The 143770-nt window shown below is 35.0% G+C and overlaps 15 protein-coding genes, 1 long non-coding RNA gene, 1 other non-coding gene and 1 pseudogene across 20 annotated transcripts in view; 11 read left to right on the forward strand and 7 right to left on the reverse strand.

Moving 5' to 3' along the window:
* LOC121237505 (umecyanin-like) overlaps nucleotides 1-1755 on the forward strand; it is a 1767-nt gene extending 12 nt beyond the window's left edge. Inside the window, exons 1-2 of the mRNA XM_041134249.1 lie at nucleotides 1-475; nucleotides 1082-1755. The exon at nucleotides 1-475 is cut by the window's left edge and continues 12 nt beyond it. Coding sequence (XP_040990183.1) covers nucleotides 292-475; nucleotides 1082-1467 — 570 coding nt within the window. The 5' untranslated portion in view covers nucleotides 1-291 and the 3' untranslated portion in view covers nucleotides 1468-1755. The remainder of the gene's footprint in view (nucleotides 476-1081) is intronic.
* Nucleotides 1756-9239: 7484 nt separating this feature from the next.
* Nucleotides 9240-11201, reverse strand: LOC121237961 (ethylene-responsive transcription factor CRF2-like). Its single transcript, XM_041134895.1, has one exon. It carries the CDS (start codon nucleotides 10339-10341, stop codon nucleotides 9358-9360), a length of 984 nt encoding a protein of 327 aa, XP_040990829.1. The 5' UTR covers nucleotides 10342-11201; the 3' UTR covers nucleotides 9240-9357.
* A 10022-nt stretch (nucleotides 11202-21223) lies between these two features.
* Nucleotides 21224-24911, reverse strand: LOC121236456 (ubiquitin-conjugating enzyme E2-17 kDa-like). Its single transcript, XM_041132883.1, has 5 exons — nucleotides 24767-24911; nucleotides 24577-24649; nucleotides 22712-22839; nucleotides 22262-22366; nucleotides 21224-21576 (listed from the first exon to the last, which is right to left on the reverse strand). Exons 2-5 carry the CDS (start codon nucleotides 24644-24646, stop codon nucleotides 21433-21435), a joined length of 447 nt encoding a protein of 148 aa, XP_040988817.1. The 5' UTR covers nucleotides 24647-24649; nucleotides 24767-24911; the 3' UTR covers nucleotides 21224-21432.
* A 1835-nt stretch (nucleotides 24912-26746) lies between these two features.
* LOC121236454 (probable inactive receptor kinase At4g23740) lies at nucleotides 26747-31917 on the reverse strand. Its single transcript, XM_041132881.1, has 4 exons — nucleotides 31572-31917; nucleotides 31363-31459; nucleotides 29644-30931; nucleotides 26747-27682 (listed from the first exon to the last, which is right to left on the reverse strand). Exons 3-4 carry the CDS (start codon nucleotides 30893-30895, stop codon nucleotides 27024-27026), a joined length of 1911 nt encoding a protein of 636 aa, XP_040988815.1. The 5' UTR covers nucleotides 30896-30931; nucleotides 31363-31459; nucleotides 31572-31917; the 3' UTR covers nucleotides 26747-27023.
* A 1295-nt stretch (nucleotides 31918-33212) lies between these two features.
* Nucleotides 33213-33284, forward strand: TRNAM-CAU. Its single transcript has one exon. It is a non-coding gene; the product is annotated as a tRNA-Met (tRNA).
* A 403-nt stretch (nucleotides 33285-33687) lies between these two features.
* Nucleotides 33688-38226, reverse strand: LOC121236455 (annotated as a pseudogene).
* A 2037-nt stretch (nucleotides 38227-40263) lies between these two features.
* Nucleotides 40264-43403, forward strand: LOC121237916 (V-type proton ATPase subunit E). The gene is made up of 6 exons (XM_041134848.1): nucleotides 40264-40558; nucleotides 40731-40831; nucleotides 41248-41404; nucleotides 41783-41979; nucleotides 42356-42455; nucleotides 43128-43403. The coding sequence occupies exons 1-6, from the start codon at nucleotides 40457-40459 to the stop codon at nucleotides 43161-43163; spliced, it is 693 nt and encodes a 230-aa protein (XP_040990782.1). The 5' UTR covers nucleotides 40264-40456; the 3' UTR covers nucleotides 43164-43403.
* A 2169-nt stretch (nucleotides 43404-45572) lies between these two features.
* On the forward strand, nucleotides 45573-57373 carry LOC121237212 (translation initiation factor IF-2-like). 4 transcript variants are annotated; one of them, XM_041133842.1, is made up of 8 exons: nucleotides 45573-45696; nucleotides 46804-46864; nucleotides 47363-47477; nucleotides 47713-47782; nucleotides 48288-48618; nucleotides 54919-55956; nucleotides 56385-56534; nucleotides 56680-57373. In XM_041133842.1, the coding sequence occupies exons 2-8, from the start codon at nucleotides 46838-46840 to the stop codon at nucleotides 57112-57114; spliced, it is 2166 nt and encodes a 721-aa protein (XP_040989776.1). In that variant the 5' UTR covers nucleotides 45573-45696; nucleotides 46804-46837; the 3' UTR covers nucleotides 57115-57373. The 4 variants fall into 4 exon arrangements, with proteins under 4 accessions (XP_040989776.1, XP_040989777.1, XP_040989778.1 ...); XM_041133843.1 differs by having other exon boundaries at nucleotides 45599-45723; XM_041133844.1 differs by having other exon boundaries at nucleotides 45613-45700.
* Nucleotides 57374-60624: 3251 nt separating this feature from the next.
* LOC121236669 (glutathione S-transferase T3-like) lies at nucleotides 60625-61684 on the forward strand. The gene is made up of 2 exons (XM_041133104.1): nucleotides 60625-61056; nucleotides 61136-61684. The coding sequence occupies exons 1-2, from the start codon at nucleotides 60625-60627 to the stop codon at nucleotides 61682-61684; spliced, it is 981 nt and encodes a 326-aa protein (XP_040989038.1).
* A 773-nt stretch (nucleotides 61685-62457) lies between these two features.
* Nucleotides 62458-63944, reverse strand: LOC121236408. Its single transcript, XM_041132834.1, has 2 exons — nucleotides 63054-63944; nucleotides 62458-62906 (listed from the first exon to the last, which is right to left on the reverse strand). The coding sequence occupies exons 1-2, from the start codon at nucleotides 63874-63876 to the stop codon at nucleotides 62584-62586; spliced, it is 1146 nt and encodes a 381-aa protein (XP_040988768.1). The 5' UTR covers nucleotides 63877-63944; the 3' UTR covers nucleotides 62458-62583.
* Nucleotides 63945-64386: 442 nt separating this feature from the next.
* On the forward strand, nucleotides 64387-66229 carry LOC121236491 (6-phosphogluconate dehydrogenase, decarboxylating 3, chloroplastic). The gene has a single exon (XM_041132936.1). It carries the CDS (start codon nucleotides 64568-64570, stop codon nucleotides 66056-66058), a length of 1491 nt encoding a protein of 496 aa, XP_040988870.1. The 5' UTR covers nucleotides 64387-64567; the 3' UTR covers nucleotides 66059-66229.
* Nucleotides 66230-67775: 1546 nt separating this feature from the next.
* Nucleotides 67776-68174, forward strand: LOC121236670. The gene has a single exon (XM_041133105.1). It carries the CDS (start codon nucleotides 67776-67778, stop codon nucleotides 68172-68174), a length of 399 nt encoding a protein of 132 aa, XP_040989039.1.
* A 2239-nt stretch (nucleotides 68175-70413) lies between these two features.
* LOC121236671 (uncharacterized mitochondrial protein AtMg00820-like) lies at nucleotides 70414-70833 on the forward strand. Its single transcript, XM_041133106.1, has one exon. The coding sequence runs from the start codon at nucleotides 70414-70416 to the stop codon at nucleotides 70831-70833; it is 420 nt and encodes a 139-aa protein (XP_040989040.1).
* A 31534-nt stretch (nucleotides 70834-102367) lies between these two features.
* On the forward strand, nucleotides 102368-107171 carry LOC121236492 (BTB/POZ domain-containing protein POB1-like). The gene is made up of 6 exons (XM_041132937.1): nucleotides 102368-102752; nucleotides 103805-103957; nucleotides 105082-105203; nucleotides 105292-105355; nucleotides 105626-105905; nucleotides 106192-107171. The coding sequence occupies exons 1-6, from the start codon at nucleotides 102491-102493 to the stop codon at nucleotides 107003-107005; spliced, it is 1695 nt and encodes a 564-aa protein (XP_040988871.1). The 5' UTR covers nucleotides 102368-102490; the 3' UTR covers nucleotides 107006-107171.
* An 8952-nt stretch (nucleotides 107172-116123) lies between these two features.
* Nucleotides 116124-118126, forward strand: LOC121237846. The gene is made up of 2 exons (XR_005934999.1): nucleotides 116124-117747; nucleotides 117854-118126. It is a non-coding gene; the product is annotated as an uncharacterized LOC121237846 (long non-coding RNA).
* A 7981-nt stretch (nucleotides 118127-126107) lies between these two features.
* On the reverse strand, nucleotides 126108-127884 carry LOC121236459. The gene is made up of 3 exons (XM_041132885.1): nucleotides 127537-127884; nucleotides 126450-126582; nucleotides 126108-126352 (listed from the first exon to the last, which is right to left on the reverse strand). Exons 1-3 carry the CDS (start codon nucleotides 127698-127700, stop codon nucleotides 126296-126298), a joined length of 354 nt encoding a protein of 117 aa, XP_040988819.1. The 5' UTR covers nucleotides 127701-127884; the 3' UTR covers nucleotides 126108-126295.
* A 1268-nt stretch (nucleotides 127885-129152) lies between these two features.
* LOC121236371 (uncharacterized protein At5g41620-like) lies at nucleotides 129153-132681 on the reverse strand. Its single transcript, XM_041132787.1, has 3 exons — nucleotides 132283-132681; nucleotides 131265-131390; nucleotides 129153-130670 (listed from the first exon to the last, which is right to left on the reverse strand). Exons 1-3 carry the CDS (start codon nucleotides 132679-132681, stop codon nucleotides 129153-129155), a joined length of 2043 nt encoding a protein of 680 aa, XP_040988721.1.
* A 7629-nt stretch (nucleotides 132682-140310) lies between these two features.
* The window catches only part of LOC121236439 (cation/H(+) antiporter 18-like), a 5086-nt gene continuing 1626 nt past the window's right edge, over nucleotides 140311-143770 (forward strand). Inside the window, exons 1-3 of the mRNA XM_041132868.1 lie at nucleotides 140311-140554; nucleotides 141735-141980; nucleotides 142824-143770. The exon at nucleotides 142824-143770 is cut by the window's right edge and continues 55 nt beyond it. Coding sequence (XP_040988802.1) covers nucleotides 141780-141980; nucleotides 142824-143770 — 1148 coding nt within the window. The 5' untranslated portion in view covers nucleotides 140311-140554; nucleotides 141735-141779. The remainder of the gene's footprint in view (nucleotides 140555-141734; nucleotides 141981-142823) is intronic.

The raw sequence follows: 143770 nt of genomic DNA on the forward strand, positions 1-143770 counted from the left end.
TGAAATGCTCATGATCTCTCTTATGTAACTGAAATTTCCCATTAATAAGCAAATACGTGGACTTTGACAAACCCATGGAAATTTGGAAATCGGCGAGCCTCTCATGCACAGCAGCACAGGCACAAAAGCCGACCACGTGCCGATATAACTGAGCGCAGATCCATGATCTCAACGTTATGTTTTTTTCCCGCATGTGTTGAGGGAAATCGAGCCAACTATACAACCTCTCTCCTTCAACACAAAATTAAGATTGGTCAGAAAGTTTTTTTGGAGAAATAGCAGAAAAGGGCAATGGCAAAGATTCATCTAACTTTGTTCCTGCTGGTAGTAATATTTGGCTGCAGCGCTTTTATGGGTTCAGTAAATGCAATGACCCATGTTGTTGGAGGAAGCCATGGCTGGCGTGTGCCTGACAACAAAACCTTCTTTAATGAATGGACTAAACCAAGAACGTTTGGTGTTGGCGACAGACTTAGTAAGTTCATTAATGTCTTTAGCCTCATCATCTGATCTCTTGTTAAGGTTTTTGAGATAATTAAGTGGTATTGATCTACCATATATCTCTCTCACCTTCAATCCTTTTGGATAAATTGCCCTTTATTAAGGGAACTTCATCAAGGATTCAACTTTTAAACCAAGTAACAAGCTGTCTAACGATAGACCCATTTGATATTTTGTATTGCTTGATTAATAATGATCGATGAGCTTATTTGGGTAGTCCTCTAGAATTTTAATTGGCCGCTAGACCTTCTTATTTTGATGTTTAAATTTTCTGTTTAATTAATGATATGCATCCGATAAATGCTACAAATATAAAAGAATTACGTAAAAATAAACTTTCAAAATAACATGCATTTATGTGATCTGTTACGTATCACATTAAATCCTGTAGGTTTATTTTTATCTAATCTCTTGGATAATGAATTTCTCTATACATCCTTATACGTATGAGCATTGCATTTTTTCTTGTTTCGCATTTGGTTGGTAATGTCAAAAAATATATGGCATAGATTAAAGAACATCGAATAAACCTCAAAGTTTCGCATAGAAGGATCACTAATTAGCACAGCCAAAATTGCAGTTTTTCCATACAGGCCAGGGTCGAACAACGTTGTAGTGGTTCACAAGGAAGATTTCGACGTATGCGGTCAGAAGGATGTAATCAACATGTACTACAATGGACCAACGATTGTGAACCTCACAGAGACTGGGGAATACTTCTATTATTGTGGCGTTGGGAAGCATTGCGAGGCTGGCCAAAAGCTCCACATCAAAGTCGTCAACGAACAGGGCTCCTCCGGCAAGTCTTCCCCTTTTAAACTTGTCGGCCATGTCAATTCTAGAACTGCTGCACCGGCACCGGCCGCCCTTCCTGATCATTTAGATCCTAATTCTTCGGCGACCACCGTTCATAAGTTTTGCATGGTTTCTGGTCTATTGGCTTTCTTGGTTTCACTGCTCATCTGAAGTATTGTGCCATTGCTTCTGAATCATGATCAATGTCATGAAAAATTTCTTTTGATTAGTGTGTTTTAAGTACGAGATGGGATCAGTTTAATGTTATACATCGTGAGATCATGTGTATACTATTGTTGTTGCTGCTTATGTTATATTATGTAACATTCAAGCTAAATGTTTTTTTTTTTCAGTGCATGTAGGAAAGAATATTATTATTTTTAGATCTTTTGTTATCATTTCTGGTTTGCTAAAAACTTTGTCAGGCCTGTATGAGATTAAGATAGGCTAATAATATACGTACCCTAATTTTGCTATTGAGATTCTTTCTAATTTCTTGATCAAATTAAATGGTCTAATATAGATTAGAAAGATATAGTATTAAATACTCATGTAAGATCCGCACTGAAAGAAAATTCTATATGGACAACATGCTAAATCCGTGCGACGTATACATTATATGTATCTTTTGAGCTTTACTACTTATCATCTACACACACTACACTTTTTTTTTTTTAATTATTTTGATTTTATTCTTCTTAAATTAATTGATTTCTTCTACTTATCATACATACACTACTGACTACACATTTGATAAGAGAAAAAAAAATATACAGTATAAAGATAATGAGTATAATTTTTCATGTTTAAAAAACTAAGGCCAGATATCCATCGTGGGCCTGAAGACTATAGGAGGATATATGAACAATTGGACCTAAAGTAAATCGAGTATAAAACGGGCCAACAAGTGGCCTGGGCTGCTGGGCATGTACATGGATGGTCAGGCTTGGTTAGCCAGCCTACTACCAAGCATGACGCGCACAACCTTCTCTTCCATTTCCCAATGCAAGCCCATATACACGTAATGCGTATAAGAAAATGGCTCTCATATTTTTCTTTTCCAAGTAATTCTATTAGTAATTTTTTATTTATTTATCATTCTCTCGACATTTTATAATATAAAATTGAGTAATTAGAAAATTATTTATTTACTATTCACTTATTTTTCAATTATTAAATACTAAATTAAATGATGTTAAGAGAATGATTATTAAAAAATATAAATAGTATTTTTTTTTCTTTTATTCTAAAAACAAAACCGTTTAAATTTTCCCTATTGTGTGGGGTGCATGGGGCACAAACACTTGCATTAAATAGCCTCATAAACATATGGAAGTGCAATCAAAATCCCCACAAGAAGTGCGCGCATGGTGCAGTCTCAGCTTTTATTACAAATAACTTCTCTATCACACTTCATGAGATATCTGTCTTTATTTAAATGTGCATACCTACCCAATCCGATACTTAATACACACATGACACATCATCAAAATCGTCGTCTCTATCCAAGTCTACGCTATATATCGGAATTTGATTTAATATTATTTTGATATAATTTTTATAATGATTAAGATATTTATCTTATCTAATCTTAATATAATTCTCATATAAATAAAAATTTATAACTTATATTGAATTATATTTGAAGATAAGAAAGTTTTATTCTCTTCTTTTATATTTTCTATCAGTACGGTATTTGGCTGCGGCTTGAAATGCGGTGTGAAATTGATCGGTCTCCCTTGGTCCTTTGCCAAGTTAGTAGCCTGCTTTTCTAACCCCACACGCTGGCATTAGTACATGAGACGCATCAAGCAGCTGAAAATTGTGTGAGCTGGTCGATGCCCAATAAATGGAAGGAATGAGAAAAGAAGACTAGTGTCCAACACAGGTTATATAGAGAATTAATATTTATAATCTTACGAAATTCAAATATCGCGCGGTCTCTTCAGAAATAAATAAATAAATTTTTTAATAATAAATCTTATATTTTTTTAAAAAAAAATAGCATTCATTACCCACCAATACATAAGTAGCATCCATGCGTCAGCGAAGGAAGAGATTAATTATTAGGTGGGACCGCATGCAATCACAATCAGACCCCCTTCGATACAGTGATGATTGAGCTGGATTGGACGCCGGGGACCATGCATGCCTGCCATGGTGCCTAACTCAAAAGAAAAATGGTCTGGTCTACTCGCTCTGCCCAAGATGAAAATTGAAATCGATAGCCCGACATTACGTTTACGTCCGTGATTGACTGCTTGTGGCTGGAGAATGACACAGAAGATCTTGATCTCGGATTGAATCTTCTTCTATTGCTGAATGAATCTGCAAAAGCTTTGGCATCTTCCGCCAAGAACTGTCATTTTGGCTTGTCGCATCTAGAAGTTTGGTTTTTGTATTTTTTTTTTTGCCTTAACCTTGACCTTTTATTGCTTAAACGAGCACGGGTAGATAGCCCAGCTGTTAAATTGTGGAATGCCAAAATGTAATATCAATATTCACTTGCAAATTACCCATTAAGCATCGATTTTACTAGGGAATAAATAACGTAGTCTTTCCTTCTTCTTCTTTTTATTTATTTTTATTTTTTTAGAGTTTCTTTTTCTCTTTATAAAAGGTTTGAATGCATCTTATATGGTCAAAAGATGTATATATCAGTGATGGGACCTAAAATTTAATTAAATACAAAAGTGAAAGGATCGGATGTTGCTGTCTCTATAGCATCAAATGGGTTGAGAAGTTGGCAAAAATCCCAGTTTCTAGCCTTTGCAGTATCCTCCTGGATGCTCTGAGTTAACACTCTCTCATTAAAAGCCTGCAACGACACTAGCACGATAGTACCTCTTGATTTTATCGCACAGCACAAGTGCATGCAGGGGTTTTCTAAACCCCTGCAAAATGTTAAACTAATTGAATACACAGACATAACAAACACAAGGAAAAAGGAGCAAAGGCATCTAACTTCTAGAATTATCTGTATCCCAGACTGGAAACAGATAAGTAGGCTGCAAAGCTTCATAGATAGTCCAATGGTATTTAATTAAATTATAGGCACTAGGCTACAATGGTACTGCAGTGAGAGGGTCCTAATATGCCAAAATCCGATGGCAGCCATTCTACTAGCAAAGGGGACCATCTCATTGCTCTGATCAAACCCAAAGCCACTTGATCAAGTTGCAAGTACTTTGAAGATGTGCTTAAACTTGCTAATTAATAAAACTAATGGCCTTTATTGCAATTATAAATTCCCATTTTCGCATGATTAGAAATAATGGCTTCTTAGTCTAAAATTAAATATACTATTATTGTTGACGCGGTGCATTTTAAATGATTTTACTATTGATCTGTCAACACTCAAACACGCGGCAATATTGCGAGAAGCATTTTCATTTTGAGCACTCTCCCCATTTACCCCTTTTATCCCTCACAAAACATGCACCTTATGGCTTATTGTGACCCATTTAATCATAAAATAAAAAGAAATAAAAAATAAAAAAAATCAGTTTGTGCCTATGCCTAGGTTTGCATCTGGTTGAGATAGCAAGTGGGAGTATGCAAGCGTGGGTCACTCCTTCCTATGCCCTGAACCGTATCGAGGTTGCAACTTTACAACCGGATGCTCCTCTCACTACCAAAAGCTTTTTTATAAAAGAAAAATTATTTATATCAGTCGCTGTATCAGCACAACATGTTAAAAAGAGTAAAAAAAAATTATATATGATGTGTGGAGAATACCGTTGATATATAACTGCGATCTTTATAAAATAGAAAAGTCGTTTAAAAGTTGCTTAAATAAATAAAATAAAATAAAATAAAAATATCTCACTTGCTTGCTTTCTCACTGATAACTATCAGATCTGGGAGCGATGTTTTCTACGTAACGGCCTTAACTGTATGCCCGTGGCATAGAATTCCAAAATCCAAGATGAATAAGGTGCCACGTACCCAATCAAAAATCATGTCAGTTTTCACCTTTCTTTTTAGATGGGAATCTGCAGTGTTGTTCTTCTTATATTTTTATTGACCAACTATATATGTATTCATTTTTTTTTTTTTTAAATTCAACTATGTATTCATTTCATTAACTATTCACGTGTTACATCTTTTTCTTTTACAATTAAATTGTACACAAATGCAGGAACTTTCTCTATCCCGCATTGTTCTTCATAAGAATTTAAGCCTAACTCTGCCAATTGGTGAGCCATTTCATTCCCTTCTCTTCTTATAAAATCAATAGTCCGCTTCTTCCTCTACTACAGTATATTCTTTATATCTTTAATGAGCTATCCATCCCTTGTTTCATTTCTCATATCAGCTCTCATTGCATTAATGACCTCTTTTGCATCCCTTTCAAAATCAACCTTATGGAAGCCCAACTCATTATATAAGCACATAGCCTTTCCTAAGGCATTACATTCAGCCGGGGACTTGACATAATCTCTACTAGCACACATTAAAGCTAAAACATCCACATTGTAGTCCCTTATAACAATACCTATACCCATCCTCTGTTGAATTAGCACCATTGCAACATTGATCAAAATTAGCTTTGAATCTATCACCATCTAGTTTCCTCCATTTCGCTCTTTCCATAGCCCCCTTCTTCAGACCACAATCCCCTTCGTTTCCTTTATTTGTTTGCTGAAATTTATTCAACCATGTAGTAGCATTTTGTACCACTACCCTAGGGTAAGAAAGTTTATCTTCAAAGCAAAATTTATTCCTTCTTGACCACACATCCTTCATTATTACCACCATTTTCTCTACTTTATCTTTTGGTAGTTTTCTATACTTTTGTCCATAGTTGTAAAAAGTCTCAGCATCTGTTCTTCCATTTATTCACAAGACTAGTATTTTCTGTCCACACATCAGAGGCAACAGGACAACTCCATAGAACAAAGATGACATATTCCTCTTCCATTTTACAGATAGGGCACCTCAAATCCGCAATCACTTTCCTTATTCACAGATTGAGTTTTGTAGATAGAATATCATTTATGGCTCTCCACGTAAAGTGTTTTGCAATCCCAGGTATCTCCAGCTGCCACACCTACCTCCACACCTTAGCCCTCTCCCATTCCTCAGATGTCCCCCCCTCATCTCCTTTCTTTCTTTGTTGAGCTACATAATACACACTTTTCACAAAAAAAAAAAAAAAAAAAAAAAAAAAAATTCTATTTTTTAGAAGCCCCAGATCAGTTTATTTGCAGCACCAATTCTGCTAATAGGAATAACACATATCATGATAGTCTCTTCCTCCATAAAAACTCATTTCGCTAACTTTTCATTCCATGTTCTTCAATCTTCACCAAACAACACATTAACCTTTGAGTCAGCATTGAGAAGTTTCATAGGAGACTGGACACAATAAGTGGTAGGATTTGGCAGCCACTTCTGTCCCCAAATTTTTATATCTTCACCATTCTCCACTCTCCACGCAGTCCCCTCTCTCACCACCTCCAATGCTAATCAAATATTTCTCCAAATAAATGATGGTGACTTACCCAATATTACGTCTCACAGCTGGAAATTCTTGAAGTATTTCTCCTTGTATATACTAGCAACAAGTGATTATGGCTCTTTTTGTATCCTCCACCCTTGTTTGGCCAGCATGACACTATTAAAATATTTCATCTCCCTAAACCCCAATCCACCAACTGTCTTTCCTACTCCTAACCAGCTCCACTTTTTCCAATGGATACCTCCATCCTTCTGATTTTGATTCCATGGCCAGAACCTAGCTATTAAGGTTTCAATGTCACTACACAACTTCTTAGGCATTCTAAATAGACTCATTGTGTATGTGGAAATTGCCTGAAGGAATGTTTGTGATATTCCATATGATAAGAATAAGGGTAGGTGATGTATAAGATCCCACATTATTTGGAGTGTCACACTGCTTTTATAAGCACTTCCTTCACAGCTTTGAACAAGAAATTATTTTTCCAGTTTTAAATTTTAAGCCACACCCTCTCCTTAATGCTTTGAAAAGCATTATACTTTGACTTGCCTTCTACGGCAGGGAGGCCGAAGTACTTCTCATAACTATCACACACTACTGCACTAGCTTCTTGAAATATAATCATTCTAGTCTCACCTTTTGTATTAGAGCTAAAAATTAGCAATGTCTTCTGCTCGTTTAGCACTTGGCCAGAAGCTCTTTCATATACACCCATAATTGAGTAGACATTTTTCCATTCTTCCACTATTGCTTTGCAAAAAACCACACAATCATCAGCAAATAAAATATGGTTCAACCTAGTCCCTCCTCTGACTGTTTCAGTCCCCCCTTATAACTCTCATACTCTCTGATTTAATTATGAGTTGGCTAAGGCTCTCAGGACAAATTATAAACAGGTAAGGAGATATGGCTATTATTTATCTCTTTTTTGGGTATAGCATAAAAGGAAAGTAGTGTAAAAAAACCATGCCTATAGATCTTATAATTGTTTCAATAATTGTACTTTGCGTAATGCTACATACAGTCGTGGAGTGCGCAAGCGACGTACAGTTGTTTTGAAAAAGAGTAGGGTTTACTATTAAAAAATTAATTTTCTTTTTATGTAGGTCTCATATTTATTCACTTTTTTCAAATTGATTGCGCGACGCTTGCGCACTCACGACTGCAACTATCATTTTCTCTTGTACTTTTTGGTACCCAACAACATCACAACCCCATATTTTGATCATCCTACTGTGCAATTTCTTAAAATTATTAGGTGGGTTTTATTTGAATAGAGCACAAAAGAAGAAGAAGAAGAAGCATTAATTTGTGTGTGCAAATGTTCAACTTACATTCAATTTGATGTCTATTAAGATCAGCCCACGTGATTACAGAAACAAATGAAAGAGCTCAAGCCGGGAATTACATGTCCTTTTTTGGCTAATCAATCAAACATAAATGACAAACAAAAATTACATATCATCTTTGCTAAGAACCTAATGGTCCGATATCAAATAGAGAATTTGGGTTCGAAACCTCCCATATTAAAAAAAAAAAAAATTTACTTTACTTTTATATATGGTCTAATTTGACAAAACCTGGCTATTTCTATATATGTGATCTGTGTACTCATAATTTTCTTGTATATATGTAGGAGTCGATTTAGATTAAGATTTTCTTAAGTGGGGCAGACCCGGGCAGTTGTTAATTAAATATTAAAATCTTTTTTAAAAAAAGTGCATTGAAATAAGAAAAAACTCTTTTTAACTTTCTCCGTAACTACTTTTCCCATTAATTGATAAATGTTTTCATCGGATTTGACAAGATGTGTAGCATGAAATTATAACCTTATTTTGATTATAACATATATTTAACAAATTATATAAAATTACGTAAGTTTATAAATTTATTTTTATAATATTATTTTGTAGATGTAACACTTATCTAGCATGCATGATATCCTAATATCGTTTGTTAGGGTACCTATGTGAAAGTCGATTTGTCGTACCCCATGTGAAAGGTTTTCAAACTTGGTACTATATATTCCACTGTATATAGCATCATACAGTACCTGCAAGTTGGTGTAGACAGTTCATAGTATGAAATGTTGCAATGAATTTGTTCGGAAGGTAACAATTATTTGGTGCATCCTTTAAGGTTTATTTATTATCATCTTCCTAAAGTTAGGTGGACTGACTCAATTTGATTATACCATTGTCTGATATAGGTGAACAGTACTACACTCTGAACAATTATCAAAGCCCATTTAAGTTTCAACTCTATTTAATATTTTTATTTGTAGTCAAGAGCCTGACCTATAGACAAGTGACCTCGTATAAAGAAAAAATAAAATAAAATAAAATTGCATTTGTAAATAAGCAACAAAACAGGCGAACACATGGTCCAACTCTGTCCGTTCCCGTTGCTGTAATTTAATATTGATATTAATAAATAAAATATAATACATAATATTAAACTACACGAAGAAATGCAAACAAATATTAAAACCGAAACACCGAAACAAAAACTCCGATATATAGTTCCAGCCCGATACAAAACTTGCCCTTTTTTGACAATACATGCAGGTAGGAACCTTCCTTCTAAAGCGAGAAGAATCAAAGAGCCATAAGAGGAGGATCTGACCCAAATATATCGCCGATATCTTGAAAATAGTCGTCCACGTGCCATCTTGAAAAATCGAATCCAAAATTTTCACAGGAACTGAGAAACACGTCCCCACATTCTTCTTCAAAAAAGTTATCTCCCAAGCTCGTCTTTTCGAATAAACTTGTTGCCGGACTTTCGAAATCAAATATATCGTTCGGCATTAACGAATCGAAAGTTGAATATTCTGAAAACTCCAAGAAATTCTCGGACATACAGGATTCATCTTGAATGTCTCCAACTTGGACAATTTCTTTGATAATCTCCGGACTTTGCAGCTCCATTTCTTCGTTAGAGGGTGAAGAACACCGTAACACTGAGGTAGGTGAGCAAAGCCGATTGTTGTGAGACTCTTCCCCGGAGTTGTATCCAGAGCATCTCATCGGCTTATTTTCCGTTGGATGTTTCGACGTTGGCGGGGTGGCGAAGTTGGTGAACGCGTCGGGTCCACGCAGCTGTATAGCCGCGTTGTCGTACACCATCGCCGCTTCCTCGGCGGTGTCATAGGTACCTAACCATAGCCGGACACGTCGTAGAGGATCTCTAATCTCCGCCGCCCATTTCCCCCAAGGCCTTTGCCGCACGCCCCGAAACTTCCTCGCCCCAGGCACCTTCAACGCCCGGTGACTCTCCGAAACCCGGGCAGTCTTCTTTCGTGCACTTCTCGCCGACCTGCTCCTCGAAACGCCGTCGTTTTGGCTTGAGCATGACTCGATAGTTATCTCGTCGATGAACTTCTTGACCCTTTGGCGCCTAAAGCACACCTCTTCTCCATCTTCTTCGTCGCTGGACGAGTCAGTTGCGTCACCGTCCGTTACGGATATCCGTACGACTCTGCGTTTTATTTCCTCAGGGACCGGTCTGACAAGCCTTGTGATGTTACGGTGTTCTGTGTACTTAATCGGAGGTATAGCATTAACACTGTGGTGGTTCATGTTTGAGAGCAATTTTCCGATCAGATTCTTCGCAAGAAAAGCATTGAGAGAGAGAGAGAGAGAGAGAGAGATAGATTGCAAAGCTTGAAATATGGAAGGGTAAAAAGTGGGTTTGAGATTCCTTTGATGATTGTAGTAGACACGAGAGGAGAATAAAGAGACTGGGATATAAAGGAAAGCTGAGGCAGAGAGAGAACACGTCAAAGAGAAGCTTGAAACGGAGAGAAATCTACCATTAATGAATTTTAAAACTCGATCAAAAAGCTTATTAAAGGACGAGATATTTCAACGAAAGTTGCACAAATAAAGGAGCTGAGTGTGAGCGGGACTGTGTGTACGTGAGAACAGATAGACAGAGGGGCCGGGGGTTGTAATGTGGGAACAGATAGAACCTAAGCCGAAAGTACGGAAGGGAATGGGAGCGACCGAGAGAGACCAAGAACTAGGAGTAATAATACACGTTGAATGAAAAAAAAGGGAGGAAATTTCTGGGAAAGTTTCAAAGCTAGAAAGAAAAGGGCAGTGCGACCGACCGACCGAAACCAAAGGCTTTACCGGAAAGGGAAAGAGAATAAATGTGTCCCGAATCTGGGACAGACAGCTATAAGCTTTTCTTTTTCCTCAACCGGTGGTTTAAGTACTCAGCTCAGAGAACATTCAACTTTGCTATTTCAGGAAGAGTATCTCTTATATATGAGAGCCGAGACAGTGATCTTCTTCTTCGTCTTCTCGGTGATCGGAAACTGAAAGTTTCAGGCAATAGAGTAGTAGTGGTGGATACTGGAGGTATAGAGAAAGTGAGAACTAGTCTGAGCGAGAGATAGAGATAAGACGGAGATAGAGCAATAGGCACAGTTGCGGTTGACACTGGAGTGGACCCATTTTATAGGATCCCCCAACAGCCGTAATTGTTAAACCCGGTTCAAGCGCCACTCTTTTTTTTTTTTTTCTTCTTCTTTTTTTTTTAATTTATTAATTAATTAGCCAAATTAATTCTCTCCATGCTCTCTCTTTTCAACTGTTTTTTTTTTGTTCTTATTATTAAGAATTTGTCAAAGAAATATCGTAACCGTAATTAATATTGAAAACATTGATATAAAAAATAATAATTGGCTATAACAAGAATATTGAAGGTAAAATGTCACCAGTAAAATTTGTTTAGTAAAATTGACAAAACGACGGATCGTGTAGCGGAGACGTGGGAGTAGAAAGGAGGTATTTACTAGGCGCCGCATAAGATGGGCACGTGACGCGTGGCATACGGACAAGGGGTGCTGACTCGGCAAAAGATTTGTTCTCGGAAACAGGGATTCAGGTCACGTGATAGACGAGAGAGAGAGAGAGAAAGAGAGAAGAGCAAGGGAGAGGTGGGGGACATCGGTTCAGTCCCTCCTTTTGACTGGGGAAAAAGAAAGCATTTACACTCTGTCAATTGCTACTAATGCCCTTTAATTCCTCGTTCTAGTTACCGTTTTTTATGTGAAAAATGACTGTTATCCCCGTGGGTGATCTCGTCATTTCGTAGTAAAAGATCGTACAAGTATTTACTCTGGGTTCATAGTTGTTTTTTTTTTTTAAACCATCCAACCTCATTATTTTGTCCGTTTACAGCTCACCGTAACGTGGGAGGCAACCTAGAATTTGGCGCCAATTATATTCATTTTTTTTTTTTTGACCTTTACGGTGAACTAAATACACACGAATAAAATGAACGCTACCATAGATGATCGATTGAAAGTTACTTACAAAAATTTATATAAAAGCAAGTTCATAAATTTTGAAGTTATATTATAAAATTATTTTTATAATAAATAAATTTAATATTTTACAATAATTTTTAATTTATTTTTATAAAATTTCTTATTTTTAAAATACGTACGAGCTTAATATTATTATAATTTTTTTTTAGATATATTTAAAAAAAAAAATCTACTATTAAAATAGATATTATATTTACTCAATTTTTTAAAACGAATATCGTTTCCCTTCTCGTTGATTATTATGTCCACAATTTTCCTTTCCTCTTTGGGTTGAAGCTCAATGTACTTGACAGGTGGCCTCCACTTATTGGGGGGCATCCGAAGGAAAAGTAAAAAAATTTCGTCGGCAAACAGAGAACCTTGCCAATCCACATGATGGGTAAGCTATAATTTTAGAAGTATGTGGACGCTGCGATAATTAATAAGATGGGTTGGGGATGCAATGGGACCGTCCGTCCTAGTGTTGAATGATTCACGTGAGTCATACTGTCTTTAGCTTTGAGAGTGTTTCCTTGTGAACAAAGGCCACATTGACATATATTTTGGTGGCTAACAAAAAAGGAAGAGTAGGTTACGTTGAAATGTTAAATTGAGTTGAATTGAATTGAGATAATAAAATATTATTTTTTAATATTATTATTATTTAAAAATTTTAAAAAATTAAATTATTTATTATATTTTATATTAAAATTTTAAAAAAATTATAATTATGAATTGAGATGAGTTTAGGTTTTAAATCTCTAATTTTCGGATCCTTTTGGCCCGCAACTATTGATATTATTACGATAATTAGTTGCTTGTACTAAAAGCAGTAATACATGAACGTCCCAAATATTACACGAAAAAAGTTGGAGACACGCAATAATTTTTACCGTATTGGGTCGGTTTAATGTCTTATGCTTTTCATATTTCTAACATTTTAATATTTTTCTCCTATAATTATTATAGCTATAAAATAATTATATAAAAATAAAATTATAAATTAACACGGTCATATGTTATCCATTAAATCTACTTCAAGATAAAAATAATTTTATAATTTAATATAAAAATCACGTTACGTCATTTTATAAATTTAACTTTGTGTAATAATTTTGTTATTAAAGTATTTCTCTCTAATTTGGTTATCGTCTAGTTTAATCTCTTTTTTTATTTTTTTGTACTTTCACCAAAATATTTTATATATGAATACGGTTATTCTAGAACTATTTCTACATCACATATTACTTATGTAACATAATTTAATTTAAAAGATAAATTTTAATATTTAAATTTTACAAATCAAAACTTATAATTTAAATGATGTGGATGATGTGCTCTATAAATCAATTTGAGAAAAGAATAATTATATATATATATATAAATATACATAGACATGAGAAATGATATTTACAATTCTAAGATATGCATACTCTACACATTTCTTTTAAAAGAAAATAATAAATCTGTAATTTACATAAAAACCTATTTTTTTAATAATAAATTCTATTTTTTTTTTAAAAAAAAATGTGTAGAGTTTATATTATAACTATATCTAATATTATTACTCTGCATATATATTATGTGGGCCGAGATCTGAAACCATTGGATGGGTTGACCCCTATTCGGCAATTTGTTAAATTATCTGCGCTAGAAACGTAATCTGGACAGATATCGGACAACGTGTCAAGCATCCTAGCCGTCCAGTTTGTTTTTTTTTTGGTCCCACTGCCTGCCTAGAGCCTTCTTCCGCCTAACCTTAATCGCCTGATATTTTAATCAATGTGCTATTTTTTTTTTCGTCTTTATGGTACCTGAACTTTGATTATTTATTGAATTAAACCACAACTGTTTTAAATTTGTTGTTGGGGGTCCTGGTCAAATATCTTAGGCTTAAGGCTTAATCCGTGTCGTTACTCGTCAGGTATGTTTTGGGTATATTGGCAACGGTATTATGCCTTCTGAAGCTCGTATTGACATGGCTTTTGGTGTCCGTGTCATTCATTGATTGGTTGTTGGTCTCTCACCTTCTCTATCTTTCTTTCATTTAATTGAGGAATTGCAAATCAGACATGTCCCCTGATGTTTTGCCGGTTTGTTCTTTAAGTAATTTTGGATTACTTCTCAACTCTTAGTAGTTAGACATATTTATCTTATCTACAAGCAATTAACCATTTATTTGTATAAAGGTATACAAGATTCTGATTTACAACCATTTTAAAATATTTTTTACAATTATGTTTTAAATAAAAAGGCAATTATATAAAATTTAAAATTTAAATAAAAATTTTCGGTGCTTTTTTTTAATGAAGAAGCATTATTACAGAAATGATCTTAAAACAAGTTGTAAAATAATTTTAGAAATATTATTATTCATGATAAACTATGATGGATTATAAATAACGAACTGAATTATTTATCTATCACTCTAACAAGAGTAGTGCCTAATTAAACATACATATAGAAATTACATTATTATTATTATTATTATTTTGAGGATTTAACGTCATTACGAGATGATGGCAAAAACAAGAACAAAATAGTCTCAACAAGACATAACCTAATTGCTAGCAACAACTCAACTAATAGATCATCGATCGTGTAGAATCTATAAACATCACAACATATTCAGATACATATATACCATATGATTGTTATAAATAGAACTGCACCAGTTTCTAAATGTTTGTCCTAATATTTTTGTCGAGTGTTAAAAAAAATAAAATTGTATTAATTTTTCTAACAGATTTCAAGGAAAAGTTTATGATGAACTGAGAAACACCCAGTTGTACAAATAGTTATGAATTTATTGAGAAGAGGTGGGGCGTCATGTGGATTAGCCAAGACAAGATCATGATGAAAGCTGTGATTATTAATCTCATCTCTCGCACTTTTCCCCCCCACATTACAAGTCGTACATAGATAAAAATACAAGCAAACAAGAACATCGAATTCGACAAATCTTTGAGAAGAAGTCTTGGGGTCCGACCGACTTAACAAATACATGATGTTGGTCCGGCTTTGTTTGGATTCTTAAACAACGGAATTTCTATTCATTTCTTAATTGCAATTGCGTGGAAGACTTATATACTAGAGACACAAGTCAATAAGCATCATCATCCCCTAGATGCATTCTTTGAGCCACAAAAATGGAGATGAACCCCATATATTAATTGTTTTTTATAAGGCATGATTAATCAATATCGTATCCCAATGTTATTGAATGAGTACTGAATTAACACACATGGACCTAGAACTACTTGGTTTTTGTATTTGTAATTAGACAATCATAACGTTTATGAAACATGACAAAGACTAAGACTGATCAATCTCGTGATCTAGGGAGAACTCTTTTGTTTGTTTGAATTTGCATTGGAAATATCTTCCTTAAAGGGGTATCACACCCCTCTTTTGGAAAACAACAAAACGATCTTTATCTTATGTACCCTTTCACTCTTATCAAGACTATTTCTAACTAGGAAAATCCCAACTTGATTGCAAAAAGTTTGGACCACAAAAGTAGACGTTAATGTAATGTAAAACTTGAAAATGATTTGTAAAGTTTTAGAACGTGCAATCTCTGTGCACACCATATGAAAAAAGTGGATAAATCTATAAACTCATTTAAAAAACTTAACTTCTTAATTGTGGATCCTACTAATTTTCAAAATGAATGCGTGAGACTTACACAACCTAAGATTACATACATTATTACTCAAAACTTAATACAATAAAGTGGGGACGAGTCATGGAGAAAAAAAAAATACAAACATATTGAGTTTTTTTGAAAGAGAAATGCTATTTGCATACTTGCAATAATTGAGTGTGTAGTTTTCATGTATTTCTTTTGAAAAAAGTGAGTAAATATAAGACTCATATAAAAAAATATTTTTTTAATGGTAGTGCTCACTTTTTTTTTCAAAGAGAGTACGCATAGAATGCACACTACATAACTGCATATAGCATTATCCATTACACCGAAAGTTCACGAGTTTAAGATTTTAGTGTGGATGGATAAGTTCGTTCATGAGGCGATCAATTGAGAAGGTGATAGTTTTCCTTTATATGTAGTATCATTATAGATCACTTAACTTTACACCATACAACGGGTTTAGAAAACCTGTACACATTAGATCAGCTATATAAGCGGAAGAGCTTATACGGCACGTATGTAGATTAATATATAACCAAAACTACTAATGTACAAATTTATGTATTAATTCTAGAACGCGTTTATTATGCTCTCCACCGAATAGTTCGATTTTGAAAGGAGTCGCATGCATGCTCTTTAATCGGTTTAAAATACCTCGTACTTTTTTGTTGCAAGTGCTATTGCAAGACCCACCACTCTCTTCGAACTTCAATGGTAGCAAGAAGTTGTTAAACACCAAACCCAATCCCACAAAACGACTCCCCTCCTCCCAATAAAAATAGATGGCTACTAGAGACAGGTGCCACATCTCTCTCTCCCTCCCTCCCAGTGCCTCTCCTCCTCCTTTTTTTTTTTTTTTTTTTTTTTTTTTTGGGATGGTTTCTGACCATCACAGACGATCAAAAGATAGCGACCATTGACTATGGAAGCTGTCAACTCAGATCGTTACCACCCCGACCACCTAGCGGCGGCCACACAAAAAAAAAAAAATACCTCAACAAAAAGAGGCAGAATAACACCTTCTTTGGTCATAACATTATTACTATTATTTTTTTGAGATGAACATAAATATTTTTCCAGTCAAATAAAAAACTGCAGTGTTAATTCTATATATATATATATATATAATATTCCATGATTCTTTCGATCAAGAGAGAGAGCGCTTGGAGCCATCCTTTAAAAAAGATATAGCCATATAAATATATTTATTATCTTTTATATAATTATATTAGGGGATGTTTAGTGATAATTATCATCCCATCTCATATTTTTCTAAACATCACTTAAATTCAAATACTTTCAAACTAACCGTTAAAATTTTTCTAAACTTTTAAACAAGAAATAAAAAACAATTCTAAAATAAAAATAATTCTAATAATATTTTAACTTTATAATATTTTTTATTCAATTTTTTCTCTCATATTTTTTAAAAAGAACACTTAACTCAAAATATCTCACTATTATTCATAAAATTTTCATCCCATCTCATTCTTCAAAGATCCACTAAAAGATATTTTTATAAAATAATATCACTTTACATCAATATACTTAATTATATAATTATATAACAAAATCGTAAAAAAATTGTGTATCGTCACTCGTATTTAAATTGCAAATCTTATTAAAAAAAAATTGCATGTCGACCAATGGTGAATTTTTTTTTTTTTACCGACAAGTAAGTATTTTATATATAAATTAACAAATACAAGATACAAGTTTAATAGAATATAAGTCTCTCACAATCTTTCTAAAATTAACATACATTATAACATAAAAATAAGAAAATAAAAGACATGATCGGAGTCAAAAATTTGACTCTTCCAAATTCTTACAAAGAGAGACACTTAGAAGATTATTTTTGAAGATAATTTTTGAATAGTATGATAAATAGAGCTAAAAACTACAGTACCAAGGGGACAACGGTGGTTTGTCTCGTAACGCGAGAGATAGTAATTAACCGGCAAGAAGCGTTGGGCTCCGCTGACGCCTCAGTTTTTCGAAAGCATCTTGCGCCCAACGACCGACACGTATGCATCTCTCACCATATGTGACGTTATCTTTCTATATTTGGATGGAAAAACTTTTTACTGTCATAATTACCATTTACCAAGGAATATTTTGCACTTGTTATACGTACCAACCATTTCAAACCCAACATGATAATCGTCTGCATCTCTTAAAACATTACGATATTATTAGTTATAATATTTAATTTTTAATTTTATCACACAATTTATTATCTATATTATTTACAACTGATATTTTAAATTCTTGAAAAAATTGAACATTATTTAAAAAATCTTTTCCCCACATTTCCTGCTTCGGGAACAGACACTGTTGACTGTTGTTTGCAATTAGATGAAGGCTTTGGCTGTTCTGGAAAAGGTGAAGCTTAGACCTCAATTTGGGGGGGGGGGGGGGGGGGGGGGGGTGTCCAAGTTGCCAAGTTAGGGGACAAAAGCATGTTAGGAATATATGCTACAAAGTCTTTAATGGGTTAGGTGTATTTCTCATCAACTCCTACATTATTTTCTACCTCTTTTAAGGCAGCATTAACAAGGCCCACCACCATTTTTGGTTGAAAGTTGTAACCATTGTTTACAACATATATTATTGTCTTCTCCCCCTTTAAATTTAGCAGCAGTATCTATCGACAATATCTAGCTTAAAATGCAAGTTTTAAACATGTTTTTTGTTTTTTTTTTTTGCTTGGTTCTTTCAAGAATTTGGGTGCCAACAAATAGCATCATTCATTTCTCACCTAATAATTGACCTTAATTTGATAGAATATTACATAATTTTAAAGGGCATGATCACCAAACGGTGTACTCCTTGAAATGATACCATCTCCATGGTGATGGTGAGAGTGATGGTTAAGGAAGTGTCAAGAGACATAATTTTCTAATTTAGTCAAAAGGTTGTGTGACTTGTGAAGTGTTAAAAGACACAACCTTTCAAAAGGTTATGTCACTTGTTAAGGTTGTGTCATTTTTCAACCATGAAGTTACTAATAGTTGTGTTATTTGCCAACTGGTGCATAATGACCTATAAATATAGGTCATTGGTACACAATTTCACTCACTCAATTTTCTTTATCTATAACCAACTTGTGAGATAAATAACCTTACCGAAATGTCACCAGATTGTCAAATTTTGTTTCTTTTTGTTCTTCATTATTCTACATATTAAAAGTGACCTAAATTCTTCAAAGTTCAAACAAGGAACAAGAATATTCATATGTCAACTTAAGGTCCAAAAAAAACCATCTGCTAAATGGAAAATAATGCAAGTCTAAATGCATTAATTTATAATTAATGAAGAATGATTGGTGAATCATTTTTTAATCTCAAAAAATAATCACAAACTCCCAGAGACAAGTCCACCTATATAAGCAACTATGCAATGGCCAAATCACCCATTACTGAGATATTTATTTGGGGGGGGGGGCAACTTGTGAGTTTTACACCCTGTCTCAAGTAGATGACAAAGCCCTCAAGTACGTACGTTAATGGTGATTTAAAAGTAGAGATTGGGAGACCAGATTTTCAGGGAGTAGATGCTTTCCAAATCGTGAGCACGACTGCTTTGCCGAGGGCATGATCTGAATTTTCTTTTCTGCATTATTAGGGTTTCCCCATGCAATTTATATATATATATATATATATATGAAAGAAAGAAGTGGGTCTGAAAGATGCACATAATATTATTACCAGAAAAGAAAAATCAACAATCGATATCGTTGGTCGAAGGAATGGCTCCAAATGCAACGTTGCTAGACATAAAAAGACATGGGTCACAGTGTCCCATAGAGAGAACATTATTGAACTGAGATTACAACTAAGCTTTGTTTGCCCTTTTCTCTTTTGATTTTATGGGGAACAAAACCGCATTAAATGTCTTGCAGAGATACAGGCTATGGTTTTTGACTCCTAAGATTCCGGGTCATCAGTCTTAAGTTTGGATGGAAAAAGGGCAAAAAAAAAACTTTCATGTTCTTGCATCAATACCAAATAATACAAATTTAATTGGTAAATTTAAATTAAAGAAATAATAGTTATAGTCATGAAATATAAATATTGTGTAATTATTTTTAAATAAATAAATAAATATGAAACTTATATGAATAAAAATTAATTAATTTTTTAATAATAAATTTTATTTTTTTTAAAGACTACACGACGCTTGTATACTATATGATTATATATAGTATTACTACAAATACCGAATAATAAAAATTATAAAAGTTTTTCAATCGAATTTAGAGTGGTCTTTTTTTTTTTTTTTTTTTTTTTTTTTGCTCATCGAATTTAGAGTGGTCGATTCAACTCTATATATTTTTTTAATTTTTTAAGGAGAGAAGAGAAGCAAAGTAGTGGAGTTATAGTATTGGCAGGGAACTGGCACCGACCTTCGATTTTATTCTTCTTCTTTTTTTATAGTAGATAGGTATAGGTATTAATTTTTTTGATTATTGCCAATATGGTTTTGACTTTGATTAAATTAAAACATTGAAAGCCTATATGGGGAGCACCATATGCCTTTTCAGTTGCCCAAGAGGTGTGAAAAAAAGCCTACTGAAAAATTCGAAACAGAGATTCGGCTAGAATGTGATAAGTGAGAGACGATCTATGTTTGCTCTAGTGAGCGTGATGCTTCTGTCCACTAAGTTTAGGTTTGTAGCCCTACGTGATGTTTCCAGGAAAGTTGTCATTTTTTCTGGGAAAATAATGCTGCATAATGCTGTATATACTCTCAACCGAATCAATTTCGAGTAATGTTTGGTTTAAGACATTATTTCTCACAGCAGAACTACCCAGCAATAAATCATTCATTAAGAACAAGTTTGAACTATGTTTTTTGAAGAGTAACGCTAGAGCCACCGCTGTAGCTCTCTCGTTAGTATATTTGATGTATTTTTTTTTACATACATTTTTTAATATTTTTTAAAAAATAAAAAAATATTTACATCATCATTAAAAAAATCTTACTTAATCACAGAAGTGTAAAAAAAAAAAAAAAAAAAAAAAAAAAAAAAAAAAAAAATCCCAGCGGGAAGCCTAGTATTGACCTTTTTCGAAACATAATTGAGTGCATACTGTTCATGTTGGGATAGATTTGAGGCATGAAGGAGCCGCCATTGTTTTGTCGTGTGGTGGGGGGCGGAATCAGCTGATGCCCTACGACCTTTAGCTAGGCCCAAACCAAATATGTATTTACCTCTTACTGTCATTATGGACTGTACCCACCTCTTACTGTCATAAATGAAAGTAGAGCATTATTTCACCTACGAAGTTTGATGGAGGAAGATAATGTCAGGGTTTGCTTAATGGGGGTCTAGCACTGTTTTCACCAGTATTTACTTTTTTTTTTTTTTTTCCCAGGATGTTGTTACAGCCACAGGCATCTATCATCAATTTGCAGCTAACTTCTGGAATGGTCCCATCGATATATTTCCGTTAAAGAAAATTAGAAAATTCAATGAGCTGTGAAATAAGATGGAGGATGGAAGTTGGAGAATAGAGATCGATTACAATATTGATAAAGCAAGGGTACATTATTATTTTACTCTTGTCATTCTCTGAAGACCACCACGTGCAGAGCAGGTGGAGTCCAACTCATAGTAATTAAAAAGACCAAATCCATTTGGGAAAGAAGCCCACCTATAACACACGCGCGCGCACACACAAAAGCAGCAGCCCACTAGCCCATAGCATACTTCTGGGTCCAGCTTCTTGCAGTTGTCTCGTACTTGCTCCTGTCCGTCTTGTACATATGGGCAATTTCGGGAACCAGGGGGTCATCAGGATTTGGGTCCGTCAGAAGTGAACAGATTGAAAGCAACACCTGAACATGGTTCACAATGTATCAAGAAACATCTCCCAAGCTTTTAATTGTTTACAGCAAAGAAGATTATGACAAAAGAACAATGCAACAGTATACAAGATAATTGTTTGAACATCAATATCACAACAAGAACGTGTATCGATGAACAACGTTTCCAATAAAATAATCATTGGTAATTTTTTCTTTACAAACTTCCCATCGATTCCACAACGATTCTGTGGCTCCGGAAGAAGCTCCAAACTTGTGCGCATGTGATCAGTCAAAAAATATTCAGGTATAAAGGTAATGCCAGTTTAAAATGGAACAGGATTTGAGTAGAGCAAAAACAAAAACATAGCTTATATCTCCGTATCTTTCATACGTTAAGACATCCAATGAAACCGAATAGCTCCATTCTGTTTTCTATAGCATTCACGAAATACTCCATAATTGGGCCTCAGAAAGAATGGTATCTTTGAAATATTAGATTGCTTGTTTTCCAAAATCTCGCCGGCACCGTTCAAAGATGGGTGACATTTTTTGTTATGGCGCATACGTAGATTCATATTAGATAAGACAATATATATGTAGACACAACGGGAAAGCTGTGTTCCACACAACTTTCAAATGAATATGGAATTTCCATGTGAAAGATGGAATGCATCATTAGAGATAGCAGGGGCCGTTTAGACTATAAAATAATAACCTTGGCTATTGTGAGGGCAGGGCTCCACTGCTCCTTCAAGATATCAAGGCAAATGCTCCCATTGCTGTTGATATTGGGGTGGAAGACCTTTGTCCTGAAAGCAACCTGAACAAACCATCCATCGAAGACACATATTTTAATACATGTAGGTTGGAGAAAAACTGTCAAACAACTTTCAATTATCTCTTCTAATATACAAGCGTATTTAATACTCTTAAAAGGCTGAAATAGAGAAGAAGAAGCCAGAGTGCCAATTCAGTTAAGATCCTAAATACCCTAGTTTAAAGTGAGCCTTTTAATATTAACAGAAACGTCAAGATCCCGACATAAAAAGACCACATGTGTATATCTCAAATCAAAAATATCAGAAAGGAAATACGGTATCCTTTTAATAAAAGAAAAAAAAAAAAAGGCATGGAATTGACATGAAAATAAGAATCAGTTGCATACCTTAGGTGGTTTAAATGGGTAGTCCGGAGGAAAATGAATGGTGACTAGAAAAACTCCACCCGCATATGGACTGTCAGGAGGACCCAAAATTGTTGCTTGCCAATGGAACATGTCTTCAGCAACTGGGCCTGAGGATTTATAGATCCATACAAGCAGAGACAATAACAGTGAATACAAATTGCACAAGTAAACTTGCAAAGAATGTATACGAGGATTGAAAACAATCTACAGAAAAAAAAAATGCTTAACTGGAGGAAAAATAAATGCTGGAAAATACCAGATATAGATAAAAGAAAATCATAAAACAGATACCACAAAGAAGCAAAAGGGTGCACTGATAAAGAGATCCTTCGCACATATCAAATGACCTAACTGTAGGAATATTCATTTGTTCTTATTGCATTTTCTTGATTCATTATTTTCCAGTGAAGCTTAAAATTGTTGGTCTAGTCTCCATATACGATGTTATTACAAAGATTATAAAAAAAAGTTTGCAATTATTTTATTGAATATTCATAAATTTTCCATAGCTAACATTGAAAACGTCCATTGCAAATTTGCAACTCTGTTGTAGTACATTACATACTTTGGCATGATACTCCAGATATGATCCCTAAACTTGGGTCGTGGCCTGTAAAACCCATATGTCCAGCAACAAAAAGGGTGGCATCGTGAATGCATCAAAATTAGCAAACAAAAAATAATAATAAGACTTGAACAAATTGGCCATGTTTGGTTTCAACCATTTTTCAACTTCAAACCAAATATCTTTCAATCTAAAAAAATTTACTATTCCAACTTTTCATTGCAAACTTTGCCTAGATTTCAGTGAAAAGATTAAAACAAAAAAACCAGAACAAAAATGTCCTAAAAAATTATTTTAACCATCTTTTCAACTCTTCTCATCCACTTTCAAAAATGCCAATACAGAACATAATTTAAAACAATTATTCAAATTTCCTATCTATCTTCACAAAACCAAGTAGAAAACACATCTCAAAATTACAAAAAAAAAAAAAAAATCTCAAAATTTATTAGCCAAACATAGCCTTTTAGTCCTACGATGTGTTAGAATTCATAATATGAACTATGAAAAACAAAATATCTAGGACTCTCCTCGTTATATTGTTAGTATTTAAGGCAGTGGCGTAAGTTTTAAATTAGAAGTCCATTAGACAGTTTTACTGAGAGAAAACATATGATTTCTCAATTTTATCGATGCAAGCTATTGCCAAAAAACAACGCGACGTCCTATTTCTCATTGCATGTTGTCATTTATGCTAGATTTTTCCAACCTCCTTAAATTTTTTTGATAAGTAACCTCCTTAAAATTTTAAGTTCTGTATTCACTCCAAAAGTAATGTATTCAGAACCTCCAAGGATAACACATTCAGTGCTTCTGATCGCACCAATATGAAGAAGTTTCTATAGATAGGCCGCGAGAAGTATAGGTAAAACTCAACTGAATGGCACTTAAAACTCATTGGCAATAGAATCCGAAGAAATGAACAGCAATAAAACACGCTTAAGAATTTCGAAGTCATACATAAGACACTCCGATTAAAATTTGAGCAGACAAAGTTCACAAACACGAATTTTTATCCACGAAAACACGACAACAGGCCGTATCGCAAACCCTAACAAAATGATAAATCAAGCTCATTTCCTCAGCAAACCCTAATGAAGAAATAGAAATTCAGCCTAACAAACTCGCGGAAAGCTCACAACTCGAGCAGAGGAAAAAGCATAAGGAATGAACGGAAGCACAAACAAGGAAAAGAAAAAATATTACATAAATAGAACATCATAAAGTGTATCTCTTTCTATCTCTATATATATGCGGATCAGAGCGAAGAAGGTAGTACCAGCACTGCAAGACGTGGGAGGATCCTTCTGGAGATCCTTGAGCTCCTTCAAGATTCGCTTCGACGCCATCACCTACAAAGCTTGAAACCCAGATCCTCTCAGCCCGACCGTACAAATATAGATGCCTTCTCTGTCTGCGTATAAAGCTACACGCATTCACAGGGAGGAAGAAGAGAGAGAGCAGTATACCTTGGATCCTCCGCGGTCTGATTATTATTTGACAATGGGGGATAGAGCAATTCCACGCTTTGGGAGATTGGGCTTATATACTGATCAAACCAAAGAGGGGAATGTTAAAAAAAAAATATAAAAAAAAAAATCCAAAGGGGCAGTTTTCGGTCTCTAGAAGTGGTTCACAGTAGTTGGTCAATGGTCAACTCCCGTGGACCCCACCCCCGCATTATTTTTTTCTTTTTTCTTTTGACATAGTATAATTATTCTACCTATTATCTTCACACATTATATTTAATTTTTTTTATTTTTTATAATAAATATGTGGTATATAAATGATAAATAAAAAATTTTAATTAATTTAATAAAAATAAAATAATAAATAATAAAAATAATTTTAAAATATATAAAATGTGTGGTGTTTGACTATTAGTAACATCCTCTTTGATGTAATTGTTTTTATTTTTTTTCAGTTTCATATATCTGTGACATGATTTTAGAATTTTAGATCATGTGTGGTGTGGCTCTACAGCCACACATGGGATCCCCGTGGACTGTGTAAATTTTTTTTTTATTTTTTTAAAAATAATTTTAAATGTTTTTTAATTTATAATATTATTAAAAAATACTTCTTTAATTGCTAAATAAATAAAATAAAAAAACCACTGTCAGGAGCCATCGAGAGCCCACACATTGGATTTAACATTTCTGATTATGAAACGGATACCTTATTAGGAAATAAAATGGATTGGATCTGTATTGTTCGTACTCGTAGCATTGAGGGATTAAAAAATTATAGTATTTTTAAATGATAATGTTAAATATAGTCATAAAATATATAAATTTTATGCATTTTTTTTAAAAAAATAGTCTATTCTTAAAAAAATAATTTTGTTATGTAAGTCCTAAATTTATCTATTTAAAAAAAAAATGCATGAAACTTGTACTAAAATTACAAATATAATTTCTTTTTCTTAAAAAATTCCCCAAAGATTTTCATATTTACCATCTCAGCGTATTCTTCACCCTTGGTCAGCTTTGACGTGCTTGACTAATTTTCAAGGTGAATGGTAAGCTGTCTTGCCGAATCGAAGTACTGGGTATCAAATTCGCATGCTACAAAGCAGCTGGATGTATGCAGCTAATAAGTTCATTCACCTTTCTCAGTCAATACAAATCGAAGGTCAAAGATGCTAACGAGGTCTCAAACGCGTATACATTGACCACCTCCAATCCATGATAGAATTGTTCAAAATTCAAGCGTCAAAGCCTTTGCTTCAACCCATCTGTTACATAACTGTGCGTGTAGACTATTCCCTTAAATCATTGCAAATACAAGTTGATTAGGAAGTTTAGTTTGAAGTTGATAAGTAGCATATGCACCAACGACTCGAAAGGAAAAAACTGTTGCCCGCGTCGGGTTAAAAAGTGAACGGATGAGATCAATTCATTCATTCATTCATTCATCTCAATTGTAAATACTAAAAATATTAGTAAATAATAATAAAATAATTTAAGAATATCTTAAAACAATTATGTTCCTAAACAGTTCTTTAGATGATAAGACACATCCAGTGACTTATTTTTTTAGAAGCCAAACTTCAACTTTCAACTGGCCCGCTAATTACCCTATCCATAGTCTCATGAGCTTTTGGCCGTTCTGTGGTGTCTCTTTTTTCACAATCATTTTCATTACATCTAATCATTATAATTTTTTTAAACTTTTACACAAAATAAAATAAACAATTCAATATTTTCAAATTTCAAAACAAAAATAATATTAAAAAAATATATTCTAACAATATTTTATTTAACTTTTAATTTTTTTATCTCAATTCATCTTATCTCATCTGCGAAAACAAACGAGATTGATCAATAGAATTTCATGAAAGAACAAAATGACAAACGAAAACACATGATTTACCCTGTACGTTTTGTGCTCTATGCGGGAAGGGATTCATGCATGATGCATTCACTTGTTGTAGTTAAGATCGAAAGTAACAAATATGAGAATTGAGCATTCCATGCAGTCGTTGTTAATACACCAGAGAGAGAGAGAGAGAGAGAGAGGGGGGAGAGAGAGCATCTTACCGCTATCGCGGGCATCAACAGCCCACTGAGATACACAGATATGAAACCTGACCTAAATCTACCTTACTCGGATCATGTTGACAAAAATGAATCATGATTTTGTTCATTAACAGAAGCAAAGCATCTTGCATGAATCGAACTGACAAGACACCAGCAAACCAAGGTTGAAACATAAACAAATGGCTCACTCCGTGCGAGAGAATTCTTTTCCACCCACCAGTTGTGGTTGGGTCGGCATTTCATATTTCTTTCCAGCCGATGGCCGATTTCCTGTATCAAGCCGCTGGACATTTTCTATCATTTTCAGGACGTCCATGATTTTAGGTCTCTGATCTGGCATCCTCACCACACATGACATTGCTATCTGTAACATCTCCACCATCTCTTCCTCAATATTTGGGTATCTCATCAGCTCCAAGTCAAAGACTTCTGCTGTCCACTCTTCTCGGACAACTGAATGAACCCACCTGACCAAGTGGACAATCTCGTCACCTGCAGTAGTATGGATGGGGGATTTTCCAGTGAGGAGCTCCAGCAGCACCACCCCAAAGCTGTAGACATCAGAAGGCTGTGCTGCTTTCCTGGTGTCCGTCACTTCTGGGGCTCGGTATCCAGAAGCGCGGGAGATAGGTGGGGCCAGTGCGCTCATTATAGTTGTCAATCCAGAATCAGACATACATCCATACGATCGAGAGTTGAGAAAAATGTTTGAGGATTTGATGTTGCCATGAACAAGCTTCCCGCCATTCTCTGAATGGATACAAGCAATGCCTCTTGCTGCACCTATTGCTATTCTTAGTCGGGCATCCCAGTCCAAAGGGGTCCTATCCTCTCCCCTTTTACCTGAAAAAATATATATACATTAGAAGATGTCTCAAGATCTACAGCTACTAACCACTCTGGTTATCTGGTCCAGGAAATTCATCAAGTTATATTCATAAACCTCTTGAAGCTTTAACACCTACAGACAATTATCTCAAAACTTGAAACATCAAATGGTAAGTGAGCTGCCCACACAACATCGGTTCAGCCATAATTGACTTATTGGTCAGATAAAGTCAAATCTTGCCACAACTTTCAAAAACTTGAAATAGAATACCTATTGACTCTTATTTTCTAAGTTATATTCAAAGCACTTGAATTGCTCACAAATAACTGAAATAGCAAAACTGCACATTCTTATTCTGACAATCAACAGAGTTGTTCTTCCACTTGAGTATGCTAGTACAGTGAAGTTAAACAGGTGCTCGTTAAAGTATTCAACATGCATAGTCCCATGAGATTCAGATATTTAGAACTTCTTGTGATAAGCAACATTCAAACATGAGAGTATTTCGAAATTAAAAGAAAATTTGGAAAAGATTGTAGGAAAATATTTTAGAAGATTACCTTTTTAGAAAACTTTATATTTTACTTATAAAAAAAAAGAAAAAAAAGAAAAAGAAATAGAAAAGTAGACAACATTAGAAGAAGGCAGAAACTACAGCAATGAAATTCATAGAACAAAGCTTCAAGTTCACACTTCAAATTAATGGCATTCCTTTTATCTTAAGGATTGAGAAGAATGGCTCTGATCTCAAGAACGGAGAGACATCTACCCCAGAGATATGTACTCATAAAGCCCTACTTCAAATGTCCAAGCCTAAATATAGAAAGCAAGCTTGAAATTGACAAAACCAGCTGCATGTCCTTACTCCTTGTCTAATTGTTCGTAAGATCACTTTGTTTAGATTTATATGCAAATCATCCTGATACAATCTCTCACATTCTTGTACAAAGTAAACTCCAAGCCTTGGAAAAATCAAACACAAATGAAATTGCTTCTAATTGTGAAAACAAGACTTGAACGCCAACATGTGTTTGCTAGCAGTTGTACTCTCATGATGCTTTATTTCCTCCTATGGTGAACCAGCACAAGAGGCAACAAAAATTCTACCTAGGCCCCATTTGGTTTCACAAATGGTCTGAACCCATCTTATCTTATCTCATCTTAACATCCAAACATCATTCAAACCAGACACTTTTCAATTTCAAATTTTCAAATTTTCAACTTTTTCATCTTATCATTACAACTTTCCCAAACTTCCAAACAAAACAAAAAAACAATTCAACTTTTTCAAATCCTAAAACAAAAATAATATTAAAAAATTATATTCTAAAATAATATTTTAGCTTAATATTTTTATTCAACATTTCCACTCTCATTTCCCAAAATCCTATAAAATATCTTAAACTATTTTATTATTATTCACAAACTATCTCACTACCATTCACAAATTTTTCATCTTATCTTATCTCATCTCATCTGTGTAACCAAACGAGGCCTTATTCTTGATCCCTGCAAGTCAAGTTACTTCAATACAAACATAAACAAGTAACAAGGAATTTAATAGAGGACTAATTTGCATGTTCCACTACTACTGGCTGGAAAACCAAACATTACAGTTCGATTGCTCAGTAGCAAGGTTTAGCTCCCCAGGTCCATGTCAAGGCATCAATGATCAAAGGGAAAAAAAATTTAAAGCTGCATGCATGTCAGCTCAATCACATGGGGAAAAGGCAAATTGGATTATCCAGCATTGTCGTTAGAAATTTTGAAAGTACTTAAACATACCACTGGAAAATACATCCAGCAAGGCCAAGAGATAAGATAGAAAATCAGCTTATACCCAAGAGAGTTCAATTAGAGACAGGAGGCTACAACACTGCCTTCCTCTAGACCTTAAAAAATGCTCCAATTAAATAAAAGTAAAAAAATTAAGGGATCAACACAGAAAGATTAGGGGTTAAAGAAAGTAACGAACCATGTAACAAGGCCGAGACGCTTCCCTGGCTGTAATAATCATACACGATCAGCTTCTCATCTTTTGAATAGTAATATGCCTTCAGCTCCACCACGTTCTCATGTCTAATACTCCCCACAAGCTCCATTTGCTGCTCAAAATCCCGCTTCCCAACGCTCACCTCCTTCAACCTCTTCACCACCACAGCGGTTGCATCCTCTAGAATTGCTTTATAAGCCATGCCAAATGTCCCCTTTCCCAGTACCTCAGCAGAAGCCCTCAGTAAATCCTCCAAATCAAATGCATAGCTACAACCCTCAAAGAAAACCAGTTTGTTATTCGCATCTTGACTCCTGGAAATCACTTTTTCAGGTGACATCTCTCCCTTCTGCAATTTACCCGATAAACTATCTTCCCTTTTTCTTCTGAAGCAGCAGACAAGTACTAGAAAAGCAAACGCCACAAGTCCTAGAACACCACCAGCAACTATAATTCCTAAAAATGCCGCTTCACTAAGTCTCCCGGAACTCCTATGCTTCGGATAAGATGCTGAAGAGGATGGAAGCACAGGAGGTAGCTTAGGAGGTAAAGTTTCAAAAGAAATATTGTTACCACTAAACACCGACCTTGAAAACCTCTGAAGTGACTTAGGCACACGGCCATTCAGATCATTGTTAGACAAATTTAGCACTTGCAATCTGGGCAGATTGAGGTCGGGAATTTCACCCGAAAGTGAATTGTTTGCAAGATTTAAACCCGCCAGCTGACTCAAATTCGAGAACGAGGAAGGAATGCTCCCATTGAAACCATTGTTAGACAGATTGACGATGGTTAAGTTCTTCCAAACTGAGAAATCCGATGGCAATGGACCCAAGAATTTGTTGAATTGAAGGTAAAGAAACGATAAGTTTCTGAGGTTGGCAAAATCAGAAGGGAAATGCCCAGTAATGGCATTGGATCTGAGGCTCAAAATTTGCAAAGCTGAAAGGCGGCTTATAGTGTTCGGCGGAATGGGGCCGTTAAATCCAACTCCAGGCAATCGGACGGCTATAACGCGAGAGTTATCTTCACTACAAGTCACTCCGGTCCAATAGTGACACATACGGGAGCTCTCATTCCAGTTGAGAGAGCGAGTGTGAGGGAAGTTGTTCACAAAGTCAAGCAGAGCTCGCTTCTCCTCAACTGGGTCCGCATTACCCAGAATGAAAACCAAACCCACCAAGAAAACCGAAGAGAAAATAACTCCCAGATCCCCCATACCCTTACTCTGCATTAAATCCTAATTCTTCAACCAGATAACGAGCTGTTTCTGCCAAAAGAAAAAAAACTTCTCTGTAACATCTATAGTTCTGGTTGAATATGAACCAAAACAAACAGACAAAAAACTAAAAAAAGAAAAATGAAGGAACTGTTAAGAAAAAGAGAAGAGAAAATAAAATAAACAGTTCAAATTTTCAGGAAATTGTCGACAAAAGAATTAGCGGGTCTCAAAATGAACTTGCAGCCTTTGAACGATGCATCTCAGTCAAAAAGAGGCTTATTTTAATCTGAAAAGCAATTTGTTCCACCAGAAGCGGTGCTTCCTCTTTTCTTTTTGTTCTTTGCCCTTTAACTTTTTGTTTGAAGTTGCAAAACCGAGAATTCACTGAAAGAAAAAAAGGATGAAAGTTCCAAGAGAGACGCGCGCTAGAAACTAGAAACAGAAGCTACTAATCCGAGACTGGGAGAGAGAGAAGGTACCTGGCCTTGGCTTATCTTAATTCTTACATACCATCTTTCAGATCTGAACTAAGGAGCGCTCCTCTGCTAGTGAATGTACGTTAAATACCGAACAACTCTGCTTCTCAGAGATTTTTTTTTTTTTTAAAAAGGTCTACTTATAACTGGAATGCTAAATAGGAACAAATACTGAGATGTATCGCAAGGAATGTGTGTTGTGAAAAACGTACTGGTTTGTGGTTATGATTTCTCTGAGACAATGGTGCTGTATAAAGTAGCATCCAATGCGAAAAAGGCAGAGAAAGCTAATGATTTTTCACACAGAACGGGAGAGAAAGAGAGTCAGAGGAGGTGGTTGAGATAAAAAAAAGTACTGAGAAGTGAGATCGCCATTGACGCTTTTGCCGGTGATGGTTTTTGAAATGGCTCCCAATGGCTCTATTTTCTGTGCCTCACTGTAGCTGAATGCTAGAGAGCAAGCAAAGGACTTGGGAGAGAGGGAGAGGGAGAGAGAGAGAGAGAGGACCAGAGATTGGGAGGAACCGGCGGTAGTAGAACTTAACGGTGAACGTACGAACGGACGGGAAAACGCCTGGCCGATGTGGGTCCGAGGTTTGTTCCGTCGACTTGTTCGTTTGGGATGAGTACAAAAGAGGGTGCGGATTCTATTTGATGATTTGGTAATTTGGGCGGTATAGAAGCAATCCCCACCGTTGAATCTGATCCAAGAAATTATACAGGCGAAATCGTGCCGTTGGATTGGATAAGGTGCAAACTCTCGTCAAACCTTTTCTATCAATCATCTCGGATTATAAGTCAGAGGTTGTATGTTAAGATTAGTGTACATTGATAATGTGTTTGTTTAATCTATAAAAGTAAAAGGAAAAATAGTACACATATAACCATTACCATCCTAAGATTCTTTGTGCAACCTTATTTTAAGTGATGATTATTGTCAATAATCGTAAAATAATTTATAAAAAAAACTGCATCAGTTCACACTTTTCTTTTATTTGTTTATTTTTATGTCAAACCATTTCAATTTGTCTCTTCAATCTCTTTCACCAAATCCATATCTCTCTCATTGACCTCTTTCTCTCATCTCTCACCAAACCCTCTCTCTCTCGTCAAAAGCTCTCTCTCTCTCCTCAATCTCTCTTATCGAGCTTAGTTTTGGATTGTTTTGATTTTCACCTTATTTTTTTATCAAATTTTTTATATGCAAAGCAAAAAATATTAAAAATCTGAAATCGGTTTTTGTGATTTTATATTTAATTGATAAACCCGGTTTGACATATCATGTATGTGGTGTAGAATTTATAAACAGACTGATAAGAAGATTTACTCATTTATAAAAATAATATTATTTTATATAAATATTTTTATGTAAAAATATAATTATATAAAAAATTGAGCGTATATTATTACTATTTTAAAAAATTGATTGCTTCATTTTTTATTGGATTTTGGGCGTGCTTGAAAGATCTGGAAAAATGGAAAATAATTTCCGATTTGGCACCCATAAGAGGAAAGAATGTCTTAGGCTACTAGTGGCATGCAAAGGTTGATTTACCATTACGGACAATGTTTTGGTACATTACCTGATAAAAAATGACCATTTCGGCTATCTACCCTGTCCATTCAGGAATTATAGGATGTAGCTTGTTTATATGTTACTATGTTCTAGCGGGGGCTCTTCTCTTGCTTTTGTAATTTTCCCTGTATACCCATCAACTTAAAAGCAAAGAATTTGCTCTGCAAGGGCCTCAATTATCATATTTGGGGCAATTAAGGAAGACGAAGTAGGAAATTTGACGAGGAAAAACTTCTGCTTTTGTATTTATAAATTTCCGAGCACATATGACCAACAAATCAGAGTGGCGCAGCGGAAGCGTGGTGGGCCCATAACCCACAGGTCCCAGGATCGAAACCTGGCTCTGATAGACGAGAGTAGCTTCGCTTGCCATTAGTTTTTTTTTTTTTTTTTGTTTTTCCAGTTTTTTGGGTCGTCTTCTTTGATATCTTGCGTTCAGAGCTTTTGTGTTTTATGGTGCCAGGTAAAGGAAACGCCTTAGGTGCATTTCCATATATCTGCACATAAAAGCTTGTCGCTTTGGTCATGGATCCATGATTCGTATCAACAATGAACGATTTACAAAGTGGTCAGGGACTCGGCAAGATGTATCTTGCAGACAAAAAATTGTTGGAGTGGGACGGATAGAGAGAGACTTGTATCCATAATCAAGCATGCCTATCACTCGATCTACAGTTCATATTTCATACACAAACTTAGTAGTTGAAGGTATAACTACATTTTGAAACATGGCTAAAGTGGAGAGAGAGACATTAAAAGTTTAAAACGATTCTCCGCCTTCATTGCAGGAAAATATACGGATTACAGGCATGACCAAGTTAAGAGGATGATGTTCTGATTCAGTTTCAGATTGCAAATACAGTGTATGAGGAGTATCAATGGTAGCATCCAGCGCAAAAAGCAGTCTTTTGTTTGTAATTGGTATTATTAGCCTTCAATCTTGAAATTATTCTTGTGGGGATCCAGATGCTCAATATTAAGTTGAAGGGACAACAGCGAGTTCCAACTTGCCTGTCCATTCTTCACCTGGTTTTAAGGTGATTGGTTTCTCTACTGCTGCAGCATCAATGCAAAGCATCTTTTTGTATTCTTCATCCCCAAAATCCGCCATGGATTTTGACTTCTTCTCCCACGGATTCCAGACGCCTGCATACAAGCACAATCGAAAAGCATAAAATTTAGATGCCGATCTGTATGGCATTACATATGATTAACCAGGTAAAAATTACAAGACTGGATGCTTGAGATCATATAGATAACTGGCTAATGACCCAAATAGACGCCTACTAAACAGAGTGCCAACTTAATACTGTTTAATGTTGGATGCCCATATGTGTATATGCAAGTGCATGCAGATACATGTGTACCCATATTCAATGGATTTTGAGCAGTCGATGGCTTGTAAGCTCTAGCTGCTTTGAGAGGGAAGTCATTGGTAGGCACAGATTACAAGGTAGATTTCTAGTTCATTATATGATCTGAAGTATATGGCACTGATGTATTCAGTTGTCCTGGATTGTTGGAGCCTATTAATCTTAGGAGCAGGAGTTTATTTGAAATAAAAGTTCTAACTGGATCAGGACATCTAAAGTCAGGAGTTTTATAAATGTTTGTTCCCTACACATTAATTGATAGACGTAAATGGAACAAGATTTTGTGAAAGTATTCTTCTTTCTCCATTTTCTTCTCGTTCTCCTTTCACTCTCTCCTTCCACTCCTCTCCCGTGTCTAGTACTGCATTTTCTTGTCTCCTTTTATCTTGCTTCTTCTCCTCTTTCCTTCCTACCTTCTTTTCTCTCCCGTGTTGTCCTGCATCAGGCACTATGCCTTTTGAGAATAAAACTCTCTTGGTTCACTCTAGTTTTTCAATGCAGACAAAAGGATACATGGTTGGCATTCTGAGACAGAAGTTTCGTGTAAACAACCGACTTTGTGTATGGTGGGTTCTTGGAAATTACTGAATTGTTATTTATGAATGTCGACTCTATGATTCTATGAGAGATCCCTCACCAACATCTGAAAGCCCTTCCTTCTGTATGGTAAATGTGCGCTTTTTTCATGATCAAAAACAGCAATCACGTCCAGGGAATTTAGATAAACTCGATCCACCTGCCAAGAAATGAGAAAACAAGGAACGTGTCCAAAGGAAAAAAAAGCACTCAGTCCAACCAAAAGTCTTTCTATTATAAGTGCCTTGTTTAACAGCAAAGTTAACCCACTGTCGTCCGATTTCAATTGATATTGACTATCACTCGTTTTTCTTCCTAATTTTTTATCAACAAAAGGATTTTGTCCACAAAATGTTCAGAAAAAAGTTCAATTCTACTCAGTGCTGACTGCCTTAAAGTGTTTGCAATTGGCAATAGCGGTGACTTCCCAAAGCATAAGATTCCCACCCACAACTCAACCACTTACAAAGTAAACATAAAAAGTTTCACCTCAGATTCAAATGTCAAGGCATCTCCTTGTTCCGTGAAGCGCTGTTTCTGACACAAGTTTTCAAGGTAGTCAAGAGTCTCCAACCCCTCTACCCTCACTTCACTGTGAGTACATTTCATATTTATCAGTGTCCAGAAGAAACAAGTACATAATAAAAGTTTTGGAATTTCTTGCAAATATGCAATATGAAAAACAGTGAAAATTATTGATCTTAGTCCAGATTATAGCACTGATAGTTCCTCCCATTTTGAAATTTTGGGTGATGATGAGGTAACCTGCAGCTAAAGATTGACATGCCCCCCCTTGTGACCACTCACCACATACATGCATATAGACTTTCAAAAGTCTGAAATATCATAAAGCCAAGACATGAATTCCAGTTTAGGTTATATGAATCCAGCACATTCTTTGCATGAATGTGCTTCTCAAAGGACAGAAAGGGAGACAAAGAAAAGACAACGAGTGTAGGAAGCATTTCGTCTTTTATTGAAGATGCTAGTAGCGAAACAAAAGCTTTTTCAACATGAATTTATTGTGTACCTGATATCAGAGATGGAGAAATATGTACGGTAGGCAAATGAGAAACTGAACGGCTTGTAGTCGATGTTTCTGATGCGTGATATCATTGTTAGATATCCATCCTCCGCCAAAGAGACTCTCAGACGAAACTCGAAACTGTAAAGACATGTCAAATCATTATCTTTCTATGCAAAAGGGTAAATTTTCACGTTCGCTAGAAAGTTATGGTGGAACCTTGGTCATAGCATGCACCTATTTCTGTAAAGTTGTTGGTCCACAACTTACACTACATGGATCAGTAACTTTGAAAACTTAAAAGAGTAAAAATGTGATGCTATCATGACTCATTTGAATCATTTCACTTGAAACTTGGAAGGATGATAAGTTATTAAGCTCTTTTACTGCATTGGCCTGTATGAACTAATATGATGATTCTTTTTTTTTTTTTTTTTTTTCTTTCCAAAATTGAATAACCAAAATGTGATCCTATCACCTTTGATAAGCTACTCAAGTTCATACCTATGTGGCCAGATCTTCAGATCTTCTTCAGATGGTTTGAGTAGCAGGTCAATACAGGATTTTCCCTTCGAATCATTGGGATGCAGTGGTGGAGGATTTTGATCGATGACCCAAATCTTGTTCCTGGCAAACCCATGTTGTTCCAGCAGTCCACGGGTTCCAAACTAACACGTATTTAAGCAAATATTGCCAGTTATATCAACTATCAACCAAGATTAATACATAATTTGATAATACTATAGAAAGTAGGTACCTGAGGGAAACAAATTGGTATTCCTCCTCGCACCGCCTTTGGTAGCTTAAAGATTGCCTCCAGTAGAAAAACAGAACAAAAAAGGAGTTTTTTTGGGGGTTGGGGAGGGGGGAATCAGTTTTGTACATGGCATAAAATCATAAGCATCAAAGCAGCCAAAAGACCAGATTATGTAAGAAAATATTAGCAAAAACTCATAACAAGGTTGAGAGGAGGCAGAGCAATATGAAAAGGACATAATCTCATCCAAAGTTTCTACCATCATTCTGCAGAATTTCTCCAGTGTTGGACAGTTGCTCCTGATATTAGAAGCTAGGAAATTTTTGCCAATTACCTGATACTTATTCATGATATTTGGATATTGGAGAATATTTTGAGATTATTGAACGTTACTCATGATTTTTTTAGTCGATCAAGAAGCCTGGAACTTACCAACTGGCAATCAGTAATCCAAAAAAAATTGTTGTAATGGCTGAGACAGGACATACAAGAGGGGAAGAAGAAACCACAAATTGACAACTTCTACCTTACTACTAGTGAATAGTAATTCTTCATCATGCTCGTTCCTCCATGAAAGAATCTGTCCTCCATGCAAGCTAACCTGGATGGATGTCACACAACAACATCAATATGATACACACTGAGTTTTGCTTTCAAGTTGCAGTTGGCAATATATATATGAATTAGCACCAAAAGTCATTGCATCCGATTATTCATCGAGGGCTAAAAAGATATCTATTCAATCAATCGATTATTCATTGAGGCAGCAATTAAACAAGGGAGAAAGGGAGGTAAAGGGATCCAACCCGAGCTGAAGCTCCTTGAGGGTTCCGAAGAACGACCTGTTCAATTCCAGTACTCTTGTCCTTTGTAATTTCAACTGCTGCTCTCAGATTAGTTTCTGCCCCAGAATTATTCATTTCAAGAACACAATAAGGGAAATCAATAGAAGAAACAACAAGACAGAACTCTCTCCAAAACAAAAACCTGAAATTAGTGTCCCAAACACTGTGAACAACCACTTATGAGCAGTAGAAAATGGTTCACAGAAGTAGTTGAGAATCTGAGCTTTCCCTCTACTCCTTTCTTGTGAAACAACAATTTTCTCGTGAACTGAAAACAAAACCCCAACTACCAATTTAACTACTTTAATCTTTATTCACGACCCAAACAAACCCACAAACAAATTATAAGTACCAAGAAAATCTATGACTCCTCTGAATTGCCCAATACTCACTAATTTCAAACCAATCCAAACACTACCAACTTTATTATGGGAACTGCTGCTATAATATCTTATAAATAAAGAGAAAAACTGAAGCCCACCAGGCGCAAACAATGAATGGAAAGCACTATAATCAAGAAAAGTTCATCAACATTTTGGTTTGACCTTTTTTCATCGACAAAGAAAAGATCTTAAAGGCTGGAAAGATCAGAGTTCAGCCTTCACTCCTCAGATATATATTAGTGACAACTTGTGCGTAGGTACAAGACTCATCAGCCATGAATTTTTTCTGTGGTCGGCTTCTCCACACCTGGTGTAGGATGAAGTCTGATATGTGACACGGATTACCAGAATTAACGACCCATTTGAAAAATATCAAGTATTTGTCCCCCTGTTATATTCGTGCATCTATCTATCTAGAAAGTGGAGAAAGTGCAAGCTGCCGTGTGGGTGTTTATTTTTTGAAAAAATCTACACAATTTCTACACGCAATACTTTTTTTAATTTGTATTATTTTTTTCTTTTATAAAAAATTTAATATATGAATATTAAATAGAAGAATTAAATTAGTTTAAAAAGAATAAACTCAAAAAAAATTTAAAAAAAAATATTAAAAATTTTAAAAAATGTGGTATGTGGAGGTTGAGAGATTGTGTAGCATTGCTCTTATTTTTTAACTCTTTTTAATTTTTTTTTTAAATTATATTCATCTTCCTTACACACCATATTTTTTTTTCTTTTATTAAATGTGTGGTATATGAATGATGAGTACAATGATTCAATAAGTTTAAGAAGAGTAAAATTAAAAAAAAAAAGTATAGTGTGTGGTGTGTGAAGGATGAAGAGATGTCCAAACACTTTTTATCCTCAATAAATATGTTTTTTTTTTTTACACAAACTCAATAAATATGTTGATCATCAATTGACACGTCCCAACAAAATTTGACGACCAATGTTATCATTTTGTTTATTTTCGTCATCTCAATTATCATACTTCAACAAGATGTGTGATTATTCATAATGTCTCTTTTATTATTATGGTATTATTCATTTATATTTGATTTTTCTTAATTACATCAACTAATATAATATATTTGAAATAACTTACAAGTGGCACTTAAATTAAAAGATATTTGAATTTTAAAATATGATATATCAGTTAATATTAATTGCGAATGAAAAATTCATTATGAAAAATAACATTTTCTTTTAACTTGCGTTTGGATTGGATTCCGAGTTTCAAACATAAATTCTTTTACAATTTAGGTGATTAGACCATTTAAAACACCAATGCAAACCCTAATTTAGGTGTTTGATTTTTATTTTTTATTTTTAAGTTAAATGGTCTCGTGATGTATTAACATACCAATTTGTACGTAGTAAAATCTTACAAATAAATAATTTTGGTTAGATTAATAATTTGAAGATTATTATTTGTAAAATTAAATTTGTGTAATGATGAGAGGTGAGAGTGTGTTGAGCTCAATTTGTTCAATGAGTGTGTTTTTTTTTTCAACAGAGACAAGATGATTTTGTCGCTCTCGGTTACCTTTGTACAATCTCGTAGAAACACAGACAAAAGTTCGAACAATAATTCAAACCCACTTGCTTTGATTGGATAGCTTCGTGGTCATGAGCATTACACGTAATACTACATACGTGGAATGTATAAGTGTTATATAATTTTTTTTTTAAATGAATGAAATTTATTATTAAAAATTTAATTTTTTTTACGTGAATTTCATATTTATTTATTTTTTTAAAAGATTATAAAATATTTAAAGATTTTATGATTGTAAATATCATTTTTTTTAAAATTTACGATTCTATTAAAACATAAATAATGAATGTTATTAGTTATTACCGATTGAAATGTAGTATTCTGAATGTGAAATTTTAACATTACATTAATCATATCCAATTATTATTTTGATTCTAAAATAAATCCAAATTAACAACAAGAGAGTTGATTCACTCTAGAGATAGCAACCGCCACCTCTCAAAATGGTTGGAGCCCATCTCGCCCAGCTCAATGGGTGGTCCTAGCCACCCTGGAGTGTGGGCGGGAGGGTGGGTGAACTTCTTTTAATGTTTAATAAAAATTTGATGTGATACGTCAAATTTTATTTATATTAAATAGAGATAAATTTCGTTTCATAATATGCTTTGGTGATAATTTTTGCTTTAGATCTCAAATTACTCAAATGACATATTGCATTACTAAATTAGCAAAAAATAACATTTTGCAACCCCTAATTAAAATTTTACCATTAGAATCATGCAGATTACATTTTTTTTTCCCATTTATTTAAAATATGAAAATTGGAGTATAGCAAATAAAGGTTGTAATTTGTCATTTATGATAGCCACGCCAAAAGAAGAAAAAATGAGAACGTTTTCAGCACAACAACACTAAACGACGCATATATATTGGACATACTGCTCTCTCGTCGTCTTGTCCCCCCAATCAAGATCGAGGAAGCTCCCCGAACCCGAACCGAACACCGGTGCTCGAACACTCTTGGATCTCCTTCTTCTTCGATTCAGATTTCAGAGAACAGTGAAAATGAATGACGCCGATGTGTCTAGGCAGATCCAGCAGATGGTCAGGTTCATCCTCCAGGAAGCCGAGGAGAAGGCCAACGAGATCTCTGTTTCCGCCGAAGAAGTAGGCCCAAATTCGGATCACCTTTGCCATCCCCATATATTTCCCTATATTTCCACTTCCTTTTGACATTTTCAATCCCAAAATTTTCAATGTCAGTCTCGTCTGGTTTCTTACGTGTGCGTATAGACCCGTAGCATTGATCATCCAAGTGATCGTTTTTTCTCGGTGGCAGGAATTCAATATCGAGAAGTTGCAACTTGTTGAGGCTGAGAAGAAGAAGATCAGGCAAGAGTATGAGCGGAAAGAGAAGCAGGTCGAAGTTCGAAAGAAGATGTAATTTTTTTTTGCCTGGAATGCTTATTTGATTTCTCATTTTTATTCGCACAACTACTTTATTTTTCCTCACATTTTGTTGTTCAGATTGCTTAGAAGTTAAATTTCGACTTCCATGAGCTTGGATTTGGTTCAGTTGGTTGTATAATTTGGGATGAATGTAACGAATAGATGTTGCTCTTGTATATTTGCCGTGTGACTTTGCCTACTTTTCTCATTAATAAAGTTCTTCTTTATTGATTAAAAAAAAAAAGAACGTAACGAATCGCTGAGAATGCTATTGTTAAGGGCATTTTTTTGCCACAAACATAGGATTCAATGTATGGAAGAAGGTTTTGGAAAATAGTCGTTCTTGTAATTTATTGAAATAGCAACGCTGGGGATAAATAATTGATTCTTATGTTGGTGCGTTGCAGTGAGTACTCAATGCAGCTTAATGCTTCTCGGATAAAAGTTCTTCAGGCTCAAGATGATGTCGTTAATTCCATGAAAGAGGCGGCATCCAAGGAGCTTCTAAATGTGAGCCGTGATCACCATGTATATAAAAGGCTTCTGAAAGATCTGATTGTTCAGGTCATCAAAATCCGACTTTCTGAATTTGTGTCTTCTAGTATAGTACAATTTAGGAAATCATATTTTGGTAGTCATGATTAACTTGCTTCGGCATTTAAGAAGGCAGTGGAGTTGCATTTACATCCATAGATCCTGTAAATTTTGTTCATAGTTCTTGGGTATTTTCTGAGTATAGAAAATACATGCTTTGTTTTGTATGCATTGCTGCAATCGATTTTGGCTGTTAAATGCACAAGAGGTCAATCCATGTAATCTTCAATGGATGCTGAAATATTTCTAATTGCCATGAGTTTCAGCACAATTTTTGGGAAGAGATTAGCAATAATCAATAGTTGTGGTCTCTGATATTGCTACTAAGATAATGATTCTGTGTTCCAGAGTTTGCTTAGGCTGAAAGAGCCTGCTGTTTTGCTGCGTTGCCGTGAAGATGATCTTCACTTGGTGCAGTCTGTGCTGGATTCAGCCGCACAGGAATATTCTGAGAAAGCAAATGTTCATCCACCTCAGATCATAGTCGACAATATTGTCTATCTTCCACCTGCTCCTAGCCATCATAATGCCCATGGTTCTTCCTGGTAAGTTTTGTGTTTAAATCGTTAGACTAAGAGATTGCTGGATTTAATGTAAGTTTTGTCCTCCAATGACCATATAAGATGTTTGAGGTTTTGTAAAGTGTTCTAATTGAGCTGTACCAAGCTTCTGCTGAACTAGTTTTTGGGATACAAAAGCAGCTTTTAGACAGGCCTTTCCAAGAGTTCAGAACCACCATCCATTTTCTTTTGTTAATTTATAGCAGCCAGCCAATTAGAGAGAACTAAAATTGGATTGCCTAACATCTCTTTTTCTCAACATACTTATCCAAAAACAAAACATCTCTTTTTCTCAACAGCCTCTTTGTTATTCAAAATATGTTGATGGAAAAGCATTCTGACCGTTTTTTATGTTGTTCAGCTCTGGAGGTGTAGTGTTGGCTTCTCGAGATGGGAAGATTGTCTGTGAAAACACCATTGATGCACGGTTGGATGTTGTGTTCCGTAAAAAGCTTCCAGAGGTACTTCCGGATATAAGTCGTGGATATGTATATATTTTTTTAAGGGTAGTGATAGGCTTACTACCCTATTACTACCCATCTACTATCCAAGTGTATTTCAAGTTTTTTTATTTTTTTATCATTTTATTTTAAGTATTTTTTTAACATCCTTAATCATTAAGAAAAAATTAAAAAAATATATAACTTTACTAATATTCACTTCCTTAATCATTAAGTAAAATTAAAAATTAAAAAAAAATCAAATACAAAAAGAGTAGTAAATGGGTAGTAATAGGGTAGTAAGCCTATAATTATTCATGTATATGTATACGTTACTGCCTTTGTCGTTCTAATCGGTAGTCACTTGTTTCATGGATTGTGATATCATATCTATAGCCAATCTGGTTAGATAATTATGATGTTGCAAAAGTAAAATACTAATTATTTGTTGCCCCTCCTATGCTTCATTATCAAAGATGATTGTTTTCTTTGACTAAGTTATTACATATTATGTCATTAAAACAGGAGTTTCTAGTTATTAATTTCTTTTTTTTACTTGTAAAAAAAACAGGAGTTTCTAATGCGAGACATGCTGCAGTATTTTCTAGTTATATTATTCTTTTCCAGTCTGCAATGTTCATGTCCTACAGTGTGACAACTCTTGAATCAAGTTTTATATTTTTCTTATTGCAGATCCGCAAGCGGCTATCTAGTTTGGTTGCTGCATAATGGGTTGGATTGTGTTGTTTTTCGGCTCTAGATTTATTCAGGTCCTAAGTTTGGTCTTCGGCTATAAGATCTATTGTCAATTGCTTTCTTTGTGTATTTTCATTTTCTTGTTTGCCGAATAATTTTATTACCCAAAATTAGTGTGTTCAGTGTGGTGCTCATATTGATTAGGGCATGGAACGACACTTTATTCTTAGTGATAACCTTTAATAAATGTTCCCGTTTTGGATATTTCTGTTATGAAAAATTCTTCAAATCAATCAATATTTATTAATCCACATCCCCACAATCTAGGAAAAACACTCACACTCTTTGAAATAAAATAAAATAAAATAAAAAAATTATAGGTGTGGAGTGTGAAAGTGAATAGTAGTTGATGTATACTATTCATCATCTATTATTTGTCTACCACTCTGTATATGCGTGCTTCCATGTAAATCTCTTATTAGGGTCTTATAAATAAGATTACTCGATAAGTTGTTCGAGATCAGTTTGATCAAACTTGAGTTCAACTCGACTTGTTTATCAAATAAAACGTTTTCAAATATAAAGTTATGATTGGGTATTAAACGATAAAACTTATACACCATTTGCATTATGTTTATTAGGGCTTGTTTGTTTTTAGAGATGAGATATGATGAGTTTAAATTAAAATTAAAAAGTTAAATAAAATATTATTAAAATATATTTTAAGGTTATTATTTTTGTTTTGAGATTTGAAAAATTTGAATTGTTTATTTTATTTTATATAAAGATTTGAGAAAATTATAATAATAAGATGAGATGAGAGATGAGATTAGATATTTTTTAAAAACAAACGAGTCCTTAATTTACTGCCGATTTTAGCCGCTATGGTCTCCATGTCGTTTGTCTCTTAACTCTTGTTTGCGCTCACTATCCAAACTAATAGAATTGTGACACTTGTCCAAGTTATACACCGTACCTACAACTCGAATAGATGGAGCATTAATAGTGAAATGAAGCTAGAGAATTCACTTTTCTAGTCACTTCTCGTAAACACTAAATAATAATTTTTTTAAATCGATCTCTATTTTATTTAAAAAAATCATTCTTTATTTATGTTTTTTTTTTTATTCTCACAATAATTGTGATACAAATCCAAATTGATACAAGATATTTAGGTTTAGATTTTACATTGATTATATTCAAGTACTACTTTAAGAAAATGAATCTGTACAAATATGAAAGGAAAAATTTAATATCTTCCTTAAACTAAAGGTAATATTAGTTATTTTCTTCTAAATCATATATTTATGATCATTCTTGCTTTGTTAGTAAATATTTTGTTTCAAGTTTGGAAATGATTCTGATTTTAACTAAATTGTTGGTAGAATTCTTATTTATTTATGTATTAATTTCTCATACAATAATTTATATTTTTTCATTTTTAGAAAAATCTTCATAATTTCAAATTTTGCAGCTATTTAAATCCAGCTTGTGGGATTCATAAAATAATTTCAAATTTTACTATTAATCAATATTATTCTGAGTTGTTTTCTCTGTATTTTGGGCAAATCTCGTCATCTTTATATTAATTATCTGTTGGAACTAACCTTCAAAATTAATTTCTATTCTATCCGGTATCAAATTGGGATATTGATTCTTTTAAAAAAATCACAAATTAAAATACAAAAACTTATAAGTGCCAAAAAAAAAAAAAATTGAAATGGGAATTATAGATTTTGTCACTCGAATGAAAAAAAAGTTAAGATTTTGATTTGAGATGGATTATGGAGTACAGGGTCCAAATATTTGTAATAAAATAATAGTAACAAATAAATAGGAAGAGCAAAGAAAAATAACTACCATGCTAAAAAGATTTCTAATAAAATAATAGTGAAAAATAAATGGTTAGCCAAATTTATTGGTCACCGGCCCAAATAACCAACAATAAAATCATTGTGATATATAGCTAGTTTGATATTTGATATATTTTGAACTCATTTAGCTAGATCTTAATTTTGGCTAGTTCACTATAAGTGCTCTTATATTAAAGTTTCATTTATTTTTATAAAATTTTTTATCTTATCTCATCTAATGATTATAATTTTTTTAAATTTTCACACAAAATATAATAAATAATTCAATATTTTCAAATTCTAAAATAAAAATAATATTAAAAAAATATAATCTAATAATATTTTATTCAACTTTTAACTTTGATCTCAACTCATCTGCGAGAACAAACAAGGCCTAAAAATTAATTTTAAAATACATAAAAATTAGAAAAATTTGAAAGTAACAAATAACTTTTCTGAACTATTAAAAAATAAAATTTTGAAAAAAATTTGAAAAAACTTGCTAGAAAAAAGGACTTATGTTTAAACAAAAAACAAAAGAAATAATAAATCCTATTTCCGGAAAAGGAAAAGGCTGCAAATAAAACGACATCGTTACCATGGGGGAAAAAACCCCTTACACCATGGCTCATGCTCCTCCTCGGCTTTCCTACCTTTTCTCTCCGCGCAACGCCTGAAGAGTTAAAACACACCGAGCCACACCATAGCATAGGGTCGGTACGATCTGTTGCAAAAATTAGGGTAATTTCTAAATTTTCTTAACCTGAATGCTTGATTTATTTTTGTACATGCTGGGTACGGAATAATATAAAAGAATGAAAGTTGATAATGGCTATTTGAGGGGGACTGGAAGGGCAAGACTTGGGAAGGGGGAAAGTCTTCCCGAAACCCATAATCTTGTTTTTCAGTTGAATTGTGAACTTTAAATTATTTTCTAGGAGTTGTTGCGCATTTTGTTGGAGTTTTGAGTATGGTTTAAGTGACCCTGAAGGCTGAATCCCACGCACATTCATGCTTATACTATCACACGGACGTATGCACTCTATATACTTATATATTTATTCTCTTTATTTCAACGTTCTTTCCTGGGTCAAGCTTGGTTTTTAGGAAAAGTGTTTCAGCTCAGTTGGGTGGATTAATTAATTTTTTATTTTTAAATTTCCCGTGGGATCATGTTAAGGACTCTATCACAGATCCTCTCCAGCACGATACTACTGCATCCTCACAAGATAAAGTCCAATCAGATTGAACAACTACATGTTTCATAGTTAGAGTAAACTGCACGTTTCATAGTTAGAGTTGGTCACTATCTTGTATAGATTAATGCGATAGCTTATCAGAGGACTGAGACTCCCTACTTGAATACAAGCTGCACCCCGATTTGGTGAGCTGAAAATTATTCAAGAGAAGCTATGCTTTAACAGATCATGAATCATGGTAAAATGATAGATGGGAAATCTTGGCAATCATGAATCATGTAAACTAGTTTTTGGAAAATCCTGTCTCGTGGAGTTAGTTTTATTTTGTTTAATTTAACTGAAGAAGATGGCCACTGTTGAACAATATGTTTAATTTGGATATACGTTCTCAACTACTTGATCAGCAATCAAGATTTCTGATTAGATGTTGAACTACGGTATGTTTCTTGTGTCATGTGAATATTGGAAACTTTATATATATGTAAATGTTAACATGGAATGAAATGGAGTGGTTTGCTTTCGGCCTCACTTTGTTGATACATTCTGTTTGTGGGTTATGGTTGATTGTAAGTGCTTCTTTGGCTTATCTCTAAGCTAATGATTATTTGTGTTCTTCCCTAGTTTTCCAACTGCGTGGAGTTTGACATGCTTGTGAATGGCTTTGAGAGTGCTTACCAAAAGGGTAAGCTGCTAGCTGTTGATATTTATCTGAATTATGATCCCATTTTTCTTGCTAGCATCTTTGTTTCTTTTCCTATCAGAATTATTGTACTAACAACTAAAGCTAAAATTCTATGTGCTAGGCCCTGATTTTGGAGGTTGGGTCCACATATGAACCAGTGTTATAATAATTGTTAAATGAGTAAATTTACCATTTCCCACTAGTTTAGGTATTTAATACAATCGGCTGTTTACCATATACACACACACACACATACATGCATCGATAGATGGTGGATGTATAAATTGATTAAACAATTCTCTCAAATTCATACTATTTCATAGTGCCTTGTTTTTCACTGTGCCCATTTTTTTTCACTTTATTTGTGTAATGAGAAGGCTTCCATTCCTGAGATGCTAAAATTTTCTGTTTATGGTCCATTTGCAAATTACAGTTTCTTTGGTCTTGATATTTATCATTGTCCTCTTCATTTCACCATTATAACAAGATTTTGTGCAGGGTGTACGCACTGGTCTTACGAGAGCTTTGACTTCTGTACCACCAAGACCGGCAGGGCAGTCAAAATTTTCACTTGGACTGGATGATGCCCCCACTTCATTGAGATGCATATCAGGTATTTCTAAATCTTATACATGTTTTTCTGGCTTTTGTTACTGTTTCTGTTCAAACTTGAGAAGGTCTTAATCTTAACGGCTTCAGGTGATTTTGTGGTGTACTTTTGGTAGCAAATATGTCTAAGTACCATAGTGATAGGTGTGGAGATGCACACTTCAGATTTATTTTAGTTGAGAAAATCTCAAGATTGTACGTGACCCTTCAGTAATTTTTTCCCAAAATTTGTGCTGCAGAGTTCCCTTTCAGCTTAGTGTTATGGGGTTTGGCAGATCACAAGGTGCAAGCAGTATTGCCCCTTACAAGGTAATGTAGTTCTTTTTCTCCTGAATAGGGGTTCTCTTGTACACCTTTTTTTGTACTAGGATTGTGCCCTCTACGTTTTTTTATTTGGATTAAATTACTTTTCGATAAACAATTTTTTTTTCTTTTTTGAAAACTTTACTTGTTTATCTGGTGGTAGGAAGCTACTTTTGACTACTACCTTTCTCTTGTCATTCTCTAGCTTTCCAAAGTTGCTGGTTGCAGTATTTTTTTGCCATTCTTTTTTATGGGCCATTGTCACTTGTCAGAGGCAATGTAAAGTCTAATGGAAAGAGGGGACAGGGTTTTGGCTTATGAGAACACTTTGAAATAGGTAAACATAAAATGTATTGTATGTAATCCATACATGACTGAAAGTGAGGATGATTGGGGTGTAAATACACTTGAAAATGATAAATTGCTGTCCAATATTTTTTATATTCACATAAGAATTTATCTGTAATGAGTAAATTTCTGTCTAATTTTATTGCTCTTATGTGTTGCTTAGGTGTTTTCATGCCACTCCAGAGCTGTGGGTGAAAAGGGCAAATGAGCTAGTTCATGAGAAGAATTCCAATACAAAAGCCTCAAGAAAAGGGAAGTTTGTGAAAAGAGTCAGGACTGAGCCACCTGTTGAAGCTCCTTATGTGCCTCCTAAACTAAAAAGAACCAACACAGATAAAACAATTGATATATTTGAAGGCATGACAATTATTGAACTTGCCAAGCGTGCTGGTGAGTCAATACCCGTTCTGCAGGAGATTCTTGTAAATGTTGGGGAAAAGGTTGAATCTGAGTTTGACCCTCTCAGCATCGACATTGCAGAGCTGGTGGCAATGGTATTTCCCTTCTGGCCATATCTATCAAACAATTATCTCTCAAGTAATTACTTATAAAAATAAATTAAAAAAATTCTCTCAGGTAACTAACACCAAATTGAAGAACAAAGAGTTTTATTTGTGGACTGAAAAAGCCTATCAAAAGAAAAAAAAAAAATAGTATTTAGTTCTCATCTACAGCTAGAGTGGAATATTTATTTCTGTCTGTACTGTCACCATAAGACAGTTTTGAGATATAAATTGTACACATGATCAGAATTGATTTCAGCGTCTTATATCGTGTGCCTGGTGGATCTTTGATTAACTTGAAAGAAGAATCTTACTTATAATGGTGAGGAAAGAATTGCATACATTGCAAAAGAATGGTCTGTTGAATTAATTGTTAGGACTTCTGATTCTTGAGCTTTTAAATTCTTAATCTACACTTTTCAGTGACAATGAGGCTGTTTAATGAAGCATGAGCATGTTACAATGCGGATTAACATGACAACTGCACTACCCAAGTTGGCTGGGTTTTACCATTGCACCAGACGAACCCCCTAGCATGCTATAAACTTAGCAAGCACTATAATTATTTGCCTTGACTTTTACGCCAAAAAGCTTTTCTTCTATTATTGTTCTGTTATTGTTATTGTTATTATTATTACTACTACTTTACCTATAAAGAAATTTGTTATTATTACTATTGCTATTGCTATTGCTATTATCATTATACCTGCTGCTGCTGCTACCATAATTTTTTTTTATAAGTAATAAGATATTTTATTTATCAGAAAGTAGGCATAGCCCAGGTACACAGGAAGTATACATGTGAATACACCTATTTAGGAACTAAAAACAGTTACAAAGAAGTCATGGAAGCTGAGACCATTCAAATCTAAAGCAATGACCCACATAAATAAAGTCTTCCACAAAAAACTCCTAAACTCTTCCAAGGAGCGTTCATGATCCTCAAAATGTCTATTGTTTCTTTCTCACCAAATGTACCAAAGAATACATAATGGAGCCATCTTCCACACAACTGCTATCTGCGATGTCCCATTAAACCCGCTCCAACTTGCTAGTAGTTCCACCACCCTTCCCGGCTTTACCCATGCAATTCCCATTCTACTAAAGAAGTAATTTCAGATTTCTCGTGCAAACTCACAATGTAAGAGTAGATGGTTCACCGATTCACCACTATTTCTACACATACAACACCAGTCTATGAGAATAAAACCACGTCTTCTAAGATTATCAATAGTTGGAAGCTTCTCTAAGGCTGTTGTCCAAACAAAGAAAGCAACCTTCATAGGTGCTTTACTCGTCCAAATATTCTTCCAAGGAAAATTCTGTCGATGTTGTATGGTAGTTGATTCCTAGAAGGAGCGTACAGAAAAAAATCCCTTTCCTAGAAGGTCTCCATTCCATCTTATCTTCATTTGTGACAGCAATAGCAGCGTTATACAGCAGGTTAAGAAACTCCATCAGCTTCGCCACTTCCCAATCATGTGCATCTCGAGTAAGGCTAATGTTCCATTCTTGTGTGCCATGAGTTATAACCCGCAAGTTAACCACCATAGCTTTTTTGTCTTGTGCAATTTTGAATATAGTGGGATAAGCCTCCTTCAACGCCATGTCTCCCCCCCCACACATCATACCAAAAGCGGATCCTATTGCCATTCCCCAAACACAACCGTGTATGACTAACAAAGGAGCACCAACCTTTCCGTATATACTTTCATAACCCCACACCATATGCCCCCTCCCCTCTCTAGAACACCACCCCCCTCGGGCACTTCCATACTTCATGTCGATCACCCCTTTCCACAAAACTCCCCTCTCATTATTATAGCATCACAACCATTTTGCTAATAGAGCCTTATTAAAGGCCCTCATATTACGAACCCCCAATCCTCCATCTCTCAAAGGAGTACACACCTTATCTCACCCCACTAGGTGAAATTTAAACTCATCTCCTAGTCCACACCACAGGAAGTCACGATGAAATTTCTCTATTCTATTTGCAATGCTGGCGAGGAGGGGAAAAAGAGACAAGTAATATGTGGGAAGGATAGATAGAGTGCTCTTAATTAGAGTGATCTGTCCCCCTTTAGTTAAATACAATCTTTTCCACCCAACCAACCTATACTCTATTTTCTCCAACACCTCCTCCCAAATTGTCTTAACTTTAAAAAGAAGCCCCCAATGGAAGACCGAGATACTTCAATGGTAACGAAGAAACCACACATCCCAATATGTTTGCCAACCCCCTAATGTTACTCTCCCCCATTGCAACCATCTTCGTCTGATCAAGGCTAATCTTCAACCCTGATATTGCTTCAAAACAAAGTAAGATAGCCTTCAAGGATTGTACGTGTCCTACATTTGCCTCACAAAACAACAATTTGTCATCCGCAAACAAAAGGTCGGAAATAATGATGGAACCATGATTAGTAGCTCCTGCTGAAAATCCTGAAAAAAATCCCCCTCCCGCAGCCGACACCATTCTACTTAGAGCCTCCATTACTAGAACGAATAAAAGGGTTGATAATGGATCCCTTATCTTAGTCCCCTCGAACTATTAAAGAAGCCCACAGGGTCACCATATTTACCAATATCGAGAAGCAGGCCGTTGACACACAATGCTTCATCCACGTCCTCCATCTTTCCCCAAACTCACATCTATTCAACATATAGAGCAAAAAATCTCAATTAACATGATTATAGGCTTTCTCCATATCTAATTTACATAAGATGCCTGGTTCTCCCGACTTGATTCTGCTGTCCAAACACCCATTTGCTATAAGGACTAAATCCAAGATTTGTCTCCCTCTCATGAAGGCATTTTGAGACGTAGAGATAGTCTTGTCCATCACCATGTTCATCCTATTCGCAAGGACTTTGGAAAGTATCTTGTACATGCTGCCCCTAGGCTAATAGGCCTAAAATCTTGTACCTCTATTGCACCCGCCTTTTTATGGACTAGTGCAATAAAAGTTGCATTCAAGCTCTTCTCAAATTTGCCAAAACTGTAAAATTCCTGAAAAACCAGCATGACATCCTCTCTTACCACCTCCCAACAAGTCTGAAAAACTGCCATAGTAAAACCATCTGATCCCGAAGTTTTATCTTTGTTCATTTTTCTGATTACCAGCTGAACCTCTTCCTCTTCAAATGGTCTCTCCAACCAATCTATACTACTTTGGTCATTGGACTCCAAAGCTAGTCCATCTAACGTAGGCCTCCAAGCATGAGGTTCCAATAGCAAATGTTCAAAATATCCAGCTACATGATCCTTTATTGCAGCTTGATCTGTAGATGAGTCTCCATCAATGTTCATGGACTCAATAGTATTAAACCTCCTATGTGAGTTCGCAACTCGATGAAAAAACTTTGTGCACTTGTCCCCCTCCCTAAGCCACAATGCCCTTGACTTTTGTCGCCACGAATTTCCTCCATTAGGATCAACCTTTCTAGTTCCGTAACCACTTGCCCTTTCCGGTTATGCTCATCTCCTACACCCTCCAAGCTTTGCAACTCTTGGAATAAACTCTTCTTTTGTAGAGTTACATCTCCAAATACTTGCTCATTCCATGTCTTTGATTCCTTTTTCAAAGCCTTTAATTTTTCAGCCAAAACATTGCAAGGAATGCCTTGGAGTTGAAAGAATTCCACCATTGTCTAATCAAATCCACAAACCCCTCCATTTTTAGCCACATATTCTCAAACTTAAAAGGTTTTCTACCCCCATGAATGACTCCACAGTCCAACATAACCGGGAAGTGATCTGAGCATATCCTTGGAAGTCTTTTTTGGCATAAATCTAGAAATTGCAGCTCCCAAGAAGGAGATATGAGAAATCTGTCCAATCTTGATCTTTCACTAGGAAACCTAGTCACGTTAAAATCTCCCCCAATACACCAAGGTACATCCCACCAAGTACATAGGCCAGCAAGTTTATCGCAAAGTAGCCACCTCTCACAATCCAAGATGGGCCATTCACCCCTCCAAAGGCCTATAGAAAGCCATCATCTGTGTTTTTAAAATAACACCTCACCGAAAATTCTCCCACAAATTCCTCAATGTTTTCCACCACCCTCTTGTCCCGCATGACCAAAATTCCATCTGAGGCACTTTTCGAAGGTAAGTATGTCCATCTAACATATTGGCAACTCCATATGCTCCAGATAGTTCTTCTAGTGATGAGCTTCAGTTTTGTTTCTTGTAGACAAATGATATCCATCTTCCGTTGTCTTAAAACAGATTTTATTCAGAGATGTTTATTGATCTCGTTCAGCACCCTAACATTCCAAATCAATATTTTGTGCTTCATTTAACAACTATCCAGCCCTCCCCTTATTTCTTCCACGACTTGCACTCCCCTCCTTCCCATCATAATTAATGGACCAAGTCAGTCTCTTCAATTCCCTCTCTTTTTGACCCTACTCCATGTTGGCTTGCCCCAATGGCTATTATCAGTGCCTTAAACCGATCCTCATAGCCCTCATGCGAAATCCCCATACAACTCTGGAGTTCCTCCACCTTTTTCAGAACCCAATTAGAGGAGAGAATAGGAGGAATCATACTTATTGGTATAGGATCCTCTCCTGGATACTTCACCCCCTCTGCTGAGTGTTTACATGGCTCAAACAGGATCAAAGATCCTTCCCCTTCTATCTCCACCTTCTCTGACGCACCCTCATACTCCAACACAGCAAGTTCTTTCTCCCCATCTCTCTCCTTTCGCCCATCGTAGGATCCTTTTTCCACCATAGTGTAGTTTTGATCCTGGCCCAAGGATGGCAGCGATTTCTATGACAGCCCAGGTCTCGTCGGTGTGGTCTATGACGGCCCACAGGGTGACGCCCCTCCCTGTACAGCTCCCACCCTTGTTGGACACAACTCCAGGCCTTTGGCTTCTGCATTGGGCTTCACGAAGTCCCCCTCTACCACTGCCGACATCGGAGATGGCCTCGCCGGACCACCACCAGCATCGCAACTGACCATCGCCCGGTTTTGTACCAAGTTCGGCCCAAAAACCTTCACCGGGTCAAAGGTTTCGAGTTGTTCCTTTAAACCTGAGACAGGTTGAATACCTTCATCTACATCTGCTACTACCTTCGCCGGTGACCCCATACCCTTCGATGAAACCCATTGCTACAGGTGGAAGGGAGGCCCCTTGTCTTCTCCAAATAGGCCTCTTGGGTCTGTTTACCACCCTAATGGGTCTTGGCCCATTTGAATAACCGGCCTTGTCCCTTGGGAAGACCATGGGTTCCTTACCCTTGGTTTGCCCCTTGGGCCCGTCTTTTGGGTCCTTAACAGGCAGCCCATGGCCTTCCCCCTTAGTAAACCCAGCCCCCATTTGCCCCAACCCTTGATCCTCAACGCACAGTTTCAGGTAGTTGGCATTATCTTTCGTGCTCCCCCATCTGTTTTTGCATATTAGTCAATACCCACAAGACCATTTCCTTTTTAAGACCAACACCTCTCCTGCCATCTTCCTCATGTCCTTGATACCCTACATAAACGACACCATTGACAGCCCCGCTAGTAGCCCTCCTGTCCAATTGATGGTTTAGGTTCAAAGACCTCGGTTGATGGAGAGCCTCCTTGTACGACTGAGGAGGTCTCGGTAGTGCGTTTGTCACTGGTAGTGCCTGCCCACCGATACAAGCAGCTTCCCTTAACAACTCCGCCAGCTTCCACCATCCCCTCCCATTTCTATCATCAGGAACAAGGATGCAATTCCGACGTCCATCCCCTCGATGCTCTTCCATCACCATGAACGCATCTTGAATATTTGTGCATCTCTGCACAGTGAAGCCCCTGTCCCCTTCCTGATGGCTAGCATGAAACCCTTTCCTCCTTGCAGTCCTACCATCCTCCAGGGCTTTACTAAACCACCGTGCTGTGGCTAACTCCATTTTCATGCTTTTCACAAACTTCCTCCCTCTTTTTGTAAGAATCAACCATCGGCCCTCCCTAGATACCTCAAAGGATTTTAGTTCAATAACTACAGCTTTCACATGAGCCATTTTCCTTTCCAGCCAAACAACCAACACTCAGACGTTCAAGCTATCACGAAACCATCATAATACAGTTTCATGCAAAAAAAGTGTGTGAGAACGAAATTGTACGGAGAGGATTTTCTCTCCCCAAAAGACACTAAGCTGCTACTACCATAATTTACTACTACTTGCTGCTCTTTAGCTTTTTTTTTCCTTTTTCCATTCATATTATACATTCAATATTACATGAATTTTAGTCGTTTTGGAAACTGTTGGGATTTTAAATGTTAGGTTGTTACTTCTTCAGGAAGTTGGAATCAACGTTAGAAGGCTACACTCCAATGAGGGTGCAGAAATTTTACCCAGGCCTGCGGTTGTGACAGTTATGGGTCATGTTGATCATGGTAAAACTTCTCTTTTGGATGCTCTACGTCAAACATCAGTAGCAGCAAAGGAAGCTGGAGGCATAACACAGCATCTTGGAGCTTTTATTGTGGGTATGCCATCAGGAGCTTCAATCACATTTCTAGATACACCTGGTCATGCTGCATTCAGTGCAATGAGGGCAAGAGGTGCAGCAGTCACAGATATAGTGGTGCTAGTTGTAGCCGCTGATGATGGGGTGATGCCCCAAACTCTAGAAGCTGTGTCTCATGCTAAAGCAGCAAACGTGCCAATTGTTGTTGCAGTTAATAAATGTGATAAACCAGCTGCTGACCCAGAAAGGGTAAAACTCCAGCTTGCTTCAGAGGGCTTGCTTCTGGAGGAGATGGGAGGCGATGTTCAGGTGGTTCAAGTTTCAGCAGTAAAGAAGACTGGATTGGATAGCTTGGAGGAGGCTTTGCTTCTCCAGGCTGAAATGATGGATCTGAAAGCACGAATTGATGGGCCTGCTCAAGCTTATGTGGTGGAGGCAAGACTTGACAGGGGACGAGGTCCGTTGGCTACGGCAATAGTGAAGGCAGGGACTTTGGTTTGTGGGCAGCATGTGGTTGTTGGCTCAGAGTGGGGCAGAATAAGGGCTATAAGGGATATGGTGGGGAAGTTGACCGAGAAGGCAACACCTGCAATGCCCATTGAAATTGAAGGGCTGAAGGGGCTCCCAATGGCTGGTGATGATATTATTGTTGTAGACTCCGAGGAGCGAGCTAGAATGCTTAGTGAAGGAAGGAAAAAGAAATTTGAGAAAAATAGGCTTAGAAAGATCAGCGAGGGGGCAACGGAGTCCTTAGAACCATCAGATGAGTTGTCTAGGAGGATTGAAATGCCAATGATAGTCAAAGGAGACGTTCAGGGCACTGTCCAAGCTGTCACAGATGCATTGAAGACTTTAAATAGTCCTCAGGTATGACAAGATCATTATAGCCATATATCCTGAATTTATACCATCTTTGTAGTGCTCAACAATAATTAATTGTTGCTTTAACTTATGATGATTGTTTGATCTTACAATATGATAACCAGTAGCCATCTGTTTTGTCATGTGTTAAACCTGGTCATTTCAGAAATAAACTCGAGTTTGAAATACTCCACTATTCCAAGTATACCAGAACAAAGGGTGCTTCCTATAGATTTTCTCCCCAAATGTTACTAAATTATAAATTATTTCTAACTGCATAAGATTTGAGCCTATACTCTACTCCAAGGCCTCTCACTACACGAGTCTAGGCCCAGTTGCTGCTTTTAGTAAAACATTGGAGAGGTTGCCTGAAAGCAGTTCTTTCTGAACTTATCCCTCATTATAATCTTTGCATTCTTCACTTTGGTTATCAGGTTTTTGTGAATGTTGTCCATGTTGGTGTTGGGCCTATTTCTCAATCTGACGTGGAACTTGCAAAAGCTTGTGGTGCATATATAATTGGGTTCAACGTAAAGAGTCCGTCTAGTTCTATCAGTCTGGTGGCAACTCAAGCCAGAGTAAAGGTACTGACCTGTTTGCTTTCGATCTCAATCCTCAAATGTTAGATTTTGAAAAAAAAAAAAAAAAAAAAGAAGAAGAGAGATAATGGCCTTGCATAATAAAGTTTGAAAAATCTTATTATCGTTGTCATTTTTTTGTTGGCTGTAGATAGTGCTGCACCGAGTGATCTACCACCTTTTGGAAGAAATTGGCAGTTTGATAGTAGACAAGGCCCCTGGAACTAGCGAGACCCAGGTTTCTGGGGAGGCTGAGGTGCTGAATATATTTGAGCTCAAAGGAAGGAGCAAGTCGAAGGGAGATGATGTGAAAATTGCTGGCTGCCGGGTTATCGATGGCTGTGTCTCAAAATCATCAACCTTGAGGCTTTTGAGGAGTGGGGAAGTTGTATTTGAAGGATCCTGCTCATCTCTTAAGCGGGAGAAGCAGGATGTAGAGACAGTGAGAAAAGGAAACGAATGTGGACTTGTGATTGGTGATTGGGATGATTTACGGATTGGAGACATCATCCAGTGCTTGGAGCAAGTTGTAAGGAAGCCAAAGTTCATTTCCTCAGAGAGTGGTGCCGTTCGAATTGAGTGCTGATGAACATGTTCAAGATGATTTAGATTATCCCTTTATTTTGAGTCTGATGGTTTTGCTCTGCATTTCTGCTTACACTCATAGCAAATGCTTGTAACAGCAGGGTCAGCCCCTGGAAGTGCCCTTCCAGCCATTTTGCAACGAATGATCCAGATGGATTGTAAAATAATTGTTTGAATATTATTATTCATCCAAATGACGGTATTTTTTTTGTAGCGGCAGCTGATTTTGATCAGTGTAGGACATTTTTTGAAAGGTCCTATAAAAATATTCGGGATTTTGATACAACTTTTGCTGTACAATAGTGAAACTCGGCGATCATTGGATCCTAAGCTGAAGAGGGAGGAATTTATTGATTGATTATTTCTTTATAATGTTAATTGCATATGAGAAGGTTGCTTTCCTTTATGATAGATCAAAGATCAAGAAAATAATAGTATCCATGCATATGATAATAATATTTAAGCTTATCCCACTTTTTTTTTTTTTTCAATTTTTGCATTTATAGCTTAATTTGGGGTTTTGATAAGAGCAATTTTTAAAATTTCAACTTTTATTTGATTATCTGACGTGACATTTAATAAGATATTCCTGAATTAATAGAGTTTAAATGTAAATTAGACAATAATTAGCAAGTAGATGAAGTCGTTATTCATCTTAATATTATTCGATATCTTTTTAATTATCGTGAGATTAATGTGCAGTTTGAATATTGATTTATAATTGAAATGAAAGTTAAAAGTTGAATAAAATATTATTAGAATATTATTTTTTAATATTATTATTATTTTGATATTTAAAAAAATTGAATTATTTATTATAATTTATGTAAAAATTTAAAAAATTATAATGATGAAATAATATGATAGGAAACACTTTCAAGAATAAGTTTTTAATTATTTTTAGTTATTAAATCACTTTTTATAAATTTACTAAACATATTTTTTTTAAAAGAATTTTTAGACTAACGTTTAATATCAAGGTGATCAGATGTAAAAAAATAATAAATAATAAAAAAATAGTATGAAGGTAACTATTGACTAAACTAATTCATAAAGTTCCAAACTAAAGTAAAAAAATGGAGTACTGAGAGCACTGGCATTGGACTCATCAAATGAGTCCAATGTCCATAATTTGAAGAATTTAACGAAAAATACTCTGCATTGGATTCACCTTTTCCTTAAATCTTAAACTTTTAGCTACAGTGAAATCTCTTCTATCACCAAACTTGGCGACCTACTATTCAACATCTATCCGGTTATTTTATTACGAAACAATTATTTCGCACGCAAAAGCCGTTTCTCTTCCCTCTCTATTCTGCATTCTTCCTCTACCCCCGAAATCCCCAATCCCTTTCGATTCCTCTCATTTCCTTCTTCCTCTCCTCTCCTTTTCTTTCTTCCCGAATCGACGCATCTCCAGTTCTTTCTTCCCCCTTTTCTCTTCCTTCTTCCTCTACCCCGGAATCCCGAAATCCTCAAACCCATTTCCGACTCTTCCTCTCCCTTTCTTTCTTCCCGAATCTGGCAAACCATTCGGTCTTCCCTCTCTTCTCTGTTTTCTTCTCCACCCCGAAACCCCCAAATATCGACTTCCCGTTTCGATTCTTCCTCTCCCTTTCTTTCTTCCGCTCCCTTTCTTCCTCTCCGTTTCTTCCTTCCGTTTCCTCCTGTTTTTCCCGAAGCTTGTATCAAAAACTTTGCCGAGAAAGTGACCCGTGAATCTTCGTGAAGTAGATGTTGAAGTGCGTACGAGGTGTTTCAGGTGAAACAGAACCTCCATCACCTCCATAGGCACACCGTCGCCGATCCTTTCTCCCTTTGCTCCGAACGTTCTCCATCTCCGTGAGTTCACTCTCTCATATATATATATATATATATATTAATCATATATGCATGTATGAAAAATTTTGCATGATCATTTATATGATTTTATATGACCTTTTTCTTGGGGCCGAATTGATTTTGTATGAATTTATATGATCTTCATGTTAGCTTAGATGGTGGAGGAGGGGATTCGGCCCCATTTCTGGGGGGTTGTCAATGTTCTGTTCTTGCCCAGATATATGCTGATTTTAGAGCTCTCTGTCCATGCCGTCCATGACTAGAACTTTTAGAGCTCTCTATACCTGCCGTCCATGCCTAATATTCAAGATATATGCTGATTGTGTATTAAGTTTTAGAGCTCTCTGTCCATGAAGTTTTATTAGTCTTTAGGAAATCAAATTACATTAAGTTTTGATTGTGTATTTTAAGCCTAGACAGAGTCTTTTTTCTGTGGGTCTGATGGCTTTATAACTGGCGATTCAGATAGCAAGGTATTGTTCATGCTTATCTATTTGTTTGTGTACTTTTGCACACATTTATCTATCAATGGTCATGTTGCTTCAATATTAGGAATCTTATCTTTGTTTTTGTCTCCCACAGGTTCTAATGTAAAACCTCTGTAGATGCATCCAATAACCATTTTTGTTCAATATTGGTTCTTGAAAGTTTTTTTTTTTTAAATTCAATTTGGAGATTTTTGTTGTCTTATTTACATTTGTGGCTCAAATGCTGTTAAGTCAGTTGTAGACTTGTCCCCTCGTTGGCCATTTGCAAAAAACATGTGTAATTGAGTTCTGAAGTGGTTGGGCAGTCACTTCAATAGTTATTTGCCAAGCCCTACAATGTTGTTGATTGTTTCTTGCAAAAGCTGGAACCACCTTGTTTTTTATTGAGAGTAAGAACTCCCGAGCCATTTATATTTCAAAATTTGAGGCCTTGTATAGGCAGTTATGCAAAAGGGTTTTGAAACATACAAATAAAAATGATTGAAAATAAAGTGGCTGGGCAGTCAACCTCTAGGGATAAAAATAAAGTGATTGAGAGTAAGAACTCCCTTAAATTAAGAAAGCCAACCTCTAGGGATAGTCTTAATCTACACGGATCCACTTGAGTAAAAAATAAAGTGCATCTTGTAATGTGAGGTCCGTGTGCCTATACTCGTGGAGTTGTGTATTTGAGTTGTATTTACTGGCTGGGCAACCACTATCTCTAATTAAAATTTTTTTGTTGTGTATCCAAGTTGTGTATTTGAGTTGTATTTAGTGGCTGGGCAGCCACTATCTCTAATTAAAATTTTTTTGTTCTGTATCCAAGTTGTGTATTTGAGTTGTATTTAGTGGCTGGGCAGCCACTATCTCTAATTCTGAACTTGCATTCCAGTATTTGAGTTGTGTATTTGAGTTGTATTCAGTGGCTGGGCAGCAGTCAAGCATTTATGTTTTTGTGGAATTGTGACTCTCTTTTGTGTATTCTGTGTATTTGATGTATTCATTCAAGCATAAACTCATTCTCTCTTCATGTTAATGATGTGTATAAACCAACATGCAACATGGTTTGATATTTTCTTAAAATATGCTTCCACTGCTTTATTTTCTTGTGCTGAGTAGTATCTTTTTATTGTACTGCCTTGTATCTAATTTTTTGTGCTTATTGTGCTGCCTTGTATCTATTGTTTGATTCTTAAAGGATGGGCAGTCCATCTGAGGAGGATCCCTTCTTCACCACTCTCTTACAAAGTGGAGGAGAAGGTTGCACTCCAACCTATGAGCAATATTCTAGTGTTATGATCCAAACAACTCCTCTTCACGGTGAAAAGAGGCCTCCTCCAAAAAAAGTTCAGAGAGGTGCATCTTTCACTGTTGAGGAGGATAACTTACTTGTATCCGGTTGGCTCAACATTAGCATTGATGCCATACGGGGTACCGATCAAAAATCCACACAAATGTGGGACAGAATTTCTGAGTTTTATCACGAGTATAAAAAACCAAATACTGCAAATCGTTCGATAGGGTCATTGATCAATCGTTGGTCCATGATCCAGAAATGCACAAACAAGTTTTGTGCATTTCTAGCGCAAGTAGAATCATTGCACCCAAGTGGTGCAACCGAGCACGACAAGGTATGTACCATTTTCCTTTAAATAATGTATTTTTTTATCGATTATTTATTTTTTTGACAATATTCCTTCAATTTTTCAGATTGAAAAAGCTAAAATAATGTACAAAGAGATAGAGAAGGGGAATTTCACAGTGGAGCATTGTTGGTGTCAATTGAGACACCAACCCAAATGGCAGCAACACATGAACAATCTGAATACAAGGAGAAAACCACCCGATAAACGTCCAGCCAATGAGCAGTCTTTTGAAGTTCCCGATGACGTTGTGGAGGAGAATGTTGAGAGGCCTCCAGGCAAAAAACTTGAGAAAGATAACTTAAGGAAGCGGAAGGCTCAGGAAGCATGTGATGTTGACTTCAACAGTGCGCTAGAAAAAATGACCGCTGATAGGCGACTGTTCATGGGAGAGAGGAGAGCATGGGTGACGAAGGCTGATGAAGTGAAGGGTGCACAACTAGAACTTGATAAGAGGAAGTTCGAGGCGGAGATCATGAGTAAGGATCTTTCTAATATGACCGTCATGCAACAAGCCTATTTCCTGAATATTCAGAAGAAAATTTATGAGGACTCTTTAAATAATTCCGAAGGTACATTCGACACATCTCCATCCATACCTCATGGAGGTGTGTAACTGTTGGTTCATTTACAACCCAAAATTCCAGTATTTAGTGGCTGGGCAGCCACATGTATATCCAAAACATGTGGCTGGGCAGCCACTAGTACTACTGAATGTTAGTTTTGGATTAAATAGATGACTGGACAGTTAATTAATGTTTTTGTGGATTAGAGACTTTATTTTGTTGAGGCTGGACAGCCACTTGAAATTGGCTCATGTTAGTTGATGTTGTTGTGGATTAGAGACTTTATTTTGTTGATATGGACAGCCAGCAGTCTCTTGGCTCATGTTAGTTTATTTTGTTGATTTTAGAGAATTTATTTTGTTGATATGGACAGCCAGCAGTCTCTTGAATGTTAGTTGATGTTGTTGATTTTGGAGAATTTATTTTGTTGATATGGATAGCCAGCCAAACTTGAATGTTAGTTGATGTTGTTGATTTTGGAGAATTTATTTTGTTGATATGGACATTCTAGATGTCATTCTATTACAATGGCAAGATGGTCAAGTAGGCAGGTAAATGAGATAAACAACTTTTAACACCCAAATAGGCAGGTAAATGAGATATAACAAAAACGATAAATTCAATATGTCTCATTTGCACAGAAATAGCTTTTAACACCCAAATAAACAATGCAGAATTCATTTTTAAAATGATAAAATAAACAATGCAACAATGATAAAATTAAACATAAACAATGCAACCACAAAATGTGTGCATTGTCTTTTATATATATTTTTTAAGCATGAATATGAATTTGCAATATTCCAAATGACATTCATATTCCAAAAAGCTTTAAAATAATATTCCAATAAAAAGCTTTAAAATAATAAACAACGACACATCATAACTAATAAACTTATTTAATAATCATAAACAATAAACAACGGCAATAAACTTCATAACTCGTAAATTATGAGCGGCCATGCAAATTCCATAAATGCTCGATAAGGTCAGCTTGGAGTTGAGAATGAGTGCCTCTATCTCTAATTCGATGATGTTGCGCAATGAACTCCATGAATTCAGGTATATTATCGCGTGAAATTGGCTCATGTGGAGTATCATCATTGGATTCGTAAATAAACTGGTCAGCCCCGAGATATTGATGACGCTCATCTTCAACGATCATATTGTGCAAGATAATGCATGTGTACATAATGTCTTTTAGAACTCGGGGCTGAAAATACCTAGCAGGTCCACGCACAATTGCAAATCTAGCTTGGAGTACTCCGAAGGCTCGCTCAACATCTTTCCTTGCAGACTCTTGACAAGCAGCAAAATGTTTTTTCTTTTTTCCATGTGGAGCAGGAATTGTCTTCACTAATGTTGCCCATGAAGGATATATACCATCAGCAAGATAATATCCCATTGTGTATTCGTGACCATTGATTGTGTAGTTGCACGGAGGAGCATGACCTTCGGCCAACGTGGCAAAAACAGAAGATCGATCGAGTACATTGATGTCATTATGAGACCCAGGCAAACCAAAAAAAGCATGCCATATCCAAAGATCATAAGATGCAACAGCCTCCAAAATAATAGTTGGTTCATTTACATGACCAGAGTACATACCTTTCCAAGCACTAGGACAGTTCTTCCATTTCCAGTGCATGCAATCAATGCTACCCAACATTCCTGGAAACCCACGGTTTTGTCCGACTTCTAGTAACCTCGTTATATCACTATTGGTTGGAGACCTCAAGTACTCACCCCCAAAAATTGACACGATCGCCTTTACAAATTTCTTCATACTCAACCGTGCGGTGCTTTCTCCAATTCTTACATACTCGTCCATAAGATCTGCCGTAACCCCATATGCAAGCATCCTAATTGCTGCAGTTATCTTTTGAAGGGAGGACAATCCAAGTCTCCCACTGGCGTCTCTTTTTTGGACAAAATAATCATCGTGAGCTTCAACTGCAGAATGTATGCGTAAAAAAAGATTACGATGCATTCGAAACCTCCTCCTAAATACGTTTGGCGGATATATTGACGGCTCAGCAAAGTAATCATTCCAAAGGCGCTCATGACCTTCCAATGGATTACGTCGGATGAACATACGAGGTTGAGAATTACGACGACGTGAAGCAGATGCTCCCTCGACTGCATGTTGTTGTCTATGTAGGGCCATTGCTTGTATCATATACTCCTCGTGATCAAAATAATCTTCATCTTCTATATGATCAATACTCTCAAAGGGATCCATAGGGAATTTGGAGAATTGTGTATTTGATGGAATGAAAGAAGAAATATTGGTTTTTGATGAGTGGGAAGTAATGAGAGGATGGATCTATTTATAGAGCTTAATCCGAGACTATTAGTTATAACTAAAAAAATTGGTAAAAGAAGAATGGTTGGCACCATCTACTTGTTGGGTAGAAGAATGGTTGTTAAAATGTGTTTGTTGGATAATTAGGTTGAGAAAAAAAATTAATTCAAAAATAATAATTTAAGTATCAAATTAAATTATTAATTAACATATATTAGTGTAATTATAAAATTTATTATAAAAAATAATATTATTAAAAAAATAATATTATATTATTATTTTGATGAATCCAATGGCTAATCCAATGTGGAGTTATGGATAAGGAGATTTTAGATATATGAAAAATATGTACTTTTCATCAAATTTTGAAGATGAATTTGATGAATCCAATGCCAGTGCTCTGAGTAGGCATAACCGTCGGAGTCAACGACGTTTACTACGGCATCCTCTCGTAGGTGGTTTGAGTCGCTGTCCCTTCACTGCCTCGACGAGTCCGTCACTTCCCAGTACTCACTTTTGCTCATCTCATAAATTCACCTACTCAACCAGTATCCCCACCAACCCCCTCACCAGTCACTACTCATTTTCAATCCCAAATCAAATCTCCTTCGTTCCAGCTTCCTCGATCATGGATGCTTCCTCGGCTCTCTCCCGCATAGGCCTCGCCGGCCTTGCCGTCATGGGCCAAAACCTGGCTTTAAACATCGCCGATAAGGGCTTCCCTATCTCCGTCTACAACCGCACCACCTCCAAGGTTGATGAAACCGTCGATCGAGCTCAGAACGAGGGCCGCCTCCCCTTGACCGGCCAATACAACCCCAAAGACTTCGTCCTCTCCATCCGACGTCCAAGATCGATCATCATCCTCGTCAAAGCCGGCAATCCGGTTGACCAGACAATCGCCGCGCTCTCCTCCTTCATGGAACCTGGCGACACCATCATCGACGGCGGAAACGAGTGGTACGAGAACACCGAGCGCCGAATCCACGAGGTCTCGGAAAAGGGCCTCCTTTATCTTGGGATGGGTGTGTCGGGGGGCGAAGAGGGTGCCCGTAACGGCCCTTCTCTCATGCCCGGGGGATCCTATCAGGCATACACTAATATCCAGGAAATACTCGAAAAAGTTGCCGCCCAGGTCAAAGACGATGGGCCGTGCGTCACCTATATCGGCGAGGGTGGCTCGGGGAACTTCGTGAAAATGGTTCACAACGGGATTGAGTATGGCGACATGCAGCTCATCTCGGAGGCCTACGACGTGTTGAAGAACGTGGGGGGGCTATCGAACCAGGAGCTTTCGGAGATCTTTGCGGAGTGGAATAGAGGGGAATTGGAGAGTTTCTTGATTGAGATTACCGCCGATATATTCAGGGTTAAGGACGAATATGGAGATGGGGATTTGGTGGATAAGATTTTGGATAAGACCGGAATGAAAGGAACCGGGAAATGGACGGTCCAGCAGGCGGCGGAGCTCTCAGTTGCAGCTCCGACGATTGCTGCGTCGTTGGATTGCCGGTACCTGAGTGGGCTGAAGGAGGAGAGAGAGAATGCCGCTGAGGTTCTGAGAGAGGCCGGGTTGAAGGAGGAGAAGGAGGTGAAGCCTGGCGGGATTGATAAGAAGAGGTTGATAGACGATGTGAGGCAGGCATTGTACGCGTCGAAGATCTGTAGCTACGCGCAGGGGATGAACCTGTTGAGGGCGAAGAGTTTGGAGAAAGGTTGGAGTTTAAATTTGGGAGAGTTGGCGAGGATTTGGAAAGGCGGGTGCATTATAAGGGCCGTGTTCTTGGATAGGATCAAGAAGGCCTATCAGAGGAACCCAAATTTGGCGAGTTTGATTGTGGACCCCGACTTTGCGAGGGAGATGGTGCAGAGGCAGGCGGCGTGGAGGAGGGTGGTGGGGCTGGCAATATCAGCCGGGATTAGTACGCCGGGGATGTGTGCTAGCCTTGCCTATTTCGACACGTATAGGAGGGCGAGACTACCTGCGAATCTCGTGCAGGCACAGAGGGACTTGTTCGGGGCGCATACGTACGAGCGAATCGATAGGTCAGGATCGTTTCACACCGAGTGGACAAAACTTGCTCGGAAGAGTGATGCCGGTGTTGGTGCTCTCAATTGATCTTCAGTCACTATCATTTGGTGGGTTATTTTGTTTGTTCTGATGTTTCCGATCATTATGATGCTATTTGAATCGGGGTTGTATGTCGTGTTTAGCAGAGGAATTATTGTTGAGCCTTGCTTCCTTGGTTGTTAATAAGAAAATGCATGCCTTCTGAGTTTACGAGCTAAATTGTTTTCCTTTTGATTTGCTTTAACTTCTATTGAGGTTTAATTTATAGATACTCGGCAATGCTTCTTATTGTCTAAATCTGTCTAGTTTTACTTCTCTGGGACTGTCTATATGTGTTCAGTCCTTGTCAAAGGTAGATATGTGCTAACGGTATATGTTTAGAATCAAGCTGTGTGTTGTACTTGTGTAAATACTTTTGACTATTTGGAGATGAGATGAAGATTACACGGGGGACAAGGTTGCTACTAGTCGAGTTCTCTGTTTAAAATTGCTCGAGAGAAATGCATGCTTATTGCTTAGATGAATCAATGGGGGCAATATCCCTGCACCCTTTCGGTGGCTGGGGTTTGGGGGAGTGGGGTGTTTCTTTTAGCAGTAATTCTACATACAATCGTGAAGTACGTAAATGCCGCATAATTATTTTGAAAAATAGTGGAGTTCACTATTAAATAATTAATTTTTTTCATGTAGGTCCCATGTTTTTCTTTATTTTTTTCAAAGCGATTACGCAGCAGTTGCACAATTCACGGTTACAAATATGTTTTCTCTTCTTTTAGTGCTTCAAGAGTTGGTATATTATGTTCAAAGCATCAATCTGGTGTTCTACTAAGGTTAATTAATTGCTGGTGATTAGTTGATAGATAAGTGAGGTTGAAGCTACTGTAGTAAGAGTGGAAGGAAATGCGAACGTTTCTATGGTGTTTCTATTGGATTTACCATCAGCAACCTGCGTGGTAGGTAATTTAGAAATAAATTTCTACATGGTTTACCATAAAGAGATTATCTAGTCTTAAAATCCACCACGAGACGGAGTCCAGCACCAGAGGGAGTCTGTAAGTCGTAGTTATCTACAAGGAAATAAGGATTTTAATCCATTAGTGATTGATACAATAAGGATGTTAATCCATTAATTTTAGTATTTAGTATTAGAGATGCATGCACAACATGGCATCACCACTCTCAAATCACAAAATCATTAAGGATCAGAAGGTGCTCGTGACAACATCACAGGAGCTGATTTGCAGACACTGTCATCATCAAGTGCACCACCTGCTTGTAATAGTGTTGCTATTAATTTACTAGAAAGTCCTTCTTATAGCTGAGTTGTAATGTACATTTATGTAATTGTAGAGTTTGTTATGCAGCAGTACAGATTTGCTGTATATTCGATTATTCCCTAGTTGGTTAAAGTTGGTTTTCCTTTATCTGTATATAAGGAGCGGCGCATTGTAATAGCAAATCGTCCTTTATGGAATAAAGTGGTCATTCACAGCAAATTCTCTCTCTGCTCTTCTCCTTCTTCCCACTTTCTTCTTTGGTTTTACATTTTAGTTTCTAAATCTTACATGCTATCAAGAGTCACAGAGTGAGATTTTTTTTTTTATTAAAAAAATTGACTACTGCTTCAAAGACTTCTAACACCTCTATTTTCCTGGATTTTTCTGATATTACTAACCCCTATTGACTTGATAATGGGGATAACCCTTCTTTTTCCTTGGTCCCTGACCTTCTTAACACAGAGAACTATACCACATGGTCAAGAGCTATGTGCAGAGCTCTTCGTGCCAAAAACAAACTGAGTTTTATTAATGGCACTCTGTCCAAACCCAAAAAGACTATTGACCCTCTTTATGAATCCTGGGAAAGATGTAATGATTTAGTTGTGTCATGGCTTCACAACTCAATCAATCCAACTCTCAAATCCAACATTGCCTTGGTGGATGATGCTAAGCAAATATGGGATGAGCTCAAAGATCGATTCACTCAACAAAATGGGTATCGAATCTTTCAGCTCAAGAAGTCCCTAACAGGTTTGCAACAAGAAAATGACCCAGTCAGTGTCTATTTTGGCAAATTTAAAACTCTATGGGATGAACTTCTTATATACGATCCAATGCCCGATTGCAAATGTGGCAAACTTTCTGTGTTACTTGATAGGTACTAGAGGGATTGTGTCATACAATTCCTCATAGGCTTAAATGATTCTTACAGTATCAGTCGTGACCAAATCATGCTACTGGATCCATTGCCTCCCATAAATAAAATTTTCTCCATGATCCAGCAGCAAGAGATGCAACATATCATGCTTTCTGGCATTCCTTCGCCAAATTCCATGGCCCTTGTTGTTAAACAGCCATATTCCTCATATAAGCCCTTTTCCAAAACAACTCAGCAACCCAAACGTGACAGGCCATTCTGTACTCACTGTAAAATTCAAGGTCATTCTCTAGACAATTGCTTCAAGGCAAGGGAATGCACAAGCCCCAGTCTACACTCACTGTCACATGACTGGCCACATAGCAGACAAGTGCTATAAATTGCATGACTACCCACCTGGGCATAAGTTACATGGTAAGGCCAAGCCACTTGGTTTCTCCTCTGCAAACATGACTTCACTTGAAACAGAGGACCCATCAGATAACAAATTCAATTTTACCAAGGATCAATATCAGCAACTCTTATCTCTATTACAGTCCAAGGAAGTTTCCATTGCAAATCATTCAATCAATCATGTCCAAGCAGATTGTACCCACCCTCCGCCATGAATGGTATCTCTTTTTGTCTCACTTCTCTCACTTCTCTACATCACACAGCCACACACTCATCTTGGATTATTGATACTGGGCACCTTCTTCTTTTCATTCATCATCTCTCAAGTTTCCTTTGTGGTTAAACTTCCCAATGGACATACTGCACCTGTTACTCACATTGGTACTGTCCAAATCACTAACTCCTTAATTTTACATAATGTGTTATGTGTGCCATCTTTCAATTTCAATTTAATTTCAGCCAAACAACTAACCACCTTAATTTCCTGTTGTTTTATTTTTCTTTCACAACTTTGCTTCATTCAGGATCTTTTGTCATGGATCACGATTGGCATGGGTGAGATGAAGGAAGGCCTCTACCATTTACTTGCTGCACTAGTATCATCCACAGCCCTCATTGATCATTTTTCTGCTTCTTTACACAAAACAATTTCTGTTTCTACTATTTCCACAAGTGTTAATCCCATTTCAGATATTTGACATGGTAGAATGGGGCATACACCCATTTCAAAGTTGAATGTAATCAAAGATCCTTCTATTAAGAATCATGCTTTTACTATTTCTGATACCAACCCTTGTCATGTCTGTCCACTCGCAAAGCATCATAAGCTTCCATTTCCAGTTAACACTCATAAAAGCAAACATATATTTGAACTTATTCACTGTGATATATGGGGACCCAACTCAGTTGAAGCTTATGATGGTTCCAAATATTTTTTAACCATTGATGATGACTTTTCTAGAAGTACTTGGATCTATCTCCTCAAAACAAAATCTCATACCAGACCATGCATTGAAGCATTTTGTACCTTAGTAGCAACTCACTTTCACACTAAAGTTCAAATACTTAGAAGTGATAATGGCATTGAGTTTCAAATGAGGGATTTTTTCAATAAGCAAGACATTATTCATCACAGAACCTGTATAGAAACCCCCCAACAAAATGAGATTGTTGAGAGGAAACATCAACACCTCTTAAACATAGCTCGAGCCCTCAAACTTCAATCTGACCTTCCCAATCAATATTGGACAGATTGCATCCTTACTACAGCTTACATAATCAATTGAGTTCCAACTCCATTGCTCTATAATAAAACTCCTTTTGAACTCTTGTTTAATTCATCTCCTACATATTCTCATATGAGAATCTTAGGATGCCTATGTTTTGCCTCTACACTCTCTCAAAACAGAAAAAAATTTGACCCTCGAGCTAGGCAGTGTGTTTTTCTTGGTTACCCCTTTAGGGTCAAAGGTTACAAATTACTTGATCTCAATACTAAATCAACTTTCATTTCTAGAGATGTTACATTCTATGAACATATACTCCCATTTTATTTGTCATCTCATCCTTCATCAATTTCTCCTCCTTCCTCCCTCATTCTGCCAAATATTTCCTTCTCTCATCCTCCACCTACATCCATTAATAATTTGCCTCTATCTCCTCACATTTCTCCTCAATCACCTATACCTCCTGAACCACTAGTCCCTACCCCCTCCTCTTCTATTCCATCAAATACAGACCATACTTGTGATCATTCTCTTAGAAGGACAACTAGAACTAGACGAGCTCCTCAATATCTTCAGGATTTTCATTGCTAGCAAGTCACTTCCTTCTCACTTACTCAATATGTGGACATGGCATCTTCCCCACCAAGTATACCTTTTCCTTTATCATCCTCTATCTCTTATGCATATTTATCACCCACTTTTGCTTTGTTTTCTTCTGCCATCTCATCCACTAATGATCCACATACATACAAACAAGCTGCCAAAGATCTAGATTGGTGTAAGGCAATGGAAATCGAACTTGATGCATTAGAGCTAAATCACATTTGGGTTCTTACTGATCTACCCCCTAGTAAAGTCCCTATTGAATGCAAGTATGTCTACAAAACCAAGTACCATTCAAATGTCACTGTCGAGAGAAAGAATGCCAGATTGGTGGCCAAAGGGTTCACTCAACAAGAAGGGGTGGACTACCATGAAACATTTTCACCAGTGGTCAAAATTGTCACTGTCAGAACAATCCTTGCCTTAGCTGCAATTAAAGGGTGATATCTTCACCAATTTGATGTCAACAATGCCTTTTTAAATGGAGAACTTAAAAGATGAGATTTATATGAAAAAGCCCCCTGGCTATCACAAAGGAAAACCAGGCCAAGTATGCAGGTTGTTTAGAAGTCTCTATGGACTTAAGCAAGCCTCACGCCAATGGTATGATAAATTTTCAACCTCCTTAATTCTGTTTGGCTTCATACAATCTAAGGCTGATTATAGCCTTTTTACTTGCATTAATGGTGCCACATTCACAGTTTTACTTGTCTATGTAGATGACATAGTGGTTGCTAGCAACTATTTTGAATCCATTTATGCCCTTAAAGGTTTTCTAAACCACCATTTCAGAATTAAAGACCTTGGTCCATTGAGGTATTTTCTTGGCATTGAAGTTGCTAGATCACCTAAAGGCATTCATCTTTGCCAAAGAAAATACACACTGGATATTCTTGCTGACTCAGGTCACTTGGCTTCTAAGCCTTTGAAAGTTCCAATGGACCAAAATCACAAGCTCAACAAAACCACAGGAACTTTCTTAGCTGATCCCACCTCCTATAGACAACTTATAGGTCGTCTACTTTACCTCACCCTAACCAGACCAGATATTTCTTACCCTACACAAATTCTCAGCGAATTCATGGACAAACCTACCACCTCTCACCTTGCTGCAGCTCATAAAGTCTTAAGGTATCTTAAAAATGCTCCAGGTCAGGGAATCCTACTGTCATCTACTTCCTCCATTCACCTCCAAGGCTACTATGACTCAGATTGGGCTTCATGCCCTGATACCCGAAAGTTTGTAACTGGCTATTGCATCTTCTTGGGTAAATCTCTTATCTCTTGGCGCTCAAAGAAACAAACAATTGTATCAAGATCCTCTGCTGAAGCAAAATATCGTGCAATGGCATCTCTTTCCACTGAATTGACTTGGCTCAGGCAGCTTTTCTCTGATCTTTCCATTCCTCATCCTCATGTTGCTGACATGTATTGTGATAACCAAGCTGCTCTCCATATAACAGCTAACCCCGTGTTTCACGAAAGGACAAAACACATAGAAGTGAATTGTCACCTAATAAGGGATAAGATCCTAGAAGGGAGCATTAAAACTGCTCATGTTTCCACTCATTCACAGCTTGCTGATATATTCACCAAGTCTCTACCCTCCCATGTCCTTTATTCTCACATATCCAAGATGGGAATAGTGAACATCTATTCTCCATCTTGCGCGGGAGGGGGTGGGTATTAGAGATGCATGCACAACATGTCATCACCACTCTCAAATCACAAAATCATCAAGGATCAGAAGGTGCTCGTGACAACATCACAGGAGCTGATTTGCAAACACTGTTATCATCAAGTGCACCACCTGCTTGTAATAGTGTTGCTATTAATTTACTAGAAAGTCCTTCTTATAGCTGAGTTGTAATGTACATTTATGTAATTGTAGAGTTTGTTATGCAGCAGTACATATTTGCTGTATATTCGATTATTCCCAGTTGGTTAAAGTTGGTTTTCCTTTATCTGTATATAAGGAGCTGCGCGTTGTAATAGCAAATTGTCCTTTATGGAATAAAGTGGTCATTCACAGCAAATTCTCTCTCTGCTCTTCTCCTTCTTCCCACTTTCTTCTCTGGTTTTACATTTTAGTTTCTAAATCTTACATTTAGAAAATTTAGTTTGTTAAGGAATTCTATTCCTACTCTGTTTATTATTCTAGGATCAACTTGTTAGCATTTTTATTTAAGGCGTCGGGTTATAAAGGAATGGACACTTTTGCTTATTCGAATAAATTATTTGTTGATCTTGATATGGGAATTTTGGCGTGGTGAGACTCCCTTACTGTAGCAAGTTTTACATTAATTTGTAGTGTAGAGTCCGCCATTACCACGTTTATAGGAATTGACTTTGTTTTAGAAAGTTGCTGGGATTAAAATCGGGAGAATGTTGGCCCCAAACACAGCTTGCTTTTGGATTTGCACGTTTTCAACAACTTTTCTCTTCATGAATGGATGTTTGTGTCTTGGGGTATCACATTCAAGGTCTAAAGTTTAAGGCTTCATGAGTGCAAACAATCTTTTGGAATCACACTTTCTTGTGAAAAGTCAGTGATTTAATCAGTTTAATATAGGGTAACTTTCGAAGGTGCAGTGCACAAGACCAGAATTTATTCTACAGGGGTGGGTCCAAAGGGCCCTGTCTTGGAGAGGTTTCCGACATAAAAATAAAAAATAAAAAATAAGTGGATGTTTGCAATTTTCGTGGTTGGTCTTTTATTCCCTATGCTAAATGTTTGGCCCTTTTCCCAGGTTGAGGGCTTGATCTGCATTGATATGAGGGACGACAGTATCCTTTCTTTCCTATGGAATTTTCCGGCTTCTATAATATTACATTTTATGGTCTTCATGGCTATAGAAATTATTGTGGAACGCTGAGAAGTTGATTGTCCTTCCCTTATATGCACACGTGTTCCTGTACAACATCACTTAATTGTAGTACTTCAGAAGACATGCTGCAAAAGTGAAATGTTCCAAAAATCTTGTTTCGTTCTTGTGAATGTTGAAGATTTGGGTTGAGATTTTATTTATTTATTTTGACCATCTATGGGAAACGTCTACTTTGTTGACCTTTGTTAAAGACTGAAGTTGACGGTGATAAGTTGAAATGACATGCTGGCATGACAAATGGAGAGTACAATTAGAGTTGGTTGTCTTTGCTGGCGGTAGAGGTGGCACGTGATTAATTGCAAGTAATTTAGCGAAAAACTCTACTCAGCCTCCGGTTTTTGGGTAGCACACCACACTCCTTATGTGGCGAACCCGGTTCCTTACCCACATCACGGTTCATTGATTTCTCTCCCCCTACTCACACTTCTCCCCTTCTCGCCCTCTCCATCACCCCGAAAATGAGCACCCCAACCACTTCTCAGCAATGAAGCTCCTCAGCAGGCTGACGCCTCTCACCCTAGCCACAGTTCTCTCTCCCTCAACCTAGATCTGCCTCCAAAAGTCGCGGGCCAAGCTAGATCTCCCGCTTGGACACCAAGTCACCAACCCAAATAGCATGGTAACACCATTTTTTCGAAAATGTTGATTTTTGGTAGATCTTGTGTAATTTTTTTGCATGTACATTGTTTATTGCGACTGGTTGTGTTGATTTATCTAGTTGATTGTTTTGTGATTTCTAGTATACAATTGATTTGCAAAAAAAAATATATATATACGAGGCCAAAAAAATCTACACGTCCCAATTCAATGGGAGTTGGCTAAATCCCATCCAAATTCAATTTACCTACACATTTTTCTCCCCAGCTGATTTGCTTTCGTTGGTAGTTGCCAAATCTTGGGTTTTTCAGTATTTTCTCTCTAAGATTTCTGAAGAAATGAAGAAGAACACGCCGTTGGGGGGATGAACCTTCTGGACCAAGGACCAAAATGCACGTTTACTTTTTTTTTTTTTTGGAAAGCCATGTAGGCTGGAATGCGGAGGTTGTGTGAATAATGGGCAGTTGTGTAGCAAAACTCTAATGTAGCAATTAACACACTTATTTTGTGAGATCTATTTGAATACAACCCAATGTAATTTGTACAATTCAATTCATCCTTCTTTAGAATTCAAGGAAACTTTTTATTATCAGGCTGTTATGTAAAACATACTTAATAAATTATTTACATGATATAATTTTATTAGAAAAATAAATTTTAAAATTTAAATTTTACAAATCAAATCCTACGCATCAACTTGAAAATAAAATAACTCTTAAAATTCTACTATGTTGTTCTTTTTATTGTCTCTTTTTGAAAGTTCTTTTATCAAGTTTCCATGGCTGCCCTGTTTTCTTGATATCCTCTTTTAGAACTCTCAATCACATGATTAGTCTTTGCTATGTCATTCCCAGTTCCAATTCTCAAGAGTTTATTTGTTTTATTTATACGATTTCTTTATTCTCAATCATACGCAAAAGTAGTAACTTTGTTTGCTGCTACAAGCTGGTGTAAATACTAATGCTCGGAGATCCTAATAGTTTAATGTTGATCTCGTACTTCGCAGGCTTGGGCAACTTCACACTTCCGGTATCCAAGCGCTAGCCTGCACAGTTACAATGGAGGGGACCTCTAGGATCTGTTGATCCTCTGATACTTAAGTCAGTATATTGAAAAAGATAATAAACAGAAGCAAAAAAAATAATGTGTATGATGGATGATAGTTTTTTCTCATTACCTCATTTGTTGCTTGGTTGACCCTTATTTATAGTTATCGATTAGGATTCCCCCGTAGTGGGGTGTTGCGCAGTATGGGACAATACGCTCCGTGCAATTTATTCACCGAGCAGCTTCTATGTCGTCACCTTGCTGAGCAGCGATGGCCTCAGGCCTTCTTTGTGCACTGCTCAGGTCTTAGGTCGCATTCAATGCAACACACTCTACGCTCTGGGGCGCATTAAATGCGACGTGACCTCTGTTTTGGGCCGCATTAAATGCGACGTGGCCTTTGTTCAGGGCCACATTAAATGCGGCGTGTTTCCTTTCCCGCATCCCTTCCATCTGGTGATGTACGTCACGTCCCCCTTCCCTCTTTTCCCAATCTTCACCCAAATCTCCTGTTTCGTTACCAAAGTCTGACCTGAGTTCCCTATCCATACTTTGATCTGGGCATTTATCTTTTTTGCCTAGACTTAGGTGACAGGGCTGGGCCTTACTTTCGGCCCAACCTCTTGCAATGTATTCTTCCTGCGACCCTGGGCTTGATTTAACGGATTTTCCCTATCACATTTAATATGAATTTTGTGTTGAGTTTCTAGGACTTTCACACTGGGCTCGGTCAAAATTTTGCCAAATCTTATTTAAAAATTTTCTTCTTAATTCTTTTTTATTATTATTATTATTATTATTATTATTATTATTATTATTATTTATTCTCAATATTTATTTTTTCTATATTCTATTAAAATAATTATTTTTTATTTTTTATTATTTTTAACTCATTTCGTTTTACATTTTATTAACTACTCAGATATTTTTCTCTCCTTATGTTTTTAACTATTAATCTCTAATAAATCTCTCAAAAACGGTAATATTTTCAAAATTCATCATTTTTTAATGATAATATTTTTTTCAAAAATAATCTTTTTCCAAATTCTAAAATTTTATAAAAGATCGGATTATCATAAATGACAAACGGAAGGCATGAGAGAGTGGATATATACAAGCTAAGAGAGAATGAGAAATGCGGGAGGTCAATCTCCAGATCAAATAAACAATTTTTTTTTTCTTTTAAATTTTTGGGGATTTACGGTATATCCCATAGGGATTGTTGTGCTAGCAGCTTGTCCAGTTTTTATGGCGTACCGTTAGTATAAATTTGTTTTTTATTTTATTTATTTTTTGTTAAATATTTTTTTAACATCTTTAATTATTAAGAAAAAATTAAAAATATACAATTTCACTAATAATTACTTTCTTAATTACTAAGTAAAAATAGTTAAAAAAATTAAAATATTCAAACGGTAATATTGAGGAGGCTAAGTAGCATTTTCAATCCCATAAATGGTAAGTTACTGTAGCAACACCAAAATATATATGAATAATAGTGAAATAATTTAAGTTAAGATGTTTTATTGAATTTCAGAAAAGATAAGATAAAAAATTAAAAAAAATTATAAAGTTAAAAAATTATTTGAATATAATTTTTAATATAATTTTTCTTTTAAAATTTGAAAAAATTGTATTATTTTTTATGTTTTATTTAAGAGTTTGGAAAAAATGTAATGATTAGATAATAATTAGATGAAAAAATCAAAAATTTGAAATTAAAAATGTTTTATATTTGAATGATGCTGGTAAATAAAATATTTGAAAATATTAAATAATATCTAAAAGTAATTTGAGAATACTTGTGTACGTGGGCCCTTATCCCCCAAAATTAGACAATTTTGACTATTAGTCAAGCTATAACGATTAACTTTGATAAGCGGACATGAACTCTTTCAAAAATGTTAGAATTTGAACACTGTCGCGTCAAACCCGACGTATAAATCCTAATATTTGAAGGAGATATATATATATATATATATATATATATATATATATATGTATATATATATAATCTGTTATAAGTTATTAATTACGTCCGTTTTTAAAGTTATCATCGGTATAGAACTATTGAAAATATATTTTTCTAAAAGCGGTGAAAGATCACATGGATAATTTCTCTCGAATAATTTATAAGAAGTTGCTACATTTTTCTATATATAATATATATATATATATATATATTTATATATATCCTTGTAGCTTTAAATTAATCTAATAATTTTATATTTTATAAGTACTTGTCCATATCTGAAGAACTAATTGGGAAAAATAAGATAGGACGTACAAAATCTTGTTACGTTTTAGATAATAACAAAACAAAAAGTCCTAAGACTCTTATCCAAGAAGCAAAATTTGTATAGCCTATATATACTTAATTATCATGAAACTTATAATTCCAACGACGTCCTGAGTTGATAATTAAAGGTACAGAGTTCTCTCTTTCGCTAGCTCCCTCGTCACTGTGACATCGATCAAAAGGTACAGATCTAGCTAGTTCTCTCTTTCGCTAGCTCCCTCGTTACGTACGTACGATATCTGCGACATCAAATGCTTGATAAAATGCTCAAGACTTTCGTAGTCTACTGCAAACGATTGCTAATTGGTTCTTTCAGCAAGGTTGTGCCATGGAGGCTTCAAATTACGCAGAAAGCTTTTATATTCGGAAGATCATGGACTCCTACTTCTCGTCCAATGGGAGCAACACCTGCTTCGATTTCGAGTCCGACTCGGACTTCCCATTTTCCATCAACAACAGCATCTTCTCCGATCGAGTTCTGAGGCTTGAGATAATTCCCGATTCGCCCGAGACCTACTCGGAAGGCGAAGGTTGCATGGTCGACACTGCCGAGAAGGTGGAGAACGAGACTGGTACGTACGTAAGAGTTTATCTCACTGCCATGCATGCATACATACTTTTTTTTTTTTTTTTTTATGTATTTCATCGTACGTGTATATATTATACTATACATATGTGTATATATATATATATATATATATTATATTTATGTCTATATGGTTCATCGTGTTTATATATATATATATATATATATATATTATGATTACGTATATCATGAATATATTATATTTATTTTACTGCAGATTCATCTTGGAGCATGGATTGCTCAACTCTTCTTAGCATCAAAATCATACACATAAGTTCTTCAGTTTTAGCGGCAAAGAGTAAATTTTTTCGTAAGGTGAGGCGCGACTGTTCTAATTCATGTTGTTTCCAGCTTTTTTTTAGGGATACGAAATTGATATATATGTGCCCAACTTTTTAACGTAATAATATTTTAAACGAGTGGTATTTTTATAAAATAATTTATAAAATATTAATATCATTTTATAAAAATACCTTCATTTTAAAAAATAATAATCTTGACATATCCATTAATTAATAGATATCCATTAATTTGACTTTTTTGTCTTGTCATATTAGATATAAAAAATCTTTTCATCATCTTTCTCCTAATCTCACGGTCTATTTTTATTGACTCGTTGGTTTCATACGCCTTTTGCAGCTGTTTTCAAATGGCATTATCAAAGAGTCAAACCAGCGCCATGTAACTCTACGGATGCATGCATCTGGTAATGATCACACAGTACTTTTTCTTTTTCTTTTTCGTTCCAGTTCTTGTTCAAGATAGCTAGGCTTTTTGCATGTGTTTGTGTGGGCCGTAGCTTCTCTTGATCTTGACATAATACATACTAATAATTACCGTTTCTTATTATCTCACTGGAGCAGAAGCAGCAGTACTCATCGAGATTCTTCATTTTCTGAATAGTAGCATCTTGGAGCCCAAACACAAGAGTCCTCTTTTGGTTCGATGGATTCCTCCCTCTTTTGGCAAGTTTAAGTTAAATGTGGACGGGGCATCCAAGGGTAATCCTGGTTTAGCTGGCTGTGGAGGGGTTCTTAGATCCCATTGTGGCTTCATGTTTGCCTTTTCATGCTGCTTGGAAGTTGGAACAAGCATCTATGCAGAATTGTCTGCCTTAAAGTATGGCTTAATGACTTGCTATCAACTGAATATTACTCATCAAGTGGTGGTAGAGACGGATTCGATGTTGGCAGTAAACTGGCTTAAGAATGACACACGGCCTCCTCAGCAATATTGTGATCTCTGGGAAGATATCTTGCAACTTCACAATCACTTGTCTTGTGAGGTCATCCACGTATATCGGGAGGGGAATCATCTGGCTGATGGACTTGCAAATTATGGAGCAGCAGGAAATGATGCATCATTCTCTTACCTGTCTCAACTTCCCAAACATTTATTGGCAACTTTTGCACTTGATAGAGCTGGAGTTCCATGCCTTCGACAATAGTACTTTATGATCTTTGTTCACGATGTATATACATTGGATATATAACTTGATGTAAGGATGGTTTTCCTCAACCAAAAATGAGGGTACTTCAATAAAAATGAAGTAGTTCTATGATTTTTTTTTTTTTTTTTTAAATGAACTACACTTATAATTTGTCAAGAACGACAGCGCTGATCTAGTTGTGATGTGAGAAATGTATCATCCATTAATGATCTCTCTCCACCTTCAGACTATATTATATATGACATTGAGCTAGCCGATCGAAATGGGTTCAGACCCAATATTACTCGGTAGTACTCGAGGATACTCGAATAAAGATCCTGCACTGCATGCCTCGATCGGTTGCCTCATCGTTTTCCACATATGAGCTAGATCAGAAAGCTAAAGCAAGTTTAATCTGCATTAATATATGACTTTGAGTTTGATCCTGACATTAATTAAGATTAATAAAGCAAGTTTTAATCGGCGATGACGTAGCTAGAAAAGGCTAAAACGGTCGCCTCATCAATGTATGCAGTGCTCATATATATATATATATATATATATGTATATATATATATGTATATATATATATATACACACACAGCGGAAACAAGAAAAACAACGTAAATCAGAGTATGCACAATTTAATATAGGCAGTTAAACCAGTCATATGCTTGTATACATAAAAATTAATATAACAAAATAATTGCATAAAATTATACCTTAGTAAAATTAATTACAAGGTTTGAAATAGGTAGTACAAATTTGTACTTATAGGAAGAAGCAAGTGAAATATGTGAGAGCAGGAGGAGGATGGTAAGGATAGAAGGCAGAAAATGAGCTCTGCCTAATTCCAAAGCAAGGTTCTCCTTTTATAGATCAAGGAGTTCCTGTTTACAATAGTAAAAAGTAAAACAATCCGTGAGTGAACAGTCTTGTGAACTGTTTAATCACGTGAAACAAGAAGTCATCATTATGTCTCTAGCAATTCTGCTTTTGGCATAAGGTGACAAAATAACTTTCGACAGACACTACAACAGAAAGGGTCTTTTGGGACGAAAATTTTCATCCCAAAAGACCCCAATTTCGTCCCAAAAAAATTTTTGGGACGAAAAAAAATTCGTCCCAAAGTCGTTCCAATATCACTGTGCCAAAAGGTATTTTGGGACGAAAATCATCATTTCGTCCCAAAAAATTTCTTTTGGGACGAAATTGAAGGAAACCGTTCGAACACGTTCGAACGAAAATTTTTTTTGTCACGGTTTAAATTCGTCCTAGAAAATGGTTCGAACGGAAAAAATTTTAAGTTCGAACAGTAGTGACATGTTTGAACGATTTCGAAATATGTTCGAACACACATGAATTCGTTCGAACGTTATGAATTGTCTTTGTGTTCGAACGTTAAATGGTCAGGTCGAACGGTATATGGGTTCGAACGGTATAGGCTATGTTCGAACACGACTGAAATTATTTACGTTCGAACGTTGTGTGATCGTTCGAACTCTACGAACATAAATTTCGTTCAAACATTACGTTTACGTTCGAACGCTATTGTCGTTACATAGAGTTCGAACGTTTTACGTTCGTTCGAACGATATCTCTTTAATTTAAATCAATAATAGAAAACCAAATAGACATTCATACTATTTGAAAAAATATATTAGAAACTGTTTAACACTCACAAAAGTGTTAAAATAAGCGCAAATTAAATAAATAACAGTCGAGACGGGCATTGTTCGTACATAAATAGATAATCCCAAAATCCATCAGTTGCTTAAAGGCCTGTACTGTTGCATAAGCTGCTGCATTTGGAGTTGCATCTGTCTTCTGAACTCTTCTTGTTGTTCTTCATGTTGTTTGAGGCGCATCTCCATATCTGCTTGTTTTGCCAATTGAGCCTCTAACTCATGCTGTCTTGCAGTCAATTCTTCGATTCTGGAATTCGCATTCTCTAGCGCTATAGAAGTCATAGATGCATTCCCAGAAGAAGAGGAAGAGGGACCAGGCTTTACACAACGACCCAAACCTCTCAAATATCCTGAACGTTGACCCAGGACTTGTGTAAAAATCTCAATATCACTTGTTGAGGAATTTTGATCTGATGCAGATTCAGCACGTAGGGCAATCATTTTATCCTAGCCATATATAAGATAAAGAATTAATATCGTCATAAATATTCTAATATATTTAATTAAAATAGGTTATAAAACTTACATAATTTTCATGGGCATCAGGATGAGTCCACTCTCCATTACGATCAGTGTGTGATGCAGCATATAATTTTGTCAGATCATAATTAGTATCTGAATCTTGCTACAATAAATGTGTTAAGATATAAAGTCATTATGATTCATCCAAATAATTAACTATATCCAATAAAAAAAATAGCAATACCAATTTCTTAGAATGGCGATGGAAAGATCTTGAGCCTGCATGATGATTAATCTTCAATTTTGATCTATTTGTTTTGTTTATAGAACTTCGCTCCTGCAAAGAAATTGAAAATATGATGAAGCGAAATGCCAGATAGGACAAGTAAAATAATTAAATTTCATTATACCTGATATGATGGATCCTCAAACATGTCACAAAGTTTTTTCCACTCAGAAGGTCGGACATCCTGGAAAGGATGTTGGCGTGCATCTTCCTTCTTCTCAAACTTATTATAATACTCATGACACATCGCCTTATATTTACGGAATGCATTACCCATAAGCTCTTCCACAGTCTTACGCTCCTCTCTCCGACCAAAATTTAATTCGAAATCATCCTTAAAAAAATAGTCACAAACACATTATCATTTATAATATTCTAAATTTAAGTAAAATATAGAAATTTATTCTACTGAATCAATATTTTAAACATTACCAAACAACGCTTCTTGATAAGCTCTTTAACATCTTGGGGGACTTTCTTCCATGAAGTCGTTGCCAAAGGTGCGTAAGTTCGTGTAAGAGCACCCACATGTGATGCAAGCCAAGCTGCTGGTTGTCCTTCGCCCCCAGTATGTTCGTCAGGAATGTTAACCTTGATCTTACCCACCTTCCGATATTTTTCCAACGTCACCCCTCTAGTGGTGCCTCGACCTTGACGAGATTGTACTGTAGATTCTATAAAATATAACATTGTAATCAATTTCATTTATATCTATATTATAGGACCTTAATTAATAACTTTTATGAGTATTAGATTTTTACCTTGTTCTGTAAAATCAATCTCTAATGGTGACAATGAAGGAGAGCTAGGAACAGGTGGAGATGGGTTGCGAACTTCCTTCCTCTTTGGCGGCATAATTTCAAACTACTGATACATTCAATAAGTAAAATATTTGTCATCAAGTGTAATGTTAACACATAATTGGTCAATCAGAATCTATATCAGTTTCATTTGACAATTCGCTCTCATCATCTGTAGATACTTCAGATGATTCAACATTTTCCTCAACTGTCGCATCAATAATTTCAGCCTCAATATCTTCTCTATTTAATGGAATCATCTCATACTGGCTCAAATCCACAAACAAATTTAAGGTGGGTTGACTCTCTTGGTATGCTTCTTGAGTAGAAGAGTCATCTTCTTCTTCATCTTGTCCTTCCGCCTGAGAGATAACATCATATATATTTCTTGGAGAATATTTTTGAATTACTCGCCATTGATTTCCTAACTTCGGGTCATCTAAGTAGAATACTTGAGATGCTTGAGAAGCCAAAATAAAAGGATCATCTTCATACCATTTTTTTGATGTATTAACACTCAAAAAATATTCATCATCACGGACTCCAGTACGAGGATTGCTTAAATCCCACCAATCACACTTAAACAGATACACCGCAAGCTCTCCAAATATTTCATTCCAATTATATCGACAATAACCCCATAGAAATCAATATTTTCTCCATCATGACTTCCTTCGACTAGGACACCACTATTTTGGGTTTTCCTATAACAATCTCGATCCAGTGTGTGATACCTACTTTCCCGAGAAATACATGCAGAAAATCGAGCAGCGCGTCTCGATGGGCCACGCGCCAATGCATACAGTTCATCAGATATATCATTTGGATTATTCGCATGCAATTGTACAACCTACATATTGAGTAAAGCGTATACTATATCAAAGTTGAAATTAATAATTTTTCATTTGTTATTGAGTAACGCATATGTAATTTCATTACCCGTTCTTCAAACCATCTTGGGAACTCCTCTTCATGTTTTTGGTTTATATCATTTACTCCTAGTTCCTTGAGCACGTTAATATGATCACTGAAATTGATGATTACCACAAATATTTTATATTTTGTATTTTTTTAAAATTAATGAGGCAATTTAAATTAAGAAAAAGTTATAACTTACTTCAAGTAGTTCTCCATCTCAGGGCAATTGTTCAGCACGTACCACTGAGCTTTCTCGAACTCTCTTCCACACAAGTCATAACCACGCACTGCACCAATTGGACGAACTTGTTGGGAAAACACAGAAAATATATTCTGTTGTCTTGCTCGGTCAACGTCAAAGTTTCTTTCTGGCCGATCAAACCGAGTGTCAACTCCATGGAAATATTTGGAACAGAAGGTATGCCACTTATCGTCAATATATGCTTCTGCAATTGATCCTTCTGGACGGGCCTTGTTACCCACTGTACGTTTCAACTTTCCAAGAAATCGTTCAATGGGATACATCCATCTATATTGAACTGGTCCTGCAAGTCGAGCCTCACGTGGCAAATGAACGGCTAGGTGAACCATGACATCGAAGAATGACGGTGGATAAATATTTTCTAGCTTACACAATATTATGACAATTTCTCGTTCCATTCGATCCAAAGCTTCTACATTCAACGTCCTAGCACATAAGTCTTTAAAAAATGCACCCAACTCAGTCAAAGCCACACGCACATCTCTGGTCAAGTACCCACGGATATCAATAGGCAAGATATGCTGTAAGAAAACATGACAATCATGACTTTTTAATCCAGTTATTTTCCAATCATTTGTTCTCACACACCTTGTTAGATTCGAGGCATAACCGTCCGGTAATTTGATATTCATTAGCCACTCACAAAATGTAACCCTTTCATTCTTTGACAATGTATACCACCCAATCGGCATGTAGACAGACGAACCATTTTCTTGCAACTGCATTTCCCGTCTTATTCCCAATCGCTTCAAATCCTTCCTTGAGTTTATTGTATCCTTTATTTTTCCTTCAATTGACATCAATGTTCCCAATACGGATTCGCAAATATTTTTTTCAATATGCATAACATCAAGGCTATGTCGCAATTTTAACTTCGACCAGTACGGGAGTTCGAAAAATATACTCTTCTTTGTCCAATTCAACTCATTCGTAGCTCGTTTTCTCTTTCCTTATTTTTTACCAAATTCATTACAACCAACATTTATAAATTGTGCAAGTACATCTTCGCCAGACAAATATGGTAGAGGTTGGCCCCATTCAACAGTTCCATCAAACATTCTAGAATTTCCATGCCATCTATGGTCACCAGGTAAAAATTGACGATGACCCATGAAACATAATTTCCTCCCGTACGTAAGCCATTCAGATTTGGTATATTTGTTACAAGTTGGACATGTCATTTTCCCCTTAGTACTCCAACCTGACAAATTCCCATAAGCTGAAAAATCATTTATTGTCCACAACACCGCAGCATGCATCTTGAACGACTTGCCTGTTGACGAATCAAATGTGACAACCCCATTCTCCCACAAATCTTTCAATTCTGCAATCAATTGCTGTAAGTGTATGTCTATATCATTTCCCGGTGACCTCGGACCTGGGATGAGCAAACTCATCATGAAATATGGATCTTTCATACACTTCCACGGTGGTAGATTATACGGCATAAGTACAACTGGCCAAGTACTATGACTAGTGCTCATGTTCCCAAAAGGATTAAATCCATCTGTTGCCAACCCAAGTCTTACGTTACGCGGTTCTTCAGCAAACCATGGGTGTTCTTGATCAAATTCCTTCCACACCTGGGAGTCAGCAGGATGTGACAAAATATTATCGTTCCTTACTTTGTCTGATGAGTGCCATGTCATATCTACAGTCGTTGCGCGTGACATAAATAATCGTTGTAATCTAGGTATCAATGGAAAGTGGCGTATGACCTTTTGCGGAACATTTGCCTTGTCCGATGTCCATCTTGACTCGTGGCATATAGGACACTCGTTCAACTGCTCATTCTCTAGCCAAAATAATATGCAGTCATTCTTACATGCATGTATTACGTTGTAATCAAATCCGAGTCCTCGTTTCAACTTTTTTGCTTCATAGAAGTTACGAGGTAAAGTATTGTCTGTCGGCAGTGCCTCATTAAACAGCTCAAGTAACATATTGACTGCCTTAATAGATAATCGACACATTGATTTTATGTGAAGCAATCTTAAGGTAAACGACAACTTACTATGTCTTCTGCATCCTAGATATAGCTCACGCTGTGAATCATTCCACAAGCGTGCAAAAGTGTTATGTCCCCCATCATTTGAGCTTGATGTGTCCGTGTCACCTTCATTCATAAACATTCCCGCACCGATGTCACCTAACATTTTCTCCATATCTTCATCGTAATCATCTCCAACAATCTCTGGTTGTACATCTTCATCGATCTCTTCTTCTTCATGTGGAGCTTCAAATGAAGTTGGATATGGTTCACCGTGTAAGACCCAATCAGTATAACCCTTATCAATACCTTTGACAAACAGATGCTCTCTCACCAAGTCTATCTTATGAGAACGCAAATTCCTGCATTCTCTGCATGGGCATCTGATACGCCCATCACTATCACATGTACCCAATGCAAACTCCAAGAATTTTTTAACACCTTCAGCATATACATTGTAATTCTGACCCAATCGATCGCTAACTCTCATCCAACTCTTATCCATGCCTAACTATATTCATTACAAACAATATTGTAATGCATCAGCAAACAACTATGTATCATGTACCAATTAATGAGTATGCCACCTTTCACCGGGTAGTTGGTCCTATCCCGTTCGGTATTGTAAGATCATAGTCGCCAACCTATGATCTATTATCTGTCATGTCCAACAAAATTTCGGCAGCATCTCCCCATAGTTCTCCAAATATGCTTGTTTGGTTGTGTGCACTGACGATTAACACGTCGTTGCACCATCACCCAAACTGCATATCCAGAGAACAATGGATGAATCTACCAAAATCATAATGTTGGACGACAACAGATATAGTTCTATAGTTTGCGAGAATGATCTTACAATCCCAAACTATCCACTCTGGACAATTCAAGAGTTATCAATCAAGCATTCATCCGGATTGATAATTCTCGAACGGGTCTAAGGTTTATTTTGATGAACAAACAATGCAAAATATGCTAATATATGTCAAACAATAACAACATATTATTTATACAACAATACAACAAAAACTTAATTAGTAGGTATTATTAAATCTTAACTATTTATATTTTAATTTAAAGATTTAGTAGTATTTTAATTTGAATATTAATTTTATTAATTTATATTTAAGTATTTAAGTATTATTAAATCTTAATTATTTATATTTTAATTTAAAGATTTAGTAGTATTTTAATTTGAATATTAATTTTATTAATTTATCTTTAAGTATTTAAGTATTATTAAATCTTAACTATTTCTATTTTAATTTAAAGATTTAGTAGTATTTTAATTTGAATATTAATTTTATTAATTTATCTTTAAGTATTTAAGTATTATTAAATCTTAACTATTTCTATTTTAATTTAAAGATTTAGTAGTATTTTAATTTGAATATTAAACTTATTAATTTATCTTTAAGTATTTAAGTATTATTAAATCTTAACTATTTCTATTTTAATTTAAAGATTTAGTAGTATTTTAATTTGAATATTAATTTTATTAATTTATCTTTAAGTATTTAAGTATTATTAAATCTTAACTATTTCTATTTTAATTTAAAGATTTAGTAGTATTTTAATTTGAATATTAATTTTATTAATTTATCTTTAAGTATTTAAGTATTATTAAATCTTAACTATTTCTATTTTAATTTAAAGATTTAGTAGTATTTTAATTTGAATATTAAACTTATTAATTTATCTTTAAGTATTTAAGTATTATTAAATCTTAACTATTTCTATTTTAATTTAAAGATTTAGTAGTATTTTAATTTGAATATTAATTTTATTAATTTATCTTTAAGTATTTAAGTATTATTAAATCTTAACTATTTCTATTTTAATTTAAAGATTTAGTAATATTTTAATTTGAATATTAATTTTATTTATTTAGAATTAACAATATTAAATGGTAGTTGGTCCTAATTATTTGTGATTTAGTAGTACATATAATTTATAACCATACCAAACCTAACGTATTCTGTATACGTTATTGATGTAATGTCATTATCCGTTCGAACTATGAGAACCTATGTTCGAACAAAATGAATACGTTCGAACGGTAATCCGAACCCGTTCGAACGTATTCATTCCAGATTCCAGTCGTCTTCAACAACGCCGAAAACTCCATTAATCCCAAACTCTAACAAACACAAACAACAATCTCAAAGCATACAACTTTCTAACATTGCAAAATATAAAGTTCAAACCATACATTTATATTTTAAAAGAAATACCTGAATTTTTGAAGATGAAAAGGAAATAATCCGAGAATAATCCGAGAATAATCACAAACTATCCTACAAGTAATAATCCGAGAATAATGGAGTGAGATGAACAATTTTTTTGAGCTTAAGGGCTAGTTTGAGAAAGAATACCTCTGATATGCGAAGGGGTAATCTTCGGGCGACCACACGGAGCGACAGCAGGAGGAGAGAAACAGAATTGTGAGGTTCTGTCGTGTTTTTGAAGAACATTTAACCGTTCGAACGTGAAAATATTAAGCGGGAGAAAATTCCCTCCTAATTTTCACGTTCGAACGTTAACATATGTGTTCGAACGTTATTGATTTATTACCGCTCGAAAATTAACCGTTCGAACTTTAATTTCTAACTGTTCAAACGGTATTGTAAATGTTTATTTATATTTTTTTTTCATTACACCTTTTGAATAAAAGAACAACATTAATATATATAGACATATTAGATGATACTATAGTTTAATTGGCGGGATATTTTCCCACCACTGCAATAATCCGTTCGAACTATAACAAATTACGTTCGAACGGTATTCCAGCTGCTTTGTTTTTTGGCGGGAAAATTCCCGCCATTTGCCTTGTCCGTTCGAATGTTTTTTTACGTTCAAACATTAACATATGTGTTCGAACGGTTTACGAGTACCGTTCGAACACATATCCTTTATGTTTAAATATAACTTTTTTCATCATTAAATGAAAAGTACTATAACATCATATGTATTAGTTATATATACTATCATATATAATGTAATATATACTATCATATATATAGTAATCTATACTAAATATATAGTATATATATATATAGTAATATATATTATCATATATGTAGTGACCTATACTATCATATATATTATTAAGATCATATGTATTAGTAATATATACTCACATATATATAGCCTCAAATATACTAAGGTCACATAATAAAGTGTAGAGAAATTTATAAGATGATAGTATATTAGTAAGCTATACTCTATATATATATGTTGTATAATGTCATATATAACTTTAGTAGGTAAAGTATAATGGAATATATAATATGACATATATTAGTTAAGTATAAACTCATACCATATAGCACTACATGCTATTATGTGGTACTATATACATATTAATATCTCATATATAACACTTTGATAGTAAAGTATTATGATATATTACTATTATACTATAAAAAATATTTTATAAGTTATTATGCTTTCATTTAAAGTATTCTACTATCATAATATATATTATAATATTACATATATATTACAGTATATATAATCTACTATAATAGTATATATATTATAACAATGTATAGGAATATAAATATAGTATACATTTAATATATTTTTTAATAAACTTACAAAACTTCTGTTCGAACGTGAAATAGTAACAGTCGAACGGTTTTATATTAACGTTCGAACGTTAAATATTAACGTTCGAACGGTTATGCACGTATAAGTTATCGCAGGCAGCTCCTTCTCTCACGTCGCCGTCCCCACCGTTTGAAAAAGCGAGAAAACGTTTGAACGCACTACATTCACCGCCGTCTGCCGTCGTGATCAGCACATACGTCAATCACTTTTCCTCCCAAGTAAAGGTATGTATTTTCAAACTCGTTTTACCGTTTATTTTATAATTTTATGGTTTTATTTTTTTTTTAAATTGCATTTTTTCATCAATAATTACCGTAGATCATCATAAATCTATCGTAGGATGTTTAGAAATGAAGAGTACTTTGTTTTTAGTCGAAGAAACCACGGAATCGATTAATTTTTGAGTATTTTCATGGCCACTGAGTTGACTCAGCCATGGCCGAGTTAGATCTGTTTTACGTTCGAACGGTATTAACCAGTCCGTTCGAACGGTAAACCTGTACGTTCGAACTTGATCGACACGTTCGAACGTTATTAATTGTCCGTTCGACCATATATTTAGACATTCGAACGCTAATTATTAAATTCATTCCATTAACATTTTATTAGCTTATTAAATTGTTTTCATCGTTTAATTGATTATATGTTCTATCAATTAATTTATTAAATTGCTATTAGTATATAATTTTGTAAATCTTTTAGTCGTAATTAGATTTTATCACTAATCTTGAATGTATATTTTATTTTTAAAATTTCAGGATCATAATAATGTCTTATCGGGGCCGTAAACGTGGTAGATCAGGAGAACCTTCCATCCAAACAGTTCGAGAGCGGACCGTTTTACTTGAGCGACAGGTAAAACTGTCTGATTTTGTCGCTCTTATATGGGAGGGTCATTCCCTCCCATCAGTATTCAATGATCGTGGTTGGGCACCAATCTTAGATCAGCGAGAAGAAGGAATGGAGCTCGTTTCCTTCATTGAGATCGTTACTGAGTTCTATAAAGAGCTCGGTGCTGCTAGCCCAGACGATGGAGGGGCATATAGGATCTGTGTCCGAGGAGCTCCTGTTATATTTTCAGCAGACGGACTCGCTGTATATCTGGGTATTCCTAGGCTTCTTGATGCCTATCCAAACCTGCCGCCTAGAGAGTCTGGTCCTTCAGGTGATGCAGCTATGTCTCAGGACGAGGGACTAGATTACACAGATGAGATCGATACACTTGCTGATCACGAGATCAGAGACTTGATTGTTGGTCCAGATGCTCCAGTGTACGATGGCTCCAAGAGTATTAGGCAGGCAGATTTATCTTCATTCTTCAAGATTATGAATTTGATCATTGCCAATAATATTGACCCACGGCAGCACAAGACGGAGGTCGGCATGGATCGAGCGAGATTTATGATACGGGTCGCTCGTGGCATCCCGATCGACCTCGTTGGTTATATATTTGAGAGAATCCGATCAGAGGCATGGTTCATTACGACAGATATACTTCCGTTTGGGATCCTCATCACTCGATTTTTACTACATGCCGGGGTTGTGTCCGAACCTGCCGAGCGTTCCCGATTTCCGATGGCACCGATCAACAGCACCACCCTATCACGGAGCACGAGACACTCTAGATTTCGTTTTCGCGGGGCTGTTCCTGACAGGGCTGAGATTCAGAGAGATGCGCAGCCGGGAGATACTGGAGTATCGGCTGGTGAGACATCTACGCAGGCTGAGACATCACGCACATATATTCGCGAGGAGATGGCTGACATATTATGTGCTGAGATCAGCGTACACACATCAGCAGTGATTGATGCAGTGCATACTGCAGTGCATACTGCCATGTCTGAGTTGCGTACAGAGATTATGGCTACCGTCTCTGGGTTACGTACAGAGGTTAATGAGTTACGTACAGTGATTAATGCCAATAATGCAACTCAGGTCACAGTTAGTACTCGACTGACACAGGTAGAGACACAATTAGCTGCAGTCGAGGATGTGTGTAGAGACCTCGCATCACAATAGTTTTTATCTTTTATTTATATTTTCTTTTGTTGTAATTATGAACAATATATATGGCATTTTGATAATTTGCTTTATTTGGTTGATTAATATATATGTGGTTGATAATATTTATTTAACTAAAAATCTTATTTAACGTAAAAGAAATTATTAAAATATTTTAAAATTAATTACATAAAATTAATTAATGAATTTGTATATATGATATATATTTTTTATATTTTGAGTTTCGTACCGAGATTAATATTATACCTTCGAATGTATAAATGTGGTGCTTGAATATGTTCTAACTAAATATATTCCGTTCGAACAGTTTAGAAACCTTCCCGCCAGGATTTACCACCAAATATTTTCCGTTCGAACACAACAAATTCTCGTTCGAACGTTTTTGAACTTTCCCCGCCATAATAAAGTAATTATCCGCCAAATTTTACTGTTCGAACGTATTTTTTCACTTTCGAACGGAAAAATTTTTTTGAGACGATTTAATTCGTCACAGAAAATACTGTTCGAACGGTTATTTTGACGTTCGAACGATTTTCTAAATTCATCGATTTTTTGGGACGAAATTTAAATTTCGTCTCAAAAAATGACTTTTAGGGATGAAAAAAATTTCGTCCCTAAATAATTTCGTCCCAAAATCTCAAATTTGTTGTAGTGAGACTGTATGAGGGAATCTACTTTCGGTCATAAAGTAATAAGACAAAAGAGCTAGTCAGTCTTTGAGACGGCCGTCTTTGTCGGTAGAGCATGTGGTTTCATTCATCTTCAGATAATTTCGGAGTATATGGAGAATCATGTCCAAAAATATTGTTGTAGGGATCAGCATTAATTGAAGCCTCTGATGATACCTCTGAATTATTGTTATCTTCTTCAGAATTATCATTTTCGAGTGACTTCTTTAGCAAGTGAATTAAATCCTTTTTATTAAGTCCTTTCAGGAGATTCTTTTGTTTGGACTTTGAGGATTTCTTAGTAGAGGATGAGCTGGTAGCCTTTCCTCTCTTGGAAGTAGTTGGTGAAGCAGGGGCCTAGATCTGTGGGTATCCAGTTGAAACAAGAGAACCATTTGTGATTGCTGGAAATTCTTTTTTGTTCTGCAAATCAGGTGCAGTTTGAGGAAAATCTCTGATCACATATTCAATAATCTGCTGGGTATAGGGGAACCTATCCCACCATTTTGTGAAGCAGTCCCGAACCAATATATCACCATGTCTATCATAGTTCCACTTCATGATCCATGGTACTTTGTACCATTTACAAAAATGGAAACAATAAGGAAATTTAGACATGTGTCGGTCCAGTTTAGAGCAAACAACATTTGAGAAGCATTTGAAGGCTCTCAGGAGCTCGTCAGGAAAGTTCTCTGGAATGGGTCCAAATTGGTTCCATCATTGGAGAAACCAAAAATGCAGTTTTCCTTTGAACTTCTTGTCAAAATTCAGAAACCAAGAATGACTCATATCTGGTACCTGAAAAAACATGAACTTGTTCCAAGCAGTGATATAGTCATAATAATTGTAAGCAATGTCTATATTGGCGAGTCTTTTGGAAGTAAAAGGGTTTGTACCCGAATCTTCTTATGTGAAAACCCGAAAAATATAGGCACTGTGGTAAATCAACTTGGCTTTATCAGTCTTGTCATAAATGGTTTTTATGACAATTGAATCAGTTTGGACCAAGATGCTGGAATAGAATTGGAGATTCTTAGAGGAATGCTCCGGTATCCAATGAAATCTTGGGGGAAAATAGGATGAAGCAATTTTGAATGGATCTGTTTGGTCAGATCTATTCGGTTCTATGTAAAACAGGTTGGTAGGGTAAGCTTTTTTTAATGTACTCAGTTTTTCCTTTTGGGAGGAAATACTGGGACGTAGTCTTTGACGCAATTGCTTTGGCATAGGGGTCAAAGGCAGTAGAAACTGTTGAAGCAAAAGTAGCAGATTGAATTACTTTACCAAGAGGGGTAAACCTATTGGCAATTTGCAAAGTAGTTGAAACAGGGTTTGAAACAGGTTCATTCTTGACAGTTTTCCTATAAGGAATGGGGGGTGGAGCAACAGTTTGTTTTTCTTTTCCCTTTTTCTTGCTCATGGTTTGGTGTCTGCAAGAATTCACGAGTGAGAAAATCAGGAATGGAATTATTAGTGTCTTTGATAAATTCAATATCAAAATAAAATACACTCAGAATAGCTTGTCATCATGCAAAAATATGTTTTGATGCAATGTTTTTAACATAATTTTCTAATACATACTTAACACTTTTGCAATCAATTCTCAATAGAAATTTCTTATTGAGTAAATCACTTTGAAATTTGGAAATGCATAGTACTATAGATAATATTTCTTTTTTAATAGTACTATAATTTTCCTGTGCAGGATTCCAGACTCCAGAATGGAAACGAACAATTTGTTCGAAAGAGTCTGGTGAAACAATTTGTTTCAGAATACCGCTATAACCAATGTTAGAGACATCTGTTTCAACAATTTTAAAGGAATCAGAGGTAGGGATACCAAGGAACGGAAGAGTCTTGACATGTGCTTTGATTTTCCTTACTAGAGCAGTATGAGTTTCTGACCAAGGGGGAGGATTTTGTAGAAGCCTTTTGAACAAAGGTCGACATTGTTTTCTCATATCTTGGTAGAAATCAGAAATATAATTGAGAGATCATAAAAATCTCTGCAATTGTTTTTTTTTCAGTAATGACATCAGCAAATTCGTCAACAAATTCAATGGCCCTTTGGATGAGTCTGATTTTGCCTTCAGAGATATCATAACCAAGGAATCTAATCTTGGTTTGGAATAATTTGATCTTTTTCGCAGAAACGACAAGACTATTTAATCTAATGATGTCAAGAAACGAATTCAAATGTTTTCAATATTCATCAATAGATTTGGAAAAAATAAGGACATCATCAATGTAGACTATGGTGAAATTGGTGAACGAATTGAAAATGTCGTTCATGATATTTTGGAATTCACTAGGGGCATTTTTTAGGCAAAAATGCATCACATTCCACTCGTAGTGACCAAAAGGGGTATTGAAGGTTGTCTTATACCTATTTGACTTAGCTATCTGGATTTGCCATAATCCTGATTTTAGGTCAAATTTGGAGAAGACAACTGCATTACTTAGCCTATGAATCCAGTCATTTTTTTATGGGAATAGGGTACCAAATCCATTCTAAGACTTGGTTCAGTGGCTTATAATTGATAACCAGACGAGGGGTTCCTCTTTCTAACTCAGCATTTTTTTGGACATAAAAAGCAGCACAAGACCAAGGGGACTTGCTATCCCTAATTATCCTTTTTTTCTTAAGATTTGCAATTTCGATTTGGCAAAAAGCTAAAGTCTAACTATTCATTTGAATAGGCCGGGCTTTAGTTGGAATATTTTTTTCATTAAAATCTTTGATGTATGGAAGAGTAACGACATGTTTTTTCCTATACCAGAAAGCATTGGGTAAATCAGAACAAACTTCTGAAATCAGTCGTTTGTTAAAATCAACAATCTTCGAAATCAATAAATCATTGGATAATTGTTCTGAAACCTTTCTGTATTTGATTTCCTGTTGGAGGAAATTCAAATGTTTGGTTTTTGCAGAAAGTAAAGATTTCAGTCCTTTATCCATGTCAATCTCAAAATGTGAAGCAAATTTAAATTTAACCTTTTGACCAAAAGGGTCGGTAGTAATACTATCCTTTTCAGTCAAAAAATGATATAAAGAAGAAATAAAAGGAATTCCTAAAATTATTTTGTCAGACATATTTCTGACCAAAACAGAAGGAATTTTAAAACAAATATTATCTTGGCAAACATGAGCATTGTTGAGCTCATAATTGATTTTTATCTGAGATCTATTTGTCGAAAATAATCGTTCAGTAGATTTCTCAAAGTATTTGCTAGGGATTAACCATTCTTGAATGCAATTCAAGTCTGATCCAGAATCAATCATAGCAACTATAGAGAATTGAAAATTTTGAGAAACAACAATGGTAACCCGTGAATACCATTTAGGATGAATAGTATGTCGGATCAAACATATATGATTGTTACTAGTTTTTTGATTTTGACCAGAATTAGATTCATTTGATTGCTCATTGTCAGAAGGAATATCTTGATCAAGTTGTTTGTCAATTTTCAAACATAAAAATTCCTGTTTCAAGGTTTCATTTTCAAATTTGAGATTGTTAATCTCTGATCTGAGTTTTGTGATTTCCTTTTTGACAGAATTTATTTCATGTTGTAAATCAGAAATGGAAACATCTTTGAGTTTTTTCTTTTGAAATCTTTTCGAAGTGTCTTGAAAACTAATCCTTTGCTTAAAAGTCTCTGGTTCTTGGCGAACCATTGTCTTCTTAAGTTTAAAAAGATATTCTTCTTTGAGTTCAAGATTTTTAATTTGTGAAATTAAAGTTAGTAAAATATTTTCTTGTTCTTCAGCTTTGGTTAAAACATTGATAATTTTACTCAAAGTTTTGTAACAAGAATCATTACAATTGCAACAAAGATTTATACCAAATGAATCTTAAGATTCAGTTTCTGAGTAATATTTTGAATCACTAGTACTGATTTCTTGGATATCAGATGATGAAGATGATCCTGGTTCTAGGAGTCGAAACAGTTCTTCTTAATCATTGCTATCAATATTCAATTGGTTAAGCTTCTTTTTCAACTTATTGGGCTTTTTGGGACATTTATCAGCAAAATGCCCAGATTTGCCACAATTGAAACATTTTTCTTTTGAAGAATTTTGAAAATTCTTTTTCTTAGAAAATGGTTTTTTGGATTTTTTTTCTTATAAAAATCATCATGGGGTTTTCTCCTTACACCACCATGAGGTTCAGAAGGTTTAAAATATTTATGCTTTCTTTTAGATGGAGCAATAGAAGGAAGACCAAATTGTTCACAAAAGGTTCTCATTTCATATTTGGCTTTCTTGTTTTTTCTCATCTGTTCACAAAGCATTCTTTGATTATTGCACATACTCATACCAAGTTTCTTTATTACACTGAAAATATCATCATAGGTGTAATTTTCGTAATTAAGAAATCCCGAGATATCAGTAAGTTCCTCCTTCATTTTGTAAGCAAACAAACGAGATAGACCATCAATAAATTTCTCCTTCCAATAAGGTTTCTGGCTATCATCTTGAAGCATTACTCTAGAAATAAAAATATCTTGGTACCATCTATAATCTGACATCTGATGACATCAGAGGTTATTCAACTGATCGCTGACGCGATTAGTTATGTTAGATGGTGTGCCGATAAAATGTTTTAAAATAGTATAAATCAAAGTATTGACACCATCAGGATATGCCATCCCGACATTTTCATCAAAGATAGGTAACCCTTCGTCATTACACTTTACAGCATTCTGAATGGTTTCCTTGACAATGGTTGTGAGATGTTTATCCCACCAATGGCGAAGTACGCCAGAAAAACCTTAGGTTAAAATCATAACGATATCAGGTTGTCTGATATTATTGTTGATATAAGCATTTGCAACTAAAGACATTTTACTCATGGTGTTGAGGATTTCTTACTCAGATAATCCATCAATATTCCATTCGTAAACTTTTTCGACAGAGTAAGAAGATTGGTTTTGAAAAACTTTTTCTTCGAACTACAAATTAGGAGGAGTAGGCCTGGAATACCAGTTTTTCGTGAGACTCATTGGTTTGGATCCTTTTGAAGAAAATCTGGCAATTTCAGATTTGAAATTCAAATCTTGAAAATTCTTTTCAAGTAAATCAATATCCTTTTCTGCAGTTGAATCATCGTCAGATGATTCTTCTGTAGTTTCTATAAGAACAACTTCTTTCTCATTGCTCGTTAAAGCACTGGTAGAAGGTTGTTCTTTTTTAAGATCAGCTATCATTTTATCTCTTTTATCAATCATCTTGGCCTGTGAACTTTTGATATCAATTTTAGGCCGATTTTCTGGTAAAATGATCAGTGGTTTTTCAGTGATTTGTAAATTTTCTTTGGTTGGAATAGAATTGGAGATTCTTAGAGGAATGCTCCGGTATCCAATGAAATCCTGGGGGAAAATAGGATGAAGCAATTTTGAATGGATCTGTTTGGTCAGATCTATTCGGTTCTATGTAAAACAAGTTGGTAGGGTAAGCTTTTTTAATGTGTATATATATATATATATATATATATATATATGAGAATAACTTTGGATCGGTCGGTCTAATAAACTTCAAAGAACAACCCTTCAATGAGTTGTTGACAAGTAGACTCTCCATTCTAATTTTGATGCGGCTGCACCCCATTTGAAAACTTACACCCACGAACACCCCTGTCTCATCCTCTTGCAGCAAAACCCACCCTTCTCCCCATCTCATCCTCTCGCATGAAAGCCGCCGCCGCCGCCACCGGCCCTACGTCAAAACCCACGGAACCCGCCAAAGTCCTCTCCCCCATCTCCCATCCTCTAGCATGAAACCCACCCTCCTCCGAGACTAGACCTGACCCTTCTCACTCGATCGAAGCCGCCGCCACCGTCGCTGAGTATTTGTTGAAGCCGTGACACTCAAAGGACGGGACAACGCCGATGGGGTCCCTCTCTGGTTTGCCCTAATTCATCTATGGTAGCACAAATTCGCTTATATTCCTTTTTTTCTCTTCAAAATTTTGATTATTTTCTTTTAATTATATCTGATGGTTGAAGCAACACACTAAAAGGTTGGTGAAAGATTGGCTTTCTTATTTTGTTTCTGGATTTTTTTTTTTTTTTTGGGTTTTCCTTGAATGGGGTGCTGGAGGCCCTGACGACGACGACGACAACAAGTGGCCGCCATGGCTGAAGCCTCTGTTCAGTGAGAGTTTTTTTGTTCAATGCAAGTTACACGCAAATTCGAAGGCAATATGTACTGTTTGGATTGCAAGAACAGGTTGATTTTGGTTTGATTGTGGGTTGATTTTGGAGAGGAGATGGTGAGGAGATGGAGATGATCGACAGAGATGGGGGAGATCGGCAACAGAGATGGCCGATGGCGGAGATGATGGAATATGGAGATGCTTGGCGACGGTGGCAGGAGAAGAGGAAAGGACTGAGAACATGAAACGTGAGGGGTTTGGGATCATACAGATGAATAATCTAGTGTGATGCATTCCATTTACTTAATGTGAAATAAGTGATGTGGCAAAATTTAATTAGAGGTTGTTTATAGGTCAATAGCAGACCTACCGTTCCAAAGCGTTTCTCTATATATATATGGCTCTTTAACTTATATTTCGGTACCATACCATACCACCGTTAAACAAGGCCAATGGGTCCGTCCTCTTAGGCTATATTGGAGGCCAATGCAATGTGTTTGTCTTCTTAGAGCGCTAGCATTGGTTTCTTTATATGCATATGCAAAATCACATCTTTTAGAGATTAATTTTAGATATTGATTTTGCATATCATGAAAAACTCCCACATTGGATTATATATTTTTTAGCCAAATAATAATAAAATATTAGATCATGCAAAATCATTGGTGTCGAGAAAGAGAAAAGTGAAAGAAATATTTTGAATTTGTTTTCATTGGAGAGAGAGAGAGGGGGAGGAGAGAGAAAAAAATAGTTAAATAAGATTTGGAGAGTGATCAATAGTGCATCTTCAAATTTGAAGAAACATTGTTCATAACTATCTAAATTTTTGGATATGCATAATCTAATATAGTCTAATTTTAAGGTCATATTATGTAAATATGTAGATGCATAATGCATATATAATCCAATGCTAAGCTATATTCCACTGCTTCGGCCTTATTTTTTGGCTATACACTTGAATATTGGACTTGCCATTTTTGCCATTGACCATGTCTTTGCAGTAAGAAATGAACGTATACTTTCAAGGAACTTAACAAAATAGATCCTTCATTGGACTGATATTTAGGTTTTATATATGCATGATAAAAAAAACATGCAGTAGTTTTTGGAAATATATATTTTGAATCCATGCATGAGCTTGCATAGTTATGAAAAATGGATCAGTGTGTGATTAGAACAAACCCAAGTTAAGAGTACTCTCAATGGATTGGCCAAAATTAAATGATACTTTTAGCTAATGTGAGATGAATTTGATTTTGACTATTCCAATCCTCACATTAGAATAGCTATTTTTTTATTATATAATAATAATATAATATGAGATGAATTTCACTTTAGCTATTCTATTCACATCAAATTCCTACATTGGATTATTCATTTATTCATTATATAGTAATAAAATAATATTACTTTAAAAAATATTTAATTTTTTAATTATTAATTTATTTAATTTTATCATATTTTATCATTCTACCTATTATTATATGTGAATTAGTAATCATATTCTAATTAAATTAGTTTTATTTCATATGAAGTAGATAAGAAAGAGGAAAGAGAAATAATTAATAAAATATGTATTTGGTCTATCTACCGTAACTTTCAAATTTGAAAAATATTTTGAAAGTCACTGTAGCTAAAGTCCAATTATTTATAATTTAGCTGATTCATTGTAAATATATTTTGTTCTCTAATAGCTAAATATTCAATGGATTTAACTTTTAGCTAATCTATTGAAGATGTTCTAATTAAGGATGTTGAAGCCCCTAGAAACTCCAAAACACTATTTAATTAACCTTTATAATTTTTTTTTATAAAATAGATTATATAAAGTTATTTTCTGCAAAAAAAAAAAAAAATTGTAATTTCACCCGCCAAATTAGTAAAGTACTTTCTGATTCTGTCTCCATAATTAAATGACCTAATTTGAAAGGTTATCTTCCTAGATCATCTCTTAATTAGACATGTAATCACAGTACTCTCATAATTTATTTATTTATTATGCTTACTGCAGATCTTAATATTGTCTTAATGACCATCATTGTAATTAAGTGCATGACTAGACTTAATTAATTGCATGTGTTTTTATTTACTAGCTACGTTAATTTCTTCACTAATAAAAATTTCAACCGACTCTTAATATGCCATATACAGGATTTTGTTATAAGATGAAGGCAACTCGCTGTACTTCAGAACTATCACTACTCTTAACTATGAAAAATCTTATCCATCATCCTTTAATTTCCATCGGCCTCATGTATGCGACAATATTCAATAATTGAATGATAAATAATAAATGATTTTTCAATCGATTATTGCACATTAATTAGATAATGGTGAAATTATAATGACAAAAAAATGGTGTACGTATAGCATTTCTCTAAGGGTTGGTTTGAATTCATATACGAGATGAGATGATTTTAGATGAAAAATAAAAGTTGAAAAAATATTATTAGAATATTATTCTTTAATAATATTATTATTTTGATATTTAAAAAAGTTGAATTGAGATTTGAAAAAATTAAATTATTTATTATATTTTGTGTAAGAATTTAGAAAAATTATAATGATAAAATAATCTGAGATGAAATACTTTCTGAATCCAAACGGTGCCTAAATATATATAAACCTCCCATTTTGCTTCTGTTTTGCTTTTAAGGAAAATCAAAATCTTTTAAAAATGTAAAACATCGAAAAATTATTATTTTAATATCTAACATTTTCTTCCACCTAAATTTTTAGTTGATCAAAGATTGCCTCACGATTTTTTCTAATTTCCGCTTCTCATTCTATCCAACACTACATTATTCACCTTTTGTTTATTGTTTTAAATTTAAAAAAGTATTTTCAGAAAATATCATTGAAGTGTTTTCTTGAAATAAATTATTAATGAGTACTTCTTTGGAACGGTCTGGCTAGTTTTGAGTGTTTAACAGCCCTCAATAAAAGGACAGCACGTCAATAAGTCTACACTAAAGAACATAAAACCAAATCACCGGATAATTTCACATTTCACTGTCTTTGTTTCATCCTCCGTCAACCATTCATCAAATCAATTGAAAGAAGTTAGATTTTCACACCAAGCAACTCAAATCACATACCCAAACATGTACGAAATAATCACAAAACCAATTTAAATCACCATTTGTTTTGAACAAAAAAACCAGAGCAGAGCCATTCAAGAATAACCAGAGCATCACCACTCAAATCACTCACGGCATTTGGTAGGCACGTGTTAAAGGTTAAGACAAGTTGTCTACTTAAATGTATACATATTTTGTTCCAGAATTTCCTTTTCTATTAAATCCAACCACCAGTTGAAAGGGGGAAGGGTTTGAGGGCAGGTTTTGCCCGGAAGAAGGGCTGGTGGGATGGGTTCACCTCAGGGGTATTCCGTGGGTGAGGAGTTCCGAGAGAGGGTGGGGGGAGGGCTCGACGCCGGCACGAGGTGATGGAGGGAGGGCCCGGTGCCGGTACGAGGTGGTTACGAGAGAGGGGGAAGCGGAGAAGCATTTCGCCTGGAGAGGAGAAGAAGATTTTTTATGGGATCAATTTTATCAGTCTGTGGTATAGTTACAATGTTGATAAAATGAGATTCATACGTGGCATTTTTTTATTGAATGACTATTATTTGAAGAGAATGGATGGATTGGTTTAAAGTTTTTCTAATTATTAATTGGGGGCTACTACTATAAGGGTGCCCATACTTGGCCAAATGTCACTTTTTTATTTTTTATTTTAAAAATATTAAAATATCTTTTAAATATTTTTAAAAATAAAAAAAATACCTCAATACACTAATAATCACTTCTTCAATTATTAAATAAAAAATTAAAAAAATAAATACATGAGTGGTCAAAATAAATGGACAAAATCATGATACATAGTATCATTTTCCTTATTTATTTCAATTTTTAATATGTTAAAATTATATATATATATATATTTTCAAGGATTCTTAAAGTCTCATTTGTTTTCACAAACTATTTTATCTCATTTAATTATTATAATTTTTTTAAACTCTCAAACAAAATATAACAAATAATTCAAAATTTTCAAATCTCAAAATAAAAGTAATATTAAAAAATAATATTTTATTAATTTTTAATTTTTATCTTTATCTCATTGTATAATTCTAATTACTGCATGACTACTGAATTACTGCATGACTACTGAATTACTGATAAAATAGTTACCATGTCAATTAATATAAAATAGTTTTTATATCTTAAATTTTAATAATTTTGAAACAAAAATGGCAAATTTTCTTTTTCTTCTTTCGAACGTCCAAAGGATAAGGGAAATTTGAAAGTCTGTTATATTCCTTTCACGCATCAAGGATAGTTTCTTTCATTCGGTACTTACAGATCGAAAGCTTTCTAGGGTTCGGGCATGAGGGACTCGAATACGGACCTATTTGATCCCTGCTCGACCATGGAGTCGGACTTCCCTCCGAGTGGGCTTGCCACTGGGTCCGGCTCAGACTCGGACTTCGCATTCGCCTTCAACGACAGGAATTTCTCCGACCGGGTCCTGAGGATTGAAATAATCCCTGATTTTCCCGAGATAAAATCGGACGGCGAGGGTTGCATCAGCGTCGCTGATTGGGCCCGCAATAGGAAGAGACGGAGGGAGGAGATTAAGAATGAGACTAGTAAGAGAGTTTCTTTTATCTTTCTGCAATGTCTTTCCTTTTCGTGTTATTGGTTGTTAATTTGATCGTTCGTGCAATTGGGGTCTATTTGGCTACCTAGAAAATTAAGGATTTAGGAGGAAACTTTTGTTATTTTCCTTTTTCTGTTGTTTTGGGTTTGAATCATTGATGGAAATAGGTACTCATAATACACCCGCCTCTTCTTACAACCTCTTGGTACCTGACCTGAAATTTGGGTGTTTTGTGTGGTGGAAATGTTAGGATTTTAGATGAATTTTCAATTTCTCTTTGAGGCCTTTAGGGGTGATAGAAGAAAGATTAGGTTTGATAGTTTGATGGTGATAGTTCCTCAAGAGACTTCTATTTTATTGTGGTTGGATCACTTTACTGCCCCGACTATAGTGGAGACTGCATAATATACCATGTAAGGAAGTTATTCAACCCTTCCTGCAGTTTTCAATTCCAAAAAGCCAATTATGCTCAATGAGTTTTGTACCCTTCTCATTGGGTGAAACTCATTTTGGTGTCAGGACAATAGAGGTAATTTTGGTCTAGCTCTCTTGGCCTGTGTCTGTATCGAACTCTGATCCTTTCTTTTGAGCGAATCCATTGTGCAAATTATATATCTGCTGTAAACCATGAAGCGTGTGCTAGAAATCATGTCTAATGGGATTTTAACTTTAATATGGATGAATTAATTCACATATAGCAGTCCTGTATACTTGGGCTACACCTTTTTTTTAGTATCAATCAAATTTGTTTACCTATTAAAAAAAAAAATAATTTCATTTGTATTAGAATTTTTTTTTTTTTTTTTTTTTTTTTTTTTTTTACTTATCAAAAAAATATTTTTGTGGGCGATGATTGAGCATGTATTCATTTATCCCTTAATACCATTTCTTTCGATATTGCGACTTCTAATACTTCTTGCCCTTACCTTGGCTTATCTTTGTATCATCTTTTCAACTGCCGCACTGATAATGCAGGTTTAGATTCCTGGTGTATATCAACAACTATACTTATTTGAAATATATTTTCTATTTTGACTGTAGTGTTGGATATCCTTGTGCAACACGAGGCACAGATTCTAAATTGTAACGTGCCAGAAACAGTGGATGGTTTGGGCTATGGAAATCAAGATGAGGAAGCTGAGGCAATGATTGAGGAAGTACCTTTAGGTGTTGATATTAATTTGAATCAACATGGAACGCCTTTTATTCCCTTTTATTATGATTTGCTTTATTTAAATTCATGAAGAACTCCTATTGTTGTTATATGGAGAATTGATTGTGACTATCGTGCAAATTACAAATCTGTGTTCTTTCTGTATTTTCTATTTATCTAGAAATGATCTTTTCACCCTTACATAAGGAGAATATGAAGCATTGCTTTGTCTACTACTTGTTATCTGCTGTCACACTCATGGTTTTTTATATGGTTTCTGAGAATTTTGTTAATTTTTGTGTGTGTGTGTGTGTGTTTTGATTTTTGTATTGTTTATTTTATGGGCTATAAAGATGTTAGAAAAGTAGTTTGGACCTAGAATTAAGTAGTGGCATGGCCAAGCCATCTCATAATAGGAATAGTAAAAAATAACTAATAATTTTATTGAAAAGGAATACTTTTTGGCTGATTTGGCAACCCTAGTTTTTAGAGATGCAACCTTTAGTTTAAGACACCTTTTTCCCAAAAACATGCTGCCAGCTTTTATTTAGAAGGGTTAGGACTCGTTTAGAAGTCCATCATAAAGTAAAATAAAATCCTGTTAGGAGTAGGATTTTTATTCTTCCGTCAACCCTGTTTTTTAGCCACAGACCCTAGAATTTAGGCCTCCCTTTTTTTTTAAGAACTTGCTGTCAGATTTTCCTAGAGATTTTAGGAGCTTTCTGTATTTTCTATTAGGAAACCAAGTCCTATAAGGAGTTCATACCTTTTTTTTTTTAGTCAACCTCGATGTAGCTCAAGAAAACCCCACATTTTCTTATAAATTGGAGCCTAACCCCTATTATTTCATGTAATACCTCATATTGTGTTTAGAAAGATGGTGAATGGGATCCCACATTACTTGGGAGGGAGACGTTCAAGCCCTTTATAACGATTCCGATGGGCTCAAATTGTAATATTGACTGGTCATTTCAGAGTATAGGCCCATATATGGCTTGGGCCTTTCTTGGTTCTTACAATCCTATCCTTAACGGGAAGGGGTGTTACAGCTGCTTACATGCTTAGCATGTAAATTTACATATATGCATGTATATGATGGTAGTATATAATTTTATTGACAGTAATTGATAGTCATATGGTTTTCACTCGGTTAGATTCTTTGTAGATGATGAAGCTGGACCTAGTAATGATTCATCATTGAGCATGGACTGCTTGACAGTGTTGAGAGTCAAAACATTACACATAAGCTCTCCAATTTTAGCCGCAAAGAGTCCATATTTTTATAAGGTTAGGGCTCTTTATCTTGTTATGCTGCCTTTGTTCTCTTTTGTTCCTTGGATATTTTCGTTCATTTATTGATTGCATGCCTCTGTAGTTGTTTTCAAATGGCATGAGAGAGTCAGAGCAGCGACATGTAACTCTACAGATACATGCATCTGGTAATTACCAGCCTTCATTAGCTTTTATTGTCCACTTATTCTTATTTTGGTCTATTCTCATATTAAATCATGAACTTTCAATCTCCTTTGAAAATGGTCGGGGTTTCAAAGTTGCATTTTGTTGTTCCTGTTTTTGGTTTTAGCATTACCACTATAAACCATTCCCATTTCTTATCCTTTTTTGTGCACATGTGTGCATCTATGCTTTTCTGTTTTACAAGACAACTATTAATTAATTACTGTTTCTTTCCCATTATGTCACTGGAGCAGAAGAAGCAGCCCTCATGGACCTTCTTAATTTTATGTACAGTAATACGTTGTCAACAACTACATCTGCTGCTTTGTTGGATGTGCTGACGGCTGCTGATAAATATGAGGTTGTGTCATGTATGAGATATTGTAGCAGGTTATTGGGGAACTTGCCAATGACTCGCGAATCAGCATTGCTATATTTAGATCTTCCTTCTAGTGTTTTAATGGCTGATGCAGTCCAGCCATTGACTGATGCAGCAAAACGGTTTCTTGCGGCGCACTATAAAGACATAACTAAGTGAGTCTTTCTTCTGTACTTTCTTCTTTCTTGCTTTGCTTAATTTGTGGAGCTCCTCTTTGATTTTCATGTTCATATGGTAGAATTTTGTGTGAGCCTATTATTATTTGGACATGTGATATTTTCTTTTCCTCTTACTGATTTTGTCAAGAATTAGAATAGTTGATCGATCTTGTGAATCGCCTGCCTTTTTTCTAGACTACAAATATAATATTCCAATTTCAGTTATAGTGACACGAGGGCCACAGATATTAGAAAGCAATTAATGGTTTGCATCATTTTCCAGGTCTCATGATGAGGTGTTGAACTTGCCCCTAGCCGGTGTTGAGGCAGTATTGTCCAGTGATGATCTCCAGGTGCCTTCAGAGGATATTGTTTATGACTTTGTGCTGAAATGGGCTCGTAAAAACTACCCAAAACTTGAGGACCGAAGAGAGATCCTTGGCTCACGACTTGGTTGCCTTGTTCGTTTTCCATACATGACCTGCCGAAAGCTAAGGAAGGTTTTAACCTGCAATGACTTTGATCCTGAACTGGTATCAAAGGTTGTGCGCGAGGCTCTCTTTTTCAAGGCTGAGGCACCATACCGGCAGCGTTTTCTTGCTGCAGAGGAGGCCAGTGCCAGCTGTAGGCGATACGTGGAGCGGGCATACAAATATCGCCCTGTCAAGGTGGTCGAATTTGAACTACCTCGTCAGCAGTGTATTGTTTACCTGGACCTGAAGCGGGAAGAGTGTGCACATCTGTTTCCGGCTGGTAGGCTTTACTCACAGGCTTTTCACCTCGGTGGGCAGGGATTTTTCTTGTCAGCCCACTGCCACATTGACCAACAAAGCTCATTACACTGCTTTGGGCTATTCTTGGGGATGCAAGAGAAGGGACCAGTCAGTTTTGCCGTTGACTATGATTTTTCAGCGAGGTGCAAGCCATCTGAGGAGTATGCGAGCAAGTACAAAGGAAATTATACTTTCACTGGAGGGAAGGCTGTTGGATATCGCAATCTGTTTGGAATAGCATGGACAGCATTTATGGCTGATGACAGCCTCTATTTCATCAATGGTATCCTCCATCTGAGGGCTGAGCTCACAATCAGGCAATGAGTCCTATTCAGGTCTCATTTTGTGGAGCTTTGGGGCGCTCTCTCTCTCTCTCTCTCTCTCTCTCTGGGCCCGCCTAGTGACACTATGTATAAAGAGGCTGTGTAATAGTAGCATTAGCGATCATGCCACAGTTGAGGTACAAGCATAAAAATGGGTTCTCTCCTCTGACTCACCTATCACGAAGGGGAACCAATGTTTGTTCTCAAATAGTAAGGTGGTGAGGGCACTTGGTTTTTTTCTAAGTATTTAACGAATGTGTCCCCCTATTCTACTGTTTGCAAAGTTAACAAAGTCTTGTTTGGGCTATTTATATCGAACTAATTACTACCTTTGTAAGTAATGATTGTCCAAACTTTCCAAAGCTGTCAACGATGAAAATTTAACAGTATTTAGTACGTTGCAAGTAGCTCCAAGAAAGTTAGTTCTCTTTGCAATGGCTTGTCTGGATGTGTTCACTTGAGAATTCCAATTGTGCCACTGTCACTGTGCATGTAATTTCCTTTTTCACTCTGTATTCTCTCTATAAATATTCTTTAACCAATTTCCAAACTTGGTATTTGTTGATTTTTGCCTTTTTCTAACATAAAATGACTAGCGCAAGGCTGTGCCCTGTCCCAGCTGTTTGGGCATGACCATCCTTATTTGGGCAGGTGCTTGCATGACTTTTATGTTTTCTGAGAAGGAAACTTTCATCTAAGGGAAGTGTTTTTGTACAAAAAAAATTAATAAATATTTAACCAAAATAGAGCCTTTATTTTGTTATGGTTATCCTCTACAACGGTACGACTAATTGGTTTTCTAACCAAATGGATTTGGATGCTGCCATGCTAGATATATAGTCAGCCTTTTCTTCTTTAAAAAATGCTATCTGCACTAAAAATAAAAAAATTTAAAAGGGGTCTCAAGATAATTCTATTTTTGGTTTTATTATTCAGATAACATCCTTTTAATGTTGAATAGATGTTAGATTGGCATGGAAAAGAAAAGGAAATTGGAGATGAAATGAAAAATGCAAATATATTTCTTGAACAAGAGAAGATTGATATTGATAGACAATTCCAGCGTTTTTAATGAAACAAAGTGGATAAGCTGGATTGTTTTTGCCTCCACCACTTCATATTGTAAGTTTATTTTTGTGAAATTTTGTTGTGACTGTAATATTTCTCTTCTGCATGTATATGAAGACGCATATAACCTTATTCAACATGTTGAGTTTGTAGTAAATGTTATGGATGGGAAAAAAAAAAAAAATCTATTCATCAACCTAACTTTCATCATCTCATAATGTGGCATTAGATGATAGGTTTATAAGTGAAATATAACAAAAATTTACAATCATCTAATGACACATTATAGGATGATGAGTAGCATTACTCTTATCTGGGTCTGTGTTGTCAATGTGTAACTATGTCATTATACTGTTTAAAGATCCATTCTCATATTGGGGAGAAAGAAATTGTAATTTTTGCTCACAACCAGATCTGCTGTCCCCTTTGGGAGGAAGATGATCATGCGTATTCAGGAAATATTTTCAAGAGCATCTTTCCCCCCCTTCTCCTTATAATGATCTGTGAAATCCTTGTGAAAGAGACACAATCACTTCAAATCACCAATCCAATTAACTACTAAAGCAAACTATAGTGCGAATAATTCATCCAATTATTAAAATCTTGATTCTGATTTGACATCAAAGAAGCGAAACAAAAGATAAAAAAAAGCACAAAAAAGAGAGCAAAAGAAAGAAAAGAAGAGTACTCTATTCGCGATACTTCTCCCGACCAAAGTACAAGTTTGATATATATTCAGTAGTCTTAGACAATGGTAATTTGATATATATATTGTGAATCTCTCCTTCATGAAACCCATAATTGCTTCTTCATTCATTTAAATCTAAGTACTGTTTTTCATTTGAAGAAAAATGTTGCAGTCATAAAGAAATTTCATAAAATAAATAATAATTTATTTTACTATACAAAAGTAGTTAATAATAATGGCTGAACAGTTCGAAACTAAAATTTCTGTAATGAGTAATTGGGCTTGGCTTTATATATATATGTTACTCGACTCCGGCTTGAGGAATTGAAATGATGTACGATACCAAAATCAACTCATCAGCCAATGAAATGTAATTAGCATTAAGGGCATCCCAACGAATGGTAACTAATTTCATGGATAATAATATTTTTAGTCATATCATAAAAGGCAGATTAATTGCTTCGAATAGCATCTGTATTCTGTATATCAATAAGCATATTACTTCCTCAATGACAAACAGATTACGAATATCTATTTTTGAAAGGAAAAGGACAGAAATATTATTTATTCAAGAGGTATAACATATTAACTCGACTCCTCTTTTTTTTTTTTTTTTTTTTTTTGCTTTTTATACATACAATATTTACGAAAACTCATTCTGATAAGTGATAAATGTATGTGGTATATGAAATCTCATAGAAAAATTATAACACCACATTACCATCTTATTTTTTTCTCATTATGTAAGACGTGTCACATTTATTACCATTGAAAGATTCTTTATTATATGATTATTTATCATCTAATGGTAATAAATGTGTTACAACTTATATAATGAGATGAAAATAGAACGAAAATTTGATGTATAACATTACTTGATCCCATATTATTTGGGAGTGAGAAGTTTTTGTTATTTATAATATTTCAATAGAGTTCCATTATTTATATCATTGATTAGTTCCAAATGGAGTATACGCTATATAATTTGGGTCATCCATTGAGGCGTTTTCATCGCTCTTTAATTTATTTTTATAAAATTTATATATATATTATTTAAACTTCAAGTAAAAAGACAAAGACAATTATAGAAAAGAAGGCACATATATTCTGATATCTTGATAATGTAATATATACATATATATTTCTTTAAAAAATTATATATTTTTTATATATTGATATTGTCATTATTGAGCAAGCCTAGCTATTTGGATTTTTAGGATAGGCTTTATCTAGCACTGCTAATATCCTTCCTTCCATGCATGACTACTCCAGCTAGCTAGATCAAGATGAATAATTGCACAAAGTTTAACAATTGTTGATCCGATTATTAAAATTCAATTCAACTCAATTATTTCAGCCTATATTCTTTAAAAATTTGTAAGGGCTTGGAAATTATTTTTAGGAACACAATCTGACTAATTGAATTAATTTTGTATACTCTGCGAAATGCCAATGGATTGAAAGACGAAAGAAACTGGAAATCAAGACAAGAAACATATGATACATACCCATGTGTAATAAGTGCAGAAGAGTGAATCAGGGGAACTAAAAGAGATGGAAGGGACCATAACATTGGCCAGTTCTATCCTGATCTTTAATAGGCCAAGAATAACCTAGCTATGATAGGCAAAAAACTACACAAGGGGGCAGCCAGTGTAGTTTTTTCTTTTGGGAGTGACTATAAGGGCCCACACTTGTTGTGGCGTGTTCGGTTTGAGCCATAACTATTGACTCCAGATGGAACAGCTCATCACCGCAACCTCATGATGAAGGTGCTAGCATGCAAAGGCTTTTATGACTTTGGTTCACAAGTTTTACCAAGGTAAATCGTTTCGAACCTATGGCTTCGAGCAAGGAAAGGAAGAACGATCTCTTATCAATTGGGCTACCACCTTGGTGGTAAATGATCAAAATACTTACTTTGGAATAAATGATAATTGCAGTCATATAATGTGCAAGCGTCGTGCATTTTTTTTTTTTAAAAATAAGTAAATATGAGATCCATATGAAAAAATTAAAACTTTTAATAGTAGACTCTATTTAAAAAAAAAAAAAAAATTACAAGGTGCTTGGACAATCCATAATTATGTTTAGCATTCCCCATAAATGAATATATGAACTTAAAACTCTTTACTATTCTTTTGTAAGTTTACAGCAAATAAAAGATTATTTTATAAAATTAAAATTTATTTGTAATAAAATAACATATATACTAGTATTGCATTGATTAATTATGAAAGATAAATGCTTTAATTATAAAAAGATCACACAAAAAATAAATTTGTAAATTCACGTAAGTTAATATGATATGTTAGATTATAAAACTATTTTCATGGGATCTGTTATAAAATAGATTACAAGGGAGTTGTAAGAATTTCATGCACATATCAGTAGAGGAAATCTTTGGATGATCTTATATTTATATAAAATAAAAAAAATAGTTGAAATAAGAGCCGGTACAAATTAATCAAGTATTCAGAATTTTCTTGAAATATTTTTTTTTTCATTAATGTCTTAAAAAAGGATTGATTAGGTAAGGTTAAGAAACTTTATTAAACAGAAAAGGGACTTGTTTGATAACATTTTTAATTAGGACTTATTAGGCTACAACTAAAGATTTATTTATTTGTTTATTTATTTTTGTTCCATGACTGGATAAAGCTACCTGGAACTACTTTCCTTTCTGAGGGAAGGACATATCGTAGGAGCCGCTGGCAAATATGTCTTCAACAACCTCATTGAAACTTTTTCAAGCTACGTACTGAGAAAGTAAAAGAACAAAATGATGGAAACTGCAGAATTTGAAATCCATGACAAGATAATATGATGAGTTTTCCTTTTTTTTTTTTTTTTGGTGGAAAGATATAATCCAAACACAGAGTAAAATAATTCTCAGAATCGATGGAGCTTCAATAATTTAATAAGACAAGTTTTTTTGTTTTCGAGTAAAATTAGAAATATGAATGAAAAGACATTTCACTTGCTTAATTATTCATAGATTGAACGAAAAATAATGTTATTTGCTCATTCAAAATTTACGGATGATATATTCTTGACGTGTCATTATTATATATTTATGACGTCATTTGATTTATTAAAAAATATAAAATATAAATATAAAATGATAGAGAATTTAAAATTTTAGTTTTTAAATTTTTAGTAAATTGTTTAATATTAAATTATTAGATGAGATGAGAATCAAATGAGACAATTTTTATATTTTGTATTTTGAGATTTAAAAAAATTAAATTATTTATTATATTTTATATAAAAATTTTAAAAAATTATAATAATTAAATGAAATGAAAAAATTTCTATATTCAAACAGCCCAAATTTCAGATGCCCAATAACAGTAGTATGGAATGAAATCGGAATTAAATGGGCAGGGATTAAGTAAAATAGCTGAAAATATAATACAAAATAATAAATACATCAAAGAAAAACTTATTTCACATCTAAGGACTAATGCTGCGTTTGGATGTTGAATTGAGTTGAGTTGAGTTGAGTTGTGATGATAAAATATTATTAGAATATTATTTTTTAATATTATTATTATTTTAAAATTTGAAAAAGTTAAATTGTTTATTATATTTTATATTTAAATTTGAAAAAATTATAATGAAGAGTTGAGATGAATTGAGATGAGTTTAAATTCCAAACGTACCCTTAGAGTATTGGTATTGGCTTCATCAAAAGTCTAGCTAAATGTAAAATATGATGAATTTTATTAAAAGAGAGCTGCATTGGATTAGCTAAAGAGATAAATGTGAAACTTTGAGTTACAGTAAATATATGTGTTTCTTCAAATTTGAAGGGTTACTATTCACTCATCAAATCTATTTTTTATTCATTTTTAATCTCTAATAGTCCTTTTTATTTATGTTTAATTTCCAACCGTCTTGTAATAATAATGTAAAAATCAAATTAAATTATTAATTAAAATATGATTAGTGTAATTATAAAGTATGAAAAAAATAAAAATATTATTATTAAAAAAATAATATTATATTATTATTTTGATGAATTTAATGATTATTCTAATGTGAAGTTATGAATAAAAAAATTTTAAATATATGAAAAATATGTATTTTTTATCAAAATTTAAAAATAAATTTGATGAATCTGATACTGGTACTCCGAAAGCATTACTCCAAATAGATGGATGGAATGACAGATGAGAGAAAAGTGGTGATTGGACAAATGGAAATGAAACGGTAACAAAAGAATGGTGAAGGGACGGAGGTACCCATTTTCTCATTGAGTTCATAGGCAGCCTTTTGCATTGATAAGACTCTGATTTCAGCAAGTGATTGAGAATCTGATGAGATAAAATATACAAACTTTCTCATTGCCTATCATACTCCTATTGGCTCTTTCGTGGGTTCCCCCCCTATCCCTCTGTCTGTTTCCTAGCGCCACCCTCCCTAATTATTTAACATTTGAGTGTAAGCTTTCTGCGACATATTAATATCATTTGAAAAGACTAATTTTTTAAATGAATTAATGAAAATTAATTAGAATAAATATAGATATATAGTCCCCTCCTACTCCTAAGTATAAACAACCACAACATATGTTATATTAAATCCTTGCTTAAATTAGGGAAGCTTTTGGGTTGAAACATGTCCCGCTGAAGGTCTCAAGAGTTTTGATTCTATAGAATCATTTCTTGAGTCTGCCAAGTTATCATAGAAGTAATAGATCTAAAAATTGAAATCTCAACATGGTAGTGGGGATGTCCGCGTGAGAGAGAGATGTTGTGTGAAACGAATACACCAAAAGTAAAATAAAATAAAAAATCAATTGTGCAATATAAAGATTTATATGATTCGATAACGTGTCTAAGTCTATAAAATTATAGAAAATTTTATTATCTGCTCAGAACATTCATATTGTTCATAATAAACATATATATAAGTTACACGATAGAAGTCTTAATTTTTCAATTATTAAGTTATTTGCTCGAGCATACTTGTCATCTGATATTCACTCAAGCGACATGTGGAGAGAGTGTCAAACAAACTTTTTGCCTAAGTTTCTCTCGAGCATCTTGTTGCGTAAGTGTCAAGCAAACTTTCTATATGCATTTCTCAAGTCCCAAACTGGTTAAAAAAAAAAAAAAAGGCTTTGCCTCCGGACCCCCAGAATGTTTGTCCATGTTCACTTCAACTCGAGCTTATTGACCCAAGCCTATACTCTATGGCTCAAGCCTCATTGAAATTCTACCAAAAAAACCATAATGAATTATTATCAAGTTGGATGATCAAATTAAACTGTAACAAAAATAAATCAGACTTTGATGATCAAATTAAACCGTAACAAAAATAAATCAGACTCTACAAATCCAACAAGAGAGAATTAAAATAAAAAACTTCCTAATTATAAGCTGAGGAAGTAGCTGAAGAAGGAAGAAATGATAGAAAGGGAGAAAAAATAAGTCTCTCTAATTTCTCTCACTAAAAATCTAATCTATTTCATGAAGGAAACCTTCCTCATTAATAATTTGGAGTTCTAGCTCACGAAGTTAAAAAAAAAAAAATGATACATATTACTTCTTACAACAGTTTACACAATCATAATTTAAGATGAGAGGTATTGTTATAAAATATCTTATAAAAATAACATTTTTTTTTTATAAAATATCATCATTTTAAAATATTATATATTGTCAAATATATTGTAAAAAAAGAAAAAAAAAAACTTGTTGGGCAGTTGTTAAGGGGATATATATATATATATATATATATATATATATATATCTCCTATTTTACATTTTTTTTTAATCCCAAGGCGATTTTTTCACTGGACAATGTCCCGAACTCTAAGCAATTTGCTACGATTACCAACTGCATATAATTGTCACAAACTACCCCTTTACACATGCACTTCGCATTGTGCAAGCTTATAATTCAATATTTGATTCCCGATTGCGTTGTCGTATATGTCTGCATACATAGCTGTACTTTGCTATTCATTATCTTTACGTACTATATATTATTTTTACTTTTGTTTTTTTTAAATTAATAGATTTTTTTTATTTATTATCTATGTATTATATATTTAGTATGAGAAAAAAATAAAAATTATATATATATATTTTTTAATAAAACTTATATATAATATGTGGTGTAAAAATATTGAGGAGACTTTTCATTGTTGTATAGTTCGTTTTCACTTCGACAGGACAAGTGCTGAACTGGCCGGGATATGTTCTAGCTATAGGACTGTCTTTGACTGGTTTCAGTGCATGCATATAAATGTGACCAAGAAATATTGCCTATACAAAAAAAAAAAAAAAAAAAGGTGACAATATAATGTGACTAAGAACTTAACACGTGTTCTGATATATATATTATCTTAATCACAAAAGATTTCCTTCTCTAAAAAAACAAAGACAATGAATTGTTCCAAGTTGCTGGACAATCTTGAAAACATATAAAATCGCAAAGCCACAAAAAGGCTACTGGCTAGACGTTGTCAAAGAAGGTCTGTGCCTATCCACCATGTTATATCGTTTTCCGTCCCTTCCACCGTATACGTAGTGTTTCTCAGCACAAACAGAAACCCTAGGAATAGGTTTTCACAGGGATCTCTAGGGTTTCATTCAGCAATTTTTTAATTGTTGTGAACATAAAATATATTTATAATTGTGATTTGTGTAATAATCGTATTTTTATTAAAAAAATAAATTAAAATTAAAATTTACATAAAAATTTAATTTTTTAATAATATAACATATTCTTTTTTAAAACGATTACTGAACATTTATGCTTCTCAGTTATTTATAAATTTATTCGTTAGTTAAATATCATTAGTTATCAGCAGTTTCGTTCCAAACTTCAACTTTCTGTTAGTCAACAAACGTACAGCATATCTTGAAGCTAAGCTTAGGATGCAAAGGTGTTTTTTGCATGAAAACTTTCCTGTATAAAATAAATTTATATGCTTGTAAAAGCATTTTCCAATCCTACTATACAGCTAATAATATCCCCAATTTGCCAATAAACACGGAGGAGTGTGAACGGGGCTACCCTACTTAGGACTAAAATAAAAAGATACAAATGCCCTTTAAAATTTCAGGAAAGAATAGTCATGTTCTTTGAAATCCTCTTTAGTGATCTGGTCTCTTACTGAGTAAATGGCTACCCAGCTGAGTGTATATATATATATATATATATATATATATATATATATATATATATGCCAATGATCAAGATCATTAAATTAGCAGCATATCAATGACTAGTTAGGAAAACACAAAGACTTAATTATAGCATTCTTATGCTTATAATAAGCTAAACAAAAATTAGGGCATATGCAATGGAACTGATGGGCTCTGCATATTGCAAGCGATTGGTGAAAGCAAAGAAGAATATGAATAACTTCCTTTTATCTTTGTTTTTTCCATAATATTTTAAAACATTAATTGTCTGATCAAAGCCTCTATTTTTTTTTTTATTATTATTATTATTATTTTTTTACACTTTTAGCTTGTATATAAGCCACTCTCCCACTCATGATGAATCCATAAGCCACTGGTTTTGTTCGGCGGGTGAGAGCAGAAGCTCTCGGCCTCCATCCTCCACGAACCTTCCGAGATCAAAGCGACTGTTCGTCTTTTGAGCAGTCGCTTTTTCACCTCACCTCTATTTGCGCGCGCGCGCTGTGTCTGTGTGTGTGTGGATTTTCTAGCTATGTGTTGGCTAGGTTAGGATATCATGGGACATGGGCAATCTTCACTTGTTTACGAGAAAACAGTTTGATCTGTGCATCGGTCTTGCATACATGTGAAGATCAGTTCATTTCCGTTTACTCTTGTTGCTTTCTTCTCAATGATTGACGGTGAAGGGAGCCCTCTTCAGTCCACTCATGGGTGGCTGCAGGATTCAATTAGCTGCCGATTCATTCATCCACATACTGTGTTAAAAGGAGATACCCAGTAAATGAGTGAATGAACCGGGAGATAAATTGGATCTTAAACTTCCTGTACTTGGACTGAAGGGAGCTCCCTTTCTCGTTATGTTACTTAAATCTCTTCTCTTGATCTAAACTCTTTCTTTGTTAGTACTCATTTTATTTCTTAATAATTAAGTCCATGTTTGAATAAAAGTGGTTTGCTTGAATTGCTAAAGATAAATATCGTTCACCGATTACTTTTCCTCTTTCCAGACGCCAAGCACGCTTCTGGTGATGCAGAGGTAAGTTACTTAATTATTACTACCTGTTTGACTTGATGTTGAACTTGTTAATTTTAAATTTGTTAAATCTCTCAGTCCTCTAAGATTATCGTTAATTAAGTTTTAGTGGTATTTATCTCATGTGGTGAACCAGAAATCCTTGCCTTGGAAAGTCGGTAAGAGTAGGCATGTAGAGAAAGCCTTCTCGCTTTTGTGCATCAACAGATGCCTTGTGACCTTGTCTTTTCCATGTCTGTTCGTTTCCTTTAAAAATTGTCTCAACTAGGGTTAAGGTATGCAAGCTTAAATTAATATATATTAAAAACATCCTCGAAACTCGTTCAATGAGGGATGAGCTAACCTGCTTTTCACTCGTGTTGACGGTAAAGATTTTAGGGTTTTGTCAAGCGTACATTCAAGCCTGTGTCATCCAAGAGGCGCCTGAGCATGAGATAGATGCTCGCAATATACGACAATAGCGTCTTGGGTCTTGCTCTATTACTGCAACAAGTTCCCAGACATGTCTCCCGGAGGTTGCAATTACCGGAATGTCCTCATGTGGTTTCATGTTAGCAGGGACTGTACTGCTCTCTTTCTTTTTCTTTTTTTTGTCCATGATTTCGGTTTGATTGTACCGATCTGTAGGTGGATGAATAGAGGATTCTGACGTCGACTTCTCTCCTGAGCTTTACGAGTCATGAATGTAAGGTTTCTTTGGTACTGTGGCATGAATTGTGGGCCTCAGTTTTTCCATTGTATGAAAGACGGGTGAAGGATCATTTTCTTGGGCGGAATATACAAGACGGGTGGTAAGATGGAATGTTCTTTACTTTTGAGTTTAGGAAAGGAGTAAACTCTTGAGTTTATGAAGAGGGCCTTACACATTTTTGAGTTTATGACTGGGATCCTGTTCAGATGCAAGAACTTGAGAAAACGTGGGTGGGAATGACCACTCTCTCTCTCTCTCGCGCGCGAGCTAGCCAAAGGGCAAAGAGGTTTTGACCTTCTTTCTTTCATGGAGTGAGCCGAAAAACAAGCATCAACCAACCCCAGTGTAGGGCAAAGCTTGTGTACTTTTTAGTTTATTCGAGCTTCACTCGTAATAATTTTCTTCCCTTCTTTTTATTTTTTCCTTCAGGTATCTTTGAGCCTTTGATCTAGGCAAGGGACTAAGTTATGATTCAAATTGATGTGCTCGAGCTTCACACGATTTTGTTAATAAAGTTGTAAATATGTTCTCGATTTTTATTGAAAACTTGCAGTGTTAGCTAGAATGATAAATAAAAACACTAAAAAAGGAAACACAAAACGAACCCCGACAAAGCCGACTCTGCCCAAGTATAGTCGACTCTTGAGCTTCAGTATCTCCAGCAACAAGCTAGCTCCTCTAAATCGATTAACTTCGCGAATGAGAATGTCAGAAAGTGACTCAGTTTTTATCGATGTTTTTAGTATTCTAAGTTATCATGTCGAAAATGGTGTCCCCAGACAAATAATAAGTAGTAGGCATGGTGGGATTATTAGACATGGCCTTCTGAAGGTGTTAGACATGAATTGCCTTCTACAACCATGCCATTACTACATCGATGAAACCCTAGAATATGATCACTTTCGCATGGGAGGAAAAGAGACGAAGTATTTTTATCATGTGGGTTATTACCATCTAAATTTACCAAAAAGTTTGTATTCTTCTCAATTCACTGTTCTTGGCCTCATGTGCCAGATCACCTGCCGTTCTTGGTTCTTTTTTCCAAACGAATCTCTGAAGCGAAAAAATCCCCATCTTCAGATGTTACTAGCTAGGAATGCTCCTTCCTTAATTTTTTACCTCTCTAAGCTCACAAACGCTATTCCTAATTTTGGATACGAGCTTTTTCCAGATGATCTGTTTCCCACTTTTTCCGAAATCCAACGGCTCTTTTCCTCTTGGTATGATTTGATCTTGCACCATCTTTAACAAACACAAGTGCTATTGTTTTCTTGTCATTATTGTTTTATAAGAGCTAGCCTTGATGAAATGGTGGATTCTCAACGTGTGTCAATACACGAGTGGTGATTCAATATATTTTGGTTCTCAAAGCTGGGATTTGACATGATCTTGAAGGAGTTGTGTAGAGTGTTGTTAAAAAAAAATTCTATCTGCAACTGTCTTGGGTAATCGTGGGGGAACCCTTGCCCCCATGGCAAGTGAAACGATATGTTTTGAATGAAATTGATTGTTTTCTTTCACTCATTCCTTTTGATTCGAAACTCACTCCTTCAGACTTCGTCTCTTCATTTTCCTTCATCTTCTCTTCGTCTTCTCTGTCTCTCCCCTTCGTTTTCAACAATTTCACTCCGCCAACGATCCTTCATCTTCAACAATTTTCCCTCCAACGATTTCACTCCAGTCTGTTGTTCGCACCCATCTTAATGAAATCTTCCCACAACAAATCGAGAGCAAAACAAAACCATAAAAAAAACCTACAAAATGAGAAAATAAGTATGAGTTTGCAAAAACCATAAAGAAACCAGTACCAATTTGAGTTTGTAGAAACCAAAATGAGAAAATAAGTACGAGTTTGAGCAAAACAGATTAAAGAAACCATATTTGAGCTTGAGTAGGTTTTTCTCTTCCAAACACGAAGACGACGAGGATGGTGGCAGCGATCTCTCCTTCCAAACTCGAGATCGAACAGAGCCGAACTTTTCGTCCCAAACCCAAGATTAAAATGAGTTTTTCTTCCCAAACCCAGACGACGCGATCAACGGTTCCTAGACCCAAGCGGCAAAATCTCTTCTTCCAATTCAGAGATCGAGCAGAGTAGATCTTTTCTCCCCTTCTTCCAGACGAGACAACCTCTAGCTTCCCTCTTCAACAATTTTCCCTCCGTTTTCGTTGTATTTTGTTTTTCATTTTCATTTTTTTTAATAATATATCGGCTGAGCCGGTTTCCTCATATTTACAAGAGCCGATGATATATAGAAGAACTCATTAAATAAAATGAAAAGAAAGTTTGAGATGAGATGAAGAAGGGAGCTTTGTGGGTTTATAGAGAAGACGGAGGGAGCTTTGATGGTGGCTTTGTGAAGATCAAATTTGAGTGGAGAAGAGAAGAGGTTTCTCTAAGTGGAGATTATGAAGTGGTCTTCGATAATAACTTCTTAGAGACAATCAGGGGTGGAGAAGACAAATGGATCTGCTTAGCTGGAGTGGAGAAGACGAAGGGAAGAGGAGGTGACATTTGAGTCATCAAATGAAACGGGACGTTTCATCTCTACGTGGACAACGGTTTCGCAAAGATTACCCAAACGGTTGTATATATCATTTCTGGTTATTAAAATCTCCTCTTGTTGTAAAGTTTCATATCTCCTTTATTCTCTGGGGCCTGGATGTTCCGACTCATTTGGAAAAGGTTTAGTGTGATTAAATTGGAGTATCTTCTTGGTAGAAATGCATGTCTTGTCCAGCGTTATCTTTACATATCAAACAAAATTGGGTAGTTGGAGATTAAGGAAATGGGTGGACGATTGTTGTTTGATCATGATTGTAGATTCAGCTTAAAAACTATATTTTACTCCAAGTGCGTTCCTATTTCCACCTGAAAAATCTGTGGCAGCTGATAATCTACTGGACTTAACTAGGGTTTGTTGCTAATAAAGAAGTACAAAGGACAGACACTGCAATATCCTAGAAAAGGGCAACATCATGCATGCACTGCAATTAATGATGATCAGTCATGTCTTCTTTGGTAGAAAACAAAAACCAGAAATAATTACTGGTTTGATAACCTACAAATTTTATAAGAAAATGAGCAACATCCATAAATACGTGCATCTATGTTAAAATAGGGCTGTGCTGTCGTAAATAAATGAATTATACAGAAGTAAAATTATAAATTAACATAATTTTATATCATTTGTTTAAGTTTTGTATTTAAAGATAATATGAGATAATTTTAGGTAAAAATTAAAAATTAAAAAATTAATATTAAATTAATATTTTTTAATATTATTATTATTATTTTAGAATTTGAAAAAATAAGAATTGAGATGTGAAAATTTTAAATTATTTATTATATTTTATGTGATAATTTAAAAAATTATAATAATAAAATGAGATAAAATACTTTCTAAATTTAAACGAAACTTAATTTATTTTATGATAAAAATAATTTTATAACTTAACGCATGATATTAAATTACATTATTTAATAAATTTAATTATTGTATAATTTATTTGTTGTTAAAATAGATTCATTTCTTCCCCCTTTAATGATTAATGCTTCAAATAGACGAAAGAAGTACTGTTGCTTCTGCATCTCTATCATCTCTTGTAGCAAACTGATCTCATGGTTTTCTTCTGTATAGTAGTACTTGACTCGAGAGGAATTAAACAGGTTTGGTAAAAGCACGTGAGAGACGCGTACAAAAGCAACATATTTTTAATTCCGAAATAACATTTAACGAGATCTTATGATCTTCAAGATACAGATTGCTTTGGGCCAAAAATAAAAATTCAAATATATGATCATTGCTTGTGGGTTAGCTAAAGGAATCGTATCTTTATATTATTGTATTCTATATATATTAACTGTTTTTTCTCAAGCATTATACTTGATGACGTGTGTAGGAATAATTGTTTGAAGGTCCGTACTAGAATCAATTGCCACGTAATCATATTGAATTATTTTATTCTTAAATCAGTATATAGAATATATCATCTATATCAGTACTTAAATGATAAAATTTGATTTATATAATTCATATTCTAAAATTTATATTAAATATATTCTATACGCTAACTTAAAAATAAAATCTTTCGATCACATTACTGGCCGCCAAGATCATCAATACGTAATATATGATAATATTAAATTATAAATAATTTAATGATAATAACCATGAGCAAGTTTTCATGATTTAAAAACAAAAACAAAACTGCAATCTACACATTTTTCATCCCTATTTCATGTCACTTGGCACTTGCAGTCATGCAAAAAGTTGTTATACAAAAGATTGTACTTGACCCTTAAATTGGGGAAATTCCCTTGTTTGAATGGCTCGGGAAAGGTCCTACACTCGTCATATAATCTGAAACTTGCAAGATAAGGCACGTACAGTACTGTGTCTTCAATCTGTTTTATAACCTAATGCTTTACTCAAAATAGATGCGTATCTCCATGCAGCAGGCCAGCATGATTGCTGCAATTATAAAGGTCGCCTAAAATCTGCTTAATTTACCCTATATCAAGGGAAGGGAATTTGTAAAGTGCCCTCATCCAACTTTAGAAATTTAAATATAATAATTGCAAAAGAAAAAAAAAAAAAAAAAAAGGTTGATGGCATATATGCATGTGATTTTCGATACACCAATTTATCGAGATTGATTGTCATTTTATTAGGCACCATCTTTAACAATGTGCCTTACTTCTTTATTCTATCTCCTCTACAAACCAATTTATAACTAACATTCTTACGAAATCTCGTCTAGCGGCCGGTCTACTTTGTGATATTGTTTCCAAACTCAATTGGTTCCATCATCTAGATCTAGAGTTTGACGGAGGATGTTGATTTATATTGATTTAATTAGAATACTTACTTATTTCAGTTCGTCTCATAAATAAGCACTCTCACTATACATAATATTAATCCAAAAATAACAGAATTCTCCTTCACATTCCATTTTCACTTATTTTTATCATTCCCCTTTTTCTAAAACTTCTACTCGTCTAACCAAGTCATCTAACTTCCGGGAAAACCCTTTTCTTTAACATATATCTAAGCGTTTTCCAAAATACTTCATTTAAGGATAGAATGAATAAACAGATGTATTTACATGGATGTCTTATGATTATCGCAAAATCAATTATAACCATTTTCACAAACTGTAAAAATATATATTTCCACAAAAGTTTTGTCAAAAAATCTCAAGGAATGATTTTTTTTTTTTTTTTTTTATTGAGGCAGAGGTTGACTGTCTTTGGCGAAAGTGGGTCCTTGCCAAACTATTTTAACCCTCTATCCAATGCAGTATTGTTCCCTAAAGTGCGAGGAGTAACAAGAAAGAAAATCTGAAGTTGCTGGGAAAGTTGGTTCAATGTCTTCGGCTAAAGTTGGGGGTTCCTGCCAAACTATTTCCAAGTTCTGTACTTTGCGCCGCATCAGAAAGCTGGCCAGAATCCCTGCTATATATATATATAATATATATATATACACACATATATCGAATGATTCATGCAGGATTATAAGTACCAAAATATGCCGTATGAAAAATTTTAATCATCATTTCTATCCTATATATCATACATAATTTTTTTTTTTATCTTTTAATTTGATCCCCTTAATAAATATGTGATATAAGAATGATGAGTAGAATAACTCATGATTAATTAGTTTGGTAGAAATAAAATCAAAAAAATAAAAATAAAAAATAAAAACAAATGTGACATGTAGTGTATGGCCAAATGATGAATACCAAAGCTCATTGATATTATTCTTTACGTACAAGACAATGATACTTAACATCCTATTTCACAAACATAGACTCATGGTAGGGGTGATACCGGGTACCCTCCCTGCACCCCGCCCGACACCATGTGAGGGTTCGGGTTTTCCCCCCACCCCCGCCCCGGTGCCGGGGGGTGGGGGAAAAAACCCCATCCGCCCACCCCTAACTCATAGTCAATTATCAACAAAAAATAATACCATTTTTTTTTTGAATTTTTGTTTTATTTTTCCACTTTTGACTTTTATTTTTGAATTATTTAGGGTTGATTTCACATAATATCAAAGTAGAGATCTTAAATTCGAACACTAACTCTACAATTCTCTCATTTAATTAAATATTTTATGTGATGTGCCTATTTATTGAGAGGGAGTTTGTCTCAAACGTGAGGGAAAGTATTAAAATAAATTTAAATGATTAAATCTACTTCTTACTGTAAGAAGTAAGAAGTAGCTTCATCTTTTGAGATAAGTGATGATTTCACATTCATTAATTATTTTCAAAAGCGGTGCACCCTAAGACTTTTCACTATATTCTTAAAAAATTATAGCGTGTAAATGGTAATAATTATTTTAAAATTTTAAGCTTTTAACCACGTTAGTAGTTGATTAGTCTTTAGTGAAATATTTAAGATCACGAGTAAATATTTAGGTTAGTAAACTAATAAAAATTAAGGTTGAGTTTGGGTTTTGAGGTGATCTCAGATTATTTGAATTAATTTATGAATAGTAATATTTTGTGAATCTCAATGAGATGTGTTTGAATATATGAAGTAGGTTGAAATATATATTTGAATGTATAAAATAGTTTGAGATATGTTTATCTTTTTATGAGAAGTTAAAAAAGTAGTACCGATCCCATCAATGATTAGTTTGAAATAGGTTGATATGGGTTTGATACCCAAATTAACATAACTTAAAAATAATTTTAAATTTTACAAATCAAATTATGACATGTGAATGGTCTGTTATAAAGACTTTTAAATAACACTACTCGTGTGCTTTACATACTTGAAAATAAAATAATTCCATTAATATTTAATGAGTAAAATATTTAAGATCACGAGTAAATATTTAGGTTAGTAAAATAATTAAAAATAAAAATAAAGGAGACGCCCCATGCACAGTACTTCGCGTCATTAGGTTTTTAAGACCACGAGTTTTTAGCTTTTAAACCTAAAATTTGGTACTTAGATTGAATTAAAGACTCATCTCCACTTTTCATAAATAGCGTAAAATTGTGTTTATATCATTCAGATAAAAAAAGGAAAAAAGAAATGAAGAAAAATATGCCAGAATTAATGTCTCAACCTGGGTCGCGTATCAAAATTGCTCATAGGATTTAATGCAGAAAATTATTTTCGACGCGTACTGGTCACTATGCTCCAACTTATAATATCATTATTAGTTTAATTTAAGATATTTTCACCTTTTAAAGAAATATCTTGTAACTTTCTTTTTTATATTGATTTAAAGTCCCATTTTAATCAGATTTGTGACATGCGTTTTATTTTAATACGTATTTTGATTATATGTCATAATAAGTGTTTTGTCTTTCTTTTTTTTTTTTTTTTGGTAAAATTTTATTGATTTTCCTTCAATTATGAGGCCAACTTATGGGGGGTAGTACTTCACTAATTAGATATTTGTTCTTTGTTTGTATATGGGTAGTGTATAGAGTTTTTCTTCAACCATACAAAATTTCGTTGAATTTCAGTACCTTCATGGTGAAGAGAAGATGTAATAAGATAAATGTTGTTCTTTATGTTTATTTTTGAGATCTTCAGTCATGTCAGCTGAAGTGTCATGTTTTAAGTGACTTTAAACTATTGACCTGTGAAGCAATTTAAAATAGATAAATATTTTAGCTACAAATAGATTTAATAAAAATGAATTTATAAATTGATGTGATTTGATAAGGTACGCTAGATTATAAAATTATTCTTATTATAAAATAGATCTAATATATGATATAGAGTCATGTTAATTTATGAATATATTTTTAAAGAATCTCTTTATGGCCATAATATTTCTTTTTAGGATGGCTCTACAGCCACCGCTCCCAGCGGGAGCTACCGTTAGTTTTAGGATTTTTTTTTTCATATATGTATTTTTTAACACTTTTAAACATTTTTTAAAAAAATAAAAAAAAAATTACAATATTATTAAAAAACACATCCTTAATCACTAAAATATATATATATATATATATATTAAAAAAAAAATTAAAAAGGGCGCGGGAGCTACCAGCGGTAGCCCCCAGCGGGAAGTGTATCATTTCCCTTTCTCTTTAAATATGCTACATCAACAACCTAGTATGGTTGGTAAATGTAATAAGTGGCCACATCAGAGAAGGCAGAAGCACCATGCCTCCACACCTACCAACCCAACATCTGTTCAACACTTCAGATATGGTTCTTCTGGAATCCACTTTAAGAAATCATATGCAGTGTCCACCAATATTTTCCTTCTCTTATGAAGTGAACGAACCTTCTTGCTCATTTGGAATGGTGGCATGGCATATATGGCACTTCTTGCTCATTTCATTTGGAATGGTGGCATGGCATATATGGCACTTCTTGCTCATTTGTAATGGTGGCATGGCATATTGCCATATATGCCAGATGCAGTTTCATTACATAGAACTGGACAATGAATTAAGACGGATCAAATTAATGGGAGGTCTTGGATAATTAAAATACCATATGCTCAGGTCCAAGTCACTTTACACCATCGATTTTTGAAGGGAATCCAAAGAAAGGTGAAACACCTCTTGCTTTCACTATGTCAACAAAAGAATTCAAGATGCCACAATAAAGCTCTGAGCGGCTTTATTTGCTAGAATTGGAGGAAGGCCATTTCTTGAGCCTCTTAAGCCGGTTCATGAAGGCCTAGCATGTGGCCATCAATACATCTCAAGGATGCAACCTGATTCCGCGCAAATACACAAGACCTTATAAGATACTGGATAATTTTTAGACTTCAAAATTTAGCAGAAGATGTCGATAGAGATTAAGGACATTACCTTTCCATGGATTTCATATTTGATGGGACCATCTAATTCAGCTCCTAATGCCATCAATTTTGTCACTGTACTGTTGATGTCAGTCACTGTGAATGATAGAAGTGAAGAGTATCCGTTCTGCGGGATATGGTCACTGTGAAAATGGATTAGCAGCTGAAATGTTTGACAGCGTTTCTATTGAAGTTAGAATCCTGTGAAGTAGTTTTTCCCACTCCTTGTATCAACTATAACTTAAAAGAACTTGTGAAACCAGAAAAGAGGCCAAAACTATTTTGTACCTCATTGTGAATAATAAACAAAGAAAAACCAGAAGCATGACCAAAATTATGCAGAACGTATGGATTCCAGGCTATGGACATTCAGATTGCTTTGAAAGTTGACACGTTAGTTTTGTATATAAAGTGGCAGGCAACATGGTTAAACACCATATTACATTACCAGAAGAGTTTTTAAAAAGATTATCATGTTAGCCAAACTGTATGAATTTCAAGTACCCAGAAGAGTTTTTGCAAATACGAGAGCCGAGGTAAAACACATTTATAAGTTAACCGGTCAAGAAGTATACCGCCCAAACTGAATCAATTTCAAGTAGCCGTTTGCATTCCCCCTCCCATCTATTTTCCACACACACAAGGAGGATAAACTTCATATCCATGATTAGAATAACACAAGCATTAAAGCAGCAAATTCACAAGAAGCAAAAAGTTCCTATAACAACATACCTAACAAAACATTGCAAATCAATCATGTGTCCTACGTATTGGCTACTACGTGGAGGGAATATTTTTCGATATAACGTGCAACTCTTCAAGGAAAATGTGGATACACTGATTACAGCATGCGGGTTTAAAACGCAGCAAACAAGTTCCATTAGATATGTGTGTTGTATTATATTCCAGATGACAAAAATTGCAGTGATAACCATAGTACCAAAAGCAAATCGATGGATAAAACGCTCTAGCCTACCCCTTAGTCACCAAACTGAAGTAAAAAGAAGTTATAATCCTGTATCTAGTCTTTTGTGGGCAATTCGTCAAGCACAATCAACGCATTGGGTACAAAGAAGGTAATGTGAGTATCGTATTACCTGGGGGATTGCATGAGGCCGAGTTTGAGAGGGCCGGATTGGAGTTCGGCCCAACGGAGAGTGCAAACGTTGACGGTGAAGTCCAACCCCTCCGAGTAGAACCGAGCCGCTTTGGGCACGTCCTTGTGCAGCTGTAGTAACCATCTAAACGACACCGCCGCCATCTCCTCCTCTCTCTCGCACGCGCGTTCACACAGTCAGAGAGCCACAAAGATCAACCCAATAATCCGAATGCTCTATAGAAGTAAATGGGCTGACCACCATGGAAACGGCTTGCCGTTGCTGTGGGATATAAAGGCACGTCATCTGCTCGATGTTAGCCTCTACATGCAAACGACCTGCTCGAGTTTTATTGGTTCGAGTTGAATGGGCTTAGCTTTTGGTCCTTCAAAAATGGCGCATCAATACATTTATTTATTTATTTTTATATCAACCTAAATCCCCTTCTTGAAAAAGATGGATTTTTCTGGTCTAAAGAAAGTATTTCTTGTTTATTTTGCAAAATATTTTTTGTTTAATGTCGGGAAACTCTCCAAGGCATGACCCACTCCTAGTCCCAATGCACTGCATCCTCAGAAGTTTAAATTAAGAACAGTTTTATAAAAATAAATATAAAAGTATTATTATCTTTAATATATGATTGCTAAAAGGATTGTTTGTTTATCATTACTTAAAATACATTATATACACAAAATTCCGTCTTTTATAGGCATCATTGAGAACAGTCGCAACATTAGCATTTGTGATGGTAGCAGAAGGAATGCGCAATGGCCCGCCCATCTGGATGTTAATTATCATGTCACATGGGGGAATTCATTTGCGATTGCCACTGTGACACCTCAAGAAAGGCAACCGGACGGTACTTTTACAACCCAAACGCTTGTTACTGTATAAAATGTACACATTATCCTTATTGCATGAACACTGACCAAATATGTCAAGGACTAGGAGTGAAGAGTTTTTTCGTCGCTGACACTCCTAAATCCAAAACCCAAAACTTGCTTTTTTGGTCTACAAACAATACCAGTCTGCCTTTAGCTTCTGAGGCTTTTATCTGTTGAACCTGATCATAGAAAAGCATTAAAATGCTTCCTGACCTGCTTAATAACCTTTCAGAGGAGACTTGCTGCGCAAGGTTTTGTATACAACTAGTTATGCATTTAGTCCACGATTCAGAATATTAAACAACAAACCGAAAATAATTAGAAAGCATTTGCATAATTTGGGGATCGCTTCCACCAAATGCACCCATGAAAAGGACTTCCCATATAAAGTAATGCTTGTGCAAACGTGGGACAGACAGATACTGGTGATGACTACCTGGGATGAATGCATAAAGGCTGAAAGTATTTACTCAAAATTGCAATGGCTCCGAACTTATCCATGTCTGTAGTAACGTTACACATATATATGCATATTGAATTACCAAATGACAAAAGATAAGATTGAACCATGATCATAAAACAAAGAGAGATTCAAAATCAGAAAAAGTACTGCAGCCTATTCACAAACTGCAAATTCCCGACCAGCAAGGCAGAACCATCCAATGCCATTGGCCTTGATAGGAAGCTTTTAGAGTCTCTAAAACTTTAAGCCACCAACTAAATTATGGAAACCTATGAGAAACGTTTGAAAGCTTTTAAACGAGAGCGTGGACCCTTTGACCTTGCTTCAAGAAGCTTTGCTTTCAATGTGTTCTCCTTCAAGCGTAGAGGCAATATTGAAGAAGATGCGGATGCATCATGATCTGGAGATGTGAGTTTTTCCATCCGTTGTCGTACTGGACTTGCCTGATTCCTCCATCCAGAGTTACTGCAGGAAGCCTCACCATAATTACTGTCAGGATTTAAGTTCCCACCATCTGACAATGTGAGTTGACTTCGTAAAAGGTTATCAACTGTGTAATTTGAATTCATCACATGGATTTCATCATGTTTATTCCTATTTTGGTAACAGCTGTCTTCGGTGGCTTCGTAACGTTCTGACTTTTGGGATATGCTTGTGTCAATTGGCTTCCCTTCTGTATTTTTACACTCTACTGTATCCCCTACCTGGGACTTCTTATTTCCAGTACATGGCATAGCCCGATCCATCTGTTCTTCAAACTTAACTTGCAAGCTGGGTGGAGTACGACTTTTTACTCGTTCATGAGAGAAGGTTTTTTTCTTCAATTCATGTAATTTCACTGCTTCATTAATATGACCATCTATAGCTTCGTCTTCATGTGACTTTAAGTCATTGTTTCTAGGTTTGTTCAGCTCAAAACAATGTGAATCACTGTCTAAAGAATCTCCTTCATCACCCATGTCCTGAGGTGCACTCAGAGCCTCATTCAAAGGGACAGACTCAAGTGACTTGCGGCGATCCCTTGGCAACGGATTTTCCATACTCTTATTATCCAGGCGTTTAGATTGAAGAACGGTTTCTATTTCGAAGTTCAACTTGTCAACTATTGAATTCTTTTCAGTAACACCATGCTGAACTTCTTGGTGCTGCATCTGCATACGTTCATCAAGCCATGATTCAGATAGATGGAGAATCAGACGATCTCGGTCAGCCCTTCCAGCCCAATCCTGGTCAGATTTCTGTTTTAAAGCATGCACCTCTTGTTCATAGTCTTTAATTTCCCCAGCAAATTCATCACAGAGGTGTTCCATCAACATCCTAAATTTTCTCTCTCTTTCTAGCTCTTTCAGAGCATTAGAAAAAGAAGATTTTACCTCAGATAGCTCCCAGGCTAACTTTCTATGTAAGCTCTCTGATCTTTTCCTTAACTTCCTCTCATCTTCTAGCTCATCTCTTACGGATTGAACCGAAACATGGATTCTATCCTGTTCCTTACTCTTCCTAACTACTTTATCTTCTGCAATTTGCCTCATCAAGTTATCCATCTCATATCTACCAGTTTGCCTATCTCGCATCAACTCTTTAATTTTGATACGGGATTGATCCAGCTCCATTTTCAATGCTTTTATGAATGACATATTGGACACATGCTGTTCTTCCAAACTCCAGATTCGATTTAATACTTTGAGCAGTTCTGTAGATGTTTTAAGATTGTAATGTGATTCACCAACTCTTCCCCTGAAATCCAAGGAACTGGTGGGAGTGACTGCAGGGTTGTAAAGTCCCACCTGCAAGAGAAAAGCATGTGAAGCTATGCAAAAAGTGCGGTGGAGAGAGAACTGATTGTGGGAGGTTAAGATACGATGTAATACTGAAGGACAAAAGGTGATGATACTAAGACTGAAGGTTGATGAGAGAACATATGTTGCACACATTGTAAATACTGTAAAAGTCTTTAGTGCTAACTTTATGTGGGCACAGCAAACTGAAATATACAATAATACAATTTAGAAACACCTACATACTTTTGGGTATTAGTACAAGTCTATTCGCTTTATCCACTGCCCAAGGGCTATAGGCAGGGTCAATTGCTTCCCTAGAATATATTTTCTGCTTCCAGTGATGCACAATAAGGGCGTTCATGTTCTTGATATTTCAAGGAAAATGCATGGTTCCATAGTTTTTCACATGGTATTCAAAGGTACAAATTTGTGAATCTAGGCCATGCCTTATCGGTCTGTTTTGGACACATTATAGTCACTCTGCCTTATTCAGCATGCTTAATAGTATTGTGCCCAACAAAACCAGCATTCAAACCTTAATGAAATAAAAGAACAAAGAGCATTACGTTGAAAATTGTCAAAACGATCGTGGTTATTTACCTCCATGGAACTACCATAACTTGCGGGAGATACAGGTTGCAAGGCATGATTATTCCTTTCAATGGCTCGATGATGTTGCATGAGTGATGCAGCAACATGCCTCCTCAAATTGCTTGCGCTGCCTGGCTGGCATGGGTAATCAGATGTCAATCAGTTACAAAAAGATAACTTGTGCTTTTGAGGTCCATCCTCTATAGGGATGCCTGAAACACGGAAGTATAGCAACTTCCATAATATGCAGAGTTGACTGGATATACTTGAGAATTGATAGTGGTACGGATGGATTCGATAAAAATAAACGCCACTTAACTGCTCAATTTTTAAAAAACCCAATCTAATGTATACTAAACAGCATGGATATGTTAATTAATCAAGCTGAGACAAGGTTGCACAATCAGGATTGAAGAACTATGTAGCACTTTTCCATTAAGTAGAAAATCAACAATAGAACAGAAGATGTAAAACGGTTATAGTTGACCAATACGAAGAACAAACATCAGACAACCTTTACCAGTGGCCTAACAGAAAAGGGATTACAATCACATAAATCCATAATTACAATTCTATCTAAACACAGAATAACCCAAAAAGGGTAGGGGAAAAAAACTTCCCTCAGCAAAATCGTAACATTTTCCTGCCAACCTGGATGAACAAACTAATCTATCAGAGAAAGAGCAGGGCCAAGCCTTGAACAACTTAATTGACTGGTTTAATAACACGAGACATTTTAAAAGTAATGCTGCGTAATACAACTCTAAGAGCCGTCAAAGAACCAAAAACATGCAGAAGAAAGGCCCCAAAAATTAAAACCACAAAGAGAAAGATAAACACACAATAAAAGGCTCATTCATTTACATATGACTTGCCCCGAGTATGAAAGTAGGTGTTAGGGAAAAAATAATTAAAGATTAATTCCAAGCAACCAGAATCATGGAACTTTGGACATATCCAGAAACTACATACATTCAATTAATCAGGACCGAAATCACAAACCTCAAATCTAGGAACAAACCAATACCTGGTCAGGAGAACTTGGAGAATTATCAGCCAAAAAGTGGGATAGGTCCAGACCCTTGTCCCTGCTGAGCTTATTATAGTGGTGGTGGTGGTGGTGGCGGCGCAATCTGGAGTCAGAACCAGCAGCACCGTTACTGACACTACGATGCATTTTAGATAGTGGAAAATAAAGGTGCTGGAACTCCCAGAAAGCCGCGGCGAGCTTTCTAGCAGAAGGAGAGTTAAGAGGGTACTCATTAATGATGGTGCCATGGGTAGGAGGAGCCCAATGTCTCCAAGAGAGCATTGGAGTACATGGGCCCCCTTTTTTCCCTAGCAATACTACCCCTCTCCTCAACTTTTCTCCCAAATTTTCCTCCTTTTCTGCTTCCCCTTCCCCACTTTTCTCTCCCTTTTCCATTCTTTTCTATTTTTTTCCTTTTTCTAAGCTTGAAATGGTTTCTTCTCTCTCATTCTTTTTTCCTCTTTTATGAAGGGCTTTGGGAAAGATTGCTGTGATTTTTTTCGCCTTCTTGTATTTTAGTTACAGCATGTCTTAACTTCGTCTCTTCTTCTTCCTCTTCTCCCGTCAGTCTTGATGTCCATGAACGAAAGTTACGAAATAGGATCATGAGCATTGATCTCCATGGCCAAAATATTTTTAGGTAATACCGGTTTACTCCTTTATTGCTTATGCTATATTTCAAATTTTTTATTTTTTTTATCATTTTTTTAAAATATTTTTTTAACATCTTTAATTATTAAAAAAATATTAAAAAATATATAATTTTACTAATAATTATTTCTTTAATTATTAAATAAAATTAAAAATTAAAAATAAATCAAATATAAAAAGAAAAAGTAATCTTATCATTTTCCTCGCCGTAATAGGGTCGCAGTCTGCCATAACTTTCCGTGCCGTGTTTCTGAAGTTAAGCTCAACAACATGATCTTTGTAGGCCGTTGGATCATACTCTTCCCTCGGGTTGCTGTCCTTTACAATAGACCGCATCCGTACAACTACCCCTCTGTCAATAGATCAACCACCACTTCTACCGACAAAGCTTAGGTGCGATACAGTGAAGTTAGATAAAAGTTGAATTTAGATAAAAGTTAGATTAAAATATTATTTTTTAATATTATTATTATTTTAAAATTAAAAAAATTTAATTATTTATTATATTTTTTATAAAAATTTTAAAAAATTGTAGTGATAAAATAAAATATTTTTAATATCTAAATGGTGCCTGAGTTGCTTTTCCAAAAAGCAAACAGTCCTCTTATTTACAATTTTTCATACAAAATTTATTTTATCATTTTTCTAAATCTAAATTTAAATTTTCATAATTTGTAACATATTAATAACTAACATATAAAATAAATAAATTTTATATCATTTTTTTAAATACAATTAATATTTTTTATGAAAAAATAACGACGATTATACTATGCATAAATTGAGCGACAAAAACACACTCAATGCATAAAGTCATGTGTTTAAAACGAAAGGCATTAATGGATGCACTAAAAAAAAAAAAAGTAATACTTTATTATATTGGTCGGTTTTATATAATTTTGATATAATGAATTTTCATATTTTTTTATTATTAAAAGACTTTATTAATTTTGTCTATTATTTTTTAATAGGATCCAATAAAATTTTAACATGTAAACCAAAATCTTATTAAATTAATTTGCGCAAACGATTCTCTTATTTATATATATATATATATATATGTCACGTATTTTTAAACTTTTGCCGATTTTATAATCAATAAAAAAATATTTATTGATAAAAAAAAGGTATAGATTCCAATAAAAAAAAACGTTATGGGTTCAAAAAAATTGAAGTTGCAGGATGACGGATGATGATTAATTTAAGAGCATTAGTAATGTCATGTATAGTCGTAAAGTATGCAAGCGTCATATAATCGTTTTATAAAAGAGTGAGATCTATTATTAAAATATTAATTTTTTTCTTATGAATCTTATATATATTTATTTTTTTTAAATAATTATATATCACTTATACATTCATAATTATAAATATTATTTGTCTTAATTTAATTTATGTCCGATCGTTGGGCAAGGACTAATGAGGTAGCTTCCGGTGGGATTCATAATATTCATTAGTCACCGGAAAAATTTAATTGCAAACGATTCTGCATACTAATACGTGCACTCATTCAATATGATTGGTCAAAAAGTAGATTTTATTAAAAACAGTGCTAATTTAAATTTAAAATATGAATACAACAATATTAGTACGCAGATTGGTACTTAAACTTGCTTGTATATAACAAAACTCTTAGTCACTAGACTCTATTTTTTGATTGTTTGATGCCGTATACGGGACAATTGCGTCCAGCTGAAAAATCTTTAAGTCGAGAAATGCTTTAGTTATAATTTTTTTTATAAAAATAAATTCATAAAATAGTTGTGATATATTAAATTATAAATATATTATTATTATAAAATAGATATAATATATGAGATTAAATGGTGTCAATTTATAAATTTATTTTTATAATATCTTTTTATGTTTATAGTACTCGATCAACCATCTATATGCCATAACACATCCTTCACGATTTTGTTGCTACAAAAAATCAAGATTATTTACATAATTACTACATGTCTATAAAGATAATCACATAAGTATAATTCTTTTATAATTATTTTACAGTTCATTTTATAATCAATTAATATTATTTTATTAAAAATAATTTTGATTTTATATAATACAAAACAGAAATAGCTATATATATAAATATATAAGGATTATAAATTTTATAAGAATTATACTGAAACTATAAATAATATTTACAATCGTGAGTGTGCAAGCACTGCATAATCTTTTTGAAAAAATCAATAAATATGAGATTCACATAAAAAAAATTGAACTTTTTAATAACAAAATTTACTCTTTTATAAAATAATTATACAACATTTACATACTCTATAATTATATTAGCATTACTCCTCATCAAAACCAGAGCGTAGAATGACATTGCTAAAAGAATAAGTGGGCCGGGAAAAGTGGGCCTAACACGTGAGTGCATGAGATATCCACTGGACCGAGTTGTTATGTGTTTTCTTTGCTGCCAATTAATATGGACCCTTTACGCCATTGATGTACTTCACGTGGATCTGCACAAAATTTTTTTTTCCCGTTGAGCATGACATATCTTCTATTAAAAAATTAATTTTTTTATTTACATTTCGTATTTATTTATTTTTTTAAAAGAGATTACGTGATATTTATATACTTTAAAAATAATTTCTCATAATGTGAAGTTAATCACCACCAAATGCGCTGCAGTGCCGATCGAAAATGGGATGAAAAAAAGGTGAATACGATTTGTAGAAGGGCGGTCGGAGCAAGCAACGTGTGGAGTTCATCTTATGATCATTCAAGAAGACACTTTTCTTAAACGCATTAATAAAGTCAAGTACTCGTCAATGAATTGATCTGAGGGCGGGAAAATTAAGCCGTGCATGCATGTGTAATGATTCAGCACGTACCGCATAAAACATTATACAACACCAGCTTTTTCATGAGACCGAGTTCAGTAAGTCCACATGATGCATCCGCTTCGATCGGTTTCATATGGAAAAGCTTTTCCAATCTGGAAAGATCCTTTCCTCGAGAAAGAAAACAAAAAACATGGGAAATAGAATGGTTTTAGTACTGTTATAAACGTGTAAAAAAAACTCTTCATCTTTTGTTCGAGTTTGATGTCTTGAAATAGAGATCATATACATATAGAATTGTTACAATATTTATTGGTATAGTTGTTATTTTTTTTTTATGCAACATTCTTAGTAATTAATTACGTTGTTAAATTCGGATAAAACTAGAAAGAAATCTTAGAACGTCATGTGTCGCATTAATTAAGTTATGATGATCTCTTGTACGTGATTATTATCAAGAGCCACTTGATCAGATGTGGTGGGCTGTGGCTCTTCGTATGAAATTGCGCGAAGGATCGACCCTAGAATTCTATATATATTAGAGAACATTAGGCACGTTTCCTTACATTTAGGTGAAAATAATCTTCAAAACTAGCTAGCTTGATGATATATATATATATTTATAACTTGATGATATATATATATATATATAGATTCTATATATCGTATTATATATATATATATATATATATATATATATATATATACTGTCTTTTCTGAGAATTTTATACATGCATGCACTTGCCATCCGACAGTTACAGCCAATTTTATATATACAGCCCATTTTGTGGCCGGCATGTGAATAAAGAAAAATAAACGAAATTAATTAAGAGGTAGCTTAATTAGGACCTGTTCCTTGATAATGTACGTTGCCTAATTATAAGGCTGCATACAGTTTTGTTCATGACCTCAAATCTCTTGCTCAGGACATCTAATCTAGGAGCGCCTAGCTGGAAAATACTCCACATCATGTGTCTCACAAACGATAAATTAATTAATTAAAGTCAAAAGTGATTTAAAAAAAAAAAATCGTATGCAAGTAGGAAAAGTTATTGGGTGGTAGATTCGGTACGCATATGCATGTTTTGAAACCTAATAAAAAACAATTAATTGAAAAAGGTGATCCATCGGTACATATTATATATATATATATGGTACTAATTGTGATAATATATATATATATATATATATATATATTAAATCTTCATCTTAATTATATTTTATTTTATTACATGTGATAGCTAGCTAGCTAGCGCTTCCGCCAAATAGCTAGACAGAATGAAGCAATATTTCATTATCATTGAACAAATTCCATAGACTCCACCCCTATTAATTAATGCGGACAATTATTGTCATCTTGTCTGTATACATCGCAGTTGATCAATTGAACAAGGAGGTCTAGCTAGCATCTAGCATATCAACCAAGTTTGTTCAGCGATCGTAACGTCATTGATTACGGATCAGAATTCAAAATAATTAGGCAAAGTGTTTGTTAATCCTGAACACTTCCTGCATGATCAGCTAGTTCATGCTGCTAAGGTTATCTAAGCCATGCATGATCAGCTAGTTACTGAAACTATATATCTCCCTCATAATCTTCTCTATCCTTCAATCAAACTCGTCATACGATATATAGACTAATTAGTTGCCTTATATATATAACGAATCAAGATTCAGACAAGTTAATGCATGCATGCTAGATTAGATTACAGAAGTGAATTAACCTTCAATTAAATAAATAAAGGAGCCTATCCTAATCCAATCAGGTTCTAAAATACTGATGAAGAGAGATTACGTTGTTTAATTAATTATCGGTGAATCGAGCTGAGCTGTTCAATCCTTCTTGTTAATTTGTTGTTTAAGACGTTCAATTTCCCACAAGCAAAGTCAGCATTATCCCCTTTTTTCTGCCTATCCGATCACCATCTAAGGTCTCGCTTATTTTTTATGAGATCAGTTAAGATAAAAGTTGAAAATTGAATAAATATTATTAGTTTTTTAATATTATTTTAGTTTTGAGATTTGAAAAAATTGAATTGTTTATTATATTTTATGTGAGAATTTGAAAAAATTATAATGATTAATTAAATGAGATGAGTTAAGAGAAGTTGTAAAAACAAACGAGACTGACGGTAGTACTCATCATGCATGTGCCATTAATTAGGTTGTATTTGAATGTAGTTGAATTAAGTTTTAAATAATAGTATTTTGTGAGTTTTATTGAGATAAGTTTAACTTTTTTATGAAAATTTGAAAATATATTGGATTCTATCAATAATTGATTTGAAATGAATTGGAATGAGTTAAGTTTGATTTAAACTTCAACATGAACCAAACATAACTTAATAAACACTATATTAAGTTTTATATCTTTAACTTTACTTCACTGCGAAACTCATTCAATCTTTAATTACGCGGTTAATACTAATAATTTAAGTCATGAGATGAATTCATATTCAAATTTTAACTCGAGACCTAGAAGGTACCATATTATTTGGAAGTAACTCAAGAATTATGCATGCATGCATTTATAAGCCCCCATTGTTAATAATAAATTTTTCATTCAAGTGGTAAATATTATATCCTGTATTTAGGACTGTTCATCCGGGTTGGATAAAACCCGGTCCAGTCCGGAACTCGAGTTTAAAACCCAGTATCCGATTTTTTTTTTTTTTTTTGTATAATAGAAGATTTGGAAAAATTGTATTCTGAAATTCATCTACTGAACTTTTTGAAACATGATAATATCATCAAGTTTTATAATTCTTCGGTGGATGATAAAAAGAAAATTGTGAATATGAAATTCGGGTTCTGATCCTGATATACCCAGATTTCTAAGCTGGAATCCGGATGAACAGTCCTACATGTATTTGCTCAAAATTTAAGAATGATAAATTAAAGAGAAATAGTAATACCACTAAATTAAAGATGGTGATCGGCATTTTAATTTGCAACCCGGATTTGTACGAAAGTAGATCTCTTAATTACGAGAACTAGTTCTAGACAAATATTGTTTATCATCCATGCATGAGCAGGTTGACTTTTGCATGCATGACGACGACTGTGACAGGCGGACACGTGTATGCGTGGTGGATGGGTCGGTCATATATACGACTATTTGAATGCCAACCTCGATCAATTTGCTGATGAAAACGACAGACCGATTGATCATGATAACGTTAACAATTAGGAGTTTATTTGGAGCTCATAAATTCGATCGGTTGCTTTTGGTGAACATCTAAACGAAACGAGAAATTAAGAATATTCTTCAACTGATACTCTCCGTTCAAGTGCTGAAATATCTTCGTGTCTAATTAAGCATTAATTCTGTCATATTCCATAGATGGATAAGGAATTAAAAAAATAATACGGATAAGGTTTGTTTTTTAAATGGTAAGAGTTTGAAGAATCTGTTCATCTATATCCTATATATATTACAGATGATTCTTTTTCTTTATTTCCCTGAAAGATATATATGGAAAGTTTCCTTTAATTCTGTTTTTTATCACAACATTTATTTATAGTACTGGGTCATTAAACAAATTTGAAAATGTAAAATTACTATTATTTATTGTATAAATAGATATCATTTATGTTGAGATATATCATTTAATGGTGCGTGGTAGGGATGCAAAAAAATTCTAAAATAGAATGGGACGGGATGATGTTGTGATGGATTCCAAAGAGAGAGTCGCATGTGAACATGAAGTGATCATGATTATAACACAATGTGGACGATAAGTTTTCACATTGTCTATGAGGTTTATGTGTTTCTTTTAGAAGGAAAGTATATTCCTTAGGCAAGAAATAAATCGCAAATCATTAACTTCCATATCATTCTAGATTTGGTATAACCTATCTCAAAATTAAATCACGTGCTGTCAATGTCATTATGTTACAACCCTAATCCAGTGATCGATCCAACTAATTTACCGTTGCATTATAATGGGAGTTATTGGTTGTTTAATATGAAATTTATAATTGATTAGTAAATCCCTCTTAAGATTTGTCCAGTTTAGATAGTGAGATGAGATGAAATGATTCTAGATGAAAGTTGAAAATTGAATAAAATATTATTAGAATATTATTTTTTTATATTATTATTGTTTTGAGATTTTAAAAAGTTGAATTATTTATTATATTTTGTGTGAAAATTTAAAAAAATTATAATGATAAGATGAAACCGTTTCTATATCCAAACGGGCCTTAGAGATTCAACTACATTTTTGGGTAAATTGGAAAAGTTAGCAAAGACACCTTAATAAAAATAATTTAAGGATATTTTTCATGATGACTTTATAAGTTTATCTCTCATGCATCAACCTTTGATACCGTTTTAGTGTTTATTATTATATTTTTTGGGGTTATCTTAAAAAGTCAATGGGGGCCGATATAACAAAAGCATGGAAATTGCTGAAGGAGAAGGAGAGCTCTGAATACAATAATGATGAAGATTAATATTTGTTTTTATCGATTTACCAAAATATCCGCAAACGAAACAGAGTTTCAATGGATAACTTAGTAATTTCGTCGATTGCGCAGTGTTATATAAATGGATTATGGAGCTGACCGTGCCACCATTTGCGAGCAATTGTAGCATCAACTCTCTCGCCTACTCTCTTCTTCAAACTCTTTGGGAAATTCTCTCTCAGCACAGAAACACATTCTTTTGATTTCCTCATCCGTCCCCGAGTCTTTGAAGAAATTACGCTCGAGAGTCCCACAAGATATTCTCGGTGGAAGTGCCAGAGAAAATTAACGCGTTAGGCTCGCCACGGACAGTGTCATCGATTGGTGTATTCTCTCTGAGGAAGATCCAGGTGACTCGTCTCTCTCTTTTCTTTTTCATGTGTTTGGATGCAGGAAAATCTCCGGGGAAAATGAAAAATGAAAGTGCAATATGTAAAGGATACATCAATTAATCCGTACGCCCAGGTCTTTGGTAATTTTCCCGCTATTTCTCGGCAACCAAACGGGTCGTAGTTTTTTTTCCTAATAATTAAATAATGTCTTAAAAGGGTTTTTTAATTTTTATATATTAATTAAGATGCACTAACCCATGCGGTAATTGAGCCCATGGATAGTGACATTATTGTCTTTTCTTTTGAGACGGAAGCGAAAAATGATCTTAAAAAAATTCAAGTACTTGATGAGGCGTAAATGACTTTGGACTTGCACGAACGTAACCCGCGCAACATTCGCAGAAATTGCATATTTTATTCTAAATATTGTTATGAATGTCTTAACGAGTTAATTTATCGCAATTAAGAGGTCTGCATTTCGTTTGATCATTCTTTTGGCATTTTTTACGCATGAGATTATGGTTATGCGAGTTTCCTGCACTTCTAAATATCATTTATATGGTTTTAGGAGAGGCAGCCACGCACGTCTGGAGAGTCGCTTTCCTCGGCTTTACCTGGAAAATAAAAATTCACCTTGTTTTAGTTCCTCATAGCTTCAAATATATATGAGACAACTGGACTAAGTCAGATCCCTCTTTTTAATATATTTATATATATATATATATATATATATATATAAATAAAGAGTAATGCTATTCAATCTCCTTTTCAAAAGAATATGATTTATTATTAAAAAATTAATTTTTTTTAAAAATGAACACTATATTTATTTACTTTTATCATAAGATCAGTGCGCTATATTTCTCCTTTCAGCATAAATTGACGTGGCAAGAAATCACCCATGCCATGTGAATCGCCAACCACGTGTCATTCAAATACATGCCACATAATGCTAGTAGAACTGTAGTAAATGACTAATCTTTTAAAGTCGTCATCCTACCCGTGTAGGAATTCTATTTGGCCTAGAATTTTTTGGAAGTTCAAAAAGAAAAACCACTTGTTGGGTATTAATGATGATCATACTGTTTGCATGGAGGTTTAGGAATCTTCTATTACAAGTTTGTGGGCGTGAGGATTGATCTTTGATCTCTCCTTGTATAAAGAGAAAACTGATATATGCAATTCTCACATCACGCAGGAACTAATCTGAGAATTTGGGTTTCATTTGCTGCAAAATAATAAGATGGCAAGCAATGCTACAGTAGCAAGCTCATGTCCAGCACCCATGAAAGCAACTTCTAATGGAGTGTTCCAGGGGGATAATCCTCTTCATTATGCACTCCCTCTTGCCATCGTGCAGATATGTCTTGTGGTTGCACTCACTCGTATTCTCGCTGTTCTTTTAAGGCCACTAAGACAGCCTCGAGTGATTGCAGAGATCGTTGTAAGTTGCTTTTCTATATTCTAAGTTGTAGTTTTTATTTTTATTTCTTGGGGTGGGTTTTACTTGTTTTGCAAGATATCGTGTGTTTACAGCTGCTGCCCCTTCTATTTAATTGTAAGGATTCAGAAATGTATTTTAACCAAGCACTTGTTGCAACTTTTCTTTTTATATCTATGTTATTTGGACTTCAACCTTTGCAGCTAGAACTCTCAGGTCACTGACACCATAATTGAATTTTTTAAACTCTACTCCCTTTCATTGTCGTTTCTTTAGTCGAATACTAGTTACGAAAGCTTTTAAAACACCCATCTTATGGTCACGGGGGACTGCGAGCATGTACAAAATTATACGCTGTAATATTGCAGACTGGTCAACCTAAAAGACTGGATGCCTAGTTGAGAATATTATGTGGTCGTATTTATTCTGCCTGGTTGTCATGGTAGATAAGGGCACAGTGATCTTAATTTTCTGAACTTAATAGTGCTTTTCTATCTCCAACAACTTCCATATCGTCCTCTGGTATTTGCGAAAAACTGAGAAAAGAAATGGGTCCAGGAAATTCACGCCACTATAGTGCTTGCAACAGAATCCATTGGTAACAGTTTCTATTGCGTTCCATGATGAGAAAGTTTCTCGTTGACATTTGATTATGACCACAGGCATCTCATCAATCTATGGCTATTATAGAATCTATGCTCCAATGAATTTAATAGGCCTGCTCCAAGGCTTAAGAGTCATAAATAAGCTTTCTATGAACGTGATTCTATTTTGATTTCCTATAATTTTCTTACATGCTGCATCTTCTTACGATGGAGAGTTTGAATGTTGTCGCTCTCTTGGCAGGGTGGAATATTACTTGGCCCCTCAGCTCTAGGTCGCAACAAGGACTATCTAAATGCAATTTTTCCATCTAGAAGCCTCACTGTGCTGGATACTTTGGCTAATCTGGGTCTCCTCTTCTTTTTATTCCTCGTTGGCCTAGAGTTAGACCCACGGTCACTCCGCCGAACTGGAAAGAAAGCTTTAAGCATTGCCGTTGCAGGAATTAGTCTTCCCTTTGTATTAGGAATTGGAACATCATTTGTCCTCCGCGGAACTATTTCCAAAGGTGTAGATGGACCCCCCTTTCTTGTATTCATGGGGGTTGCCCTTTCTATTACTGCCTTTCCTGTCTTGGCCCGTATTTTGGCCGAACTCAAGCTACTGACCACTGATGTTGGCCGAATGGCCATGTCTGCGGCAGCAGTCAATGATGTGGCTGCATGGATTCTACTTGCTCTCGCCATTGCCCTCTCTGGCAATGACCACTCCCCCTTGGTTTCATTATGGGTTTTCTTGTGTGGGTCTGGTTTTGTTCTCTGTTGTGTCTTCATTGTGCCACCTATCTTTAAATGGATGGTGCAGCATTGCCCTGAGGGTGAGCCTGTGGAAGAGTTGTATATATGTGCTACTCTAGCTGCAGTTTTGGCAGCCGGGTTTGCCACTGATGCCATTGGAATTCATGCTCTCTTTGGTGCATTTGTGCTTGGAGTTCTTGTCCCAAAGGAAGGATCATTTGCCGGAGCTCTTGTGGAAAAAGTCGAGGATCTTGTAACTGGTCTTTTGCTTCCATTGTACTTCGTCTCAAGCGGATTGAAAACCAATATAGCCACAATTCAAGGGCCCCAGTCATGGGGTCTCCTTGTTTTAGTCATTTGTACAGCCTGTTTTGGGAAGATTGTTGGTACAGTGGTAGTCTCCCTCCTTTGCAGAATGCCTATCCAGGAGGCTTTGGCGATGGGGTTCCTAAT

The sequence above is a fragment of the Juglans microcarpa x Juglans regia genome, chromosome 6S, assembly GCF_004785595.1.
Source record: "Juglans microcarpa x Juglans regia isolate MS1-56 chromosome 6S, Jm3101_v1.0, whole genome shotgun sequence".
Taxonomy (NCBI): Eukaryota; Viridiplantae; Streptophyta; class Magnoliopsida; order Fagales; family Juglandaceae; genus Juglans; species Juglans microcarpa x Juglans regia.

Coding starts and splice junctions, on each gene's coding strand:
- LOC121237961 (XM_041134895.1), bottom strand. CDS start 10,341: ATGAACCACCACAGTGTTAATGCTATACCTCCGATTAAGTACACAGAA.
- LOC121236456 (XM_041132883.1), bottom strand. CDS start 24,646: ATGGCGTCGAAGCGAATCTTGAAGGAGCTCAAGGATCTCCAGAAGGAT. Junction 22,840..24,576: donor TCCCACGTCTTGCAGTGCTG/GTACTACCTTCT, acceptor ATAAATCCTCAG/GCCCAGTTGCTGAAGACATG. Junction 21,577..22,261: donor CTGCCCTCACAATAGCCAAG/GTTATTATTTTA, acceptor AACCATGTTCAG/GTGTTGCTTTCAATCTGTTC.
- LOC121236454 (XM_041132881.1), bottom strand. CDS start 30,895: ATGCAGAGTAAGGGTATGGGGGATCTGGGAGTTATTTTCTCTTCGGTT. Junction 27,683..29,643: donor CGTCTCGGCCTTGTTACATG/GTTCGTTACTTT, acceptor ATATTTTTTCAG/GTAAAAGGGGAGAGGATAGG.
- LOC121237916 (XM_041134848.1), top strand. CDS start 40,457: ATGAATGACGCCGATGTGTCTAGGCAGATCCAGCAGATGGTCAGGTTC. Junction 40,832..41,247: donor GTCGAAGTTCGAAAGAAGAT/GTAATTTTTTTT, acceptor GGTGCGTTGCAG/TGAGTACTCAATGCAGCTTA. Junction 41,405..41,782: donor TGAAAGATCTGATTGTTCAG/GTCATCAAAATC, acceptor TCTGTGTTCCAG/AGTTTGCTTAGGCTGAAAGA.
- LOC121237212 (XM_041133842.1), top strand. CDS start 46,838: ATGGCTTTGAGAGTGCTTACCAAAAGG. Junction 46,865..47,362: donor TGAGAGTGCTTACCAAAAGG/GTAAGCTGCTAG, acceptor GATTTTGTGCAG/GGTGTACGCACTGGTCTTAC. Junction 48,619..54,918: donor TTGCAGAGCTGGTGGCAATG/GTATTTCCCTTC, acceptor TTACTTCTTCAG/GAAGTTGGAATCAACGTTAG.
- LOC121236669 (XM_041133104.1), top strand. CDS start 60,625: ATGGGCAGTCCATCTGAGGAGGATCCCTTCTTCACCACTCTCTTACAA. Junction 61,057..61,135: donor GTGCAACCGAGCACGACAAG/GTATGTACCATT, acceptor TCAATTTTTCAG/ATTGAAAAAGCTAAAATAAT.
- LOC121236408 (XM_041132834.1), bottom strand. CDS start 63,876: ATGGATCCCTTTGAGAGTATTGATCATATAGAAGATGAAGATTATTTT. Junction 62,907..63,053: donor GTGCAACTACACAATCAATG/GTCACGAATACA, acceptor ATGTTGAGCGAG/CCTTCGGAGTACTCCAAGCT.
- LOC121236491 (XM_041132936.1), top strand. CDS start 64,568: ATGGATGCTTCCTCGGCTCTCTCCCGCATAGGCCTCGCCGGCCTTGCC.
- LOC121236670 (XM_041133105.1), top strand. CDS start 67,776: ATGTGCAGAGCTCTTCGTGCCAAAAACAAACTGAGTTTTATTAATGGC.
- LOC121236671 (XM_041133106.1), top strand. CDS start 70,414: ATGGCATCTTCCCCACCAAGTATACCTTTTCCTTTATCATCCTCTATC.
- LOC121236492 (XM_041132937.1), top strand. CDS start 102,491: ATGAGGGACTCGAATACGGACCTATTTGATCCCTGCTCGACCATGGAG. Junction 103,958..105,081: donor TATTAATTTGAATCAACATG/GAACGCCTTTTA, acceptor GATTCTTTGTAG/ATGATGAAGCTGGACCTAGT. Junction 105,204..105,291: donor AGAGTCCATATTTTTATAAG/GTTAGGGCTCTT, acceptor ATGCCTCTGTAG/TTGTTTTCAAATGGCATGAG.
- LOC121236459 (XM_041132885.1), bottom strand. CDS start 127,700: ATGGCGGCGGTGTCGTTTAGATGGTTACTACAGCTGCACAAGGACGTG. Junction 126,583..127,536: donor GGCCTCATGCAATCCCCCAG/GTAATACGATAC, acceptor CCATTTTCACAG/TGACCATATCCCGCAGAACG. Junction 126,353..126,449: donor AATATGAAATCCATGGAAAG/GTAATGTCCTTA, acceptor GCGCGGAATCAG/GTTGCATCCTTGAGATGTAT.
- LOC121236371 (XM_041132787.1), bottom strand. CDS start 132,681: ATGGAAAAGGGAGAGAAAAGTGGGGAAGGGGAAGCAGAAAAGGAGGAA. Junction 131,391..132,282: donor CTCCAAGTTCTCCTGACCAG/GTATTGGTTTGT, acceptor TACCCATGCCAG/CCAGGCAGCGCAAGCAATTT. Junction 130,671..131,264: donor GTTATGGTAGTTCCATGGAG/GTAAATAACCAC, acceptor TTTCTCTTGCAG/GTGGGACTTTACAACCCTGC.